This window comes from Gossypium raimondii, chromosome 5, assembly GCF_025698545.1.
Source record: "Gossypium raimondii isolate GPD5lz chromosome 5, ASM2569854v1, whole genome shotgun sequence".
Taxonomy (NCBI): Eukaryota; Viridiplantae; Streptophyta; class Magnoliopsida; order Malvales; family Malvaceae; genus Gossypium; species Gossypium raimondii.
In genome coordinates this window covers 10,950,896-11,087,303 of record NC_068569.1, presented here as the reverse complement: position 1 = coordinate 11,087,303, position 136,408 = coordinate 10,950,896, and the positions used below count along the sequence as shown (strand labels likewise).

The 136,408-nt window shown below is 33.3% G+C and overlaps 15 protein-coding genes and 3 long non-coding RNA genes across 46 annotated transcripts in view; 5 read left to right on the top strand and 13 right to left on the bottom strand.

The window, feature by feature from the left end:
* Positions 1-594: 594 nt before the first annotated feature.
* On the bottom strand, positions 595-10,117 carry LOC105768214 (hypothetical protein). Of its 12 annotated transcripts, none has more exons than XM_012588014.2 (11): positions 9,719-10,116; positions 8,984-9,130; positions 8,704-8,886; positions 8,513-8,612; positions 8,381-8,411; positions 7,745-7,787; positions 6,894-7,046; positions 3,197-5,369; positions 1,651-3,046; positions 1,227-1,310; positions 595-1,014 (listed from the first exon to the last, which is right to left on the bottom strand). In XM_012588014.2, the coding sequence occupies exons 2-11, from the start codon at positions 9,040-9,042 to the stop codon at positions 950-952; spliced, it is 4,287 nt and encodes a 1,428-aa protein (XP_012443468.1). In that variant the 5' UTR covers positions 9,043-9,130; positions 9,719-10,116; the 3' UTR covers positions 595-949. The 12 variants fall into 12 exon arrangements, with proteins under 12 accessions (XP_012443468.1, XP_012443469.1, XP_052486734.1 ...); XM_012588015.2 differs by having other exon boundaries at positions 8,984-9,127; XM_052630774.1 differs by having other exon boundaries at positions 8,984-9,081.
* Positions 10,118-22,638: 12,521 nt separating this feature from the next.
* Positions 22,639-26,630, top strand: LOC128041297 (uncharacterized). Of its 5 annotated transcripts, none has more exons than XR_008196062.1 (5): positions 22,639-22,820; positions 23,274-23,349; positions 25,886-26,027; positions 26,133-26,275; positions 26,349-26,630. It is a non-coding gene; the product is annotated as an uncharacterized LOC128041297 (long non-coding RNA). The 5 variants fall into 5 exon arrangements; XR_008196059.1 differs by having other exon boundaries at positions 23,274-24,588; XR_008196060.1 differs by lacking the exon at positions 23,274-23,349.
* Positions 26,631-26,643: 13 nt separating this feature from the next.
* On the bottom strand, positions 26,644-28,404 carry LOC105768363 (trihelix transcription factor ASIL2). The gene has a single exon (XM_012588256.2). It carries the CDS (start codon positions 28,017-28,019, stop codon positions 26,856-26,858), a length of 1,164 nt encoding a protein of 387 aa, XP_012443710.1. The 5' UTR covers positions 28,020-28,404; the 3' UTR covers positions 26,644-26,855.
* A 1,827-nt stretch (positions 28,405-30,231) lies between these two features.
* LOC105768366 (dormancy-associated protein homolog 4) lies at positions 30,232-31,529 on the bottom strand. 2 transcript variants are annotated; one of them, XM_012588260.2, is made up of 3 exons: positions 31,008-31,529; positions 30,830-30,910; positions 30,232-30,704 (listed from the first exon to the last, which is right to left on the bottom strand). In XM_012588260.2, exons 1-3 carry the CDS (start codon positions 31,261-31,263, stop codon positions 30,697-30,699), a joined length of 345 nt encoding a protein of 114 aa, XP_012443714.1. In that variant the 5' UTR covers positions 31,264-31,529; the 3' UTR covers positions 30,232-30,696. The 2 variants fall into 2 exon arrangements, with proteins under 2 accessions (XP_012443714.1, XP_012443713.1); XM_012588259.2 differs by having other exon boundaries at positions 30,811-30,910; positions 31,008-31,523.
* A 4,888-nt stretch (positions 31,530-36,417) lies between these two features.
* On the bottom strand, positions 36,418-38,665 carry LOC105768364 (uncharacterized). Of its 2 annotated transcripts, none has more exons than XM_012588258.2 (6): positions 38,250-38,665; positions 37,877-37,970; positions 37,662-37,729; positions 37,531-37,575; positions 37,092-37,325; positions 36,418-36,966 (listed from the first exon to the last, which is right to left on the bottom strand). In XM_012588258.2, exons 1-6 carry the CDS (start codon positions 38,352-38,354, stop codon positions 36,892-36,894), a joined length of 621 nt encoding a protein of 206 aa, XP_012443712.1. In that variant the 5' UTR covers positions 38,355-38,665; the 3' UTR covers positions 36,418-36,891. The 2 variants fall into 2 exon arrangements, with proteins under 2 accessions (XP_012443712.1, XP_012443711.1); XM_012588257.2 differs by having other exon boundaries at positions 36,418-36,962; positions 38,250-38,664.
* A 1,485-nt stretch (positions 38,666-40,150) lies between these two features.
* LOC105768601 (probable complex I intermediate-associated protein 30) lies at positions 40,151-43,411 on the bottom strand. Of its 2 annotated transcripts, XM_052630396.1 has the most exons (8): positions 43,321-43,411; positions 43,160-43,217; positions 42,904-43,017; positions 42,758-42,808; positions 42,458-42,549; positions 41,551-41,631; positions 41,313-41,411; positions 40,151-40,773 (listed from the first exon to the last, which is right to left on the bottom strand). In XM_052630396.1, the coding sequence occupies exons 2-8, from the start codon at positions 43,209-43,211 to the stop codon at positions 40,585-40,587; spliced, it is 678 nt and encodes a 225-aa protein (XP_052486356.1). In that variant the 5' UTR covers positions 43,212-43,217; positions 43,321-43,411; the 3' UTR covers positions 40,151-40,584. The 2 variants fall into 2 exon arrangements, with proteins under 2 accessions (XP_052486356.1, XP_012444065.1); XM_012588611.2 differs by having other exon boundaries at positions 42,458-42,546; positions 43,160-43,376.
* Positions 43,412-45,523: 2,112 nt separating this feature from the next.
* LOC128041355 (uncharacterized) lies at positions 45,524-46,803 on the top strand. Its single transcript, XR_008196292.1, has 2 exons — positions 45,524-46,136; positions 46,221-46,803. It is a non-coding gene; the product is annotated as an uncharacterized LOC128041355 (long non-coding RNA).
* Positions 46,804-48,091: 1,288 nt separating this feature from the next.
* On the bottom strand, positions 48,092-48,978 carry LOC105768603 (auxin-responsive protein SAUR78). The gene has a single exon (XM_012588614.2). It carries the CDS (start codon positions 48,839-48,841, stop codon positions 48,419-48,421), a length of 423 nt encoding a protein of 140 aa, XP_012444068.1. The 5' UTR covers positions 48,842-48,978; the 3' UTR covers positions 48,092-48,418.
* A 2,053-nt stretch (positions 48,979-51,031) lies between these two features.
* Positions 51,032-52,008, top strand: LOC105768602 (17.4 kDa class III heat shock protein). The gene is made up of 2 exons (XM_012588613.2): positions 51,032-51,356; positions 51,465-52,008. The coding sequence occupies exons 1-2, from the start codon at positions 51,156-51,158 to the stop codon at positions 51,720-51,722; spliced, it is 459 nt and encodes a 152-aa protein (XP_012444067.1). The 5' UTR covers positions 51,032-51,155; the 3' UTR covers positions 51,723-52,008.
* Positions 52,009-52,706: 698 nt separating this feature from the next.
* On the bottom strand, positions 52,707-61,496 carry LOC105768600 (phosphoinositide phosphatase SAC2). 2 transcript variants are annotated; one of them, XM_012588608.2, is made up of 16 exons: positions 61,025-61,496; positions 59,807-60,011; positions 59,561-59,726; positions 58,670-58,892; positions 58,043-58,119; positions 57,664-57,851; positions 57,469-57,566; positions 57,240-57,373; positions 57,015-57,140; positions 56,337-56,685; positions 55,929-56,050; positions 55,623-55,736; positions 54,829-54,999; positions 54,427-54,585; positions 53,669-53,759; positions 52,707-53,295 (listed from the first exon to the last, which is right to left on the bottom strand). In XM_012588608.2, exons 1-16 carry the CDS (start codon positions 61,106-61,108, stop codon positions 53,164-53,166), a joined length of 2,439 nt encoding a protein of 812 aa, XP_012444062.1. In that variant the 5' UTR covers positions 61,109-61,496; the 3' UTR covers positions 52,707-53,163. The 2 variants fall into 2 exon arrangements, with proteins under 2 accessions (XP_012444062.1, XP_052486725.1); XM_052630765.1 differs by lacking the exon at positions 57,015-57,140.
* A 17,552-nt stretch (positions 61,497-79,048) lies between these two features.
* Positions 79,049-80,773, bottom strand: LOC105770120 (protein BIG GRAIN 1-like A). Its single transcript, XM_012591176.2, has one exon. The coding sequence runs from the start codon at positions 80,367-80,369 to the stop codon at positions 79,137-79,139; it is 1,233 nt and encodes a 410-aa protein (XP_012446630.1). The 5' UTR covers positions 80,370-80,773; the 3' UTR covers positions 79,049-79,136.
* Positions 80,774-85,298: 4,525 nt separating this feature from the next.
* Positions 85,299-87,194, bottom strand: LOC105771416 (uncharacterized). 6 transcript variants are annotated; one of them, XR_008196007.1, is made up of 4 exons: positions 86,872-87,194; positions 86,652-86,770; positions 85,958-86,385; positions 85,299-85,712 (listed from the first exon to the last, which is right to left on the bottom strand). It is a non-coding gene; the product is annotated as an uncharacterized LOC105771416 (long non-coding RNA). The 6 variants fall into 6 exon arrangements; XR_001126495.2 differs by having other exon boundaries at positions 85,958-86,169; positions 86,276-87,194; XR_001126496.2 differs by having other exon boundaries at positions 85,958-86,401; positions 86,652-87,194.
* A 5,723-nt stretch (positions 87,195-92,917) lies between these two features.
* Positions 92,918-97,954, bottom strand: LOC105770135 (protein Brevis radix-like 2). The gene is made up of 5 exons (XM_012591199.2): positions 96,589-97,954; positions 95,833-96,206; positions 94,478-94,613; positions 93,654-94,045; positions 92,918-93,531 (listed from the first exon to the last, which is right to left on the bottom strand). The coding sequence occupies exons 1-5, from the start codon at positions 96,712-96,714 to the stop codon at positions 93,453-93,455; spliced, it is 1,107 nt and encodes a 368-aa protein (XP_012446653.1). The 5' UTR covers positions 96,715-97,954; the 3' UTR covers positions 92,918-93,452.
* Positions 97,955-104,213: 6,259 nt separating this feature from the next.
* LOC105769266 (nuclear transcription factor Y subunit A-3) lies at positions 104,214-108,176 on the top strand. 3 transcript variants are annotated; one of them, XM_012589785.2, is made up of 6 exons: positions 104,214-104,573; positions 105,019-105,962; positions 106,204-106,313; positions 106,400-106,474; positions 107,376-107,546; positions 107,627-108,176. In XM_012589785.2, exons 2-6 carry the CDS (start codon positions 105,707-105,709, stop codon positions 107,990-107,992), a joined length of 978 nt encoding a protein of 325 aa, XP_012445239.1. In that variant the 5' UTR covers positions 104,214-104,573; positions 105,019-105,706; the 3' UTR covers positions 107,993-108,176. The 3 variants fall into 3 exon arrangements, with proteins under 3 accessions (XP_012445239.1, XP_012445237.1, XP_012445240.1); XM_012589783.2 differs by having other exon boundaries at positions 107,373-107,546; XM_012589786.2 differs by having other exon boundaries at positions 104,215-104,573; positions 105,761-105,962; positions 107,373-107,546.
* Positions 108,177-109,421: 1,245 nt separating this feature from the next.
* On the bottom strand, positions 109,422-111,207 carry LOC105769265 (uncharacterized). Its single transcript, XM_012589782.2, has one exon. It carries the CDS (start codon positions 110,667-110,669, stop codon positions 109,614-109,616), a length of 1,056 nt encoding a protein of 351 aa, XP_012445236.1. The 5' UTR covers positions 110,670-111,207; the 3' UTR covers positions 109,422-109,613.
* Positions 111,208-115,670: 4,463 nt separating this feature from the next.
* LOC105766791 (uncharacterized) lies at positions 115,671-117,256 on the bottom strand. Its single transcript, XM_052630191.1, has 5 exons — positions 117,243-117,256; positions 116,973-117,183; positions 116,657-116,800; positions 116,420-116,548; positions 115,671-116,282 (listed from the first exon to the last, which is right to left on the bottom strand). Exons 1-5 carry the CDS (start codon positions 117,254-117,256, stop codon positions 115,671-115,673), a joined length of 1,110 nt encoding a protein of 369 aa, XP_052486151.1.
* A 6,651-nt stretch (positions 117,257-123,907) lies between these two features.
* Positions 123,908-130,489, top strand: LOC105767355 (aminopeptidase M1). Of its 3 annotated transcripts, none has more exons than XM_052630759.1 (19): positions 123,908-124,229; positions 124,316-124,461; positions 124,587-124,689; positions 124,979-125,165; positions 125,245-125,338; positions 125,865-126,018; positions 126,175-126,279; positions 126,376-126,492; positions 126,736-126,849; positions 127,072-127,254; positions 127,339-127,639; positions 127,828-127,949; positions 128,031-128,128; positions 128,223-128,400; positions 128,511-128,622; positions 128,740-128,807; positions 129,000-129,077; positions 129,162-129,236; positions 129,326-129,871. In XM_052630759.1, the coding sequence occupies exons 1-19, from the start codon at positions 124,005-124,007 to the stop codon at positions 129,329-129,331; spliced, it is 2,466 nt and encodes an 821-aa protein (XP_052486719.1). In that variant the 5' UTR covers positions 123,908-124,004; the 3' UTR covers positions 129,332-129,871. The 3 variants fall into 3 exon arrangements, with proteins under 3 accessions (XP_052486719.1, XP_012442314.1, XP_052486718.1); XM_012586860.2 differs by lacking the exon at positions 129,326-129,871 and adding an exon at positions 130,169-130,489 and having other exon boundaries at positions 123,910-124,229; XM_052630758.1 differs by lacking the exon at positions 129,326-129,871 and adding an exon at positions 130,169-130,489 and having other exon boundaries at positions 124,042-124,229; positions 124,300-124,461.
* Positions 130,490-133,545: 3,056 nt separating this feature from the next.
* Positions 133,546-136,408, bottom strand: part of LOC105767356 (protein phosphatase 2C 16) — a 3,236-nt gene continuing 373 nt past the window's right edge. The window contains exons 1-4 of the mRNA XM_012586864.2: positions 135,061-136,408; positions 134,454-134,801; positions 134,255-134,360; positions 133,546-134,064 (exon numbers count right to left, since the gene is read on the bottom strand). The exon at positions 135,061-136,408 is cut by the window's right edge and continues 373 nt beyond it. Of these exons, the coding sequence (XP_012442318.1) occupies positions 133,730-134,064; positions 134,255-134,360; positions 134,454-134,801; positions 135,061-135,756 (1,485 nt within the window). The 5' untranslated portion in view covers positions 135,757-136,408 and the 3' untranslated portion in view covers positions 133,546-133,729. The remainder of the gene's footprint in view (positions 134,065-134,254; positions 134,361-134,453; positions 134,802-135,060) is intronic.

The following is a 136,408-nucleotide window of genomic DNA, read 5'->3' as shown; positions in this document are numbered from 1 at the left end:
GTTTGGATCATAATTTTAAATATTAAATAAAAATAACATTCTTTTTTTGGGGGTGCAGAATAAGATTCAATTCAGTTTAGATAATATTTAAATTTTATTGTGAATAAAAACAATTTAAATCGATTTTTCTTTTTTTCTTTTCTCAGCAGGCTCTAGTAAACATATACACTTTTAAAAGAAACAATTAGCCTTTTTATTCTAAAATGTCACTCTTATAGCCTTACGAGAATATAATGTTTATGATCTCATAATTTCTTCTATAATTCAACCTATGAATTATTATTATGTAATAATATATTCTTTTATCCAAAGTTGCAGCCATCAATTTTCGACTGCAATAGTATTGTGACATCTACCCTAATAGTGAAATCCGAGATTCATTCATATAATAACCCCTTGGGTACGATGTAGCTTTAAAACTTATAATTAATATCTACACCTTAATGAACCTACAAAACACAAAGGATTAACCCGATACCTTTGGAAACAAAAAAAAGAAAACCTAAACGAAAGGTTTTGTTCGAATCCGAGCATATTTTAAAACTACAGCTTCGTTTTACCAAGAAAAATAACAAGAGATAAAAAGTGGTAATCTTTTACTCCGCATTGTCAATAACTTTTGATTAATAAAGAGATATACATCACAATTCACAAGGCAAGAGCAAAAAAAAAAAAAAAAAAGGACAAAAAATAATGCCTCTGGCTCCAGTCTGGACTGGACTACCAAAATCACAATGATTTACTTTATGCCATAGGCGATACCAATATACAACATGTATCTCAACACAACAATAGAAAACTTACTAGAATTATGAAGAAGGCCTCTATGCTTCACCGTGTCGCATCTGTATCTTTTACATTATATATAATATATATATTCCTTTTTACCCTACTCTTTATGATGAGTCCAACCAATTATTGTCCTGGAGTTTCTTCAACATGGGATATTTTATCTAGGCTTGTTGTCGCTACCCTTGCTTCGGAATGATGAGAGTGAAAAGAATGAACGCGGTGCTGCAAAATCGTTGCCGGTTTAGGTATACCATTTACAAATTCATATCATGGGTTCAGCACAATAAACAAATCAAAAGCTTCATCCATATATGCATAACAGATTCTCCAATATGTCATCAACAATCTATGAGAGGATGGTAATTGTTTGACATAAAGTAGATTCAAGAAAGAGAAATATCCTACTGACTAGATTGACATCAATAAGGAGTCACCTTTTATGGAGCTTCCTGACATATGATCTTCCCTTAATCTGAAGTTCGCGGGTACTGCTGGAATAGAAGTACGTAAGGATTGAACTGCAAGGGACCATTAATATGATTCTACTTTATCGGTTTCATATATGCAACAAAGAAATGGGGAAATTGCAGCAAGGAGAGGGAACAAGCATAATCAGGTTATTGTCTACAAGTAGAAAGTCCAAAGCAATTGTGTCCAGCTCAATTTTGATAAAGCATCACAAGCTAAAATCTTCCATAAAAGTAGGTGGTGTGGAGCAATTCATTTATTAGAATAATAATTATTGAGCCATGCATATGCAATCAATGGATATTCAAAATAATTAACAGATAATCATAAATATACTATTAAGCAAGTAAGAACAAGGTGATTAATGTATAAAGGAAAAATGGGAGTTACCCTGATCATTGAACAATTCACTTTCATTGTAGCCATCATCAGAAGGGTGGCCCTGCGGAAATCCCATTCTCGACTTCCTCAAGTCTTCGGATGAACGACTTGCAGGATCCCTACCATCCTCAGTGTCATCATCTCCCTCAGAAGTTGTAGCAGATATCCAGTCCACCAAACTGTCTGTCCCACGGCTTTTTCGTCCAAATTTCAATAACCTTTTGATCCCTTTTGTCATATCCCTACGTGGCTGATTATGGGTTGCATTGGCAACAAGAAATGGTTTCTGAGCACTTCCCCATTTCTTTCTCATTCGAGCAGCATCCACCCCTGTTTGAGCAAGAGGGTGAGAATTCCAAGATGCAGGGCTCCCAATTGGGGAATCCATGGAGGCATCAATATCTGAAGTCTCCTGGGGATAAGAATATGTATTGTGCATGCGTGAATTCCAGGACACGGGACTTTCTCCTGGTGACTCCTGCAGGGATACTGCAGTATGGAATGTAGTGAGCATTGGAGCAGGCAGTTCGGCAACTGATGCAGGGTCAACCTGAGAAGGAGACCTCAAGGAATCACAAATCTCCAACCCCGAATTATCCAATTTGTCTGATTCCTGGCTCAGTCTAGATCTTCCATTTTCCATGTCAGCAGAATCATCAACAGCCATAGTTTCAAGCTCGTCCTCTTCGTCTTCATTGGCCATATCCATGGAATCATCTGCTTCAAATTCTGGCTCATCGGACTCTTCGCCATTTGGAGTCGCAAATGTCTCTGATGCTTTGAACTTTGCAATATTCACTCCAGCACCAGGACCAAAACCATTACCTTTCTGGAGGAAAGGCTTTGCTTCCTCGTTCTTCAGAGATTTATCATTGAAGCTCTGGCCCATCTGCTCTTTATCAAATTTCAAAGGTGCCAAACCTATGTCATCAGAGTTCAAGGCTGGCACATCTGAAACATCTACAGGACCCGCAAAGCTTTTCCTGTGGGACTGAGACCGTCGTGACTGTTCATCCTTGCCAAGAGCAATCTCTTCATTATTACTCTTGCTACGAGCATAGTTTCTCGCTTGGAAATGGCTAGTCACCTTGCCGGCTCCAGAAGAGGGCTTTGTATTTTCTTTTCTGAGATCAGAAAAGTTGGGAACCGACTGAACAAGAGGATTTTCAGATTGTGCTCTTCGCCTTCCAGAAGTGGGATTCGAAACTTTAGCTGCTGAGCGTGGAACTGTGACTGCTGTGGTGCGAGGAGTGGATAGAGAGGCATTTCTATTGGGCAAAAGCTTCTTAGTGTTGGAGCTCCTAGAAGAACCATCTAGAAAAGATGCCTCGTTATACGATCTATCCTGTCCATAGTACTCAGGAAGATCTTCATCCTCTTCGCTCTGGATTGAACTTATTGGATGCTGCCAAATGCATAACCTTATCAAAATTAGTAATAAATATTCAATCAGAAGTTTTTCAGATCCTCAAAACTTAAAAATGAAGGTCCAGTTCTACCAGTTATGAATTTTTAGCATTTATTTCCCAAAAACATTACCAGCAACAGGAAATACCTGCTCCCTCTGCGACCTTAAATTGAAAGACCTCCCTTTCTCTGCTTGTCGACGAGCACTAGATATAGAAGCCTGTCTATCAACAGTACCAGAAAACTTGGCCTTCATCTCAGTTCTACTTTGCTCAAGGATATCTTGCATAGCCTTCAATTTGGCTTCCTTCTCAGCCCTTTTCGAACTCCATTCTTCCCTCAGCTTTGCATCTCTCTTTCGCATATACTTTTCGTAAAATTTTCCTCTAGAGTCACCTGAAAAGCTGATACTAGAGAAATCCTGCCTCAAACTATCAGCACAGTCCTGGTTATTGACCATCTTTGTAGGAGGGGTACAAAAGTTAGCAATATTACTCAAGCTCCCCACTGATTCAGATGTTGAGTTTTTGTCAGGTAACTGCACAGGAGATACATCTACTGCCACAGGCTTGTTGTACTGTGAGCTTCCTTCCTGTTCAATCTGCTCATCAGCAGGCTTGCTTCTCCTTGCAGAACTTAATTGATCACCAGGAACCCGACGTTTGTGCTCTGCAAAAAGCTTTTCAAGTTCATTTGCCTTCATTTTTAACTCATCATTCAGCTCCTGGTTTCCCCTAGTCTGCCTTATCCTCGGAGTTTGATCTACTGGAGCCATTGGGGTAGTTAAACTCTCTTCATTCTCAAGAACCTTTTTACCAGGAACAGACTTGTTATTTGCATAAATAGAACCACCTTCTTCCCTCCTACCCTGTGACTTCTTGCTCTGTTCAGATCCTACTGCAACCTGTTTCTTGAACTTCATTTTATGCACTCCAGAACCCTCGATTTTGCTTATTTGCTTCTCAGTTGATGCTATGTCTTTCGTTCCCACTTCCTCAACTTCCCCAGTAAAAGATCTCCACTGCAGCTGTGGCTGAGTAGTGTACTGATCACCTTCACTGCTTTTATACTGAGCCTCCTTTGTTTTTAATCCAATACCACCTTCAAACTGCGCCGATAATGTTCGGGAGTGACCTGGAGCCCTAAGGCGCACTTTTCTTTTTGATTGTTCTTTGTTTTGAGCCTCTGCTCTATTCTTTAATTCACCCTCAGGTGTAGCCTCCCCCACTTCATCTGCAAAAACTCCAACCTGTGACTGAGTGAGCTGGTTTTTAACCCCCACAAACACAGCCTTATCAGGAAAAACTCGAGAGTGCACCTCCAAACCTCTCCTCTCTCCTGTTAAGGAACCCTTAACCTTCTGTTGAGAAGCAACTTGATCACCCAGCTCGACCTGTTCAGACTTAATTGTAAAAGACTGATATTGGCCGTTCTGTGATCCCAGTTGATCCTTCTGATTTATCCACCCCTTCAACCCAACACCCTCTTCTTTCCCCAAAAGATTACCAACCTGCGATTGCAGTTCTCCTGGATCTTTCAACCCAGAACCAGCTGCTTTATTAGGACCACTCGTGGATTCAACTTTACCTGAATTAACATTGTCACTCAAACCCTTTTCATCTTTTTGTTCCGTATCATCTGATAAGCCTTGAAACACATTGTTTTTACCTTGAGACACTGAAGATGAGGAGGGTGTGCACAAAGGGCTATTATCTGGGTTACCATCCTTCTTATCATTACCCAAGTCAATGCTCATGTCACTCACACCACTCCATCTTCTTAACACTGCCTTTTCAGCAACTGCAGGAGCAGCTGATACATCAGATGAAAGTCTTCTCAGTTCAACAGATTTGCCAACAGCAACGGGTTTGCCTCCAGAACTTGAGCTCTCCTTCTGTTTATTCTCGAAGAGATTGATTCTATCCTGTACACTAAGCCGCCTAGTCGGTTGACTGACTTGACTAGGTGATGACTCAGTCACCCCTTCCTCTTTCTTCTCTTCTTCCTTGTTTTCAACGTGAGAACTTTGTTGTGAAGTACTTGAAGGGTTTGGTTGTTGAGATGTGGCTAGCTTTGATTGGTCTATATGGTGCTGGGTCTGCTTTGTGTTTGGTTGTAGTTGTTGTTCTTGGTGCTTATTTTGGCAAGGTTGGTGGGGCCTACTATTAACATGGAACCCATTGTGGTCTTCATCGGGGTCATCGATTGACATGTCAGATCCCCATGAGGCTCGAACCACCTGACCATTGATACCTGATTGACATGGGCCAATCAGTTCTGGTCTTCTCTGGCATAATAATAGGAATTTGGTACAAGCCTCACTGCACAAGTATTAAAAACTTTTACATGAGTAATTATTACCAACATTTTCTTACTATAATTTTCTTTTTCTAAAAAAAAAACGACCATATCTCACTAATTTCTGATGCCCACTTTGTCCTTAACAATAAGGACATAAGACAAAATTGCAAAACGTTAAGCAAAATATCAGGCAACTTGCGAAGATATCAAGGCAAGCATGGCCTGCCCTTGTTACCTGAGGAGCTCCCCTCAGGCAAGCAAAATGGAAATTTTGATTTTTAGCCCCTTCATAATTTATAAATATTTAAATTAATACATGGAAAATTTGCACTTTGGCGCCCAAAAAATAATAAAAAAATTGATTTAGTCCTTTAAAAATTATAAAGAAATAGGCTATTAAAATGGTGAAATTGCATTTTTGCTATCATAAAAATATACAACTTAATTCTGCTCCCCCAAAAAAAAAAAAAAAACAAAGGCTTTGCCACTGTTAATCACTCAGTCCTTTACCCTACTCGGGTTTTCACAAAAAAATCCACTTTGCAAGGGAACCCAATGCTCCCAAACAAACCAAAGACAATCATCTTTAAATTAACCCCATGTTGAAGAACATGCTACTTAGATCAGTTAATGAAAATGAATAGAAAGAGAAAATAATAATACAGAGGAGATATCATTTTAGGACATCAAATCAGCCCAAGGTTACCTTCAAAAAAGCACATGGTATGATCTCATTTTCAAAATAGCTTGGCAGGATGATACTATTTCAGGCAACTAATGGAGGTTATAACTCAAAAACAGCTAGACAAGTCTGGCTTGCAGCAAAGCTAGCCCCAGAACAAGGACGGTAAAACCATGCTACCATATCTTTTGATCTAGAAAATCCAAACATTTAAAAATATAAAGAAACTAATTCTACCATGGTTGTAACTAGATGCATGTAACAACTCAGATAGAGTGGTGAAATGGTTTAAGAGAAGGAAAATCTTGAATCAACACTTAATTCTGCATCGAACAGCTCATTTTCCCTCTTCAGTACTCAAAGAGAAGGCTCATGCCTTGTGCAATTTCTATACTTCAATGGAAAATGTATGAACATCAGTAAAATCCTTTACACTATATTTGGTAGGAACCAAAGAGGGGCAGAAGGAAATTTGTTTGATCTAATGGCTAGGATTGTCCACCTCCTTTCTTATATTTCAAGCGACTCAAGACATAACACGGTTTTTTATCTACATTTCCTTCTTAATTACCACAATCCAGCAGATAAAACAAAGTTGGTCGAAAATGGGAGCACACCAAAAGAAACATCATCCCATTTCACATAGTGCTATCCACACCTTTAATGTGCAGTATAACATCACTGTAAAAGATGGCTTTTACCATAAGAGATATACAGCTGGACAAAGACCAAATATCTCACTAAAACCAAGCCCCACTTACTATAATGCACCCTAGCTAACATGAAAACTAGCAGACTTGAGAGGCAGAAAAAAAAAAAAGAGACCACAATATGTCCTTGAAAAGGGTTTCTAGGTTCTTACTTCAAGCAATGAGCACCAAACCGATCTGCAAATTGTTGGAGTTCAGACACAGTGTCAGGGTTAAAACCAGCTGCGGATGAACGTGTGAAAGCTGTTGCCAAGTCCTGCTGAACTGCAATAAGACGCACATCAATAGCTCTTAAAAGCTCCTTCCTGTGTAAATTGGAAATACAAGCAGCAAATTAGAAAGCATAGGTGATGAAGCCAATGGAAGATCCAATAGCAATAACAACTGCTTTTGCATGATACGTTTTGGACACTCTGAGCAACTCCATTGCCACGAGTAACATGCAATGACCCAGGCAATATTAAATACTGTCCAATTTCTGCATAGCTAAATTAATCATTTCATCTATGTTGCTTTGACTCTTCATTTTTCTTGAAGAACCTTTGTCCGCCACATGTCCAGACATGGGTATAGAGATATAACTCCAAGGACCCTCCAAACAAGGAAAAACTTCCAAAAAAGTTGAGCACACTGATATTTAACACATAGCTGCATCAGAACTGACACCCAAGTACATAGACCTAAATAGTTTCTATTCGCAATACAAGTTCTACTAAGAGACCTCTGAACTTCCTAATGCCAGGAAAGGAAGGCCACCCTTGCATAGCATGTCATCATGCATCAATTGAGGAGGACCCAACTGTCAATCCCTCCCATGCCTAAAGCATGGACAATGTGTAGCAGGTATAAAGTTTCAACAGAAATCAACTTAACAATTTTAAAAAGATGTACATGCAGCAGTATTTGAAGTCACAATCATCCACGAGTTTAAACTAATCACAATTTAGCCAAATAAATTATGCCATCACAGATCTGTAAAACCTAAAAAGAGAAACGGAGTTACTTTGTTGCATCAGCAGCTGCCATCGTTCCTGCATCATCTCCATCTATCACAAATTATCAAAACACTCCGTAAGTTTTAAACAATGACTTGAAACAGGGATACAATTACAAGCCCATCAAACAAGATCACAGACTTGAGATTTTACCTAACCACTAAAATGCATTAGTAAATATGATACAGATAAACATACTAAATATTATTATTTAGAAGTATAAAAACAGGAATTTTTCCCTATCCTCATTGTTAATGCATTCGGTGATATGCTACACTTTATACTAGTTCAAGAAAAAAAATTTCCCTGATATCTACAAGGATTCAAGTAAGAAATACATTATCTTTTCCCTGATAAAAGCAATAACAACCAGCAAAATGTCAGCAAACACAAATGCTAAAACTAGTGATTGTCTAACATGATTCCGCATGGTTAAAGATATTCCATCACCTCCATCAAGGCTCATGATAAAATGAAAATATTGAAGTGAAATATTTGTGGAATCTAAAGCTGCATTTGTAAAAAAAATTATAATAAAAAAAATTATAATAACAAACTTTAATCTACAATGAAAACAGAAACGAACAATGAAATCATTAAAAGAAAACCATTTAGGATGGGAGAAAATAAAAAATAAAACCCACCTAATGCGCCAGAAGGCTGATCTCCCACCCCCTGAAACATAAGGGTTACAGGATTCAGTATACTCTGAAGTAAAATTGCACCAAATCAACAAAGCAAGCCTCCTATACATTATAGATAAAGCACATTAATACCTCTGAATATATTCTTCGAGCTGCTTCCAACTGAGACATCTCTGCATCCAATGTGTTCACCAATTCCAACACCTCTGGTGTACTAACAAATCGCACAAACCTGGAAATAGGTGCCAATCATATAAAAATTTGAAGGTAAAACTCCCCATATGAAATGACAAGAAATGCCACAGATGTTGAATATCTCTAACCTCTCAAGTGTTCCTTTTGTGAACCAAGTCTCGGCATTTTTACACTTTTCAACTTCAAGCTTAATCGATTGAAGTGACAGTGCAACCTGTTCTTCTGCCACCTTTAAATGAGTAACAAAAGGCTTTACTAATCCAGAAGCAAGCTTTTCCAAGTTCCCATCGCTCGAAACAAACAATTCACATCTGACCATAGGAACACAAAAAAAAAAAAAGAGTGCAATGGTTATAAATAGAAAGAAAATTAGGAACAATGTTGAATGTCATAGATTGATATCCTCACCTCGAACGTTTCGGTGACAATTGGAACACCGCATAATCAAGAAGCCTGTCAGGTTTCATCTTCACTCTATAATATTTACAAAATTTTCGAGCCTAAAACTTCACATGCACAAATATACTTCTTAGGGAAACAAGTAGCCAATGTCTGCTGGCATAAATAGCAAATTTCAGAGCATAAGACCTTAAAGCTCAAACCAACAACAAAGATGCTAGAGTAAAACATATAAATGAATATAAAATCCTTGGATTTAGAATTTTGACTTATTACCCTATATGTGCAAATCAAACGATGAAACCAATACCTTATAAATTCAAATTTCAAATGAAAACAACATTATAGAAACAACAAAGTTGGAGTAAAGATAATTAAAAATCCCAACAACTTTAAGGGAAAAACATCCCTACTAATTTTAGACCCAAAACTTACCAAAAATAAACCGTGGATCTCAATCTAAAAACTCAGATGAAAACAGAAATGCACCTGGAAAAAATATACTCTTGGCACCAGAAGCAAAACCCATTACTCACAGATATAAATCAGATACAACCCAGATCTGATTCCACCAAAAAGCTCCAACTTCAATTACTAAAATAAACTACAACATTTTCCACAGAGACCCAAGATAAAGAAATTCCAAATGCAAATTGCATGCTAAAAACAGGAACTCAAGAAAGAACTAAACTTCATTTGAAGTGAAAATAGGAGTGTTGGATCCATTGAGAATCAAAGAGTTACCTACAAGGGAACAAAAATAAATGGTGAGATCTTGGAGTAGGGAATCGGATCCTAGGAATCGACTCTCAAATGGGTACCTGCATTTGGTTTTTTTTTTTTTTCTTTCCTTCTTTCTTCTTTTTGTAGTTTAAGTTCAAAGAAGTTGAAGAATTTAAGTCTAAAGGGTGTTTATTTTAGTTATTTTATTTATTTAAGTTTGAAGAAAACCCTAAGAAAGACAAAGATGGTTTACGCTTTACTCATTTCTCAAATGGCAATCTTTTCTTCCTTTTTCTATGGTGACCTTGCTTTCTCTCTCTACACTTCTCTCTCTGCCCCTAAAAAGATACAGTAGAGAGAGAAAGGATGAGAGAGAGTATGTTTTCTTTCGGACAAGTTTTTTACTTTTTAAGATTTTGAAACAGCAATGATTCTTTGCAACAAATGTCCCTCCATGTTTACAAAAAAGGGCTTCATTTTTGTCAATTTAAATTACGATATTCTCCTTTTCGTTTTTAGCGGCTTCATTATTTGAATTTTCTCTGTTTTCCAAATAATTAGATCTCATCTGAAATACAATCTTTTGAAATTTGAACCAACATATATGTTAAAGATCTATATTATTTTATCTTTTTTCAATTGAACAATTGAAGGATAGAATTTTTAGGATGAGGAATTTAAATTTTTAAGAGTTTTATAATCTTAGCATTTCTAATTATTTTGGTTGGATAATTTTCTTTGAGGCTATTGAATTTTTAGTTTAAAATAATTATGAAAAATATGATATTAAACATAGATAATATGTAAAATATATATAAATCATAAAATAAAATTGATATTTGTGAAGTTTATTTATTTTAATTTTATAGTGAGACTACATGCATTAAATAAATAATTGTGTTACTTTTATTTTTACTTTTAAAAACAAATTAACTTTTGGAACTTTAAAAATCATGACAAAATGAAATTGCTGCTTAATATTTTTTAACGATATTAAAAAAAACTTTTATTTTTTTGTTGTTGAAAGTAACTTGTAGTTATAAACTTATAAAACTGAAAGAAAATTAATGAAAATATCAACTTATAGTTATAAACTTATAAAACCGAAAAGGAAAAGTTAGGTTAAAAACAGCGGTGTGTTTACCTTCGGTGAGGTTAAAAACAGCGGTGGCAGTGAGATTAGTTACTGTAGCGGTGAGATTATAAACAATGGTGGAGTGTGTATTTGGATTCAAACGCTGTTGTAGCGGTGAGGTGATAATAAAAAATAACTATTAAAGACATTAGATTAGAATTGATATACAATAGAATTTTTTAAAATCATATTACTTTTTTAAAATTATTAAAATATGTGAATTTATAAATTCATTTAATAAAATATTAAAATGTATCTTCTAATATTTTAATGAATTATATAATCAATTTAAATTATTTATTAGATAAAATGATAATTTTTTTTTAATTTTTTTAGTTAAATATTTTTTATAACAATAATAAATATTATTTTCACAAATAGTAACATTATACTTTGATCAAATTTTGAAGTATTTAAACGGATGATTTTTAATATAAAAAATATAGTAACATAAGACATAACAAGTTTTATTATTACTAGAAATTAGGTTATAATACAAAATGTTTTTACAAATATGGATTCATTAAACTAGTTGCAATGGTTTCCCTTAACATCGTGATTTTAAGATTATTTTCTCTGTTAGAAGAACTCGATTCACCTCTATCAAAATGGCCTGAAGAGACTGACATTCGGGAATATTCTCAAATTCTCGAAAATCCTCATCATTTGACCAAGCATGTCTTCGAATGTAATTATGCAAAACCATTGTTGCAATAACTATTAAAACTTGCTTGTTGAATGAATAACTTGGAATATCTCTTAATATTGGCTATTTTTTTTCCACACTCCAAATGTTCGTTCAATCACAGAGTGTAACGAAGAATGGGCATGATTAAAGATTTCTTTTTTTCCAGATACTTGATGATTACCTCGACGAAAATCAGGTAAATGATATCGTTCCCCCTATATGGACCTAGAAAACCTGCCATTTGTGGATATCATGAATCCACAAGATAATATTTTCCTACAAAAAAATAAAACATAACATCAAGTTTAAAAATTAATTAAATATTTTAATATTTTTTATGTAAAAATTAATTAAAAAATTAAAGTTCAACCTGGTAGAGGGTGTAGAAACTTTAACTCTTGTTTTCTAAATGTTTGCAAAAAAATTCTACTATCATGTGTTGTTCCTTCCCAACCAGAAACTGCAAAAATAAAGCACATGTTGAAGTCACAAACTGCCATAATATTTTGAGTTGGTTCACCTTTCCGTCCGATATAATGTATTTGACAAGAAGGCGAAATGCATGCTTTTATGTGTGTTCCATCTATGACCCCAATACAATACTTTAAAATAAATACAAGTACTGAGATAAAAGTTAGAAATAATTTATATTTTAAAAATATAAAGATTGTGTAAATTTTACCTTAAAGTGAGGCCAATATATTGTATCATGTCGAATATGATTCGGAACTTCCTCGAATTGACCTTCAGTGGGTTTAATCGTGTCTATTCCCATTCGAGCAAATATATGTAACATATCAGTAAAAATTCGACTAACAGTTTCCCCAGATCGTTGAAATCGCTCTGTTGCATTTGAATTTGATTCTCTATTTCCAAGAATGTACAATGATAATGCTAACTTCTCCATCGCCGATACTTTCCCATTCTTTAAGCCATAATTTGTTTGCAAATCATGCAACAAGTTGTGAAATGTATTTTTTGGCATCCTAAAACTATTCATGCAACGATCATCGTGCCCATTTAATACTTCGTCCACCCACATTTGACCTATATAATTTGAATTCATATGCGGTTGCATAGTAAAATAAGTTTCATGGTGTACCAATACACTGCTTAACACATATTCTTCCTCTTGATGATAATTGTTGTGCTTAACTTGGGTAACAATTGTTGCTATTCTTCGTTGAGCTTCTTCACTTAATTTAAGGGTATCATAATTCATATCAAAACTATTATACATATTGTTAAATTCATCCATAACCTGAAAAAGTAATCAAATGAAAATAAATTAATATTTCGTGACATTCTATACAACACAGAAACTTGATTAAAAGCATAGCATAAAAATACCAAACATAAAAAGTATCATACATTAGTTTTACATATAAAAAAGTAGTATAGTTATATTACAATACTAATTCTAAGGAGCTTATGGTGGAGTTGGTTGATGGTATGGTTGGAAGGGAAATGGGATGTTGCTACCAATTAGAGGTGCTCATGGGCCGGGCCGGGTTCGGGCCGGACCCATAAAAAATTTCGGCCCCGGCCTAAGCCCGAAATATGGGCCTAAATTTTTGCCTAGGCCCGGCCCGAGAAAAAAATCATAAGGCCGAGCCCGGCCCGGCCCATTTTTTTAATAAATACCAAAAATTTATTTTAAAAATTAAAAAAGTATTTTAAAAATATTTTAAAATTAAAAAAATAAAAAAAAGTATTTTAAAAATATTTTAAAATTAAAAAAAAAGTATTTTAAAAATATTTTAAAATTAAAAAATAAATATATTTATTATATCGGGCCGGGCTGGGCCGGGCCCGGGCCAAAAAAGTTGTGCCCGAGGCCCAGTCCGTTTTCTAAACGGGCCTCGTTTTTTGTCCAAGCCCATATTTCGGGCCCATGTTTTTACCCAAACCCTCTCATATTTGGAAGTAGGGTCGCTTGACCCCAAAGCACCTCTACTACCAATGATGAAAATGATGCAATTGGATTTTGTTCAGCATACTCACGTCGAAGCCACCAAACCCTATCATCTGGACCTAAGTTCAAAAACACTTCTCAATTCACCGGTATTTGGGACATTTTGGTGGCAAAATAGTACAATTCACCTTTTTTTGGAATTTCATCTCCCAAAGCACGCAAAGCATCCATTGCATTTGAAATAGTAAACTGAGAGTGATGAAAAATAATTTCATTCACTGACTTCCTTGGACTAGCCATACTCTCACGCAATTTCTCAATCTGAGTAGTTAATGTATTTCTTGATGATTTTCTACTTGAACTTGATTTTTTTCCTTTACTGTGTACAACCCCAAGTGTTTGCTTTCTTCGATTAGGAATTTCATGAGAAAGGTTTGATGGTACCTCATCAGGAGGAATACCTCCATTCTCGTTACTATGTTTATCTGAATCACCAAATGTCTCATTAGTTGCATCATCTCCAATAGAAACCCCACTTGGAAGAACACCAGACGAAGGTGCCCATGCGTTCTTTCGAGTGGCTACAATGCCAGCAAACATTTGCCACATTAACTCATTCAATCGTGGTTCAATTCATTTCTTCTTAAATCCTTTAAAATCAAGATTTTCCTACATAACATGTTAAATGTTAAATGTTATACTAAGATTTTTACAATTGTAAATTATTAATTTCAACAAACTTTATGCATTAAAATAATGATAAAGTTAACATTAACCTTTATTTTTGCATCCCACCATTCTTCGGTAGCATCGACCGTCTTTTTAGATGGACACCATCCAATACCTGTAGATTCCTTAAGCAACTCCCTCCATAACCTCTATTCCTTTTTTAATGTATCCCACTTATTTTTCAATTGAGGTTTTCCATAATTTTTTTGTGTTTTTGCTTGAAAAAGAGCAATGACATTTTCCCATCCTTTTGAGTTTAGATGAGTTGTCGATTTATTACCAGCATTGACTTCATTCGCGCAAAGCTCACAAAATATCAACGTCAGCTCATCATCCCAAACAACTTTTGTTGCTAAGGTACTATCTCCCTCCACAAAATTTCGTGTCTTTACCATCTATTATTATTTTGATTTTAAATGTCAACCGACATAAAACCATAAATATATAATTAGATATAATAATATAATTTCATACAAAATAAGAATAATACATCACGAATGGATGAAAGCCATAAGATGAACACTAAAGAAAAAATTCTCAAAGATCCATGGTAAACAATAACGAGGATATATAAAGGATAATTTTTTATTTTTTGGTTGTGTTTATTTTTTATTTTTCGCTTAAAAATAGAGTCTTTGATTCGACTGGTTCAAGTTCTCTGCACATTTGGGGTTGTTCTATATCTTCACAAGAAAGGTAATTCCCTAATTTGTTTCACAAATCCCATAAATTTTTATTATCATGATTTAAGTTCAAAATTAGTATCTTTCAAGAAAAATATTGCATCTTCATGCTTCAAATAATTCAAATAACCGAATATAAACTAAATTTTTATTTTTAAAATACACTACATATATATTTTTTTAATTTTTAAAATACACTACATATATTTTTTATTTTTAAAATACACTACATATTTTTTTTTATTTTTAAAATACACTACATATATATTTTTTATTTTTAAAATACACTACATATAATTTTTTTTATTTTTAAAATACACTACATATATTTTCTTATTTTTAAAATATATTACATATATTTTTTATTTTTAAAGGTCAAGATGCACGGCTTGTTTCCATTGATGTTTTGCATCTGGTAAGGAAGATCTTTGGTGTTTCTTGCTTTCTTTTTTGGGTTAAGAATTTCTAGGTTTGATCTGAGTTTATGTAATTACTAGGATTTGTGTGGCTTTTGTCATGCTCTATAGAAAGAAAAAGCTTTCTGTTGTTTTGACATGAATATGAATGAATTAGCAGGATCATGTCAAGGGAATTATCTCCAATGGCAACTTAGTGCATCCGGAGAAAGAGCACATGTGCGTTTGTCTCATTTCTCATTTCCTTAACACTACCTCTCTTCCCTACTCTTCCTTACTTACCTCCAATTCCTACCTTTTAGTGTTGGGCATGGGTACTCCTGATTCCTGATTTAATAACCATTCATTAATGTTATTAGTATTATTTTTTGTTTGCTGATGCCTGTTATTCAATATTGAATGAGTGGCTAATCAATAATAGCCTGTGAAGATGAAAAACCCCTCTGTTCCTTTTGTGCTCATGCAATTGTACTTATCTCTTTTCATTTTGGAATTAAACACTATTTGTAGTTGTTAATGTAGTTGTGAAATCACGTAGCAATGGTTTAAGGGACTGATTGTTACAATCTAAATGTTTTTCTCTAAGATTTAGACAACTATATCTGCTTTTGGGAAGCAAGCTAGTAATTTTCATCGATACTATTCTACTAGATAATAGTACTTATTTTTCTTTGGGAACAATGTAATCTACAAAGTATAATCTTCATAGCTCTTGCATTTGTAGTTTACTTCGCTTCAATTTACTTGAAGCGACTAAAGCTTTATGTTTTACCCTTAAAAGAATAGTGATTGTATCGATTTTTACTCGGAAGATGGCACGATTATTTATCACATAATACTTGATAAAATTGAAATTTGAGCGACTGAAGTGTAGCTTTTTTTTTTTTAAGATTTAAGGATTCTTAGCACATATAGGTCAATTTTTCATCCTTTTTCTTTTTATGCTTTACTTCATTCTAGTACTTGGCAAAATCATAGATTTTACATGTTCTATAATTTTGTTAACATCATTAGAAAATCGAAATGATGCAATTGTTAAGGTGTATTCGTTAATATGTTCTATTATTTCGTCTCGATGCTTAAGACCGGTATGTTGAAGTTATCTCCATTCCTTATTTTACGGCGATTTGTTAGTGGAAATTATAGGTTGTAATGACTTTTTGGAGTCCTTTTACTTAATTTATTTTCCATTCATCTTTCTAAATGAGTTAATAATGCAGGTATTTTCAGCTTTTGAGGTTGTGCATAAGATTACTACCTTTGAGAAGACAGCTGGATTTCAGGTCAATGAATTAAATCTCATTCTTCCTAGATTGATTGGTTTGCAATTTTTATCATTTATAGCTTGTTTGCAGTTTTTGATCTGTTTAATTACTTGACTTGTGTTCTTTATTTATATATAGTCAGGGATATATATATTGAATGGGAACTGATGCTATTGAAGCAGGGGAGACTCCATTTGACTTCTATCCTAGTTCCTTTGAGGTACTATTTTAGAGTTCCTTTCACTTTTTTTCTGTTCTAACTTTGAATCTACTGTATAATTTGATCGTTATCGGGAATAATTACATGCATTTGTTTGTGTTTTTTTTTTTTCTTAAGCAAGTGTTAAAAGCCTTGGAAATTCGGTTTGTGCCATGCAAGCTTTAAGTTATAATGTTTTTGAGTTTAGATGTTTAGGTAATTTCATTGTGTATGACTTAAAATTATAGTTAGTAATAATATTACTAAATAGTGTGTAAAGCATGCTAAATGATAGGTCCAAAGATCAAAAGATAAAATGTTGCTGCCTATGGGATAAGGTCAGTATATCATTTAGAACTAGACTACTCAAAAGAAAAGCAATAACAATAACAACATAATAACAGTGAGTGACAGCAAACCATCTCACCCTGAAGGAAGAACAACACTTTTTAATCAACCATCCAATGTTGCAAACAATCTGCACAAAGCCATTGCCTCCAATTAGGTCAAAACATCCATCCTTTTACTTTTAACAAAGAATTTAACTTCGAGGAAAAACTATTTTAAAGAATAAATATACCTTGCATCACTATACATATTACTATCTGAGAGTGCAGTAATTAATGTAGACTTCCCCTGTTAATTGAGAAAAAGAGTAAATGTTGAGCATGAGAAAATAGAGGGGAAAAACACAATATATCTCTAACTTGTTAGTCTGATTGAAGAAACAAAATATCCTAAGCTCCCACAACCAAGAACAAAGCAAAAAAGAGGGGAGAAACCAGCAAAAACGAGGGAGAAACCAGCAAGAACGAGGGGAGAAACTGCTGTTTTGTTCCCAAATTTGAAAATAAATAAGATTGGGAAAGAAATTAGTTTAACATCTAAGGATAAAATGGTAAAATAATAAATTAAAGTGTGGGTATTTTTGTCTTCTAAAAATACCTACTGCCCCAGCTAGAATTGATTGTAGCTTTTAGCACCAGTGGAGATAAGGCTGTCCAGTGCAGCAGAAACGTCTCACTGTGTTGGAAGCCAAGACATCCAAACAGCCAAGCAATTCACTGTGGAGCAGTGGGATTGAAAATCAAGCTAAAAAATTTCAACGCACTGTATTGTGTTTGAATCCAAAGAAAGCCTTAGTGGAAGAAAAAACTTATTGCCCAGTTGAAAAATATGCATTTTAGTAAATTTTTTATTTTTCTGGATTTGCAATTTTAGAATTGGTCCACCTCCCTTCCATATTTTATTGGGAACTTTTAGCTTTTACAAAAGAGATTAGTAAGTTACATGTACTGCTTAAGGTAAACAAATATTTATTAAAACTAATTAAAGTCACTAGTAGAAAGTTAATGCATCGAAAACCAATGATTAACGGGATAAATTTTAAAATTATACATTAATTTTAATTTAATATACAACTTAATATATGAATTTCGATTTTTTGTAATCATATACTTGAAATTTTGATTTGGGTTCAATCACACATTTAAAGAAATAATACATAAATCTCTTTTATATTGGATAAATATAATTATGTGTATGCAACGATGTTAAAAAGTACATTAATAATAATTTGAGAAAATGATTAGTATTTGGTATATTAATAATGTATTTTTTATTTCACAAATAATATTAAAAAATTCATGTGTTTCCTTTTTAAAAGATTTATTTTTAATAAATCTGTTATTTTGAAGTTCAACATATACCACGTAATAAGTTTAGAAAAAATCAAAATTTGATAAACAAAATTGTTATTATTTTATTTAAATGATAAGGGATTTAAAATATAAGTTGAATTTTATATATTAAATATTAGGTTAAAATATACTATAATCCCTACTCCATTTGTACATATAGAATTTAGTCCCTTACTTTTATTTCAATGAATTTATCTTTCTACTTTTCAAATTTGAAAATACAAATCTAATTATTAATACTATTAATTCTTATTGTTAATTTTAAATTTATTAAATTAGTAATTTTTCAATGCTAACAATTTAACTTAAATTTTAAAATCTAAAAATAAAAAAATTAAATTACTCGAATTAAAAATATAAAAACTAAAATTTAAGTTTATAAAAAAAAAGCATATTTTAGCCAAAATATTATTATTTGAAAATTTGCACAAAATGTCTTCTCCAAGGTTATAAAAGGGATAGAGTTGTCCAGAAACAAAAGGGGGAAGAGTAATTGATTGGATGGACCACTATTAGAGGGAGGGGTATATGGGTCATTTCGAGCACAACGAAGCTGCAGTCAACTGTCCGCAATTAAAATTGATGGAAAGAGTAAAATCATTTAACGGTTCTTTTAAAATAAAAATAAAAATTTTGAAAGTGAGACTGAAATGGAAATGACAAAAAACATGGGCGTATCGTGCAGTTCAAGCACTGACGCCCCCCGTCTATTTTTTCTTCTTCTTCTTTTAAAATTCTCCTCAAAATAAAATTTCCCTTTTTATTTTCGTGAAATTATTGTCCTCAATTGTTGACAGCCTTTGACAATTTCTCACCGCCCCCGCCCCTGCCCCTCCTTGCTTGTACACCAATTTCACTTCTTGACCTACTCCGCTGCTGAAATAAATAAATAAATATGTTAGCTCTGGCGATTATATTTTTTATACTTTTCTAAGTTTTATCATTTATTTAGAAATTTAGTTGAATTTAGTTTTAAATTTAATCAAAATTCAATCTGAAAGAAAAGGAATAAGAATGGAATTAAATTAAATCCCAAGCTCACATGATTTTCAATTTGTTTGTCACCGCGGAGCATCACAAGGCCGAATTCTAACTTTGGCTAGGACCATGAAATTTAGGGTTTTCTTAAACACCTTTTATTTATTCTCCGATAATGCACCCTTTAAAAAGAATGATATTTGTGGTCATCAAAATTTATTTTATTCGAATAATCATGTTTCATTAGAATAATAATTATAATTGTTAATTATTAATTATTTTTATTCTTATGATGATTCAAATATTTTCGTTAAAAAAACCATTTATATAATGTTTTGAAAAATAGATGTATTGTTGTACATAAATATTCTCCTTTTCATTGTTTTCCGATTGTCAATAGATCGAAGGAATAAATGTTTTGTTTATAGAATGTTTAGATGTATTAATAATTTTTATTCAAGGAAGATAAATGCGCTTAAATCAATATCTTCTTAATTCATACCTTAACAATAATATTAATGTAAACTAAACTGTGACTCAACCAACATAATTAAATTTTGATATTTAAATATTTAAAATGAATTTTAGTATGATTTTATTTTTACTATTTTTGGTTCATTAAAAAGTTAATACTTTAAGCCAATTGAGACTTAGCTCGATTGCCATCAACAGTGTTGTCAATGGAAGAAGTCGTAGGTTCAAGTGCGATGAAGCACATTATCCTCTTATTCATGGCTTGAAGAGAGGCTATGGGTAGTCACACAAATGTATTCTAGTTTAAATCACACAAATTGTAGGCAATATGACTAAACTTTCTTATGTGTCGAGCCACTCACTCAAGCCCGTTAAAAAAAAAGAGAGGATTTAGACAAAACACGAGGCTCGAAAAATGAGCTTGGTAAAAGTTAAGCCCATTTTCTATATAGATTGGGCCTTGGACAATATATTTTTGGTTTGAGCCCGCTCCGACTCGAACGTTATACTAATTATATGTGTTAAATAATAATTATATATTTATATTTATATTAAATCACTAATCCAATAACAATTAAACTCATTGTCCAATACCTAAAAAAAACTTACACAACTAAATAACCCAACCCAGTATATAAAATATAGAATATAGAATATTTATATTTATATTTTAATATAATAAAATATTTATTATACTTATTTGTATTTTTTAATATAATAAAATATTTATTATATTTATGGTAGTGTTCTTTAATATAAATATTTTTAATGTGTTAGAAAATTTTTATTTTAACATTTTTTAAAGCAGTTAGTGTGATATATTTTCTTAAATTTTAATTTTGAATGAAAATTAATCTAAAAGAAACAAACATGAACAGGCCAAGTCGGGCCCGAATTTACTTTTCTTAAATCAGGTCAGACTTGAGCAAAAAAGTAAGCTCATTTTTTGAGCCGAGCCTAAGCTTGGAAACGTTATCTAAATATATTGCATAAACTCGACCCAGTCCATAATCACCTTTAGATATGACATATTCATTATTGAATATATTATTTATTTTTAATACAAACTAAAAATATTCAAAATATTAAATATAATTAAACGCGTAAATTATTTTGACAATTCAAATATTATAATCTAAAATCATAGTTATTATATTTGTACAAAAAAAAAGCTACCATTTGCACCTTGACTTAATAATCTTTATTCTTTACTCTTAATAATCTATAAATCGTATATAATAATTTGGAAAACATGTAAAATTAATATAGACTAAGAATTATTTTGTGTTTAATTTCTTAAACTTTAGTGTATAAATTAATGTTAAATTATCTCTCTTTCACAAGAAAAATTATCATGAGAGCCATAATGGTAACTTAATATGAATTTACTTATCCAAGTTTTGTTTAATAATTCATTGAAAAAGAAAACAAATGATCTGAAAAACAAAATTTTAAACAAGTTCAAAAGCTTTTGTGTTGATTTCATGGTTTTATTGCAATCTTATTTCTCTTATGACGAGGTTGTTTGGTAATAATAATAATTGAAAATCGAAATTGGTACACCAAATTATATATTAACACACAAACAAAAAAAAAAAAAATATATATATATATAAAAAGTGGTTTCGAATTTAGCCTATGTTTGTAAGGTTTTGTTCAAAGAAGAATTTTATTACTGAATCTTATGGTATAAATAATTAAAATTTAACTTACGTTTACAGGTTTGGGAGGTATTGATCAAAGAATAATTATGTTACTAAATCAATTTAGAGTTACCTTGCGCAAAGAAAATTTCTACAAATCTCATTATACATAACAATAATTTTAATCTCCAATATTATACTACTAAATCTTATGGTGGTATGGTACAATTAATAGCAATGATTTTAAGCTCAACCTATTGCCTTAATCTATTCTAGTTTTGTTGTTGTCTATCAAAATAATTGGTGTAATTGTATTGCAAACCTTCATTTTAATCACGGACTCTTTTCGAATATGATACATGTCATTATTTGATTTGTCAATTAAAGAACTCAATATTGCATCAATGAAACATACCCTTTTTCTAGTATTCGTATATATTGATATAACGTGTTTCAATGTACTACTTGGGTTCATTAATGTTTTATTTTCACAAATATATATTTATGGTTTAATTTTTTAATAAATTATGTATGCATGCAAATATATCTCAATTACATAATTATAGATATATTTATATGCAAATATAAGTTATAAATTTATTAATTAGGTTATATAACTTAATTTAATAATTATATTTCAAGTTTAAATGTAAATTAAATTTTTTAAATAAAAATAAAAGGTTTAAGTTTAAAATATCAAAAGCTTATACAAATTAGAATGCATTAGTATTCGTCACTTTCGAAATGGCATTGCATTAAAATCTTATACCAATCAATGTGTAATATATGTGATAGTAGAATAAATAATATAACAAGGAAAACCTAAAAACTAACACGACTCAGGCCACACCTAGGATACTATCATCTATCACATAAGATTTATTTTAATTATGAATTTCACATTCATTGTAATATTAATTTTAATATACAATTATAATTAGGATTGCACGACTTTTACGTTCTTAAAAATTTGAAAGTCCATTTAGATTTAGATAATTGCTGCTGCAATCATAATTATAATTAAGAGACAATGCAAGTAATAAATTATATTATAATAAGAGGTAATTATAATATAAAGACTCCAATAACGCAGCAACTTAATACCCAAAAAGAAAATTGAACATTATATCTAAATATTAGGGGAAAAAGAAGAAGAAAAAGCCAAGATTGAATAATAAGCTATGGTTCGCTTGAATTCAAGAATCTATATAAGCAAAGTTTCCAATTTCCTTTATGTTTATGTGTATTTTGGTTCCATCACAAAGTTTCTTCTCTGCTCTTTCAAGCCCTGATAAATGGTAAGCTCTAATCTTTTTCAGCTTGACTTGATTCACAGCTCTTCCATTCACTGTAGCTTATATACACTCATAAACTTTGATGGGTTTTTTTATTATACATCTATTTGCACGATTATAGAAATGGTGCCGTTGAACTTTCTACTGTGGTTAAGATTTTATGGTTAAAAAGAAAAAGGGGGAAAAAGAAAGAAAATTCTATAGCTGACAGGCACTTGACTGAAATGTTAAGCAAAAGCATATCGCATGATTGCTTGAAAGTTAGAAGCATATCATTTACTTGAAGTAACTATGATTTTTATTTGTCTTTCTCTCCGACAATTGATATCATTCAACTTAAGACTTTTGGGATTTTTTTTACTGTGACCTTTGCTTTTCTTTTGGTATCTGTTTAAAAACGTCTGTGCTTTGCCTGGAGATTTCAATACTGTCAACTTTGTTTTTATGTTGATTTAGGTGCCAGGAAATCTTGGGGTATATATATATTTATATTTGAATTGGATTATCATAAGTGCAAAAGGAGTGTCAAAAGGTAAAGGGGGTAAAGAATCCCGGCTATCTACCATCTTTTCTTATTGTTTGGACCATTTATTTGACCATTTTATCATTGAAAAGTAGCATCTTGTTATCATGGGATTAGATTTGTTCCCCTTTCTAAGGTATCATCTAATTTAATTAAGAATTGCAGAGTCAGATTCAATTAAGGAGACAATTTTCTTTTCTTTTTGTCATAAAAAACTTCATTGTTTATTCCTTAAACAGTTCGCCAAAGTTATAGTTAATAAAAGGCATCTCATGAATCAAAGAATTAGTGTTTCCAATTACTATAGAAAATAATAAAAACTTAAAGTAGGTAAGGTTTCTTTTCATTCACTTCAACTATATCATCATGGTTTATATACAAGAAAATAAATCTACCAATTATTCTCTTATAGCTTGCTTGAACTACTCATGTTGACTCTCAGGTCTACTTCTCATAAATCATTTTTTAGTCTCCTCATATTTAGGCTTTTGTTTCTCAAAGGCATATGATTTTTACTAAGAGGCCCAATTATTGAATCTGCTTTCTGTTTCAAAACCATACAAACTATTTAGAGTAGATTCATATCTAAATAGACCTTTGATTAGACTCACAAAATGTTTTGGGACCTTAATTTGTGTACAGTGTCCCCTTTAGAAATTTATTTTTACAAATATATCTGTATATTATTCTCAAAGGTCAAAAGTGTACACCTTGTTATGACACTAGAGGTAAAGCTAATGCTGTATGTTTGGACTTTAGACATTTCTATTAATTATTGTATTTGAAACTTGGTGTTGAAGCTTTGTGGTCTGGAGTCCTTTTATCTAGTCTTTGTAGGTTCATCCATATCTAGAATATCTAAAAGCCATTGATTTGGTATTTGATATCAATTTAACAGTTGATATTGTTCCATTTGCCTTCCTGTCTCCAGAAAAGAAAAAGGTATCACTTTCTGATCTACTGGATATAGATCATTGGTCCAAGAGATGCCGGTTGAGTCTCATGTAGCTTTATTGTTTGATTACTATATGAAAGTCCACAAGTGTTAAGTTAATAAAGCCTGTATCCTTGTATTGTTCAATATCCATGAAGTCTATAAGATTAAGTTTGCAAAGCTAATATCTCTAATACTTTTTTTTCTATCAATCAAATAATTATGTAGGATTATCTGCATAATTTTGTTCAATTTTTGACCCTGATTTCGGCATTATGTAACTCTTATTTCTTTAAGTTTCTCCATGTGATTGGGTGAGTAACCACTCTTGCTTTGCAAAATAGAGGCATAAAGAAAAACTGTTGAATTTTGGTTCTCTGTTATTTATGCTCTTTTGTAAGATCGGTTAGCATGTCTTGAATGGATGAAATTACTAGTTTGAAGTTAAAATATATGCTTAGAAAGAAATGATCTTCACATAAATGCTGATATCTTAGGAAGTATGTCTTCTTTCCATTTGTATGCCATTGCAGTTGTGTCACCTATAATTCCATAGCTGCATCTTGAGTGGCTGATACTTTGCCTCCTTAAGATGCTTTCCACTTACACCTTGTAGCCTATATTTTTGGAGTTGAGTTAGCCCATTCTCCAAGATTTGCAAGGATATCATTTTGGGATCCATATGGATTTGACTCTAGATCTACTTTTGTGGATAAGTGAATTCCTTGCTGTAGGAATATATAGCATGGCAAAAGAAAAAAAGTTTCTTGTTTATACCGATAATTTATTGAAGTCATTTAGTGTAATTCCTTGAATCTTGGGGTAAAAACTGCTTGGGGTTTTACGTTTATGCGTTGGACAAATAAAAAGGAACAGCAAGTTGTGGTAAATTTGAGATGTATCTACCACTGGTGATTCTCTCACTCTCAAAAACTACCACCTTGAATGGTGTGAACAGCATGTGGGGAGACCTGCATGTACGGTTTTTAGGGGGATACGGTCCAAGGGTCGGCTGCATCAACCCGACTAGAGGGACTGAGAAATTAATAGAGTACAAAACTTATCTTCAAGCTTTACCTTATTTTGATCGTTTAGAGGGCGATCGCGGAGTCACTGAATGAAGTCCTCCGTTTCTTTCGGAGGTGCTGACCCGCAGCGAGGCAGAGATGACTAAGTGACATATGGAATATGGTGACAACATATGACTTCTAGAGATTTCTCATTGTATATCTGGTCAGAAATGTGTTGTTGGTAGCACTTGGGCAGTTACCTAATACGGGTTTACCATCCTTCAGGATGGAAGAATGAAAATACTGGATTCTACTACAATGATTTATAGAGAACTGGATCCAGTTCCTGCATTTATTATTTGTGCCAAATGTTTTTGAACGTGCTATTCTTCGGTGAAAACTCTGGCATCAATAGACTATGGTTGGCAAGATATGTAATAAGATTATATCTAATTTGTTACTGCTATTTAAGTGTTCATTGAGATGCATTTCATTTGATTTCTTTGATGTTGCTCTACCACTAGAAAAACAAGTCATATATACAATATGATTTCTGGATTGCATTGGTTGGATATGTTAGCTTCAGCGAATCTTGTTGCAGATTCGTGATTACCCTAAGAATGCCATGTGCAACAGCAAAAGATGGTGACAGCATAATGGAGTTGTTTTTCTGCAGTTCAAGAAAACACTTTATGATCAAATGAAGCAGTCTTGGCATTATTCCTGGGACAATTAGAAGTAAGGTACATTTCTTCTTAGTCATCAGCTCGCAAACAGAGAAACTTCACTGAGCTTTGGGTAAATGGTGTTTTGGAGAACTAATTCATGAACTTCTTTTGTATGATCAGCTCATCTTCATCTCTTCCAAAAACCAAGAATATATGTATGACCAGGATCCTTGAATGATATTTCTGTTGGTTTTTGGCACATCAGTAAGGAGACTACCCCCCAGTGCCTGGCTTCTGCCTAGCACAACATTGACAGTTACAAGGTCTGTCCCAAAATTCTCTGTTCTGAATTGTCTAAACATCATGAACTAATCGACCATTCCGCACTGATTGCAGATGACTAAATAAGCATACAGCAGCAAAGGAAAAATTTACGATCAACAAGCAGTGAACCAGAGGATTGCTCCAAAATCCACTCAGATGCAACCAAAAGATTCAGTGGTAGCAGTAAGTTTGTTAAAAACTAAGCTTGAGAGTTGGGATCTGCTGTAACTTTGGGTATGAAGTTGATCCTTTCAACTGGTTCACACCACTTGAAATGTATCCATTAACATATTTGATCTGACAATATCTAACAACATTCACAGTGAAATTTAACAGAGATTTCTTTGGATACAAGCAGCTGAGCATCTTCTCACAATCTTAACATTCCTTCAAGTTAAAACTGTAATAAATAGAAGTACAATAATGAAACTGTTGGCCAGAAAGAAAAAAAAAGAGTACAACAGATAAAGCATGAAAATACACTCAAGAACTACCAGTTCAAATACAACAAATCCAGGGCATTTGCCCCAAGAAGACATATTAAATCTAAAACCTAATCCAATTACAAACCTACAGAATTTAGTTACTATTACCACTAATGTTATTGTTGTCGTTATTATTGTTGCTATTATTAATTTTAGTGTGGTGATTACTAGAATTCCCAATTCCACCACTCCTTCTACCATGCTTCAACTGTGAAATCTCCAGCTGTGTCTTCATGAAAAACTGCATCCTCTGCAATTCCAGCTCCTTTGCAAGCTTCATTCTCTGCTTCTCCATTTCCACCACCTGTTGCAGCTTCGCAGTCTCCGCCTGCTCATAAGCTTCCCCAAATCTCAATATCGCCTGAGTCAAATCTCTAACCGAATTCCCCCATTTCCTTCCTTTCCCTCCTGAACTCACACCCTTATCAACCACCCTCCTTGCCCTCTTCCCCGTCATAGGTGGCGGTAGACTATCCATTGAATCCGCTTCCTCCTCCTCAGAGTCCGTATCCATCGGAGCCCGTTTCCTAATTTGCATCTTATTCTGATCCTTTAATGCAACCATCCTGGGTTGCTTTTGTTGTTGTTGCTGCTTTTCGTGAAGCTGGGAAACTCGAAGCGGGTTCAAACTGGACCGGATCCCAACAGGAATCCCCATAGGCACTTTAGACAACAACCCAGTGCTTCCACCACTGCCACCATCAGCGGCCGTCGCAACATTAACAGCAGTCTTCGCCGTGGGACCAATAAGTTGATCCAACTTATCGAAAAAGACCCACTTACTCGGCCCACCTCCAGCTGCAATCTTAGCTTTCTCTAACTTATACTTCTTCTTAACAGTGTCGATCCGGTTCTTGCACTGAATATCCGTTTTCGGGGTCTTCCTATAGTCCTCTCTGCTACTCACAATATCCGCCACTTCTTTCCAGTGCTTTTGCTTTAAGTTCCCACGGCTCAGCTCCAAATACCTCTCTCCCCACGCGTCGATCAAAACCCCTGTCGCGTCTTCGCTCCAGCAGTCTTCTCTCCCGCCTCCACCGCCGCTGTTCTTGGTCTGTTGCGGCGGCGGAAGCGCCAGTACGATCGTCTTCTCATGTAACTGCGACTCTTCCGGAGGTGGTGGTTCAGAAGGAGGCGCGGCGGCTACCGTTACCGTTATTCGACCGTTTGATGAAGGTGATAGGGAGGACGGAGATGGAGATGGAGATCCGGCAGCAGCATTCGAGGGCTGGGACGGGATCTCTTCGTCTTCCTCCATAGAGATCCACGAAATTTGGTAATTTGGGAGAGTGGAAAACAAGATTAGGGTTTCAACGATAGAAAGTCAGGGATTTTGGTATTTGGATTATTCTTGGGTTTCGGTTCTTTCATCATCTTTCTTTTTTAATCGGTTGACGAGAGGGAATGATGGCGTCGGTGAAGGTGGTATAGAAGAGGGGACACATGGAGAAGGGAGGCTGAGGTGGGGGGATCTGATTGGGGAATTGTGGGAATCCCGTCACCGGCGTTTAAGAGTTGCCGGCTTGGGTAGTTGCATCGTCCTGTTTTTAACTGACTAGAAATGTAGAAATAGGGAATTGAGGGAAAACGCCATCGTTTTCTTTTGAATTATCGACTTTGTACATTTGCCCTTTTCCGTTGCTGCACCTAAGTAAATGACCCTTTTGTACCTAAATTACTTGGTCAACTAAGCTCTCACGTTTAATATTGAAAATACTAGTGCTCAGTTTTTTTCATAAATGGATTGGTTTATATGGAAAAATATTATTTTGAGATTGCAAGTATCAATCTTTTTTCTTTTGTAAATTAAAAATTAATATATTTGTATCTGAATGCACATTTAAGTGAATGTTTTACCAAAAAATAGAATTTTGTAGTTGAGGGAGGGGTAATTTAGTCATGGGATAAAAAGTATAGAAACTTCTGATGAGTTAAGAGGAAATGGGTGCACGTTTTGGGAATTCATGGTGGGATCCGTGGGGAGCCGCTAACGTAGTGTTTAAATGTCCACGTGTAAAAGAATAACTGGAGTGTGAGGACGTTGTGGGTAACGTTAACCGGGGTGCCAGCTACGTTAAAAAGAGATCATGCTGACGTGGGAAGAGAGCGCCAGCAATTGAGTTGAGTATCCGCCGTGACGTTCTCTTGCCGGTTATCACATTGACTTGGTTGAAAAAAATAAAATCAAGGGTGGAATTTATAGGTAGATTAAATTTGGTTTTTTGATATAAAAGTGAAGTCATATATTTTTTAAAGAAAACATTTCAAATATTTTCCATGTTTTTACTGATGTTATGCATTTTAGTGTGTTTCATTTATGCACTAGCATCAACATGGTACATATACAATTTTATCAATGCTAGCCCCAAACTCCCAACTTTTTACTGGAAATTTCTGTTCATTAATTTACAATTTCTAAATAATCTAAACATTCAACTTTTGTTAAATTAGATCAAATTAAACGCTTTTTAAATCTTAAAACTTAGGTTTTACTTTGTAGAGTGAAAAGAAATTTTGAATGGGAAAAATTAGAAGGATAAAAATATACCTTTTTCTTTTCATAGGTGTGTTAAGTAAAAAAATGAATCAATGAAAATAAAAACTAATTTTCTTTCCTTCGTTTCTTGTAGGGTTGAAAAGTAAAAGGAAGAACAAAAAAAATAATTGCAAAATGCATAATTTGAACTAAGATACACTTCTTTTACATTTTCTCTCCTTTTATCTTTTCAATTTGGAATGATTAATTTTTATGCATTAAGGTGGAAAAATAAATGATCATCTCTCGTATTTTCTTTACTCTCACTTTTCTTCGCTACCCAAACATTGAAAATTCATTTTCTATCATCTTTTCCACTTTCTCTTCCCATCCCTCTACTTTTCCACCCAACCAAGCATTAGAAGTCGTAAAATGATTAATATTTTTTTTAAATCGAACCGGTGGTCAACTTGGTCAAGTCATCAGTTCGTTGGTCCGATCAAAAGAAAATTAAAAATCTCGATTCAACCGATTTTTCAGCCAGTTCAATTGATTTTTTAGCCGGTTCAATATGTTCATACCGATTCTCAATCTAATTAGTAGTCACTCTCTCACCGGTCCCCAGATCGATTCCTGATCCAATCGGTTAAAAAATCATCGATCGGGATAATAAAAACATTAAAAAATAAAGTGAAAATACAGTAGAAACTAAAACAATGAATTAAAATGAAAATGAAAATGCTGTTAAAGTTGAGCCACCAAGGGATAATTTACCCTAAAGTAATATACATATAAATAATTAAATAGAAATAAATGTAGGAGGGAGACAACCTACCTAACACTGTATAAAACAAAAGAGAGAAGTTAGAAAGTCAAAGAGCAAAACAAAGAAACAAACCCCACATTTAGATTTTGGATAATTAGATTGATATCTCAAAGGCATAGATAGTGGGAGAGAGGAACTGTAGAATAAAAGTGGAACAAGAGAGTAAAATATTGATAATCGTATATATAGTTTTATAGCTGCAAATTACCGAGTTCCATTACATGAGGATATATATACAGAGACTGATATTTACAAATTAAAAGCTAAGACAAAGATAAACACAAAACCATATGCACATGAAAAAGAAAAGAAATATGTACAAAAGAGGTTCCTACGTCTGTCGTTCCTCTCTCTCGGAAACTCCATGAAATTGCAGTGATAGTTTTTTTTCTCCATCGGTTTAACGATTCTTCATTCGAATCATCCAGTCCTTTTATTCTTGTTAATTACCAACTTAATAATTACCGATACACATATGATATGCGTATATAGCTGCATAAGATATATGATATGATATGATATGATGAAACTTTAACCGAAGCTTGATAATATGTACAAAAAGTTTCTTTCATATGTCGATTCTTCAAAAACGAAAGTCGCCAAATTTCCTCTCTCAACGATCCAAAGCACTCATCACAATCCTGCAAACATTAACACCAATTTACCAAAGATAAATTAGTTAAACAATTACAAACAAATTTTATTTTTTGCAATTTCATAAGGAGTAAAAAAGGAGAGAGGGAGAACCAATCGTAAACAGTCGGACTTCTAGGTTCTTCCGATTGAAGTGCTTCAGCCGGCGATTTCCTTCTCGTGAATCTCCTAAAATCCCCAGTCGGTGTCCCCGCTGCAAATTAAATTAATACATTTTTATCTGCCCATTTTAACTCATTTGTTCCTATATAGAGAGAGAGATCCAGCAAGGAAAGTAGAGATGGACTTACGTGACAAAGGTGTCCCAGGATTGCTAGACCCAGAAGGAGAACCCGGAGCTGAACCCGGGTCCATAGATAGGTTTTTCAAACCAGAGTTACTCTTAAGAATCGTAATGCTCCTAGTTATCATAACCTGACTAGTATCAGCGGTAGCAGGCGATGATGATGCGGCTGAAAATGAACCATACTTTCGTAGTTTTCCGAGGCCGGTTTCTGGCATAGGCCCGGCAAGCGTTTCGTCCCAAAGTTTGTCTAGAAAACCCATGATCTATGTGATTGACAAACTGTTCTTCTCTATAAACGTAACACCCGTTAAAAAGCCGTTTAACAATCAAAACAAATGATTATCCGTATATATATATATATATATATATATATCAACGGTCTTTTGCTATATATATTTGTTTTTGTGATCCGGCAGAGAAACGACTGTTACTAAGAGAAGGGAAGGAAACGGAAAAAGGGAAAGATTTGGCGAGGTTGTGGGGATATTATTGTTGAAAGAGTTTTTTTGTCTCTATTTCTCGGGGATCTAATTGCTGGATTAGGGTCTTTATACAGACCAGACCAAGGTTAAGACGGAGCAAAAATTTTGGAAGATAAGGTGTTGAAGCTTTTGTTGGCTACTTTTGGGGTGCATGGCTCCGGCTAATATGGCTTCATTTCGAGCCACCCAAACTTTGGTTAAAATTGAAGTCTAAAACTAAACTTGTTTGGTCTTTAATTATAATTTAGTGATCAAGTATGCTAATTTTATATTTCCTCGGAAAATGGTTAAATGTTAATTTAGTTAATCCGATTTAACTGAATTTATTGATAAATTTTAATAATATTATTTGTGTCGAATTAGTCTATACATATTTTGATTTTCAATCGATTAATTAAACATTTATTATCTACGTAAACTTTTTAAAATCCAGTTTTGAATTATATAACAAATTTGTATTATACTAATGCTAGCAAATAGTTAACAAGAGATTAAGGGTTTGATGGGTTATTAATTAGGTTATTAATGAAGGATGACTTACATTTGGGTATTACGTTGCAATTTCATTAGCACTAATTTTCTTATACATTCATTACCACTATTCTAAATGGCAAGCTTAATTTGATTCTCATGGAAACCATAGCTTAATTATCATAGCGTAGATTAGTGACACTGTCGAATAGTTAATGAATAAATAATTTTATAATAAAGAGATATTAAAATAGTTCTGTACATTTAATTAAAGCTACATTAGCTTGTTTAACTCGATCCCAATTATTGTTTCACAAAAATTGAGACTCTAATAAATATATTATGTATTAAAAGAAGGGAAAATTAGCAGAAAATGCCAATTATTTGAATGATGTTTGAGCACGAAATAAAATGAAGGAAATTATGTTAAAAATAAGAAGCCGAGAACCCCGAACCCAGGTTAATAGCAGCCAAGCATTAGCTAAGAAAAGGTCTAGTGGGTAGGAGGGAACATGTGGCTCCCACTTTTGTTGCTCTAAGCTTTACACGTCAATTAGATAAGATTGAAGATCCCACACCACTCCATGCTGTTGAGTTGAGTTGAGTTGAGTTGAGTTGAGTTGAGTTTAGAGAAGTAAACCACACTCATAACTATAATAATCAATTTAATTTTCAATATTTATTTATTTTTACTTCTATACCCTTTTTTATTTTTATAAAAGTCTGGTCTGCGTATTTTATTCAGTAAAAAAGAAGTGAAAGACAAAAAGCTAAAAAAGAGGAAAAAACCACCCTACAAAGAAAAAAGCCCACAAACAAGCCCAGAAAAAAAAGCCTAAGCCCAACCCTACGCAACCATAAAGCTGAGAAAAAAAGAGAGGAAACACTAAAAACCCTAAGACACAGAGCAGAGGCTTTTAGCCAAAGAAATAGAGTCCCTCTCATTCTCTTGCTCTTTCTTTCATTTCCATCCCAAGGAAAAACCATGCCCTTCTTCTTCCTCCATTAACGGTCACTTGTCTTTTTCTATATTCCCGGCTATCAGCTACATTGGATCTCTCTGATTCTTCTTCTTCTCTTTCTTTTTGCTTTTTTTTTTTTTGGCTCTTTGGCATTACGAAAAGTCACATTCCGTTCTAAGTAAGCCTTGGTATTACCAAAGTAAAAATACCCATAAGCATCGTTCGCTCGTTGACATGGCTACCTTGTACATTTGTTTATGACGTTTGGTTGTTGTTGAATCTGATCTGGGATTTCTATAGTTTGGGGGAAGGGGCTGAAAAGAAGAGAAAGAGAAGGGAATATGTTAACGTGCATAGCTTGTTCAAAGCAGTAACACAATAACAATGGATCTATAGGGCGCCATCAGGATGAAGATGCTTTGGAAACTCCTAGGACTAGGCAAACCATCAAGGCCCTCACTTCTCAGGCATTGCGATTACTTGCTCTATGTATATAAACATGTAGGGATTTGCACATCCTCTTCTATTCGTTTTCTGAGAAAATGCGGGCAAACATGAGTCGCAATATTTGAAGTCATGCTTTGAATCCTATGGCTTTGAGGGGTTCAAGTCTTTTTATTTTCTGATGGAAAAATAAGCTGGGAATTATTTTTTTCTGCTGCGTTGCTTTCCATTTTCTTAGGAATCAAACATAGTAGCCGAGAATCCGCCATGTTCTTAAATATTTATCCAGTTTGTTTTCGAAACCCTTAGTTTGTTCTGATTCTATTTTATTTGTTGTTTCTTTGTTTTTGCTGATTGAACTTTCCTTTTGATTTTTTTGGTTTGATGTGGACTTCTTTCATTAAACGGACTTTTTTTTTTTTTTAAACGTAAAAGTCTAACAAAATTAAAATTTTAAAAGCAATAATTCAGACTCTTACATTAAAATGATTTTTCATGTGTAAAGACAAATACTGGTAGTGAACAAGAAAGAAATTAATCCTTACATTATTGTATACAAATACTGTAGCAAGAAATCTGATTCAAGTATTATAAATGAAACATCAGCTAATGCTCAAAAATACTCTTCTTACTGCAACAGTTACTGGGTCTAAACATACAAAACACTAAATTATGATGGCCATGTAAAAGATTGTCCCTTCATTTTCTAGTTGTCTTATCAAATTTGGGAAATCCTAAACTTGAATAATCAACCATTCAAATATATGTTTATATAGGATAACCAGTTTGTGTATACATAAGACAACGATGTTGGTTATAAAATTCTGATATGTTCAGATGTTGTGAGAGCATAACCTACATTTGTTTTCGTATAGTTTTTTTTTTTAAAGAAAGCTATATTTTAGAAAAATAATTACTTAATTATATATTATTATTATTGGGAAAAAAATGTAAATGTGTTGGTATGGAGTATGGACAGACAAATTCAATTTTTAAAACTTCTTTTCCTACCTAATATCAACAAATTATTATAAATAAAATAACAATATAAAATAAAAATCTGATTTATAACGTACAGTAATGAATTTTAGAACTTTTAAATTAAATTAAGACGCTAATTAACATTAAAGTGAGGAAAAAAGTTGTTAGTATGGAAATTAACATTAAGAACGAATTGTTAATGTTTGAAATTATTTAATAAAAAACATATGGTAATTTGAGTTTTAATAAATAAAACTTTTGTTAATGTGACAAAGTGGATTAAATTGAAATTTATTAAAATTTCTCATAAAAACGTTATAAATAATTAAAAAACCAATTAAAATTATTGTTAAATATTTATTTTATTATAAAAATTATTTTTTACATCGTTTTGTCTTTTTAATCCTTTCAATTTTTAATGAATGTACTTTTTCTTTTAAATATAAATATATGAGTATTATAATTAAATAAATAGTAACTAGGGTTGGATAGGGGCTCAATTGGAAAAACCTAATAACAAGCTCGGTCAGTCCAGTAAATCATGGGAGTTGTTAGCCCATTGATTTTGGGTTATTTTTGTTTTTCAAGTAATCCCTGTGCCCATATGGCTCCAATTTTCTCCTTCAGTCATTGGGTTTTCAACAATTTCACCTTAGGATCCAATCAAGTACATAAAAGGCAGCTGTTTTTATTTTTATTTATATATAATCGCAAGGTCTTCATCTGTTTTACGATTTGATTATAATTCTACTTGGGTCGGAGTAGTATTTAGGTAAAACCTTTTTAATAATGTTGATCCCAAAATTCAAATTTATTAATTACTTATTAATCGCAAGGTCTTCATCTGTTTCACTTCCACTTCTTCCAATCACTTATTAATTAAAAGAAAATAATTTTTAAAATAGGATAAAATGGTATATGTACAATTCAATGGAAACAGTGGTAAACAAAGTTTATGTTACCGTCCAAAATCATAATTCAAACTCTATGTAAGTCATGTATTGAGGAAAGAAAACAAAAATGTAATTAAAGATTGAAGTATTTTATTTGGAGAACTTGTGAAGACCAAATCATAACCTTGGGAGGATGAATCTTGGATGCTTTTTATGGAAATTATTAGCCTAATTTTGTAACAATCATGAAATTTAGTTTTTAAAACACTCAACTTGTTAGCCTTAAAAAATGCTTAAACATCATGTGCTCCACAACTTGCACTTTTATTTATCTCAACTAATCCACAACTTGAACAATTTCCTTCCATCATTATCATAACTTTATGATCCAAGGTTACACCATTTTAACTTGTGGATTAGTTCTTTGCCCTCTCCAAACAAATAAATAAAAATTGTATATTTACATATATTAAGAGGGACCCATTTACATTATTTTTAAATCATTAAATTCATGATTAAGATTAAATCACACTTTATCTTTTTAATTTAACAAAACATTTCTTAACATAATGTTTTCATTAATAATAAAACATTTATTAAGTGCTTATTTCGAATTAAAATGTCTCAAGCATTATTAAATATTAGAATCTTATGTTAAGATTGAAGTGAGACCAAAAGCATTTCTTTCCTTTTTTTAATAAACAGAAATAGGGATAAAGCAAAAAAAAACCATGCAAGTTGCCTAGTTGTATCCGGAAAGTAGACCCTTGGGGAAGGAACTAAACTTTCCTAGCAACTTGCAAGGTTGGTTTCTACCTTGGGCCCATGATTTTTTTTTTTAATTTTTGACCTTTATAAAATTAATTAGTTTTCACCCTATCATAATCATCATTTAGATATTATATAATGTAATATTTCACAGGGTAAAAATTAATTTGAAGTTGCAAATAATCAAATGAAAATGCCATATCGAATTATGGACGATCCAAAACCTGACTGCTTCACCTGACAACAAAGAGCACACGCAAAATATTTTGTTGGCTGACCATTCCAGAAGAGGCTGCAATAACAGCCTGTTTCCAGTTTAGTTGCTCGGTGTTTCCAGTCCCCCCACCAACTACCCCTAAAATGAAATAATTTAGTGGAATCAGAGCAGCCTTCAAATTAATACACCAAAGATCTCTGGGAATTTACGACTATCATTGATGGATGATCTTATTGGCCCCGCGAAATAGAGCCCATTGATTAGCAATACAGGGTGGTCCTAAACATGGTAAAATAAACCTACAAATCAAAATTCATCGACATGGTAAATCGAAGCTAGATTGGTAATCCAGTGAAGAACAATGGTAAAACTCGTGTAGTTCCCCTCATTACAGCCGAACTAATCTTCTTGCCGTAATTTCGGCTTTTGTTGCAGGTGAGGATCGATGTCACTGTCGACCAAGACGACCAACATGCCACCCACTGCCCTTGCCTCCGTCTTGGGCACAGGATGTTAATACGGTTAAGTTGGCCAAAATAATATAAGGTTGAAACTGAATGATTAATCAATGACTGAGCTGGTGTGTTATCATGAAGCAGAAATGCCATGATAGTTGGAAGAATCATCATGGCCAGAGGAAAACTTTTGCTTCTGTCCATTTCTCCGTCTACTACCGCCGGCTCCTCCGATGGTTCCTCCTCTGGTTCTTTTCCGTTGCCTGATGTCTTCCTTGTGTTCCATCTGTCTTCAAACCATCATTCGAAAACAACAACTTTCATATGTATCATGAATCCGACGCATAAAATTATATATTTTTAAAAAACAGATGCACAAGTCAATTAGATTGGAGTCTTAGAGAATCCAACATACCCCCAGAAAGATATGATTAGGTTGTGCATCGATGTTTTCCGGCATAGTCTCCCCTGAACTCATTTCGGAGGAACTCCGGTTGTTGGAGCCCGAACTGTCACCGTACGACGCAAACGAAGATGAAGCAGAGCAAGATATTGGTGACTGACCACTACAGTCTAATGAATCAATGTCAGCCTGGAACATTTCTTCAAACAATTCCTGTAATTCCTCAAAGCTTTCTTCTCCGTTTTCCTATACATTCAGATTTACCCAAATAGGTAAAAAAAAAGTTTTGACAGTTGAAAAACAAAAAAGTAAATTAAACAGTGCGAGTTTACATAAAAAGGGCAAAAGAGCAGCAAATGGGCTATTTGCAATCAATTATGTCTACTAAAACAGAAGCAATGGCAATGCCATTAATAAACCCGTAAAGATCAAAACAATGAAAGAAACTTACACCGGACATCATGGTAGTCATTTCGTTCAAAAAGTCTCCCATGCCCTGAAAATTAAACCATTCCATTAACCCTAAATCTACTTGAATTAAAATATAAATAAAATATAAAAAGGAGTGTTGAGAAGAGATACATTTTCGTCGTCATCACTGTCATAAACTCCTACGTCGTACAAGAACCTTTTGTTTGCGTCAGACAGAACTGTATAAAAAGTCAAAGTGAAAACACAACAAACATCTCGTGAATCTCAATCCAATAATTCTCCCTCTTAAACAGAAAAAATAAATCTCAACTTGCATGACTATAAAAAGCAAATTGCAAATGAATAGTGGTAAAATAGTAAATTACCAGAATAGGCTTGTTGAATGGCCTGGAATTTCTTCTTGGCTTCTTCCACAAACTTGGAATTTGCCGAGGCAGAGCAACGATCAGGGTGCCATCTCTGTCCCCAACAAACAACAACCAAAATTCAAACATTTTATTTTTTATTTTTTTGCTTTTACTGTAAAAAGTTTCGTGACAATCATATAATTTTGAAGGCTTCATTATCTTTTAATGTCACGATAAAACCCAGAATTTTACAGGACCGGTTTACAAACATTGGGTATATAATTTCATAGCCAAAACAAGAGCTTGTTTTAACTGACTTCAATGCATGTTCTTCATAGTGCATGAGTAAACACCACAAAATAAACAGAATTAAATGGGGCTAAAATCTAACCAGGGCAAGTTTCTTATAAGCAGTCCTGAGCTCTGTTTGAGTGCATTCCTTATTCAACCCCAAAACAGCATAGAAATCATTGTTTTTCTCTTCTCCATTTGCCATTCTTAAAAAATCAAACCAGACCAAAAAACTCGAAACAAAAGTCCTTTTGTCTCGTCGATAAATTATAGTAATAAACAAGACAACTTAAAACGGGAAAAGAAAGCACTAAACCAAGCCAAACCCACCTAAACAAGACTAGAATTTAGAAACATGAGTTGGGAGTTAGGACACTGTCTTTGTGGAATCCTTAGCATGTACTTCCGCAAAGAGAAAAGAAAAACAGATAAATGAAATGAAATGAAACGAAAGGAGGGTAAGAGAGTGTCTCTGCAAACAAAACTCTCCAGAAAGCGGTCGTTTATATAAGTTTTTATGTTGTGCATTTATATAGGCGTTGTTATTTTACAAATTAACGTTGGGTTTATTGGTTTCAACGTTTGAAGTAGTGTGGGGGGCTATGGATAAGATGAGGTAGATGGGACGGTGGGGATTGCTCCAAAAGGCTGAGATATTTTGCCTATTTGTGTATCCACTACTTTGCTTACCGTGACAACATTTGGTTAATTAATTAGTTCACCTTGCTTTTCTTATACAACTTTTAGAATTTAAAAACTAAATTGAGTGAGTCAAATTTCATGATATTTGAAAGTTGGAGGGGCCCATCAATGGAGGGAGGATGGTGGGCTTGATCAAGTTTTGTCCAAAACTCAATGGCAAGTGGCTTAATTTCTTTTACAAGTTGATTGAAATAAGTGGCTTAACCTCATCCTTATTTACGAAAAAACCACCGTCAAGTTCTGCCAAAATCCAATGCTTCAAATTTTAGATTCCAATTGAATTACTACTTTAAAAAACATGTCATTATGATCATCTTCAAATTATGTGCATCATTATTCAGGTATTACCACGTACATCTAGATTATGTTGAGGGAGGAAATAATGATTCACATTGTCTTACCAAAAGATTAAATTTCTCCTAAAATACAAGATCATAAAAACATACCATTCCTAAATGCAAGTACCTTGATTAATCCCCAAATGTAATGAGGCATGGGGATTATTTAGAATTTAGAGCAGTCTATACAAACAGAGAAAGTTGTCGGTGTGAGGAGCAGCAATGTCTCGAAACTACTGTGGTCCAAACTCCTAAACAATGAATTTTGTTTAGAATCTGCCCCCAAATCACGTGCCTTTTTCCTTCTCTAACATTGTAGAACCAACCAACATCACCACTTCTTCTTTATTATATTCATTTGTTATCTCCATCTCTTGCAATTTGCATTTCAAAACAATGGAGGAGTAAAAAAGAGAATCAAAAACAAAGATTATGGTTCCGTCCCTTGGAGTACCTCAACAGATCATTGAGTAAAAATTATATTTAATGAATTTAATATTCCAATCTCAATGGTATAATGTTTTTAATAAAATATAGTCGGTGAAGGTACCTTGCATCTTAGTTTAGTCATCAAATCATATTCAGTGCATGAACTCCAATTATTTATTTTATATATCGTTTTCTACCATGCAGATTTGTATGATTTCATTGATTTAATTGAAGATATATAATAGCAGTCGGCATTTGCAGGGAGATAATAAAACGTTATGGAGAGAGATTCGAGCTTGCATTTTGCATGTGCATGTGCTCCTACAGCTCTATTTGGAAGATATTTTTCCACGTCATTCCCATTCCCATTATTTTCCAATCATATATTCTAAAATGCACATAATATATTTACACCCTTAAATGTGTCTGTTGGCATCAAATGCCGAATAAAATCGAAGATCTTAAATAAAAAAATGTTTTTTTTTTGGTTTAATATAGCGTGATATTGAAAGTGGGTTCCTATCCTCATTAATTATAACAAACTAAAATCACTTCATTTACTGATTCACTAAAAGTTCGTATTACTGCCACTTACATGACCAAACAGATAACCATACACAAAACTTATCAGTAACTTGATCAACAAGATATGGTTACTTAAAACTTACTCTTACCCACTACACATAAACGACCTAAGTTTCCATGTCTTTAAGAAAATTGGTTAGCGTGGATTCCTTTTTAGTGTTTATAGGGTGGGCCGGAAATGTGAGGTGTTGGTTTCAGATTTCAATCCATCATTGGCAGTAAAACCAGAGATAAAGTAATGGAAAAAGAAAGAAGAATAAATTACAGCCATCGGGAAGCATAAACCTTTTTCATTTTTCTAACCGGAATTGTGAAAACAACCTGTTATGATGAGGAAATCGAAGTAAGGCCCGGATTTTGTCCAAGGTAGAGCAGAATCATTCATTGTGTACGGAGGGCTTTAATCCAATCAATTTCCAATTTGAAATCACCAGGCCCAGAATTAGCACCAGGGACACCACCATCTGCATTAACTGATAGAGACATCCCCAGTATACGAGATGGATTCATCTCCAATTTTGCTTCTATCACATTTCCTCTCCATGTTGGCAAATAGTGATCCAGGGGTATCTGCAAGTGCAACGTAATACAAATCATGCACCAAAATCTGTTTCGGGTATATATCCGATATGGATGTGCTCAATTTCTAGTTTCATATAGTTGACGAATCATACCCTCATACCCCACGTCTAGATATGTGTTAGCCACTAGAGTTGAACACCTCCACAAGATAATAACATTTCACAAGGGATGTGACCAAACAAATTGAAACCATCCCGACCTATAGAAGCCTAAAACATGACATTTACACTCTTTCATATCGCAAGTGGATTTCGAGATGCTGAGAGTCGAGAGGCATAACAGAAAATGTAAACAGTTGTTTGTTTGACATGTGAAGTGTGAACCCTTATCAGGTAGAATGTAACAATAAATAACAAGAAAATATGTGCCATGATTTCGGTTTCTTTTATAGCCATTTATCTAACAGCATTCTACTTATTTTCTGTATGACCACTATAAACATATGTTCAAGGGTCCAGTTATATTTTGAAATACATCCCATGAGCAGAAACCAGTAACGTCAATTGCTAAGAATACGAGAGTTTTACCTTTGCAATGTACCAGTTGTCTTTGGGAACAAAAACAAAAGATTGCCATGAATTATCTTCCATCTGTCCAGGTGAATTCACCCAATTTTCTGTATAGATCTGCATATAAGTTTATAAGATTCAATAGAATACTTTCGTTATATATAATTCAAACAAGTCAAAACAGATAGAAACAACATAAGTAGAAGCCTTAGATATCTGTTTACAACTTTAGTTCAATATAATGAGAACAACTCACTGTAGATATATAACATCTCCCATCTCCTTTAATCCTTAATGCTATTGTATCATATGCTTCCAAATCAATGAAGCCATCAAACTGCATATATACGAATGAAAGAAAAAATGTCACTAAAAGCAAACGGATATTGCAAAAGAAGAACTTTAATTTATGGTGCCACTACAATAAGTGAAAATATTCTGTTCTATTTATGAAGATGCAAGAGAAGGTAAATTTCTACATTGGATCTCTTCAAAAGAAACCCAAAGTTTGAATGATATTAACTCACTTAAAACAAAGTAGAAGTAAAACCTTGCACATGCTATAGAAATAGATAGACATTTAACTCCATGAAGTGATTAAGAAAGGGAAAACATAGCCTAAGTTCCGAAAATAACATCCTAAACACTAAGCTCATGAAGGGGTTTGCTAGTATTAATGTTTTTATGTGACGTATCACAAGCGTTGGAGCAGCCTGAAGAAAATAGAAACAATGGATTAAAGAAAGGAATAAGAAATAGGAAAACAAATGCATGATAGGCTCGATACATATTAAGAGCGAGTTTAACAAAACAAGCAGAAGACGGCCCATCAAGTGATAGGCTCGACACACATTCCTACAGAGACTATTATCACTTCAAAAGGTGCACTTGAAAGAGCAAGTTTGAAAACAAGCTTTTATACAATATTCATAAAGCTAAACAGTCTTTCGAGATTCTTCCATAATTCCATATAATATAAGTCACAAAAGGAACATCCACCTATCTAGTATCTACAGTCTGCACTAAGGACTTGATGATGGCATGAAAAATTGACACTATCCAAGATTGATGCCACAAAAATAACTAAACCATTACGATCAGGAAACTCCAGAATTTACTTCAGATGATTTATAGCAGGTAAAAAAGCTGGAATTCTTGTTCACCTTCTTAGACCGCATTCCACAAAAGCCGCTCCTAGTTATGTTCCATTTTGTACCTTCAGTTACATCCCGGGAAAGATTCCCAGAGAAAACTCCTTACAATAAATGTTATCCGTAATCAGCAATTAAAAAAAAAAAACATGAAGCAGTCAATGGTGAGAAGTGTATCGATATCATGGATGCCAAATTAAATTATTTGCACAAAATCATCAAAGGGGAGCCTTTTCAGTGAACCCTAATTGACTCACACACACAAATATACTAAACAAAAAAATCTAACATTAAAACTATTTTGACTATTACCACTTGATTTATTAGCATCGTCTTTGATCTCCAATGAAGCCGACGACAACCCTGGAAAGTAAAATTATTAGGAAAATATTGCAAAAAATTCATTTATAAAAGAACATGATAAGAAAAAGAATTTTGAAGAGCGTTTTAAGAGTTACCTCCAAATTCAGCATCAGAATAAAGATGCCATTTCTTGAGCTCCTCTTTTGAACTGAAACTGAATATGTATTTTTCAGCGGGAGGGATCCAATCATCAACATTCCATGTCAGAGCTTCATTTTGTTTAAAAAAAAACATAATCTGAAATCAATTAGCAAGGGGGGAAAAAAAAGGAAAGGGGTCGAACTATTTTTTATTTAAGAAATGAAAAATAAACAGATTGATGAAATTAATAATCGAAAGTTCTTTTTTTACCTTTCTTGGTTGCATTCAGGGAAGCTTGCCATATCCCGCGAAACCTTGACATTTCTTCCTAAATTCTCAAACAAATTTCAAAAATTTAAGAATCCAAACAAAAAAGTAGTGAAATTTTTATAATGATTTGGATTGAAGTAAGCCAAATCGAAATAGCTAACGCTGTTTCAGTAGCGGCGTCTGTCACTGTTCATCGTCACAGTTGTAAACAAAGAAATCAGAAACATCTTTTACTTTCCATTTACTCCAATTTTCCCCCACTATTTGGGCCGATTAGTTTGAAGAAACGGGCCTTTATTTTGGGTTTACGCTCACACTTTTACACTTTAATAGGCCTCAGGGGGAATTCAATGTTCTTTTTCTTTTTTTTTTTCACACAGAGAAAATCTTTAAGAAAATAAGTCATTATTTATCATAAAAATAAAAATTATTAATCTTTTGGGCTTAATCATTTTATAAACAAATAAGTTTTAAAAGCTTATCTTCCTAAGTCACCAAGGATGATAAATATTTACTTACAAACATTATCGATAAAAAGATAATTATGTGGATTAAGTCATTAGTGCAGTAATAAAATCTTGGTATTGATATTAAATTATTTGATAAAAATAATAAGATGCATTATAGTGTTAAGAGGAGAAGAAGTGTATGTGCGTAAAGTATTATTAATAAATAATTTAGTGTAATAGTAAAATATATTACATTTTCAATAAAAAAACGTAAATTTAAATCCTAAAAATAACTATATTAATAAAAATAATCAGGTACAAATATTACGGCATCCTCTTGGAAATTGAGCAATGAGCAAACATGTATACGTCAAACTAATCTCCATTTTTCAACCTATCAAGTTGTACTTTGGTTCTGCCAAAAAGGTTAAGGCATCTTTTCACCTTTTTGTTCAAAGTTGAGGCTTCTTTTCGGAATTTAGCTACACGTAAACTAAAATCTAGTTCTATGAATACAATAAAAAATACACGATATATTTAATAAATATAAAATCATAATAAGCATTTATATAAAAAATATATAATAAACATGATACATATACTTTTCAATATTAAAGTGATTTATTTATTCTTTGTCTTAGGGCCTTGTTTAAAAAAATATTTTTAATTTTAAAAACACTTTCGAAAGAAAAACTGTGAAGAACAAGCTGCTTTTGGGAGCTCTAAAACTTTTCCTCTCCTAAAAATTCTTTTGGTACTTAATTACTTTTTCACTCCTCCAATAACATGATATTTTTATTTTTGTTCTTGGTGCTTAATTATAATTGTGTTAAAATCATTAATTTTAAAAAATATTTTTAAAATAGTAATTACAAATATTTAATGGTTATATTTAAATATTTAAAATATAGTTTATATATTCTAATAAAATTTTATAAATAATTAATATTTATTGCTTAAAAATATTTAAAATTTATATTTCATATATTAAAATATTAACAACAAGTTATAATAATTTTTTATATTCTTACTAAAATATAATAATATTAACTAATTTAAATATTATTTAAATGCATATTTGTTACTTAATAATAACATGTCTAAAATTGACATTTTATTTCTCAAAAGTACTTTTTGACAACAATGCTAAATACTCAAATTTTAAACCAAATTTTTAAAAGTACTTCAAAAGTACTTTTCAAAAACAATGAAGAATCGACCATTAATTACATAATTGATATAACATATATGAAAACAAAGTTCTAAAAAAGATAAAATTATACATTTTGACATTATGTTAATGAAAAATAAATGTAAAGCAATTGGGGGAGATTTTCTTTTTGACCAAAATCACATCATGAATCTGCCTAATATTGGTACAATTCAATGATTCATGAGAGTGCAACAATCCATCCTGTTGAGAAATAAATAAATAAATATATATAAAAGGATATCATGGCTGACTATTTTACCTAGGAAGAGGCAAAAAATCAAAAGAAAACTTTGCGGCAAAACTGGGGAAGGATGAGTTGGGTGAAGGCAGGGCGGGGCAGCCCATGGTAAAGCGCACACTGATCTGTAACATGGCCGGTGTTCCCTGGATATGGCTAGCTTTTGTGGAGCTTTGAGAGTAGAGACAAAGAAGGGAACATGAATGATTTGACCGTACTCGAGATAAATGCGACGTCCAAATGCCGCCATGAATTGACTCTGGCATCAGTATCAGTATTTTAACAGCTGGTTCTGCAGCCATGATCTGGACCTGCAATCTTATGTCTTTAGTACCTAGTGGATTAACTCACTCACTCTACCTTTGTTTTGTTGAAATGGAATAAAATAAAAATAGAACAAAAAATATTTGATATTATGTTATTTAGCTGATTAAATACAATAAATATGGTTGGGTGAAATAATATTATACAGTAGAGATAAAATAACAATATTTTATTTAGAATCTTTTTTAATATATTAAAAGCATTACATTTATTAATAAAATAAACTTATAATAAATTATTTATACATTTTAGTTATAGTATTCAACAGTTATATAAATAGTTGTGTTCGATTTATTAAACATATATTTAATGTAGTGATTTTTTTTTCTTTGTTTTAATCATTTTTAACGTTCTTTTTCTCTCTAATTACCCCCACGCCCCAAGTTCTCTCCGTCTCTCTGTATTAAAAACATGAACACTCGTAAGAAAGTGCATCCTTTCCAGAATCCGACAGTCCTCCTCCGTAACAGCTGCCGCCTGCCACCGTCCATCGATGTCTTTGTTCATAAGAAAAATCCTTTGGAGAACGATCTTAATCCCTTCTCTCTGTTTCTCTAATTAATTTTCTCTGAATCAGCCCATGTAATCGTAGATCTACACTTTAAATTAGTCAAAAATAATTTAGGAATCCTTTTTGCCATCGTTTTTCTTTGAGCTGGGTTGGAGATGTGTTTCTCTCTCCATTCTTCTCTTCTCCCTTCATAAATTTTAAGGTCAAAAAACCCATGCAAGTCTCTTAAACCAAAGCACAAGGTATTTTCTCTCTCCTCCGTTCTTTTTTTGGCAAAACGTTTTTAGCTTTTCAAGCTTATATGGGTTTTGTGTTATTTTCTGTAGGTTTGGTAATGTCATATGTGATCTTTTTGGTTTTTGGGGAAAAAATATTTGAGGAATAAAAACCCACTCGGTCGAATGGCCATTCCATGAACCAAACTACAGTTTCACTGTCGCACGCCGAATTAGCCTGGAATGGAATGGCTATTACAGGCAACCAAATATAATGGAATTGGTCTGAAACAATGAGATCATGCAAGTTGCTGTTGCAGTTTTTAGTGTTGATGAAATTATATGCCACAATATATTAATATTAATGTGTTTTTTTTATCGAGTATTTGATTCTTTTAAAATGGATATATGTGTTGAATTATACATAAATTAAAAGACAAATTTCTACCAAATATAACATATTGCCGGGTGTTGTGTGGTTTATATTTAAAGTAAACTAACATATGGATCCGACTCTATATTTTGTCTTTCCCTTTAGTTGATGAGATTGAGGCTATTAAGTTTTGCTCTCTCAAGACTAGAGAAACTTTCCATCTTTTAGTCCGTCTCTCATATCAGATCTCTTGAGCTTCTACTATGGAAGAATATCTTGGAATTTCTATTTTAATAAAAATAATGTAGATTTACTAGTTCATATATGGTTAAATAGATTCATAGTTTCTTCCTATCATCTATGTTTTTTAGATATGAACTATGAAGGTATAGATATGAAATAGATTGATGTTTTTGGGTATTTACAGTAAGATTGGTTGGACACCGAGAAGGATAAAGAAAAGGGGTGGGAGATTTCTCTTCATTTCCGTTTTCCTTTCAGTTCATTTTGTTTAGCTAATTACTTGGAGTTAAAATTTGTTTTTCTTACTTTAATTGGTATCAATATTATGGTTAGTGTTTTAAAATTGAAAAAAAGATTATAGATAATTTTAAATATTATTGTATTAAAAAGATCAAATATGATACCAAAGCATCTTTAATTACTCTATCATTTTTTTGCTTTTAAAAGAAACATTCATTCGTATATTAGTGGCTTAGGTTCGACTCACACTAAACGTATTAATTGTTTGAACTTTACATTCAAAAAAGAAGAGTGAAATTTAAATCATATAATCCTCTAATACGCTGTCAACTTCCGAGGACAGGTTACCCCACAAAATTTTCAATTTGCAGGGAAAACATTATGCCAACCAACCGAATTGTTGTCTTATACTTATAGTGTAATAAAGGTGAATTAACGTGAATTATACCAACATTGACTCGCTGCTTAAAACTTAAAACATTATACTTTGCCTCAAAAATACAGATCCGAAAATAAGGAAATTAACTTAGTAAAGAAAAATAAGTATTCCATCTGCTCCATGTTCCCACTAAGCTTGATATATAGAGCGTAAAACCAGACTTTCACTGCAGATTCCTAGCTGCTACTGCATATCCGCCAACAATACCAAGTAAATACAGAAGCTAGCCATTACAGAGCTGCCTGTTAATGTTGACATATACATATATATCCTTAAAGATTCCGTCTTCTGAGCAAATCTTGAAGGAGATCTGGTTTTATGGGGGACCAAATAAAAAACTGAAGTACATCATACATGGGCAGGACTTTCCTCACCATCAACATCTATCAAGACTATACCATGTTCTTCACTCTCTGCATTGCATTGACTCAACTTGATTTTAATTAGGACAGTTGTGGAGAAAACGACTGTAGAGGACTCTTTTAAAGCTATCCTAGCATCATGCTAACGTGAGCTTGATCGATGCCAACCCCACTTGCTGATTTTTTTTCCCTTTTTGCACATTCAATCCTTTTAACTACAATTGGACTATTAATAGAAAATTAGGGCCATAACCAAAACTAACTTTTGCAATAGTTATTTATTTAGGGTTCCATGAGATGGACAAAAAAAAGAAAAAGAAAGATATAATAGAAGAAAAGCCAAATTTCCATTTCTCAACCATTTTGGTTGTAATTATATGACAGTAACACTTCATGTCAAGCAATATAAAAGGAAAAAAGAAGGAAAAAAGTGTTCACAGTGGAGCTCTTGATGAACAACACATCTCGAAGTAATAATATCATCTTCTCGAAAGAACACACAAAAACTAAATCAACTGCCTAATGTACTGAATTTTTTTTATAATATGGTTGTTTTTTTTCTTCTCCTTTCGATGCCTCAATATATATAAATATAGATTTATGTTTTACAACTTTTGACAGAGCTTTAAAGATGTTGTTTTTTTTGTTTTTGTTAGCAAGTGTAGAACTCAACCAGCTCTTCCATGGACCCCAATTGAGCCCCATCGTTCTCAAGCATCCAAAGCAAGTGTTCAAACAAGACAACCTCACAAGAAACCACAACTTCATGGCCACCACCATCATTATCATCATCATCATAATGATAGTGATCGTGATCATCATCACCATCATCATCCATACCACCAGAGGATCGATCAATCAGCTCCTGGAACAACGGGTGGCACATGATTTCGGAACCTACCAGGTACCTCCGCCGCGACTTGCCGACGTAAACTGCATGAAGTCCCTTTGGAACCGACTTCCCTTCGGGTTCTGCTGCAGCCGCTATGGCACTGCTGCTACGGGTCAGCTTCGTTAAAGACGGCCACCTCTTTATTGCAGACTTGAGCTTCGTTAGCTTCCCAAATTTCGCCATTGCTAGCTATACCTGCAGTATCTTTTGCTAAATGATTTAACTTGCCTAGTTTTGGAATGTAAAAGAGAGACTACTAAAGCAAAAAAAAAAAGGGTGCTGGTTTTGGGGGTTGGAATTTGCAGAGAAGTAGGGATGAAGGATGGTATATAAAAGAAGGAAGAGGGACCCTGGGCAGACCCGACAAAGACCGAGACATGTAAGAAAAACATTGCAATTAGCAAATACGTGCTTGGCCCACTGTTTGATATTATATTATACCAGCTAAGAATGAGATATTTGGTGCAAAATCCAGTTGCCCCTTTTCGGCATTTGGTGTGGCCAATCTTTTCTTTTACTAACCTTTGATATTTAAAATAATACAAAAATATCTTAAATAATAAATAGCAATATATACTGGGATTAGAGATGAGATGGTAATAGTTTCTCTTACATTAATTAGCGATTGTTAGTAAGTAAGAAATAATGAAATACTGAGTGGATATGAATGAATATTCTAGTATTATTTGATGGAGTAGAACTTATATACATGAACGAGTGACTAATTGCTGCTAACTAACTCTATTAACAGTATACCAATTTATATAGCAAATTGCTAACAACCTAACTTACCTTATACACTAACAGCGATTAAGGGTTTCATCCTCGCTTTGAATATAAAACAGTTTTAATGCTCTTACATAACTAAAAGAATAACAAAATAAATAGCATATGAAGATATTTTATTTGTACATGAATATTAAATACGATTAAGATAAGAAAATAATTCAACAGAATAATGAATATTTAAATTTATTATTTATACCGCATTATAAAAAAAAAACATAAACAGATTATAGAAATGGGTATTAGCTTAAATCTTACTACTAGTACTACTTGTATGGTGGAATCATATAAAGGATCTACTTGATGAAGAAGACTCTCAAAATTCACATGATATATAATGATGTAACATTATTATCAAACAAACTTGTACGTAAATGGAGTAGAGGTGATAATAAAATTGGGAGGGGGAAGAATGGAAGATAGAATCATAGTAGGGCAATGGTGGTTTCTCTGTTCTATCATTAATTACAAAACAATCTGTTGGTTGGTAAGCGGTCAGCACATAAATCCCATATTTTCAAAAACCTTTCATTTCTTAAAAGATATAGTATTTTCAAATATATCCAAAAATAACATTTAAAAATAACGTGTCAGTAACAACTTGAGGCAGTGGCATCATCTGTTTTCAGGCGTTAGCTTAATGCAAGTGTTTGATGAATGAATGGAGCCCTCAGACAGCGTCAAATCACAATGTCGAAATACCAGCTGCCAGCCTCTTCTTCATTTATCACCTTACCGCACAAGTTTTAGTGAACAAAAACAAATGAGAAAGTAAATTATAATTTCACTTCTGTTTCTTTAATAAATTTCATATTAGTATTTATAATTAAAAGGGAAAATGCAGTAAATTGAGAGTAATACAACAAATCTTAATTAGTCCGAAATATAACTTAGCGGTCCCCCCCGATTGTGGGAGAATAGTGGTCCAGTCCAGTAATATAATTTCTAAAAAAGATTGATGCAGTACCTTGCCTGCCTATATTATATAGGCCATAGGGTAGAATTTTGCATGGCACGTATTTGGGGTTGGAAATCTCTAACAAGATTCAGCATTTGGATCCATCCATCCATCATGTGCTTTTTTCAACAAATATATTTGAAGATCATATCACTGATTTACGTCATGTGCACTTTTACTAATCATTCTTACCTTACTTTTTTAATCATTCAAGCCAAAACGAATATATTCTCGGTTAAAAACCTTCCCAGGGGGAATTCACAAAATCAAGTAAAAGAAAGAAGAATAAGCACCTAATTATTTGTTCATTAATATATTAACTTTTTCCTCCAAGTTTTTCATTTTTTTTTTAGAGAGGACTAAAGATTTTGTTACTTTCCGGATTTGGGCTTATTTATTTTGGGCCCTAATCTTGGATTAAATAAAAGAGAAGCCCAAATAAGGAAGTGGATCAACCCATTCACCCAAAAGAATACATTAATCAAATACAAAATGATATGCAGGTTACGTGGCAGCGTCAGAGCATCACGTCACGGTATCACACAACAAAGGACGCGTGTAAGCACGAGAAGATTCCAAAATACTTGAGATTTGTCCAGATTTTTCTTCTCCTCTTCTATATACTCGGTTCCCTCACCGCTTTTTCTCACTAGTCAAGCAGAAAATTCATCCTTTGGAAGCTGTTTCGTCTTTCACGTCCCAAGGTCCCTGCATTTTTCTCTTCCCTTCTAGTCTCCAACATCGATTTGAAAAATGAGCGCCGTCGCCGACACATTTACGCATTGGTTTAATTTCCCAGAAAACATCGAGAAATTAATGTTCCCTTCACGGACTCACGAAAGCCGCGATCACGAGAACAAGGGATGCAGTAGCATACCGGCCGACATTTTGGACACTCCCAAGGAGTTCATTTTCTACTTAGATGTTCCAGGCTTGTCCAAGTCGGATATCCAGGTAATACAAACTAAACAAACAAAAACAGCCATCCCGGGACTGTTTTGATTTTGCGTCTATCATGTTTTTTTTTTTCCTGACGTTGATTTTTTGGTTTGTGAATTTCAGGTTACTGTTGAAGATGAGAATACATTGGTGATTAAAAGCGGTGGGAAGAGGAAACGAGAGGAAGTTGAAGAGGAAGGGTGCAAATACATAAGGCTGGAGAGGAAGGCACCCCAGAAGCTGATGAGGAAGTTCCGGTTGCCGGAGAACGCCAATGTGTCAGCCATTACGGCTAAATGTGAAAATGGGGTTTTGACTGTGGTTGTCGAGAAGCTTCCCCCGCCACCAAAGCCCAAAACTGTTGAAGTTGCGATTGCTTAAAAGGTTCTAGTTGTTGGGGGGAAGGGGGGGGGGATAGATAGGTTAAGTTATAGAGGGCTTTCAAGTTTCTCAACTTTGGGAACTGAAGGAATCAAACAATGGTTGCTGTATTTAGGTGTGGTTCTTCTGTATGTATTTTTATTTGCAGTGTAATTTAATTGGGTGGATTTGCTCCTCCTCAGTCTACATTCTTTCCTTCTAATTTTGCAATTCCTGTAGTTTGTCTGGCACTAAAGGGTTGCCATTAAAAAGGCGAAATTGAAGAGAAAATTACATATATATTTAATATTTTGGGCTTTATTCATCCAAATTTTAGCTTAACTTGATGGTGCGGACTGAGGGCAACTGACTCGATGAAATCAACGTGATCAGTTACAGCCCAAGTGCAATGGACTTGCGAAGAAAAACATATCTTTAATAATTCTTTGTTTCCACAATCCACATCATAGCCTTGGTAACGACTTTGAAAAAACTGCGGGTTGCCACTCTGTTGGCAACTAATGGTGAAGAGGACGGTGCTGAAATTTGCACTGTAAACTAGTACCATGGCCATCCATTAACAAAGATTCTCAATGTGCTGTCCTCTGATCGTTAATAGTAGCTTACATTTTTTAGTATATGTTGACATTGGTAGTTAAGCACAGCTTTGGCCGTCTTCTCCAGTTGTTAGGGTGTGCATGTGATCGTAAAAGATAATCTCATCTCTTCATTGTCGTTATGATTTGGATGTTTTGTACTTTCACATCGTCATACTTTTGACATCGTATGTTCCATGCTGAGGATCGAGTTCCATATATTCATGTCATATAGAATTGAGTGTTCTACTACATAAATTATTTACTCTCAATATAACGGAAAGAAGTTACTTAATTTTAAAGATGTCCAAGAAATAGGAAGAATCCTATAGTTGATGAGCCAAATGTAGCAACCAGGCAACCTCTGGCTGCTGCAAGATGCTTGAGTCTGAAATCTACATCATGCGGATAAATTTTGAATGCAGAGATGGTATTTCCAAAAGAAAAATAGTTTAACTATAAGGTATTACAAGCATGCAAATAATGTCGAAAGGGTTGAGAAGAATATCTATTTAACAAAATATTGAAATATTTACAGGGCCGACACCTGTGGTATTTCACGTTTACAATCTTTTGCAGATTGAGTTGGTCAGAGATCCAAAGTAAATCATAGCTATGTACAAATTTTGCTTCCTCCAAAAGCTATCCCTTCCCTGTGCAATTGTAATCCGTAGTCGAAGCTTACTTTTTTCCTCAGCAGATGCCATAACTCTATTTTCTTCCCAGTTCAACCTTACTTTTTTCCTCAGCAGAAACCACAACTCTTCTCCTTGGTTCAATCTCATCACATTTGTTTTATTTTTTTATTTAGAAATGAATACACATCCTTCGGATGGGTTCGATTTGGTTGTTGAAACAATATTTTATCATGGAACTACTTTTGAGATAAACTTTGAAGGAATAAGCATATCTCCATGAGTTACCCAATTAACAAAACTCTCAGAAAATTCATCCAGAATACGGCCACAAGTGAGTTCAGATGCAGTTCTGTCCCCTCCCTAAACAAATAAAGAAGTAGGGTTGCTAACCATGGCATAGGAACTATGAAATAGATTTAGAGCAATCTAGAAGACTATTAATAAACTCAAGTATTAGCAATGCTAACCCTAGTGCACATAAAAAAAATTCTTTTTGGATGTAGACAATTTGTATCATGTTTGTATATTTTGTCGCATCATAATCATAATCATTGTATTTTTGTAATCGTTATTATATAGACTTGGAGGAATTCATGAAGTCGTGTTTTGCTTCGCGTATTAGTTATTTCTCTTCGAAGGATGATGGGACTCTCTCAGACATGATTGCAACTGTGCAGCTATTCAGTTAATCTCAGTCGTGATTGTTAATCAACTAGAAAACAACAATACTGACCTTTATGCTTGAACCGGACTCACTTGGAGATGTAGTCATATCAATTTTTAGTTCAGCGCCAATATTTTCTGAGGATAGGCCTGTTGTAGATCTGAGAGCAACGATACAAGACTCATTTATGAGATTTCAGCAGTCAAATGCAAGAATATTAAGAAAAGTTGTCCTGACAGCAAGTATAGAGTGGCATAAAATCCCAGCAAACAAAGCAGTGGTCATCTTTCACGACAAACATTAGCTTACTGGCAACATTACAACATTTCCAACTTCAGTTCCATCTTTTACCATTCCTAACTTTGTGTCTAATTTCACTATATTTTAAGTCCAGACCAATTCTTCTACCTATAGAAATTTTCATATTTCACAAGTAAAATTCCATCTCAGGTTGAAATTAATAAAACGGTTATTGCTTTTTTGTCTTCATTCAAGTTCAAACACTCCCAAGTCTTATTCTACAAATATAGAAGTATAAGCACATGCAAGAAAGTGAATAAGAAAGTTATCACCCCTGACAATGACAAAAACAAATGATAGTTTCCAGTACAATTTCCCACCCTGTGCCAAATAACAAACTGAAACTAAGTAGTTGATGGCTTTGTTCAAATTAATAGTGTGAAAACTAGCTGAAAGTAGAGAGAAGAAAACATAATTTGATTGGTTGGCATTGTTGGTTTCAGAGAGAAAATATCTGGAAAGCATTTTGAAAGTAATCTAACTGTCAGCATTTTGAAGTAATCTAACTGGAGATGACTTTAACTTACCTGTCAAATATATCATCATCACATGAATTTCCTGATGACGAAGGCCAGTCCAGATCAAAATTGGTGCAATTACATTCATCACCATTTTCATCATAACAAATACCATCAATTTCAAGAAATTGGTCCTCCATATCTCCGAAAAGCTGCCTGCAAGACATTCTTGGAGTGAACCAAGTAAACCAGCCAAAATTTAGTCAAAGGTGCAAGATGAAGTCTCTGAATCAGTTTAAATTATTAAAGATGGATTGTCATGATAGTTCTTAGGCATAGACACCAACAGATTTCAAACATTTACTATGTTTGCACCTTTATACGCAACCTTCTTATTAACCTCTACAAGAACTATAATCACAACAGAAATTTCAAGATAATAAATCTGGAACAAGAAAAAGAGGTTTGCACCTGGAATAAGAAATTTCAGATGTTGGGATCTCTGGAGTGGACTCAGAAAGACCATTAAAAGTTCCTCTATTTTCACACAAAGGCTGACGGTGTCCAATATTTGAAGGAGCCAAGGGTGAGTCCATGTCACAGACAATGTTGCCATCAGACAGTGATCTTTTAAAAGATGGCCTACAGATATATTTGAAAGTGATCTTATTAGCTGCTTTTGCATTAAAGGTCTGGTTTACTATACTGAAAGAGGACCTCCAAACAGCAAGTCAAAAAAATATTTCAGTCATCTATAACAAACACATAAAAGAATATTGATGTTACTAAACAAAAGCACTATCCACTTTCTACTAGTAAAAAAAGGGCAGTTTTCAAAACATAAAAGCTATTAGATTTACAAACACAACATTGTACATTTAACATCAACATATTGTTAAAAGAATCTTTAGAACTGGAAATTTGGTATAACAGAGATTTGCGATTCAGAGTAGATTTTACAAGCACAACATTGTACATAAAAACATTAAAATATTGCTAAACATCTGCATATTATATCTAGCACTAGAATTATGTGGCATCATATAGTCTAAAGACAACTTTGGAACCGGAAATTTGGTATAACAGTATTTGGAATTCAGAGATTAAATTTACGAGCACAACATTCTACATCAAAACATTATAAGTATCGAGAAACATTTGCATTATATGTTGAACAAAAATTCTTTGGCAGCGTAGAGTAAACGAAATCCTTGGAACTCGAAAATTGGTATAATAGATATTTGCAATTCAGAAACTTGATATACCTAGCATTCTCATTATAACGATTAGGACCATTCCTTCCTATTGAATAGTGTTGGACTGAATCCAACTCCCAGAGGGCTGGTTTACCCTGTTGCGGCTGAAAGTGACCCAAGAACCTGTATAGAGTAATGCCAAAATTCTAGTAGCGTTATCTATCACCATCCTCTAGCAGTATGAGTGTGTGGTAGCATGGGATTGTGCACTGGGGGAACTTCCCATCGTGCAGGACCATCTATGCTACATAACACACCCTAAGTACCATTTGTCAAGAACTGCAATATGAATAATAAGATTTGCATTTATCTTACAAATTAATTGCACTTTGCTTCTCTGCATCCATGTATGCATTGCTATAATAGCGTTGCAAAGTTCTGAAGAACTCTTGTGACTGAGTTGCTGCTTTCCATTGGCCTCTCCGCTGGCAAAATATCTGTTAAACATAACAAATGCACAATAAGAAAATGTACGCAGGGCCTAATACCTAAAGGTTTCAGTTAAACCACTCAGAAGCCGGAGTAGTAAGCTTTATTGTCATGACAGGACCAGCCACTCCATAATCTTAACAAGTTCTGATATCTGCACTGCCATCTTAAAACCCTAAAAGTTAATGTGATAACCATGGGCGGAACACTTATTCAATATGAAAATTATAGTGTTTTATCATCATTGATTTATCTGGGATGATTACAAAAGCTCCTCAAATCTGTAAGAAATACCTTGTTGTGTGCCGCAGAACCACCATATTGTAAAGCAAGTGTGTCACCCATTGCTTCATAAACACTCATTAAATCCTCAGCCAAAGGACTGTTTTGATCAATAGTTTGGGATTCTGTGAAGCCCATAGCATGGAGCTGGTGTCCAAGAGCCACCAATCCATAGGCATATTGAGCAACATTAGTCCGATCAAGACAGTCAATGCAATTGGTTCTGAGTACTCCAGTTTGAAACATGGGAGGTTTTGCATTCTCACTAATGCTCTCATTATCATTAGCAACATCTGTTTCCCACTTCTCAAAATCATCACTTTTTTCCGAAGGAATTTTGGCAGGGCACTCATCACTTTTCCTGAGAAATTGCGTAAGTAGTATAACATAAATGATATTATAACATAAGTAGTATCACTTTTCTTGAGAAATAGCATAAAGTAGTATAACATAGAAGGAGGGCACGGACAACACTGTTGGTTACATGCATAAATGATGTAGTCTGGCATAATTACAGGAGATAATTAATGACAGAAAGGGGAGACCAAACAGACATTCTTCAATCAGAGTAGAAGCAAAAGAACAGGAACTTCAGAGGCTTATATTTGCACAATATAGTCGACTAACAAGGAAAAGAGAAGAAAACTAAAACATCATGAAAATACGAGCAAATCATTTAATGGAACTTACACTAAGCAAGATAAAGTCAATAACCCATCTTGTCTACGATTTGATGTTACTTGACAGTAAAATATGCCCGTTAAGTTTAATGCATAATCAGCCACTCTGCCTAAAAGTGTCAACACATTTGTAGCTCTGTAGAAAATGATCAACATCTATTAAGTGAACAATCCTTGAAAACAATAGTAAGAAAGAATTTTGCATATTCAAGGGGTGCATGGGGCATTGAAGTACTTTCTGGAGTGTCTGTTCAGGTCCCAGTGAAGGAACCTCAGACGGTTCTCTTTGGATAAGCTTTTATTGATAAATCTGATGGCATTTGCAAACTCTGCACGAAGAATAGATTCACGAGGCTTCTTCTCAAACCTCTGTTAATCACCAGAGTAGAAAGCATAATGAATCAGGAAATCATTGCTGATAGGGGAATCATTGCTGATGGAGAAATGATAAGTTCAAAGTCTACCTTTATCAAATTCAAGATGATTATTGGATTTCCGTATCTCCTAACAAGATCTTCGAAATGTAGTCTTGTGGCCTCATAATTTGGATCTTTCTTTGATACTGGAAGCAAAAGGCGAGATTAAGAAACAGTAGTTACGAAGTAGAACTGCATAACTATTGCTCTCAGTGTTTTTATGTAACAAGAGAGAACCCATACATATAATGTCCGGTTTCAAATTCAAGCGTGAAGTTTCTTGAGACCAGAAAAGTGGAATAGAGCCTCTATTCTGGACAACAGAACTTATTTGTGTAGGGCACCCTTCATGAACATCTTCAAACACAATTTGTTCTGTCTCAACATCATTTGCCACTCTACCTTTCTCATTAACTCCACGTTTCATGTATCTATGCAACAGAAGAGACGTAAGCAACAAAAATAAAATAAACACACACAAACAACAAAGTGAAATCACAAAGACAATGGAAAATAGCTCAAAGTTCATTTTCCTAAGAAATTGTACTCCACAAGAAATGGTTAAGGGCAGTTCCAACTAATCTAGCATGCATTTCAACAAGTAGCTCGTAAAGCATCTAACCTTGTCCCAGCATAATGTCGAGAACGTCTTGAAATGAGAGTTAAACAAAAATCCCTGCCAGAGACAGAAAGTTTCACCTGGACATCAAAGTTGGAAACAACAAACATTAGATCAAAACTTTAAACCATGCACCAAATGGAAACAAAAACTTCGAGCTAACTTGGATGAGCAAAATTTTGAGACAGAATCTAGTTCATCTTTAGTTACTACTTTTTAAGGTACCTAATGCTATAAGAGAAAACCTGGTAAATGGTCAATGATGCTCCTTAAGAATATTGACAAAGGAACTCCATTCAATAAAATAAAACCAACGAAATTGAAAATATAACGGTTGGTCCAATAATATGGATTAAATTTTTAAAAAAAAGCATTAGTCAATGCAAGACAACAAATAACATTCGACAGCTACTCCATAACCAGAAACAATTCTGCATCGCTGAAAATGGTAATAAAGTTCAGGGTTACCTAGATTTCTCTAAAGCAACATCTTTTAAGCAAAAACCAGACATAGAAACTGAAAGAAACTAATATAATTATCTGAACTTAACAATCTTCCATCAAATATTACTTCCATTATCACTTATCACAAAAATAAATGAATAGGAAAAAGCCTAAAGTGTATCATACCTGCTTGAAAAAGCCATATACCAAAGCAACAGTCCATAAAGTATTCTTGAGAGTATTGCGAATCCCTCGAGTTAAGAACTCATTCCAGACAAACATTGTTTCATAGTGTACTTCTCCTGTCTCATTCCTACATAAATTCCTTTGAAGACTATGCATGACATTGTATGTGTAGCTGAAAAAGAAGTCCTTTGTGAGATCCACTGTCAAGAGAAGCTTCTTGTATCTGCATCAACAATCAAAAAAGACAAAAACAAAAGAAATGGCAAGTCAAATCAACGCATTTATTATTTGAACCAAAGAGGAACACGGAGAAATGAGAACAACTGCTTAAACATAAAAGTTAACCAGGAAATAAAAGCGAGAGATAGCAATTTTCCCCCAGTAACCCTGATGATACCTTGTCTTACTCAACATGTTATACTAACATTACACTGCAATGAAGTTGGCCCCTGTACATATGCAGGACATGAAATTGCAAAAGCCTCTACAAAACGATATTAACTAAAGATGATGCAACATCAAATCCGTGAAAGCTGACTTAACTGTTTCAACATAAAATAGAAAACAAAAGAAATACAAAATGGAAGATAATTTAGCCAGAAAAGTGCTTTAATTGCATACGACCACATCAATGATATAACATTAGGGATGTATCGACAAAAATGGTACAGAGATTACCTCCACACCATGGAACTCTTTACTTCTAAAACAGAAGTCCAGAACTCAAAATTGTCCAAGAAAACATGATTAAATGAAAAGAAGAAAAATAACCACAACATAACACAAATCCATCTAAATACAAATGGAAAATGAATACTTCCAGTGAAAATCTCAGGTCTCCTTCTAAGTACCAATGACATATTACATTTACTTGAAGAATTGACAAAAGACCTTTTTTCATTCTTAGAATAAGCCATATTGGACTGATTAGGAGATTTTGAAATCGGTATCATCTCGCTCTTGGAAATGGCATAGACAGTATGGCCACAAATTGCACCAATCTTCTTTCTTTTTGTGATCAGCATCATGGAATAAGATCCCAAAAATTTTATAAACCCTGAATTAAAAGGGGGAAGCTAATGAGCTTATACTGAAATGACAAAGAGTGAGGAGGAGAACCTGACAGGTACTACATACCAACAATTCCATAACAAGCTGTAACAAATTTAAGTCCGCCTGAGGACCTGTTTCCTTCATGTATCCTTCTTAACAGATCAAAGCATTCAATTTCCGAGTATGCTGTAGAATCTTCAATAACAGTAAGTTCTGATGGGTCCAACCGATCAATCTTTAGTACCATCCAAAGAGTTCTATTCTTGTCTCTTCCAATCATATAGAAGTTCTGTTGCACAGAAGGAATATATGAATGTTGAATCAATATTTCGGAATGGAGATGGCAACCACATAATTATCAGCTCAAAGAAATTTTAGATGCAAAAGGAAAAGGCAGCTGTACCATTCCTATCAGCATCATGGCAAAAAAGAGGGGAGAAAATGACAAGCTATCTGATAATATAGAACTTGCTCAGAGCATAGGGACTTGTAAGATATCATGCAAGATGGATGTTTGTGTATACCTAAAGCACAATAACAATCACTGGCCATAATCTCAGGAGTTTTATGAGATTAAGAAAAACAGTCCAACCTTTAATATGACATGATTGCAATTAAAGAGAACTGAAAACGAGAGGAAATACAACAATCATAAGCCTATTTGTTACAAGAAGAATTCATGTTTTTAACTCGAATTTCAGAATGTTAAAAAATTTTGAGTACTGGATATGGAAAGAACACCAAATGCAAATTAAGCCAAACCGTTGCTGGTAACAAGCACAAGCTTTGACAACAGAACTTAAACTGTTTAATTAAAACTGGTATTGCGAATTAAAACCAGTTCTATACGCTTTGAAACGACAATTTCTCAGTCAACCACAAAAAAAAAAAACATCAGAAAGAACTATTCGGCGATTGTTTGTTATGCAAAACATGTATAAATCCATCTAGTAAATATTTCAAATTTGAATCAATAAAAAATCAAATCATTCCAAAAAAGAAAAAAAAAACAGACAAATCACAGACCAGCTTTCTAAGCTAAAGCTAAAAAATCATCATATATGCTAGAAACTTCCAAAATAATAATAATTTGGTTAAAAATCGCCATAAGAAACAAAAACAACCAAAAAGATCGAGAAGAAATATAGCGGGCTAATCATTAAGCAACTTCAATGATCAAAATTCAAAACTAACAAGTCAAAAAATCCTTAAACCAACAGCGGCATACACAAGCAAAGGAGTACATGTACAAGCACATGTATAACTATATTTTATACATATAGGATGAGAGATGAAATGTACCGAGCGAGTCTCGTAGAGTCTGAATTTCTGCAAATAACAAGGACTGGAGTCGGGTCCAGCATCACTGCCACTCTCGCCTGCCATCAGCTTTTCGGATCCTCAGTTCCCCGAGCCTCAGAGCTCGGGTTCACTCAAGCCACAGATCAAAGATAACTCGCGAAAAACAAATATAAGCAAAGAAAAAAATAACAAACTCTCTCACTTCACAAAATTGAATCCATTTACAAGCACTGCATATATAAGATAAAAACGAGAAATTTTTGAAAAAAAAAAAAGGAAAAAACGCGTCACAATTCGATGAATCAAAATGGAAACCACAAGCTGACCAAAAAAAAAAGCAAGAAGAAAAGGAAAAAAAAAACTAAATTAAATGAATTGCATAAACGTTATGGCTTGTCGAAAAGAGGAAGAGAGAGATCGAGAAGGCAGAGCTATTAGAGACTTGGAACAACCACAAAAACTAACCCCAAAAAATAGTAATAATATATATATACGAATGAAACAATAATTATTTTTATTTTGCAGAAAAAATAAAAATTGCAAGATATCGATTTTTTAAATTTTAATAAAATAAAATAAAAATCGATATTATGGATAGTAATAACGATAAAATATAGGAGGTCGTCAACTGTAACTTCCGTTTCTATGCTGTTTCCCCCCTTTGATTTTTAACAATCATTGGTTTGAGTTTGACGAGTTATGACTCGCTTGAATCGGTCGAGGCTCGAGGGGGGAGGGATCTAGTGTATGCCTCCACTTCTGATTACCATATGACTTAATTAAAGATCCTGATTTCATTTGAATAAAAGATTTTGCAAGTGAAATTATAATACTGTCACGTGTCGTTTAATTATGTTAAATAAAATAAAATTTAAGAATAACATCATAATTATGTATAAAATAATTAAATTCAATAATACTGGATAACCGTATGATCAATATCCATTGCCAGATTTTGTTTGGAATTCATCAAATCAATCCCGAAGATTTTTTTTTATTATCGCCATTTTTAACAGTCTAGATAAGGCAAGAACATTTTAATTTAAAGCGCCTTCCAATATGGTAACATACTCTAGAATTACCACGTGAACTTGTCGTTTATGCATTTGTTGGTTTATTGACTCGGTTTGGATATATCTTTTTTTATTATTCATAAAATCAATTTCCACATTTTTTTGTTCAAATTGGGATCTTCGTCTTCCTGATTATATATTTGTATATTTTATTCCTTTTTCACGGTAATCTCAGTAGTTACCATCGAATTTAAAATTAATGTAACTAAAGATTTAATCTAAGTTTTTTATCCGTATTTTAGTTGACATTTAAAGTAAAATATTATAATCATATTTTGAAAAAATTACTTGTGATTATATCTAATATTTGAATTTTTTTAATTAATTAATTTTAATTTCAAATATATATTTAACTATGTACATTAATGAGATCTCCACGCCGGAATTTCTTACCCTTTGGTTTATGTATTTTTATGCTTTTGTCACCACAATTTACTTGTCTGATTTTAGTAAGAAACCTTGGCACACGCCATACACTTGATATTCGTGTAATTGTATGCCCAATTTGTTGCGTAGTCATCCATTCTTAAAATGGAATTTAATACCATATTTGATAGGTTAAAAAAGTAGAAAATATTTTTTTCCCTTATTTGTGATTATTTGAAAGAAATAAAAATCCAAGGATTGGTATGTAATTAATTTAGATATTATCTTTTGATTATTCAAGAGTGGTATTAATTTTTATCTTTCCTTATTTTTAATTAAAGAAAAAAATATCACATGTCATCTTCTTTTTTTTGTAGATTTAAGGTACTTTTATGTCGAGTTTATAATTTTTTAAAAAAATTTAAACTTTAATTTATTTGAAATGTAATGTGTTTTATCCCTATACTCAGTATTTGTTAATATATCATTTCATCTCTTTAAATAATATTCAAAATTCTTTAAACTCTTGATTATTCAATATTCTTTATATCTAATTAAATATTAGCTCGATTGGCATGACTATTATTGTCAATATAGATGAATATATATATTCTTTATAAGATTTACTATTAAAAAATAATAAAATGGTGGTTTATAAAATATATAATAATTTATTTGAGTGATGTAAATAGCAAACAATTAAAAGAATAAACAAATTGTTTTATATATAAGTAGAGTTTCAAATTTCAAAGGCTAAAAGATAATATAAAACTTGTTGAAAATGGGACTTCCAATTTTCAAAATAATATACAGTACGACAGTATGAAGAGAGAATATTTTATGCTGATCATCGATTAAGAAATCAATTAGCAATTCATCAAAATAATTAATACTATTCAAATGCCACGTTAATGAAGCATGTTTGTTACGCTTTCATTTACTGTCCTTCGGATGACACTTTCTTTTCTTTTTTTCTAGGGATCCTTGTGAAGGACACTTGGAACCACAATTTATTAATCATATGTATAATGTAAAAGTGAGTACCATCGTGTCACCAATATATAACTCTTCGTATGTTTTTATGTTATCCTATCACAGTCATATTTAAACTTATTTATATGAATTTTAATGAAATAATAATTCCTATCATATAGATTTTAAGTATTTATATACTCGTATTCATATTTTTCGCATATGAATAGGGACTGTGTAATGTTTTATAATCCATTTTACTATTTGAAGTTTGTTTTCTATATTAATCTTGAAATTAGTAATTTTTATTTTGATATTTAAATTTGAATTTTATTAAAATGTAATGATGCAATATTTAAGAGTTATAGATTAGAAAAAAACATAAAGTCAAGTAATGACATGGCACAATCATTATAATAATCCTCCAAGTTACTCTAAATTTAGTATAAGTTCATGATCCCAAATTTGATGTAAATTTTGATTATTTAAAACTTATAAAATGTATATTCAAATAAAAGCAAATTGTAAATGATTTAAAAATTCAAGTTTGATAATTTATAAAAAAAGTTTTGAAAATAAAATAAAATAATTAATCTAGTCAAGTAATAACAAGAGCCCAGCTAATCTTCAATCCCTATCTATTGAGACAAAAGGAAATAACTAGTCAAGTAATACGAAAAGCAGGTAAAACCGGTGTTTGAAAATCCAAATTACACTAAAAAAGTTACATTTAATGACTAACGGAGGCTAATAGATAATTGAACTAAAATATAAAAAAAAAACAAATCTTTTTTCTTTTCAAAATAAATTAATAATCAACAGGGAAATCATCAATAACGAAAACATTATTTTAACTGAGAATTGACATGTGCAAAGACGCAAACATCTACTTACCAATCGAAAGCCAATCAGAGGAGGACAACTTTATTTTCGCCTTTTTTCTATTCTTAAAGTTGTTCTTTATCTTTAACTAATTAATTAATGTTGATCACGAAAACGAATATAGAAATTAAAGAAATAAAGAGAGAGGCAGAGTTGACCGCAAAATGAAATAGACAGAGGAAGGCGATGTATGGGACCCCAGGGATGACGATCGTACGATGTAGATAGATGACCATTTCAACGTGGCAAGGATCTCTGGCGTAGAAGAAAGAGATCAGACAAGACAACTGGCCCAATAACTATCGCAAAACGTGGACGCTTCATCATCCTTATCAGGCACGTGAAATATGCAGGGTTTACTATACTAACTCCCGCTCCTATTTGTTTTCTGGACCCAACAGTGTCGCCACGTGTCCGGAAAATGGACTTAAGGAGTCGAATGGAAAACTCACAAAGGTGGATCCGGAGATAGCATGTGCTTTGTCCGACTTGGTCGGGCTGCACTCGCAAGTGTTTCGGTTCCATTATTAATTTAGGGTGAGTTTGGATGAACGGTGCGTTTATCTACGGTTAGTGTAAAAATAGCGGTGGCGGTAAGATTAGATACTATAGTAATACTGTAGCGTGAGACAAAAAGTAAGTTAAATACACCGTACCGCACCCAATCGCCCATCCAAAACCACCCTTAATTTTGGGTAAATTATCCTAACGTACTAAATTATTAATATATATATTTTTGTTGATGTATTTGGTATATTATATAGCAACGGTTTTAATAGCACAAAGATTTAAATGGAAATTTAAAATAAATTAGTGATTATTTCATAAAATTTTAAAGTTTAGTGACCAAAATGTAAAATTTATTAATAATTTAATAACATTGGGTGTAATTTACCTTTAATTTTAAAATTGGGATTTTTAACTTTTTTATATATAATGTTATTCGATATTTATGTAAACTAAATTAGTTTAAAATATATATATTTTTACAAAATCAGGATTAATTATTTTATGATATTTTTAAGTAACTAAAATAAATATTATTTTCACCCTTAAAAATAATAATATTTTCTACGGAAATAGATTTGGATCCTCAAGAATATATTCATCGTACATCTTATAAGAAATATAAGAAATTCTTTTGAATTAAATTGAATGAATCTTTTGAAGGATTTGTCTAACTGAGATTAAGTGAAACCAAACGTTATAAGTAAATAATATGATAAGAATATTTTGGTATTTTAAATTTTTATGTAACATTTAAAAATAGCTAAGCTATGCCAAATTAAGGCATAGTTATTTGTAAAAAGTCATTGGACTTTTAATATTTGGGTGTTAGACTTGTCCTAATATATTGAGTTGTCTATATCGCTCAAGTCAAAAGAAAAGCAGGCTTCTTTTCCTTCTTTTTTTCTTTTTTCTTTTTAATATGGAAAAGTTGACATGTTCTTAACATTTGATTCACTTTTTCTTATATTTTATTTTGTAAAATAGAAACAAAGCAATAATAGGCTTAATAGTATGATTTCGATACACAAATGATACAACAAAAATGACTCTTTTTTTAAGTATTTTCAAATGTTAGCAAATAGTTATTATCATAATGTTTGGACTTTGCCTTGCTTTTATATTCGAAAGTTGCGCTATTCCAATTGGTTATGATTAGAGCTGGTCACGGTAGGATTTCGCCAAGTAAAAAATTTAAACTTGTTTTTAGATTTTGTACTTCATTCGGTTCGAAAATTAAATTTGAAAATTTATTAAAATTTGATTTGATTCATTCGTATTAAATTTTTATATAAAATTAAACTTAAAAATACAATACATTAAATACGCTAAAAACATTAAAATTAATATTTCTCAATAAATGAAAAAAAAATTAAAAATTTTATACTTAAATAACACTAAAATAGCTACAACTTAACAAGCAAATACTTTAAAAAATAGTAACAAAATTAATAATAAAATCAGAGTTATACAATATCCAAACAATGATAACAAAATAATAGCAAAATGATAGTTAATGTAATACCCCCTACCCGTATTCGTCGTCGAAATAGGGTATGAGGCATTACCAGATTTTACCAAATAAATTTTTCGTATTACGAGTTAAATACTATTCATTTATCGAAACATGTCATGACGTCCCTTAGATAGGCCTCCGAAGCCCAGAACATACATCGGGACCAAACCGATATTAAATCGAAACCATAAGAAATTTTTCGCAAAATCCCAAAGTTTTTTTTTTGAACTCAATATAACCCATTTATAAATATCTAATCTACATTCTACGCTGCAATTTTAAACCGAGACCAATCCAATACAACCAATTCATTTCAACATATTTTCAAGATAGATTTAACGTATTCATAAGATAACCTCATCACATACCAAAACCAAAATTTGTTAGCCATACCAGTGGCTAACCATACATTCATTTCACATTAACATTTACTTTATTAGCTTATACATGCCGTTGATTTCCAAAATAAAGTTTCTTTATATACCGAGATCTTGAGGTTGATAGTGTGATGCGTCTTTGACCAAATCCGACCTCCGAGCTCTTAACACTACAAAACATGAGAAAATGAAATAGGGTAAGCACTTTGTGCTTAGTAAGGTCATGTAACAAGAATTATACTCACCTAATATTTTCAATACAATGCAATAAACATTCATACATCCATTCAATGCATTATTCCTTTAACATGCACAAACTCAACATTCAAGTTAGTTCAATAATTTCCATGTATCAATAATATATATACCATGATTGATGAGTTCATTAATATCATGATTTTTATTTCATTGTTATTTTTCCATATTTATCCTGTTGAATTTCTCGGAATTTTGATGGATTTTCAGGGGTATACTTTAGTGTACAAATCCGGGTCCGTCAATTCATATTCATGTGCGCACATTTCCATTTCAGAGAGCACACTCCAGCGAACCTCATCCTTACAGCGGGATTACCAGTCCAGGCTAAATCCCCTGCAACGACAATTACTCTAATGAGCTTGGATCTGAATTACCAGTCCAGGCTAAATTCAGACCCTAATTTGGATTACCCGTCCGGGCTAAAACCATTTTCCATATATTATTTGGGAGGGCTATATCAGGATAGGATCACCTGTCCGAGCTAGATCCTTTTTACCGTAAATTCCTTTTCAAAGATCCATCGAATTTTCCTTCCATTCAACCGAGATTTATTTTCTCTTTTTATCAAATATATCAATGTTTCATCAATTTTCATGCAATGAACATTCAAATCATATTCACATCAATAACAAACATTTCAAGCATTTAAGAATATAATTCAAGTTACACGAACTTACCTCGATACTTGTTCGTAAACAAAAATCTACTAATCCCGAATTTTTTCTTTTCCTCGATCTAGCTTCGTATTTGAATTTTCTGGAACTAAATAAATAAATTTAATCATTAATCTAATACATTTCATGTTCATATGTAGCATTCTCTATAATTCCATTATTATTTATAATGCATTCAAAGTTGTCTCATTAAGTCATAGTCACTAAATTATTTATATCTTGAGCTACGAAACTCCAAATTAAGATCCGCTAATTTTCCCCGAAACTAGACTCACATATGTTCTTACCATAAAATTTTCAAAATTTTTGGTTTAGCCAATAAGTACAGTTTATTCTTTAAAATTTCCCCTGTTTCACTATTCGACAGTTCCGACCCCTCTTCACTAAAAATTAATCATCTTATTGTACAGAATTCAGATGATGTTCACGCTTGTTTCTTTTGAAAATAGACTCATTAAGGATTTTAAACATATAAATTTAAGCCCCTAATTATTTTTCTATAATTTTTCATGATTTTCCAAAATCAGAATAGGGGAACCCGAATTCATTCTGACCAAAATCTATTATATCTCATGATTTACAATTCCATTGCTTACATCGTTTCTTTTATAAGAAACTAGACTTAATAAGCTTTAATTTCATATTTTATTCATCCTCTAATTCGATCTCTACAATTTTTTTAAAGTTAGACTACTGCTGTCCAAAACTGTTTTAGTGCATGATGTTAATTACCATTTTTCCCTAAGCTTTCAATAAATGATAATTTCATCCCTGCTCAACTAACCTCTCAATTGAGCTGATTTTTCTCAATTAACACTTTATCTCATCACTTTAAACTACTTTATAACCTTTGGAAATCAAAATTTTAGCACTAGACTGTAATTCCAAACATTTTCACAATTAGGTCCAATAAATCATTTTCTATTGAAATTACCTAATAAAATCATCTCATAAACAAATTAAAGCTTCAATTTCATGCTATTTCATCATAAACTTCCAGCACATATTCATAGAACCTTTCAATTTCATTCATAAAATCAAAAAGTAATGAATTTAGTAATAGGACCTAGTTGTAAAAGTCTTAGAAACATAAAAATTGCAAGAAAAAGGTAAGGATTAACTCACTTGGTGCAAAAATAATGAAAAACCAGCTTGAATAAACCCTTAGGACATTTTTGGCTGATGAGAATGCAGAAAAATAAAGAGAATTCTAGATATTCCAATTTGGTCCCATTTTTATGTTAGAAAAATTTGTTATTTTCCCATTTTACCCTTATTTCACCAATTCTCCTGATTTTTCTCAACTTATGCCTCCCAAAATATGTCCTTTTGGGCTTATTTACAATTTATGTCCCTCCTCATTTAACAATTGAGCTATTTAATCCTTCTAGTAACTTTTATACCTTTTTCAATTTAGTCCTTTTCACTTAATTGAGTACCTAAACATTAAAATTTTCTAACGAAATTTTAATACCATATTACTAACATTTCATAAATATTTATAAAAATATTTTTGACTCATTTTTACGAGATCGAGGTCTCGATACCTTGTTTTTACCCAATTTCTTCAATAATTTAATTTTCTAACTAACCACTAAATCGGTAAAATTCTTCTATCTATATTTTCGTACGATTTTCATATCATATCAATATTCATGCAAAAATATTAAAATAAATTTATCTTTAAATCGGATTTGTGGCTACGAAACCACTGTTCCAATAACCTTGAATTTAGGCCATTACAGTTAATCAATGAAAAACAATGACAATATAATAAAAAACAACATCATTTTTTTTTTACAAATTTGGGTCAGGTTAGGCCGAGCTGGGCCAAGAAAAAAAGGTTTACTTGAGGCTTTCTAAATGGGTCTTATTTTTTGTCCAAACTTATTTTTTGGGTCTATATTTTAGCTCAAACCCTTCCACTTTTTGGGCAGGCCTTCAAATCAAGTCAAGTATCCCAATCCATAATCAGGTCTAGTTATAATAATTTTAATTCGTCATTCGGAGGTTTAAATATTTAGGACTTCACTTTGCTATAAGGTTATAAATAATTTAATCTATCTGTATATCATTTAAAAGTGAGTGAAATAAATAATTATATTTGACTTAATTAATTTCGTTAATTCATGATACGAGTCAAATTACAATTGGTTAAATTTTAATGTCATTTTTACAATTATTTGCGGTAAACTACATCAATATTGGTCTCTAAATTACGGTAAGTTTTTATTTTTGTCTCTTGACTAAAAAAAGTTATAATTTGGGCACTGAACTATTCAAAAGTTTTCATTTAAGTTACTGGATTATTAAAATCGGTGCTATATGGATCTTAGTTCGCACTACCTGCACTAGTCGAAAGCTCTTTTTTCCCCTTCTCTTCTACCATTAAGTTTTTTTCATGAAACAACTTTAGTCGTTTCGAATTTACAAACTAAAATTCAAACAATTTTTTCTCCAATCTCCAGCACTAATTGTCAGATTAAATTGGATCTAAAGTATGTTCTTCTACTCGTCGGTGGGTATTAATCCACTGCACCTATCACCGAAATGTCGCTTAGAGCTTGCTGGCGAAACTTTTATTTAGAAAAAGACTTAATAACCGAGTGACTTAAATAAAAACTTTTGAATAGTCCAGTGATCAAATTGTAACTTTATATTAGTTAAGTGACCAAAACAAAAGCTTACTCATAATTTATTAACTAATAGTGTAAATTACCCTTATTGTTTCTTCACCCTCCTTCAAAAAGAAAAAAAGAAAAAAAAACTTATTTCAAAAGATATATTTAAAAGTATCCAAAATTCCAAAAGAATGGAATATTAGGGAAAGAGGAAGAATGATTGGAAATGCAGAAAACCTAAAAAGTAGGTAAATTGTCACACAAAACTTTCAAAATTCAATGATTCTAATCTATTGTTTATTTATAGTGTTGGGGTCGTAGAATATATTCTGATATTGTTGTGTTGTAAGACTCTACAAAAAAAAGCCCATATTCCCATTCCAGCAATCTGTGGCAAAAGCTTCGCCACTTCATTTCCCTCTCCACGTCTTATCTTGTAATTTATTTACATAAATACTTTCACGTTGAAAAATATGCACCCCCTCTTCCATTAATCACCCCCACTAATCATTGCCATGCCATCCAATCATTGCCATCAACTTTTGTCCTTTTGCATCAACTCTTCTATTCCCATCTTAATACCCATAAATTAATTAAAACGTATCCAATTTCTCTTGTTAATATCATATACTAATATTTTAAATATAACATATAAACTTTATTTATTTTTTATATAAATATTTTAAATATATATTTTCTACATAATTTTTTTTACGGACAAAAAATGTTTTAAAGTTCAGGTTCACACGCTATTGTTCATCATCTCTCGTTGTTGTTGTTGTTGCTTTCACTCTCCCACCTTCACAGTTCATTACTTCATACACATTAGGGTATTTCACACAACAAAAATTGTAAAATGATCATTTAAATGAATAATATTTATTACAAATGAAAAAAAAATTGTAGGACATCATTTATTTTTTATAAAAACGGTTTTTAAAGAAATTATATAATAAATAAAAAGACACAAATATCGTTATTGAGTCTCAACTCAATTGACATGGACATTATTGTCAATACAAGAGGATGTGGCTTTGAGTGCGTTGAGGCGCATCATTCTCCTATTTATGGATTGGGAAGGGGTTATGAGTATAAAAAAGAGTATATATGATCAAAAACTATAACGAGATCTAATATAAGATAATAAATATTTTATTTGTTTAATCAATGAACTCTCCAATGATCTCAATATCCGAATCCGGAATTTAATTAATTAAAATAATTATTTCTTATTGAATTGAATAATTTGAATCTTTAAAATTTAAGAAGAATTATCACATTTTTCAGACTTATTTAAAAGAAAAAGAAAAAAAAAGGAAAACACAATACTTTGGGCAAAAATAAAAGTAGGATAGTGAAATGATTAAATATAATAGAGATTTACAACTAATGAAAACTGATTGATTAATTGATTTTATCTAACTCAACAATAACGTCTAAGTACACCAAACATCATATCATTCTTACATTTGATTCATAGTGCTATAATATATACTTACATATATTAAACCCCTTCTCGGCCTGGCCTACTTTAGTTGCCCGATTGTTTTTATGTAAATATTAGGGTTTAGTAAGTTTCATTAGTATTTTCCCTTTTACGACAACCGCTTGTTGATTACTAAAAATTAAGAAGAAAATGAAAACTAGTTGGCGGTCCAAAATCATACGTTATTTATAAGGTCAAGGTGTCGAAAGATTTTAGCTATGATTTGAGAAATTTAAAATTATTTTTCGTGACTCTCTTTTAAATTTATTCTAATTAATTATTAGTTATTCAAACGAAACTATAGTAAAACTTTGAAAAAAAAATCAACCTAAATTGGGCACACGCACGTATGGAAAGTATTAGTTTTGGCGAGTAGTGTAGACTGTAGTGTATGCCCTTTAAAATGGAGGGTATTGTTCAATTATAAGAACATATGGGCTTTAAAGCTGGTTGGGCTCATTCAAGTTTGGGCTTGGACACTTGCCAAAAGTTAAAAGAATTCGAATAAGGAAACCTTTCTGTATTTGAGAAAAATGATCAAGATGTTACACAAGTAAACAAAAACTCGAGGAAATAGAGACAATAAAAACTTCCATCATAAATATGTTTTTTTTTTCAAATACAAGGTTATTACTCGCAAATACATAATCATACCATACATGCATACACTGAGTTCAAAGGGAACCATTCAAATAAAGAATTATTATTTACTTTTTTTTAAAAGATCAAATTTGGGTGACCAATCATTAGAGTTGTTATCGTGAACATGTTAATCCTATAAATTTATTGTTTGTATATTTTTAAAATTAAGCATCGGAGTATATTATAAAGATGGATCCAACTACGGAATTTTACTATCCCACGACATATTTCTGTTGTTGCAGATCCCTCACGCAAATTTCGCCCGACAAGTTGTAGAATCCATTCAGCATTATCTTCAAAGACCATCAACACAAGGACAGGCAAATAGGCAATGGTGAGCTGTGGGGGCATTAATATGCTTTTAGTCTTTAGCCCTCCCAATAACGACGGCACGCACATTTGCTTTTCTTTCTTTTTTTGAAATTATTGTCGTGTTTTCCACTAGAAGGTTTCACACGTCAACGTGTATGTATCTAAATTTGTGAAAGGGAGAAATATGCGAGGGTTGTCAATCAGGGCGGAGGTGGTGGTCACCATAGTTGCCGCTTGCTCGCTTTTTCCCAAGCAAATATATCAATAATGCAAGTCACCGTCATCCCCAAGTACCCTTCACCATCGTCGCAATAATTCCATACGTCCAACATCACATTAGCGGACCCATTGCTGAAAACTCGACTTCAATGGCATGCATGCACCGGGTCCTTAGCCCATCATTATTATTATTTGCATAAAAAACGTTGCGTTGAAGATCACTAACCACCCAGAGATCAGCCCTTTTTGAATTTTGACTCGGAAGTCGGAACTCACATTCTGAAGATCAGTGATTGTTTCTTTCCAAATGTACAAGAGAAAGGTCTCTGTGCTGTGCTGTGGCTAGTAGTAGTAGCCCTAGACTGCTAATTTTCACGTGCGCCTAAAAGCTTCAGTGAGAAAGATATTTAAGTTGTAAAGACAAAGCAAAACATAAGCAGTTGAAACCAAATAAACAAAGGAACAAAACAGTTTCGATGTAATGTATCTTCTTGGGATCACCGAAAATTGTCTTTCGTTTTTACACACACGCTCTCTCTCATCAGTTCTCTTGAACAAAGATGAAACCTTCTTTAACTAAAGCTGCCAGCTTTGTCTCCCAGCTCCTTCTTCATTTTATTACTTTTTCCTCTTTTTTCACCTCTGAAAATACCAATATCAAAAGTAAACTCCTATTCACTGATCTTAGCATTGTGCAAAGATTAAAATATTGAAAATTTTCATGTCACATAATTATGTCTTTAAAACAGTTATTTGTTAGAAACTTGTTTAACAATTCGATTAGTGAAATCTTAATATTCGTTGATTACGTATCATGATTGTGAAATACGTTGAATAGAAGTGTGGGGTATATACACGTGGCGAGTAATGAGTGGTGATGGTGGTGTAGGGGTCACAGTCACACGTGTGCATGCAGACGACAGGTTCTGGACATGTTACCCACCACTTCACGTGCGCCTAAAAGCTCCCCTTTTCTTCTTCCTCCTCTTCTTCAATTTTCACACACAGTCGCACACTTGTAAACAGTGGATTTGCCAATTTACTTTAGTGGCATGCATTGACATTGCATGCTTTGGTTGGTGCCAGTGCATGTGTTGGACCCACTTTTATTCTTCTTCTTTTTTTCATCTTTTCTTTTCTGTTATTACTTTTATTTTTAATTCTATGTTTGAAAATAAGAATGAAAATAAGAATACCATAAAAAAAAAAACCAAAATGGAACAGTGCAAGAGAAAAAAAAATCAAAACCATTTTTTAGCAAATTGCAAATCAAATGAATACCTAATAATTTATTTAATATTAAGATTTAGGGTTTGTGCATTGTATAGTCATTCATCAAATAATGATACCTTTATATTTTAGATATTCTATTATTAGGACATTAACTTTAAAGTTGATGCTACATAATATGTAAAATTACTCATAATCCCTATTCAATCCATAAATAAGAGGATAATGCGCTTCAGCACACTCGAACTCATGTCTTCTTGCATTGATAACAATACCCATACCAATCAAATTAAGACTTAATCGATAATAAATTTTTAATTATTACTTATATTGGTTAATATATCTAGCAAATCGCATTTTATGATTAATTTGAATATTCTAAGTACTCTACTGAATATGAAAGGCTCAGTTTGTTTGAGAACACATAAGTATTTAAAGGGAAAGGACAATTAAGCCACTGCTGTAATAGCAAAAAAAAAAATATATATTATTTTCGATGGTTGATTGATGTTAGGGTTGTTCAAACAATTAACTCGTTTAATAATTAAACTTATTTTTAAGAAAATTAATTAGATTTTTTTAAAAAAATTAAACATTAATTTCATTATATTTGCTCATCACGAGTGATATTCGAAGAGATAAACAGTTGGGCATGAAATGTACTCCATTCCAGTGAACAGGAATCGAACTCTCAACCGCATCGTTAAAGAATGAGAGAACAGCCACCACACCATATCTCATAATTAATTTAATTTTAATCGAACTATACACATCTCTAATCGATAACAAATCGAAGATAACCACTGTGGGGAAAGGATTTTATTCACCTTTTCGTGTACTACTCTGATGTAATAATATGTTATTCAATAAAAAAGAGCAGTAATAAAAAGAAGTTATGAATTTGTAGCTATGCTGCTCATAAGATGACGTGTAGCCTTAAAGGAATTGAAGTAAAAGCTTTCTAATTAAATATGCAAAGTGGTACATTCAAATTCTCTAGTTTAAAAATATGTATAATACCTACAACAATTATGTAAAAAATAAAAATAAAATTACGTGTTTACCCTGTTTAATTAGACTTTTAAAACTTTTTAAGGACAATGTTAAAAGTTATGTCCTAAACGTGTCTATAAGTTAAATTCTATTAACATATCTAATCATTGGTTTGCCAATAAAACAAAACAAAACAAAAGTAAACTTTCTCAAATCTTGATTCTTAAAAGAAAGCCTCTTTCACGACCATTTTCACCACAAAAACAAAAACAAAATTATGGGTAATTAGCACCAATAATACTTGTATTGCTCATGTTAAAAAATTTCAGAAATCATTATAATACATATATGTAAAGACAATTTTGAGACAAGTTCTTGCTCCTTCAAAAGGTGAATTGACACAATGTAACAAAATTAACAAAACTTTCAAAGCTTTTTGGCAATTATTTCTACAGTTGCCAAATAATTGAGAAGAGTGAGGAAGACTACTATTTATACCTAACCACACAAATATAACAAAGTTTGAGGCTCAAAGTCCAATCATGTATGTTCTTGGAGACAAATGGTTTGATCTCTACAACTCAGTGACTGCATTTTATTGACCCGGAATGCACCCTTTTGCATGGACAGATTATAAAGATTGTCGAGCCAAAATGAAAGGCATTTGTGGTGAGGTGAGCTCACCCCCTAATCCCTGACTGGCCACGTCTGATCTGTGCTATATATGCCCGGCGTTTTGCCTTGGTTTAATCAGATAAGGTAATTTGCACGGTTGTTAAGTGACATATACATTTATATATCAAGGGCTTGTCTAGATGCGCACTATGCTGATGACACTTACCATTCCATTTATTTATTAATAGTTGATGTCCCTTCATTGTCCTGGGAACTTAAATGGGGTCCTTAGTAATAAATAATCATGGATCTGTCGATTTCCATTTTTGAGTTAGAGGTGCTAATTAATCGCAACGTATTAATATTTTATAGTTTTTCAATTAAGTTTTGCTAGATTAAAAATATCAGTTTTAAATTTTATTTAAATTTATCTATATTTATAAATAATAAATCCAAATTTATTTACAGTCGTCCATATTTTTAAAATATTTTTCTTTAATATTTATTAATTGAGAAATTATTTGATACGATTTTACAAGTAGAATTAAGGGATTGATAAGTGTCCTATAGATGTATAGTAAAACATTAAAAAAATTAAAATTGACACATGGTAATTCTTTAAGGCTACTTGTCAAATAAAAAAATTACACCGGTACCAAATACTAACCCTTATTAATTATATATCTTTTACTATCATAATATTATTTTATTTTTTAAATGAAAATTCATTATTTAATTTCATGAATGAGACCATACAATTTGAGGAAAAAAACAACAAACACTCAGTGTAGATGGTGAAGGATAAGCTCCATCAATATAACAAAAGCTTCAACCTCAGCATCAATGGAATATTATGGCACATTGACAATTGATTCTGTCACAACTCAAACACGACATATTTGGAGTGATTGCAAACACTTAATAGATAAGAAAATCAACCTTGAGTGGTCCAAAGCGACGGGCAAAAATCGACAAAAGAATCAAGTATCCACCAAATTGAATAGGACGACATCAAAATCATCCCTAAAATCACTTGCAAAAGTAAGACTAAAAAACATGTTACAAAAGTAGACAAAAACTTCTAAAATTGAAGACTTATTAAACATGGAAAACAAACACAAAAAACATATAAAACTTAAGTCAAGACGGGCCCAAATTAAAGCGTGAAATTATTTATTATTCTGAAATAGATCTCAAAATAGAAACAAATTAATAAGCCAACGAAGAGCCACCCAAGTTCCAAAAGAAACTACTGGTGGCTGGTGAAATTTCAGCGACGACTGTCTATTACAACTTGTAAAGACAACAAAGATACTTACACAAATAGATCTACAAACTAAAAAAAAGATAAGACACGTGGAATGAATGAGGAGAAAAAAAGAATGAGAATTGGCGGGAGGGAAAAAAGAAAGGGCGATAACTAACCTGAAGATTGATATCTCAACAAAAGAGAAGTCTTTTATTAAAATTATAAACATACATATCTTAATATTTCTTTTAATATTAAATTATAATAGAGCATATTTTAATTTTTCTTGAGATATAAAATAGATTAAAATATATTATACCCTTAAAAGCGAGCTAGACTAAGTTGGGTAAAGCTTGGAATTTGAATATTGAAGTTCGAGCTCAAACCATATTTAAATAAGAAATTAAATTTTTGCACAAACCCAATTTTCAAATGTAATATTTTTCTTCAAACCTTCTTAATATTTGAACGTACGTTCAACATTTGACCAATAACTTAAACTATTTGAATAAGTTTAATTTGAACGGATAGCTCTATTTTGTAAACTCTTAACAATTAGGAGTCTTTTAGGGGATAAACATCTTATGATTGAAACTTGAAAGTTAGGTTTAATCGAAACCATTCAGTCAATATTTTCAAAATTTACACGATCGACGTATCGTTTTTATTCTAAAACTGATTGCATCAATTCTATCCTCTATGCTTACTTAAGCATTGTTCTGTTTCAAGGCTTACAAATACATAAATGATAGAATTGATGGAATTATTCGGAGTTTTAAAATAATAATAATTATATGCACATTAGATAGATTTCAATTATAAACATATTAAGGGGGAGTGAGTAAAATTTGATGCATATGTCACACGGCTCAATATGTACACCACAATTGTGTATTGGTGCTCATGAGTCATGACCCATCGATATTGGAAAAATAATGTAGCCGTCAAGTCAGAAAATCTCATGATTAGACACCAGCCGCAAATCCAAAACCATATTTTTATATTTTATGTATTACGATTTCCTATGCTATTATTTCAAACTTTTGCTGCATTGGTTTAGTTTCAATCAGATTTTAATTATACTTATATTTTTATTAATAATTTTAAAAAAAATTATTAATATTTGACCTACACTTTTTTTTTCGTGATAAATTATTTATCATTTTAGAAAGTAACTGAAAAATTCACCCTATTTGTTGATGTAACATGATGAAACGCTTTGAAATGTAAGTAAACCGCTTCTGACTAATGGACGTTACTGTTTTAGATTCCTTTGGTTAATTGATTTTTATTAATACAAACAGATAAATATAGACCTTTGAAAAATATATATTTAAATGGGAATGACCAAAACTGCAAAGATTTAGCTTTTATTTTATGCTAAATGATACTACATTGGAACTTCCTTGTTATAAAAAAAGAATGCATCACATGTGCACGATAGAATTTGGAAAAAGTTAAGAGATGGAAGAATAAATAGATATGGTTTGAAAAAGGAGTGGAGAAATAGTGGGGATTTTACATATAAAATATAAATAAAACTTTGGACTGAAGCCAACAAATTTTGACATCTAAGCCAAGGGATCAAAGATTAGATCCATTTTGTCCACTGCTTTTGATACCATGCATGCAATGCATGTATATCTACCCTCCCTCACCAAAAACCATATATGTTAAAATGCCATTAAAGTCTAATCGCCTCTTTCTTTATCGCTATTTATCATATTTACAAGATTTAATCAAGAATAAGCAAAAATGGATGGTATGGTTGGCGAGTAGTTTCAATTTGAAGCAATGAAAAAAAAGGACCCACAAATTTGACAGCAAAAAAGGGGAAATAAAAGCTTTATTTGGATGATGATAGTGTAGAAAATCTGCCTTTTACTTTTCACCTCTCTCTCTTTTACTTGTCATTGTGTCGCGTGTGAAGCACCGATTTTTAGATTCTTCAATCACTTTATTTAATTTTCTTTGTTTTTAGACAATGATCATCATTGGTTCATGTTCAAATCATTTAACCAAAGATCAAAAATTTGAACCTAAAAGACAAATTAATATTATTTCTTTTTTATGTAAACCCCCCAAACAGTTGAACTGGTTAATTAGTGCTAATCATACTATTACACAATCAAACCATTAGCAATGGCTCGATTAGTATCCAGATGGGTTGTTTCATACACAGGCAGTTCTTCTCGATACCTTTCGATTCCAATTGCTGACAGATTATTTAATTCGAAGAGATCGGAGCTTGCATAACTAGCGGTGTCGTCGTCTTCGTCGTCGCTTGACGCTGCATTCACAGTGCACATATCTCTCATATCGTACTCTTCCTTCTTCTTATGGTAACTCTTTAAGAGATCCTTTGCAGCTTCCACGACTCGACGGTTTTCTTCCATGATGCGGAACTCGAGCTCTTTGCTTGTTGGTTTTGATCTTATGGACGTTGGAATTGGACGATCGTTTTCATGGCGGATGGTCTCATCGTCGAGAATAACATTAACCGGACAAAACCTGACAGACCTTTTCGTACCGTTCCCTCTTGAAGATGGAGTCTTGTTGCTCAAACATGACCTTGAAAACGATGAAGCCGATGAACATGTCGTTGGTGTTGCCTGGTCGGACTTTGACTTGGTTCCCTCGTACCTTGACGCTGGAATCTTTGTCTTCTTTGTTTGGCCTGCGGTGAAAAGAGAGTTCAGGAAGCTTGCAAGCCGACCCCCTGGAGATATCGGCTGCTTAACCTTTTTGAGGTCACTGTAAATCTTCAACGCCTTGGATTTTGTTCTCACGAAGCCACCTTCATGCTTTGGCTTTTGTTGTTTAGCACCATGGAAACCGTCTTCGACTTCGGGCGGCGGAGCTGAGACGGTTGTCCGAATAGGCTTAGGCCTATGAGTGGTGTAACGGCTTGATGATGAAGACGACGACCTTGATTTTGCACCGTAAAAGGAATCCGACTCCGAGGATGAGAACCCACCACTAGAATCAGAAGAGGTGGAGCTGGAGTTCAACAGCATGGGATCAAAGTCGTTTCGAGAGTTTCTTTGAGAACCCGCCACGGGATTTCGCCTATTAAAGACAACCTTATCATCAACGGCTTTCTTCTCCATCCATTTCTCGATCATGCAGGCACGTTGAAGGCTCGCCATTTCTTCTTCCTTGGGCGAACGGTTACTGCTGTGCTTCTTCGCCATGGTAGCCTCTTTGCAGAAAATCAGCTTTTCCTCTCCTTTACTGCCGCCTGGTTCATCAATCGAACGGTAGATAGAGTCAAGGAGAGTGGAAGAGAAAGATGGGTTTTCTCTCCTGGTTCGGTACCGATAATCTTCTGGGAATTTAACGCACATATCCATATGGCTTTATAGAGTGAAAAACTTAATAAAATAAAGGAAAAAAGAAAAGAAAAGAAAAGTAGAGAGGGAAGAAACAAGAGAATCGATCAGTGGGATATGAATGATATTGTCTGCTTCAAAGGATGTCAAAAGCTGGATACAAAGTGAAAGAGAAAGAGAGTATTAATGGCAACAACGTCCATGATTAATCATGTGAAAAAAACAAGGAGAAGACATTTTGAAGACAAAGACTGGCTCTCGCTATCGCCCTTTCTCTTCTTTTTTTGGCTCAAAGCAGACATTTTCATTGATGGGTTGTTGATGGCTGCCACAGTGAGACAGAGGAAAGAGAGAGTAATGAAAGCCAAAAGCCACGCCTCAAGTGAACAGAGTAACAGAGAAGATGATTTGAGTTGAGAGAGAGAGAGAGAGGAGAATTTACAAGTATTTATAAACCCCTTAAACACACTCTCTCTTGGGCAAGTGGGGCCTACTTGTAACCAATGCCTGCCAGGATGGAATGATGATGTGGCAATATTAATTACCCTCACCTTATTTGTTTAAAATACTTTGCAAAAACTTGTCCATCTGTGTAGCAAATCAGCAATATGATTATACATGCAGTTAATATGATGAACAGTAAATAATGAACATCAAAGCACAATTAATTAGTTTATTATACCATAATTTACAAACATGGTCACTGTTTTAATGACCCTTAAGCAGTGAACATGCATTACAATTATGGGGTTTCACAATCATAATAGACAAAAACACACAGTCCATTCATATAAAACACTGTTTTGATTTGTTTTTTCTTTTCTGTTTTTAGTAATTTTTTTTTATCTTAAATTTATAAAATCGTCACCATTTGTCCTATACTTTGTGGGCACTCTTGGCCCTCTTTATGCATAAATTTGCTGCCATGATATATTCCTAACATATGCCCCAACCATATAACCAGTTCCTATTACATGGTAGAAAATGCTCTTCAATTATTGCTCTTTCAAACCATAATTTCCTGCTACACTTACTCCCAATTATTGCCTCTCAAATTAACCCATAATGTTATGGCATTAAATGAAATTTCACAAAATCCATTATAATCTCTTTAAACGTACTCGATGCATGTATTATCTTATTCATTTTGATGCAGATATGCATCAATATTGTATGCATGTATGCATCTATGTATGTATGCGTGCATGTATGTGAGATAGATATGCAAACAGATTCATGGCTAAATAATAACTCATAATTGATGGGAAATATACCTTATTGCACCATCTGTTGAGATGATTCATGCACAAGATTTGTTTTTTCGGACTGCCCATCCCGAAATAATGTAACAGCATATCCCATAATCAGATATGGGAAATTTGGCATATAGTTAGCAATGCAAATGACAAAAGGCATTTTTGTTAGATGTGTTGAAACAAATTGTGTTAGAAAAAGAAAATTAATGATGACGATAATATGGTTTTTGGTGATCAAAATCAATAAATTAAATTAAGAGAGGAGCATGTTGGGTGTGGGGATGATGCTTATTTGTACAATGATTACACTCGTGGCTCCTAACCTTTATGAAAAGCCTAGGATGCCAAGCTTAAACATGGTGCAAAGCTAATGTGAATCGATGAAGAATTTTCATATCTTTTTATCAATTTAACATTATTTTAACACCTCCAATCTATTATTTTATTTTGAAATCACAACTTTTTTTATATAAAAATCTGTGACTGGTGAAATCTAAAAACGATGAACAAAGAAAGATAAAATATTTATATTAAAATAAAATTTTATTAATTCAGACTAAATATTAAGTTGGATCCTTAAAAATAAGTGAAGGTAAGATTAAATTATATAATTAAAAAAAGAAAAAAGAAAAAGAAGGTAAAGGTTCCAAAGAAAGCAAACGTGCGTGAGCATAGCTTCTCATGGTCGCTTTTTTCCCTTTGTGTGGATCTTCCCTTCAGACTCACGAAATTTCATCTTCATTATTATAATATTGGATCGCATCTATGCAGTCATCATAGTTTTCCGTCCATTAATTGGGTAGGTAAGATTTATGCATTTGTTAACCACAAATCTTGTAGTTCACCATTACTTAAAACAAAACATCCTGTACCTTTGGCTTAGCCCTCAACTACTTCCATTGGGGAGGATGCATGTAAATCCCTATATCACATATGGGCTTCATCCTTTCATTTCAAAATTTGAGATTTTCAAACTAAATCCCTGAACTTTAATCGGTGACAATGATCCTATGAAAAACCTGAATAATCTTTTTTTTGCCTTTGCCACAAAGTAATATTGGATTGATATATGCAGTGGCATAGGGTTATATGACGCAATCAATAATAATGCTCTCTTTTATATGTTACTAAGTAACGAATTAAAGAGTTATAATGACACTTTATATGGGATAAGAGAAGGGACAAACTAGCTTCTTAGAGGTACTAGGGTTTTGTGCAAATAGAAAAAAAGATAAAAGATAAAGTGGTGGAGAGATTCCTTAGAGATGAAGAGGGATGTGATGATTTTATTTGAGATATATGATTAGAATTTAGAAACCAGAGATTCGATTTAGATCAATGAATACCAGTGTTTTTGGGGACCCCCCAAACTTCAACTCTATTTTCATTTCACATATATTGCCTAGAATTGAAAAAGTTTTTTTTTTTCCTTCATTTTCCCACTACCATCATCCCACCAAAGATTTCAACTACATTTATATCCATATTCCCGGTGGATGTTGACTCCAACCTCCACTTTCTTCTTCGATTTGACATATCGGCACGTAACTTTTTTTTTTTATATGAAAGACATTATTGAAGAATTTAGTCAAGTTGATTAATATAATTAATCACGAATAAGAGTTAATATTTTGTCAATATATAATACAAATTTCAACATCTACAAATAGATTTTTTTTTGGAAAAGCAATAATTCAACGCAAAGTTTATTTGAATTAATTCATAGTTTATATGGCCATTGGAAGAGATTCAAATCATGAAATTTGCAGGTTTTTATTTCCAAAAAAAAAAAAAAAAAATCTAAATGCATTTGTACAAGTAGCTATGATAGGGATATTCGTAGAAATAGGATCAACTATATGATGATGAATAATTAGACGACTTGTAGTAAAATAGTCGTAATGCAAAATAAATTCACAAAACTCATCACTAGATTTTGACCAAAACTATATTGGTGCATGGCCATACGTGTATTATGTGTGCCTAATGTTTATATTCATCTTACTAATTTTGGGGGGTTTTTTTTTTTTGGAAGAAAAAAGAGAGGCTAATATGATGAATATTGAGTAAACTACAATCAACTTACTTCACCTGAGATCAATTTTCATTTACCATTTACACTCATTAAACCTAATTAACTTTGCAGATTATTTCAAAATGAATAATTTTAATTATTATAAAGGTGCACGTAATCATATTCATCCCATGTTACTCCCAAATTGATTTCTGATCGAGGGAAAATAAACAGAAGAATTAAAACTCCTTTATATCAATTAAACTAACAGGTGAGACTAAAAATTAGCATGTCAACCAGAATTTAGACAATTATTATAAACTGGCTCATAATTAACATGCTAACACTAATTGTTGCCATAACTGATAGTACAAAGGTTTAGGGTTATAGACTGTTTAAATCAATCATGATGAATAGTGGGATAGGGGGTTTGCAAATATCAGGAATCATTCCTTTGACGATAATAATAATTAACAAATCTTCAAATTTTGGGTGCAATAACTCTTTGAAAAATTTTGTAAACCCAAAACGATATTTAAGTTTAACTTTGATATTTAAGTTTTGTTTAAATATTTATTTTGGTACATGAGTTTTTTTATCCGTTAAGTATTTAGTTTGCTTACTATATTTAATTTTGTACTTTAATATTTTGTCTCAATTAAGTACATATGTTTTTCTTATCAAAACACGTGTCAAGCATTCCATGAGCTGCGTAGGACTATTTAATTTGGAGGTACCAAATTAAATATTAAAGTCAAACTCACATAAATAAATTTAGAAATCAAGTATAGTATATTAACCCTAAAGATAATTTATCAATGAGCTGGTTCAACACTAAGTCTGAACGTGTTTAAATTAGTAGGAAAGCAAGACCTTACATGTTTTAGGTGATGTCATGAATGCAGGTGTAATTAAATTAAAGAAAGCATGAAATTATATCTCAAAACAAGATGGAAAGATGGTAAGCAAGCCAAGATAAGAATCTGAATCCACATGAAAGGAAAAAAAGAGAAACATTGGTAGCAGATAAAGCGTAAAGGAAAGATTATTCCTCCAGGAGAAAAAAGAAGAAAGTAAAAAAAGAGAAGTGGGGTTGATCCCTTGGTTTCGTGCTTGGTCTTTAAATGGCTGAACAATACAATGTAAGGCCAGCAAACCATCCCAAGCCGATGGAAATTTATGGCAAAGGAAAAGAAAGGAAAGGCATCACAACATAGAAAGTGAAGATGTGTTGAAGATCCCGAGGAACAATGCCCCAGTCCCTGCTTTCCCCTTTGTTTTTTTAACATCAAAAGAAAATCATCAAAGATCATCTGATGCAATGCTAGCTTTTCAAAAATAACAATGGGCACATGTGTGGATCCACCGCTGCCTGGTACGGTAATCAATTATGAACATCAATGAGTGAAAGCTTTAGTGAGTGTGAGCACAGTGGGTGATAAGTTCCTAGAGCTGGTTTGCTATGTTTAGTCAGCAAATCTCCCCATACAAATCCCAAAAATCTAAACCAAACCCACTTTAGCAGCTAGACTTGTAAAACTCAATCAAAAGCTTCAAAAGGCAAAGATACTGATTAAACAATATACACGGTTAATATATTCATTCTATCGCATAATCCAATTTAAGATGGGTTGGACGGCATAGAAGGCTAGTTCAAAATATTAAAAAGAAAAAGTTGACTAAATGGGAGGAAATTAAACACTACATATGCATTGAATTAAAAAGATTGCGGGTTATTTCACAAAGTAAACTTTAAACTTTCTATAGCTAGACAGCATTCAGAAGTTTGTAGTCCAGTAAAAATCAGCCAATTGAGGGTGTTGGTAAGCACCTAGTTGAGCCCCTGGACCAACTTTAGCACCCCATTGCAGGGCCTAGATGATGTGGGTTTGCCATTGCAGCAGGCTGTGGAGCACTATGGCACAAGCCTTAGAATTGCATGTAAGAAGATTGTGAGGCAGCAGCATTAACGGAAGTATGGGCAGTGTGAGATGGCATATAACCATGAGGTGTTCGTAGCATATTGTAGCATGGAGCAGATTGCAAGCCTGGTAGCTCCCTCCGGTTCTGAATCCAGGGATTAGATGTATCAGCCTGTCAAATGACAATGAAATTAGCAAAGAGACTATGACTGACAATCAAACTCCACAACTAAACACTAGCAGAACATTTAATCAAACAACAAAGCACATCAGAATCACAGACACTCACGGTGTGTGAGACAATTGAAGAATCACCACATAACTGGCAATAATGAATTTCGCTCCAAAGGGCTCAATTTGGATGACAAATAAAAGTCAATGCTAAAAAGAGATTAGATGTCAACAACATCTATTTACCTGTTGGTTTTGAACATAAATATTGTCATCTTTATATTCGATCCGAGATGAATCTTCAAGACCTGTTGTACTTCCAGCTACTTCAAGAGCATTGACTGGAACTATCCATTAAGTAGCAGAAAAAAAGGTTCAAAGCCCCTCGTAATAGTCACTGATTAGCTGAAGGCTTCATGTAGAAGTAGATGAGTACCAATGCAATCAAATAACTTTTTCTATATGTGAGGGGGAAAAAAGAGCTAAATGAGTAGTTTTCTATAAAAAAGACTACTATACGGTGGCACAAAATGATCAATTTCTCTAGCATCAATACTGCATTACCAGGCAGAGCATTTTTAGTAGAGCCTCCAATTCAAGAACCACGTTCAGGATATCATGAAACTTAATCCCTTGACCATCATTCTCAGAGAGCTTTGTTGGATCCACGGAACCTAGGCACCCAATGTTCTATCATAATGGATACAGCATTATCTCAAACACAATGGATACAAGATCAATCAAATGCATAAATATGACTGGAAACACTAATATCAGAGTAACAATAATAAATAACTAAGAATTCGAAAACCGAGGCACCTATATCAAGTATTGAAGAATGTGTGCAAATCAATAAACAAAGCTAAGATAAAATTATAGCTAAGGGAAACAAACAGGAGATTCTCCAAAAGCCATATTAGTATTTTATACAAAATCGTACCTCTTTCTACTACATGAAATCTATCTGAAAAGAAGACCTGGTTAACGAGGAACATACTGTGGGTTTTGTGAGCGTGTAAAAGGTAAGTTGCTTACTTATGATGCATCAAAATCAGTGACCTGTTATTGTAAAATAGTAGTACAGTGATGATCAGTACGTGAAACCTTTATCTGCAGTCTCTCTCCACTAAATTCAAAGCCAAGAAAATAATTCAATCAACCTTTTAGGACTGGATTTTGAATCTGGGTTGGACTGATTAAAATTGGTCCCTATCTATCCCTACAACAAAATCGAAGAAAGGCAGCAAGGTAAATGCATCTAAATTAAAAAAAAAAGTATGATAATAAGAAACACTTTCTCAGTTTTCCGGTTCTTTTTTTTAAGGAAAACAATCTGTTTGGTAATCCCATTTAAATTTTCTATTGAGAATATAAACGAGGGATTTTTTTTAAGGTAAAAGAGGGTTCTTTGAATACAAATTAATCGAGGCAAACAGAGGCAGGAGAAAAAGAGACGTTTTTCTGGAGCTAGGGTTTTGAATGAAAATCGTAATTTGGCGGAATTTATTGTACTAATTTTATATCTATATTTAAGCGATTTGATATTACAAATTAATAAAAAAATTCATATAAAAATAATAAATATTAATATTATAATATTTTTATATTTTTAATAAAATAATATTATGATGGAATTTAAACTTCAAACGTGTGAGTTTTAAATTTTATTGTATTTAAAAATTAAAATTTTAACATTTAATAATTTAAATGTGTTTAAAAATCATTATAATTTTTACTTATCAAAATATTAATTTAATTTTAAAAAATTATATAAATTATATTTATTTTTTAAAATAAAATATTCAAATTAATATATTTATCTTTCATCTAGACTCTAGAGCTATTCAAAACAACATAAAATATTATATAAATAAGATTAAAATTAAAAAATCATCTTTCAAAATTTATGTTTACTTTTATCAAATAATATAATTATATTCAATACTTATATTTATTAATTTATCAAACAATTTTCTAATATAAATTCAACATTTAAATTTTCAATTTATCAATATGATTTTTTTTACCCACATGGTATATGTGTCATGGTCTAATTATATTTAAAAGTTTTACCGAGTTGATCTCACCCATCAACCGATCTCCTATCTTAGGCTTAGTTTAGCATTACTTCTCACAAATACTTTTGGGCCAAAAAAACACTTTTGAGCAAAAATTAAAATTTTCTACTTTTACTTTTGCCTAAAAAAAATGCTTTTGTAAAACATTTTTTTTTGTCCTAAAAGCATTTTTTAAAAACTCAAAAGCATCTTATTTAACAATAATTTTATCTCAAAAGTATTTTTTTATTACAAAAGTGCTTCTTAAAACCAATGCTAAACTGATCCTTAATTATAAAACTATCAAAACCCCTTATTTTTACTAAGTAATTGATAATATTGTCGTAATGTAACCAAAAACCCATTATTTTTACAAAACAATCAATCTTGATGGTAAATTTTTTAGATGTACAATCTATAAAAATACTTGCATATGATACATTTCAATTAAAGCCATATTTATTTATTATATCAATTCTTTTTTAACTTTGATGCATGAGTATTTAGTTTTATATATATACACTAAACAACGTTTTTTTAAAAATGAAAAATAAGCTTTTATTGGCATAGTGAAAATCAAGGGTAGAACCAAAGGTTGGCAGGCCTCGTCCCTAAAATGGAAATTTTACTTTTAATTATTTTATAATTTAAAAATTTTAATTTAGTATATAGTAAAATTACACTTTGACCTCCTCAAAATGAGAAAAATTAATTTAATCTTTTAAAATTATAAAAATATAGACTATTAAAATGATGAAATTTCACTTTTATTATCATAAAATATACAACTTAATTTTAGTCTCCCTCAAAAATTTTCTAACTTCGCCTCTGGTAAAAATAGTGATAGGTAACACAATTTTATATTTAAAAGAAAAGCGGAGGTTTATTTGCAATATAAATATTTTTGTGCTTTTTATTTCTTGTAAAGTTTTCCACATTTTGGACTTACTAGTTATTCTTAATTGATAAATAATTATATGAATTTATTTACATTTCTCCTATGTATTTTCAATTAATTAGGAAAAAATTGTTTTACTTTTTTTTCATCTGTTGGTTTATAAAATTTCACTTTTATGAAATTAATATAAACATTATAATCTCCTTAATTAAATAACTTACAATTTTATTATTATATTTGAATATTTAACTAATAAATAATAAAACTTATATTTTATAAATTTCACTAAATATTAAACTTTTAACTAATATATGTTAAAACTGTTTTTTTAGATATCACATGTAATTTTTTTTGAAAGTGGTACTAATGTAATATAATCAAAGTACAATACAAATACATGTCCAAGTAATTACAAGTATCAAATTATTATAGTACGGATGAATTGTTTGAATAATCACAAAGTAGAATCAAACTATTATAACAAAAAATAGGCTAAGAACTACTACAATCTAGACTAAAGTAAACTAATATTGAACTAACTCGACTAAAACTCACACATCGCAACCACTTATGATTAGACCTGATCATGAGTCGGGCCACCTGCTCAATCTCGAACGTTCGCTCGAAAAGTGACAGGATTTGAATAAAAATATAGGCCTAATAATGGGCTTGGACAAAAAATAAAGTCTGTTTTCTAAACGGGTCATGCATCGGATAAGATTTTTTTTGGAATGGGCCAAACCTAAATTTGCTTAATTTTTCCCTTGCTGTTGTTTCGCTGCCATTTTGTTATTATATTGTTACTATTTTGTTGTTATTGTTTGAATATTATATAACTCTTATTTAATTGTTAATTTTGTTACTATTTTAGAGGCATTTACTTGCTAACTTGCAATTATATGTTATATAAGTATAAATACTTTTTTAATGCATTTTCAATTTGTTGGGAAACATTTATTTTAATGTTTTGAGTGTATTTTATGTATAATATTTTTTAAATTTGTTTTTATATAAAAAATTTAATATGGGCGGGCTGAGTTGGGCTTGAGTTTAGCATATTTTATCCAGGTCAGGCTTGAACAAAATTTTAAACACATTTTTCGAGTTGAATCTAAAAAATCGGCCTAAATTTTAGCATTTCTCCGCCCTAACCCATAATCAAGTCTACACATGATGAAACTAAAACTTGTACATATAATTGTACATGATGGGTCACGAACTTAAAGCCTCTGTCTTTACCAACTGAATTTTGTAATTTTAAATTTTAAATAAATTAATTGGTACAAGTAAATTAAATTAAAATTTAAGCAATACATATTAGTGTCAAGGCTTCTTTAGCAATAAATAAGGGTAAACTATCAAGTTGGTCACTCAAATTTTTGAGCGCTTTCATTTTGACCATCTAAATAAAAAAAAACTTCCAATTTGATCATCATTGTTACAATAATTTATCATCTTTTCACCCATTTGTTTTCTCACTAACAGAGGTTGCTGTGGCATGATAGATAATGTCCACATAATCGCTCCCAGCTGGCTAGTAATTTCCATGTAATTATGTAAAAATTTTAAATCCATTCCCCCTACTTGGTTTCAAATTCGATTGACTACTCCTCCCATCCATTGCTATCAAATGATTGTTACAAACAAACCCCAAACACTAATAGACCCATCAACAACAACATTACTATCGAACTAACCTCTAAACCACCCATTTGATTACCCTAAAATCATTTTTCAATTCAAACCTTAAGTGGTGATTTGGTTTTGTAACGACCTAAAAATCAGGGGTATCGAGAAATGAACTTCCGAGACCATTTCTATAAATTGGGATTTTAAAAAAATAATAATTTTAAGTAGCAAGTGTTTAGTCAAGTATAAGGATTAAATTAAATAAGTGATAAAAAAAATTTGTGATGAATATTAAATTGCAAAGTAGGATTAGATTAAAGGACTTATTTAATAAATAGACCATTATCTATATAAACTTTTGATAGTGGATGTTTATGATGATTTTATATATATATATATATATATATATATATATATATTATGTTTATTGAAACAATTAGTAAAATGAGGTTAGAATAAATAAAACATAAAATGATAGGAATTTGATAAAATAAAAGAGACAAATAACTTAGTGGAAGAAAAAAAAAAGAAAAAAGAAAGAGAGTGGGAAGCTTTATTTCTTTGCATGCCGAGAGGATGAAGGGAGATGAGATATTCGGCCATGGTTGCTTGGTTTGAAGCTCAAATTCTTTGGTATGCTTTGATTATTTTTACTTAAATTTTATAGTTTTGGAACCTTAAAGTCATGAACTAAGTTGCCCAAGTTGGAATTTTTATGGAAATTGCCATTGTAGAAAATAAGTTCAGAAATTAAATAGACTTCTTTTGTTGAATGGTTCTTGATTAGTTTAAAATTTTGAGATGTATTTATGAAATTTTGCATTGAAGAATTAATTGATAAAAAAATTTTGCTAATTGAGGGATTAAATGGATAAATCACGATAAGTATAGGGACTGATTTTAGACTATCTTTTGGGCTAGAAATTATTGGTCAGCTGTGGAAATTTAATGAAGATGTGATTTAGTTAAATGTTGATGTTAATGAGAGAATGTGGTTAAATTCTATGTTGGTGTTGGTGACTAGACTGTGCAAGTGATAAAATGTTGAGATGACTTTTATAATAAATAATGGGAGGATTTAATTGTATAAATGTATTATTAAAGTGATGGAATAGTATTAATTGTGTGAAATTGTAACATAGATCAAGGAACAAATCGACCAGACATGAACCGTGGAAAGACTAAAGTAACGGAGTAGTTATCGGCCTCCTTATTACGATTGTTTTGTTAAGGTAAGTTCGTAGTCCCCGAACTCAAACTTTATTAAAATGTATTAATTAATTTAGTTATTATTTGATGTCTTATATTACATCCCTAATATATTTGTTAATCCAAGTGAATGGTAGTTTAAGGAATATGGCATTAAGGAATAATTTAATGTTTGATTAGTGGATATTTGGAATGGAAGTGTTATTAAACTATAAGTTGTGATATTGAGTCGTGTGAAATAATATTATGGATTTGCAGATGAGTAATTGACATCGTTGATTCAATCGACTAACCCTGGGCGCAAATATAGTTGGTTTATCCAATTAGAGTTGGGCTCACATTCAAAATCGTCAGCTAACCCGACTAGCGCTGGGCGCAAACTCCTCTACGGTTTATCCGCTAGGCACCGGGTGCCATGTAGCTAATTAATCATACGACAAGATTACTTGAATTATCAAAAGAGTTGGTTATAGATATCATTAATGAAGAATTGAAATTTTTATTTGGTTGAGTTATAAGTTCATATTATTTGATTGTTCTTGAGGTTGTCTACGTAAATGAAATCTATTAAATGTGAATTTGTTTCCATGTTTGCAAGCTAGATAAATTGTAGACTCGGACTCGGCATCTTACAAGAATCTTGTACTCAATGTTGGTGACGTTTCTTTCTGTAATTTTGGCAACGTTTCTTTTTGTAATTTTGGCATGTACTAATGTATCTATGTCCTTGAAGTTGATTATTTTGTATATGTGTTTGTAAGATTGTGAATATATATATGCTATGTTACATGTTTTGGTGATGATTGGTAATACTCCATAACCCTACTCCGACAACGGATACGAGTTTAGGGTGTTACAAGTTTTTAGGTTTTTTAACTTAAATTTACTCTTTTTTTCGTTTTTTTAATTAAAAATTCAAATGCCTTGTTTTATTTGATTTTGGGTTAAAAATCCCAAGATGTTTTATTTTTAATCTCAATCATTTCTTTATGGTGTCAATCGAGTGCTTATGTGGAATAAAATGAATTAAAAAGTACATAATGTCACATCAAATTCCGTTATTAAGAAAATGAAAACGTGATCAAAATGATAAATTATTGTAACAACAGTAATAAATTAAAAAAACTATTTAGGTGACCAAGTTGAGTGACCTAGGTAGGTTACCATTTAAATAAATAATAAAATTTACAGAAAAAAAAGTCATGATTTACATTAGTGGTTTTTTTTTTTTTTTTTGCATGTGTTGTATTTTAAAAATATATATTTCCCTAAAAAGAAAGGCTTTGAAGCCCACAATATGTTGTGCTGTGGATCATAGGCCCATCAAGCACTCCATATCAAAGGGGGAAAGAACTGCAAAATGCGAATTGAGATAAGTTCTCTTGGATGAAAAGTAGAGCTCTGCCAGAAATAGGACCAAATAAATAAATCATCTCTTTTAATTTGTGAAACCCCAAAGCATCCAATCAAATATTGGAAAAAAAAACAAAGAAAAAGAATATCTATTTGAGGATATATCTAATATCTAATCTAAGCAGAGTGATGAGTGCCTAATTTTCAAGTAATAAATACACTAAAAAGAAGAGAAGCAGAGAAAGGAAAAAGAATAAGAGAATATGAGAGAAGGGAATTATCTTTTCTCTATAGAATTTTGGTGCTTGCCATTGTCAACTTAATTTAGCACAAACTTCAGTAAGCAACCAACCTTGGAAAAGCCTTCTGATTAATCTCTCTCATATTCTCTATTTCTATTTTTCTTCCCTTTTCTCAGGTTATGTTCTTAGCGTCTTCATTACTTGAATATTGGGCGGGCATCAGAGTTGGTGCATACATGTAGTAGGCTTTGTGATCAGTTGTGTCTCAGGCACACAAATTTTGTCTAAATACCAATGGTAAAAAAAAAGGAGATAAACTTGAAAATGCACTACCTAATTGCTTTTGCTATGTCTCACAAGTATTGTTCTTGTATCCTGGCTCGGTTTTCTTCCCACCACATCCTCGCATGCATTTCTCCAAACTTTTCTCGGCTGCATCATACATGCAAAGGAATAAAAATGGTTATTATTGTTCCGAGATGATGCTTGAATTAACATTAACGGAATTGTTAGCTAGCTTTATGTCCAAGACAGATGAAAAACAAACTGCATACCTGAAGCGGACACGTCTAAGCTCCCGAGTACCACCTGGAAGTGCTCTAATAGTGATGTAAACCCCTGGTTCATCCTGTTCAACCCATTCGGTTTCCATGTCACTGGCATTACTGATGGAGAGCTCTCCAGACTGATCTGCCTCTCGTGATGAACTAGTTCTAACAGAACCATCTATCGATGATGTCTCAGTCTTGGCTCCATTAATGCTGGAGAGTTTTGGTGTTGAAACAAGAGCAGCTGAGTCGTAGTATTGATGGGATTGCATTGGGTGGTGATCCAGGGAATCTGATGACGAATAGCCCATTCCTGTTGGCCGGATAAAGTTATGAGGGCGTTCTTTGTTCAGGGGTGGAGTCACAGGACTGTCCTTTGCAGATTCAGTTATTGATCCCTGAAAGGGAGAGACAAACACTAATTTTTAAAAACTAAAATACTTACGGACCTGTCATTTTACAAAATGTGAGATGCTGGCAAAAGTCCTCCTTTTAAAGGAGTAAACCACAAAGTGGGCATTATAGCATAAAAGAACAATATTGATTGAAACCCTGAAAATATTACCTATAGTCAGCTGAAAAATAAAAACCAAGGCAAAAAGGTGACTGATTACATCGTTTTGGACGTTTGGTAAGTAAATACAGCTAACTAGATTTCTTAATTTCGAGCTAATAGTGCAAGTATCCAATAAATCATCCAAAATCATGGTTACGGAGTTTCATAAATCACTTAAAAGTCAACAGAATGAAGCTGAACCCTTGACTAAACAAGAACTAGGATTTAACCAAGAACAACTAAAAAGTTAAAAGGACATGCTGAAGAAACTTACTTTATCTTCAGAGCCAGGGGGAGTTGGAAGTGGAACCGCTTGACGATTAAAGCGTTGTACATTGTATAATTCCATGACCTTGTCATAGTTCTCTGCCCACCACCTCTGAGCTTGCCATTTATTAAACATCTCACGACTGATATTTAACAAGAAACGAAAAAGGAGATGAGCAGTTCAAGCAAAGAACAAGAAACTACAGAAAGGAATTGGTTACTTAACAAAGTTACAGAAATCAAGTGCTTTGATAATTAAACTTGAACCCATTGAAGAGATAGTTGTTTATTCAACAGAACTAGAGAAGCCTAGGGCCACATGATTACTCTTGAATCCGTTAATAAGATAATTAAGAACATCGGCTGCCATTCAAAATGCCATGAAGAAAAAGAAGCTGATTGACGAGCAAAGCCATAGATATTTAACTTCCCAACTGACAATATTAAACCTAAAATGCTCTTTGTGCTATATAGTCTAAAGATGGTTTCTATACAATAATTTATCATAAGTATATATCCCATCAATTTATCGACCTAATCAGCACATAAAAGGTGGGTCTACATCACAATCGAAGAGACATTACTTCAATCCTTGAGGATTACACTAGATTCACCTACAGTGAACAGTCTACAGCACATGCGAAGAGACATTTATTTACTCCTTTAGGGTTACACTACAGTGAACAGTCTACAGAAAGATCACATAGAACTTGACCTTAAGTGTCACCTCAACGTCAAATTAACTTAGGCACATAGCAAGATTAAGGCCAACTGCCCAAGGAGTACGAATCACATGCCGATCGACTGCTTTAACCATACGCTCAGCTTGAGCTTATTTTGGTAGGAACAAAGGACTGATTGCCCATGCTATTTCCATAATTCGCCAGAAATGCAAAGAAGCTATAATGCCAACTTGCAAAGTGGCTCAAATCCATAAAGAGAGACCCATATATGGGGCCGCTTCAATGACGCTATATAGATTTTCGCTCATGAAACCTCACATGAAAATTTAGTGTGATAATCACACATAAAATGACAAAGGATAATGTCAAAAGGTCCCAGCTCCAATTACCACCACCACCACCACCATAGTAACCACATGCAATGACAATCCAACAAATTGAAACCTTCAATACCAAAACCAAGAGCCAAGAATGAATCCAAACTACAAGGGGACAACTCCAAAACGAAACGAGAACAACACTTCAAAACCTGATATTTGGTATACAAAGAAAAGTTCAAACCACAGAGGACAATGCAATTATGGCCTCTATTTCAATACCAAGAATAAAAATCAGGTAATCATATTCAAACAAACGAGAACCTTCACTATCATGTATACCAAAAACATAAATAAAGCACCTGAATCGAATCCGTTTCAGATCATTCCCTCCTTCAGGCAATGAGACAAAAGTGATTAAGACACCAGGCTCCACTTGTGCAACCCATTCCTTAGGCTCATCTTCCTCCATAAACACTGCCGATCCTGTACGGCCACTAACGGAAACCGGGGTACCTTCACCACTGGAAAGTCCTTTTAGTCTTGATTCCTTCTCTTTGCCCCAACTTCCGGGGGTCGAATTCGAGCTTCCTCTTCTACGGTAAGGGATTTGAAAGCGTGCTGAGTCGGAGGCAGCATCGGAGTCTGCGTAGTTCTTACGGTCATGGTTTGATGAACCTGAACAAGGCTTGCAGCTTTTATAAGCTCCTGATGCTTTCAATGCAATGTCCTTGATCTGGAAATTATATGAAAAGAAAAGTTAACTGTTGCTTAAAGCCTTGCTCTATTGGGAAAAAGAAGGAAAAAAGAACAAACTAGAAAACAGAACAAAATCAGGGTTTCGAAAACAAACTGGAAAAATATTTAAGAACATGGCATTCCGGGGTACTATGTTTGTTTCCTAAGAAAATGGAAAGCAACGCAGCAGAAAAAAACAATTCCCAGCTTATTTTTCCATCAGAAAATAAAAAGAAACTTGAACCCCTCAAAGCCATAGGATTCAAAGCATGACTTCAAATATTGCGACTCATGTATTCCCGCATTTTCTTAGAAAACGAATAGAAGAGGATGTGCAAATTTCTACATGTTTATATTCATATAGCAAGTAATCACAATACCTGAGAAGTGAGGGCCTTGATGGTTTGCCTAGTCCTAGGAGTTTCCAAAGTATCTTCATCCTGATGGCGCCCTATAGATCCATTGTTATTGTGTAACTGCTTTGAACAAGCTATGCACGTTAACATATTCCCTCCTCTTTCTCTTCTTTTCAACCCCTTCCCCCAAACTATAGAAATCCCAGATCAGATTCAACAACAACCAAACTTCATAAACAAATGTACAAGGTAGCCATGTCAACGAGCGAACGATGCTTATGGGTATTTTACTTTGGTAATACCAAGGCTTACTTGGAACGGAATGTGACTTTTCGTAATGCCAAAGAGCCAAAAAGAAAAGCAAAAAGAAAGAGAAGAAGAAGAAGAATCAGAGAGATCCAATGTAGCTGATAGCCAGGAATATAGAAAAAGAAAAACAAGTGACCGTTAATGGAGGAAGAAGAAGGGCATGGTTTTCCTTGGGATGGAAATGAAAGAAAGAGCAAGAGAATGAGAGGTACTCTGTTTCTTTGGCTGTATGCCTCTGCTCTGTGTCTTAAGAAAATATCAAAGAGAAACAAATAATTTGTGTGTCTGCCTTTGGGATTCTTGAGTTTTCCTCTCTCTCGTTTTCCTCTCACTGTACTGCCACTGGATCTTTTCTGAAGATGGCTTCAGATTTGGGCTAATACGGCAAAGCTGTAACCAAATAATATTTGTAGCTCTCTAGTACCTCTAACTTTGGTACTCAATTTTTATTTTCATTTTAGCATGTACTGAATTTATATGGTTGTTCAAATTTATTTATAATCAATGCCCAAGGGTTTATTAATTATTGTTAGCATCTAAATTTATATAAAAAAAAACAAGAAATAAATAGGCCAAACGTTTTATTGGATTCTCCTTAATAAGTAGCATCTAAATCCACAAAAATTAAGCCTGAATAACGTCAAATATTTAAAATTCTAATTTATTAAAATCATCCACGGTACTGTTCACCTGTCAATATTTAATACTTGTGGATCTCGTATCCCAAAAAATAATAATGTTTATATTCAAATAATAAATAAAGAATATAAACAGAACAACAATTACTCTACTAGTGAAAGCCGATTAAAGTTAAAAATGCATGGAAACAGGGGAAGAGCGTTAGCTTAGGCAAGGCGGAGGGGAGGCGGTCGTAGGGTCGTAGCCATGGATTGGTCTTTACGCGGGAATGGCGCCTCTCTATGAACCGAACAGATGGCTACTCCAACAAGTCGCCGCCGAGACTGGGGTTTTTAAAATAAAGAAAGAAGAAAGCAAAAGGTGAAAGAACTAAAAAGAGAGCCCACCCACCCGCCAGTATTACTGCCTGCAGTTGCAGGTGGGACTAAGGACAGGGTGTGGGGGATAACCCCCCAGAAAAAAAAATTAAAGGTCTATCATTTTGGTTTTGCCCTGCATGAATTACTGAGCATGTGTGAGTTTTTGTGTCAATTTTGTGTGCATGTGTGCGTTAACTTTTATTTATTCTCTTTGAGAAAACTAAAAAAGCCTCTAAAGCTGCTTCTTACGCCCCGACATCTGTCATTCTTGATGTGAAATTTTGAGGTCTTTATTTTCCTTTTTCTTTCTCGGACATTGAATTTGCAAAACTTGATTCTTTTTTATTTATTTATTTCGAATTTGAATTCGAATTTGAGGATTATAATCGTGACCCAATTCGAAAAGATTGGATTTTTTTAAAAAAAAATTGTATACTTTTTTTTCTATTTTGATAAAAATCTGGAAATTGAAGAACAAAAATGGAAGGATAAGAACAATCACACAGTTTAATAAAAATGGAGTTAAAAGCCACCTAAAAGAACAAAACAATAAATAATGTTAAAACAATTATTCAGAAGCCACCTAACCTTTTAAACTTTTTTTTTGTGATCGGTGAAGTGGAAGCTCTCTTCAGTTTGCATGTGACCTTAACTATTTAATGTTTTATTATTTTACGTATAATCTATAGAGAGAGAGAGAGAGTTAATTAAGAGATTAAGTAGGCTGACCTAAATCATCACATGCATGGTAAATGCCTTACCAAATCCAAGAATGTGGTGCATCTTTCTGTCAAGCTATTTGGATGATTCTAATTTCCCTTTTAAATGTTTATTTGTTTTACATTCTATTATAATGTAATAAGCTAAAAATTCAGTTTTGGGGTCAAAATAAAGTTTAGAGAAGTCAAAAGTAAAAATTCAGTTTTGGGATTTGTGATATTATTTTACATTCAACATATTTTTATCCTTAATTTGATTAATGAGAAGGAAAGGTGTGATAAAAATGTCATTTTCAAGGCATGGGGTTAAAAGGAGAGTCTTGAATTTTGCAATAATGAGAGGATTGTGGTCCAAGAGAGCCATCAATTTTGGGGGTGAGGGGCACCTCTTCTTTCTTTTTCCTTTCACTTGGTTCTGTACTTAAAAAAAAGAAAGAACAGATTTTCATTGATGGTAACAGCTGCTTTCTCCCAAACCACTGGTTTCGAATCAATGAAGATGAAGCACAGCCATTGAATATTATTGTCAAGCGGTGAAGCACACCAATTTTTAAGCCACGGGGCCAAACATCACAAGACCTAACACCCGATGCATTCATTTCCAACAATATGTAAACATTGGAGTTTTAAGATTTACCTTTTTCTTTTTGGCTCCTTCACATCATTTTCATTCCACAAACCTTAAATATAAAATTTATTTCTCAACCCATTGATAATTTCAGGTGAAAATGACCAAAACTAAGTTTTAAGCCACCAGACGGAAATTGCTTATCTTATCATACATAATATTATATGGTTTTGATGTGTTAGTATCGTTTTTGAACAAGTGATTCAAGTAATATTAATTTATTTAAAATTGAAAGGGTCCATTAGTAAAGAAATATAAGCAACTATTTTCTCTGATTTTCCAACAATGGCAGACTGGTATTTGTTTCCTCAATGATTTTGGTGCTGACCAATGGTTCCAAATAATATGGGCAATGCTGTCACTTTTGCTGACTGACCACCAAAATATCTGGCCCTTTTTAACATATATGTGCGAAAATGAGTGTTACATTAATGACCTTTGACTTTAACCAAGGAAGGAAAAACAAAATATTTCAGTATAACAAGTCAGAAAATAAAAAAATAAAAAAAAAAACCTGTTCAACTATTCAATTCATTTAGAGTTGTCGAAAATGAAAAGCTATTTTCCTTTTTGTCCTTTTCCGTTGTTCATATTTATAAAATGCTGGTTTCCTTACCAGAATTTCTTGATCCATTTTCTGAACTTGAATATATATAATTAAACTCTTCAATTGAGCTCCGATTTGGGTAAAAAGATTTCAACCTTATCCACAACATCTAAAAGAACAAAACATAAGTTATCCAGGCAAAGACACGAGTTGTCTTTAGAATGATGTGCAGTGCCAACGATCAAAGTGGAAAAACCCATGATAACCATAAGAGTAAGAAAAAAGCTCTATCATGGCCATGTTTTTCTTTTTGGAGACAATCCCTTTAATCATCATTCTATTTCTTTTTCCTCCCCAAAGTTGAAAAGCTCATCAATTGTTACTTAACAATGGAGGTTTCAATGACCAAATTAATTTATATGACATAGTTTGGTTAGGTTTAGGTTAGCCATGCTGTCTTTCCAACTAAGCCCTGCAATGGCTTTTCACCTTTCTGTCTGCTATTGCGGTCCAAAGTTTTTTTTTGTTTTTTCTTTTAAGTACTCTTAGTCGATATTTATATATAATGTTTACTATAATTAATGCATGGTGGAACACTTGTAAAGCAAAGCAGTAAAGCCGATAAGATCACTGCTTGCTGATCTGCATGGATTCTTTTTTACTTTGGAAAGCTTTTTAGATTGAAACACAGTGTGATCAAATAATGCAGAGGATTGAAAAAAGTTGCACAATTCCTAGTTTTCTTCTTTAAACAAGGATTTGTACTTTCCGCTTCTTTTTCTTCATAAAGAACAATTTTGCCTTAGAGTTGAGGATTTTGTTTGTATTTGTTGCCAAGTATTCTCACAACAACATTAGAACTTATTCTATTAATTAACAAAGAAAAATAATGATGTTGGTATAAACTATAGCAAGTGGGTTTGTTTTAATTTGAATTCTGTCCTAAAAACTTAATTATAATTAAGTTGGAAGAGCAAACATGGGTTGCATAATGGTTTAAATAATTCATCTAAATAAATGAACCTTGAAGTTGATTGGTTTTAAGTTTAAACCATTTTCACTATAGGCATGCTAGAGGGTGCAGAAGATAATTTAATTCTGAAAGATTGTTCTCCTTTACCATTTGCATGTGCTTTCACATGCTCCAAAACTGTAAATCTTTTTGTTTAGTCTTCAATAGACCTGTCCATAGGCCGGGCTGGGCCCGAAATTTTTTTGGCCCGGCCCAAAATATGGGCCTAAAATTTTGTCCAGGCCCGGCCCGGGAAAAATAATAAGCTCAAGCCCGGCCCGGCTCGGCCTGATTTTTAATAAACACAAAAAAATATTTTAACAATAAAAAAATAAAAAAATATATATTTAAAGTATTTTAAAATTAAAAATTAAAAAATATATATTTATTATATTCGGGCCAGGCCGGGCCGGGCTCGGGTCAAAAAAGTTGAGCCTGAGCCCGGCCCTTTTTTTACCCAAGCCCATATTTCGGGCCTATATTTTTACCCGAACCCTCCCATATTTCGGGCGGGCCGCCGGACCGGGCCACCCGGCCCATGGACAGGTCTAGTCTTCAACAACGTTTCAAATCCCTTTTCTCAACCACAACACTACTGCAGAGGGGAGACTGAAACAAAAATAAAAATTTTAAAGGGTGGAAAGTTAAATATTTTGCATTAAAAATGATTTCAATTTAATTTTTCCATAAAAAGTTAAAAATAAACCATTTATGGTAAGCTATAAATTAACTATTAAATCTGTAATTATACCATTCAAATTCAATCAAAGGCTTATTTTGGATGGGCAATGAGATCACAAGCAATGGTTGCATGAAATTAGTTATTGTAGTGGTGATAGATGTATTTGGATTCAATCACACAATCGTGTTGACAATGTGAATTATAATGAAAAGACAAATTGGCCATTAAGGACATTTGATTCAATCTTGTATATAATAATTTTTTTAGATTACTTAATATTTACAAAATTAATAAATGGTTAAAAATTATTACAATTACATTTATTTCTAATAATAATTTTATTAACAAATAATTAAAAATGAATTAAAGAATGAGAAATTTTCAATTATTTATTTTATTTAATATTTCAAAATTAATTATGTATTTAATTATAATTGTTCAATTTATTATTACTACATTTTATATCTTATGTTTATAGTTATCTATTTGTAATTATGGAGCAGTGGAAATTTTGAGGTGTGACGTTATCTATCTCCTTCCATTGTATCGGAATTTGGTCTTCCAAAAAGAATTTTAGCAGCAATTGCATAGAAATCAATAAAAAACGCATTGAGGTAATGATAAACGGGAATCCAAAGCAACCCTAACACCCATACTTAACCATGACTACACTCTTAAATATAGGTCACATAAATGGCAAGTACAAAATTTCATGAGCATCTGTTGAGTTTATTTATTAATGCAAAACACATGAGTTGGATTCAATGAAAAAACACTCAACTATTTCTTTTCATTGGGTACATCCTGAATTTCGGGATCAAGTTTTTGTTTCTGGTTCAAAAACATTTTCAGATAAATGGGACAGATTATTTGTCAATTTAGTCGCTGTTGTAACCATAAATTTATGCTTTTTAATACTTTTATTGACATTAAAGTTTTGTTTGATTTCTGATTTTTTTTTAATTTTCATTTTCTTTTCTCGTTTTAATTTATTTTTAAAAATTAAAAATATATTTAATAAACAGGAATAAAATGCGTTTTCAATAGTGAAAACATGCTTGGTAACTCTTTTCCTATAATAGAAACGTAAAAATATTCTTTTATATATTTATACGGATTCGAATCAATGTACCATATTTAATATTTGAAAATTTGTTAAAAGATATTTTGACATTTATATGATCTGAACCAGGGCTAATCCATTTATTTTCATCATTTTCACTTTTAGAAAATATTTTAATTATTTTAATATTTTTCATTTTCTTAAGAAAACAAAACCAAAACCATTCCTACTTTTTGAAACCAAACGTCCTTTCCTTTTAATTAAAAAAAATTACATTGATGAGTTTTGGGTTTCAAAGCATTTGGGCTCAAATTTTGTTTCAAACTAAAATGTTGGGCCTTTATATGCGATTCCTTAGTTATCCCCTTTCCCGTATAAAATCTTTTCAATTCAATATTTCGATTTTTTTTTAAGATCCGATTATTAGTCCAATTTAAAACCCTTTCAGAAAGAAATATTAAATTTGAAAAATGATATCTCAATATTCAGTAGTCAATGCTCTGATGGGTGTATCTATCAACTGCCTGGGTTTGTATGTAGCTGTGAACCAATGCGGAGGCAGCAGCAGCTGCTGCTCATAGGGTTGCCTTGTTCATGATATTGTAGAAATTGCAGTGATCTGAATGGAAAGTTTGGTTCAGTTTATGCTTCAGAGAATCGGAGTCGCATATATCATCATTTTCTTCAACGCTGTCTCTCTTCTGTCGGAGTTTGATACAGGACACCATATTATAGCGCATTTCTTGTATTTGATATTTTTGGGTGTATAAAATTAAACATGGGCAGTGAAATTTGTTTAAAAATATACTAACAATGTTTGGATTATATGTTGTCTTCATTTTCCAATCCAAGAATCAATATTGGTAATTTCATCTCCTGGTATGTATATTAATATAAGGCCAGCAGTTCGATTAATTTAAGAATGAATGTCAACATTGAGAGCGTGGGCAAGCTCAGCATGACCTCCTCACTTTTATCCTATATGCTATTTATTATTACTTTCTTCTGTTTTGCTGACAAATTGAATCCTAAACTCTATATTCAATTTTTTAGATGGGCATCCAAAGCATATTATATTAAGTAATATTTTTGAAAATAAATGAAACGCGATTGAGGTTTAATTTAGAGAGAAATTTTTTTTCCAAGTACAGATATATATTAATGGTGTTATAAAGAAATTGTCCCACTCATTATATGAGTTCTATATGCCTTTTCGAAGATCTTCAATTTTGGTTTAAGAGATCTTATCGATGGATAATAATTTATTTAATAAAATTGTTTGATTTTATTGTTTACTTCTACTGAAAATAAAATTCTTTCGGTTGAATTTGCTGTCTATAAGAAGGAAAAACAGAACTCCAATTAATCAAAACCCAGAAAGAGAACACGCGCTACCCAAGCGCGTGCAAGTAAGTGCGAATGAATTTTTGGGTCGGCTGCGGAGTGTTTCTCAAACAAGAATTGATTGCAAAAAACATGAACACAACACGACAAAAGAAAAAAGGAAAAACAAAAAACTCAACACGATACTATATTAACAAATATGCTACAATTTTGTAAGATTTAGTCTTTTTTATTTTTAAATTTTTTTAAATTTTTTATGAATATAATTAATGTGTCAGAATCAACTTAAATTTTTTAAAAGGCTGTAAACTCTAAATTCGTTCCTACATACATTTACTGTATATTTCAACCAAAATAATAATATGGAAAAACAAAAATACTGAGTTTTTTCTTTTCTTTTTGAAGCAGAACCACGACAGTTATGATGAGGATGGTTGTGAAGACTGAAGAGGTCATGGTGGTGAGCCACTGAGGCTGAGCTGAAAAGACAAAAAAAATTATCAAAAAGAGGATATGTATTAGTAATCAATATTATCCAAACACAAATTAATTTCCTTAAAAAGGGTCTCAATGAAAAGGGTCGGGGTTCTTCTGAGAAACCCAGAAAGAGAGAGAGAGAGAGAGGTTTTTATATTTTGCTATACATGCACAAATCCAACCTCAAATGTTAGAAGAACAATCCCCATTTGTTTCATCAAATTCCAGAGGTGTTTCTTTTTTCCTCCCCCCTTCCTTTATTTTTCTGGGCTTCTTTTTCTCTTCTGTTTTATCTAACTATGTTTTTTTTTGTCCTTCTGTTTACTATGAAATTGATTGGTTTTAGTCTGATAAGGAAGGTTTTGTTGCGTCTATAATGTTCTAGGCTCTGTATGTGCTTGGATTTGGAGGCTGTGACGATGGGTTGGAATTTTCATGCTTAGCTGATTAATGGATTTGTTTTCTGTTTTTGATTCAACATTCATCTCTTTCTTTGAATTTTTTTGGTTTCGGGTTTTGCATGCATTTTAAAACCTCTGACTTCAAGCTTATATAGAATTTGCTTCGAGTAAGAATCCATTCAAGTGCTCTCTTTTTCCCCTTATTGGGTCATCCTTCTTTTATATCTCTGTCTTGGGGATAAATGGTTGATATATTTGATGTTTATGTTATTAGGTCATAACATAGAGGAAATGCTTATGGTTTGAAAGTTGCTGCATTTTGATAAGAGAAAAGGAATGGCTTCTTCAATCGGTTTTATTATAATTTTTCCTATATAGTTTCTGTTCAGAATGAGGCATGTTACCACCTCAATATGGAGTTTCATTGACCATTTGTAGGCTAATTAATATATGAATTCAATGGCAAGAGTAAAATGTAACTTCAGAATTCAGATGATGAACTGCAATAGTGTGTATATGGATTTCATGACAGTTCTGCTATCTATTTATATGATAGTTCAATCATTGAAAATAAGTTTCTCTTGTATATTTTTTAGATTGCTCAGTGAACCTGTATGAAGAGACTCATATTCAACTTCACCAGTGTACCATCAAGTTGTTTCTATATTTGTTCCTTCTTATAAGTAGGAGTCTAAAAATCAGTTTAACAAATTTTCTGATGCCTGGTCCAAGAAGCATTTGCGGTTATTTGTTTTTATCTTTTCTGATTTAAATATCTAGAACTGAGAGTGTGTGGCTCGTTGCTAGGTCATTGATGCATGAGCTTGCTAAAACATAGTCATGAAGGCTTCCTTTTAACATTTAAAGATCCTCCATACTTGTTTTATTAAGTCGAAAAATTGACAGTAGTTTAGCGCAATGCAAACTTGCATAAAAAGGATTCTGTCGTGAATGCTTATTCGATGTGCACGTATGTTGTCGGCTGCTCATCTTTGGGCAACTCAACTGAATCTCAGGTCCAGCAATCTTCCATATCTGAAAGCTTAACCCTGAAGATGGGTGTTCTGCCTCAACACTTTCATAACAACGAGCAACTAAGTTTCCAATTTCAGGACCAGGACTCATCATCAACTCAATCAACTGGTCAATCTTACCCTGAAGTGGCAAGTGCCAAAGACCGCAATCTCTATGGGCAAACTTTAACTTCGGCATCATCAGGTCTTCATATTTGTCGAGTATTCCTTCTTTTGCTGATCTCTAAGTTTGATGTTGCATAAATAACAATAAGGGGACTTCAGATTTCTACCAGGCTGTAGATGTTAATACGTTGCCATAGCTGTGATAGTGCTTCCCTTAACATAATATTACCTTTCTTTTGTGGTTAAATTGATGTGATTTTTTTCTTCTCTTGTCACCTGGACAAGGGTATATCTAATTAGCTGTTCTTGCCCCTACTCAGGAGGTAACGGAACTCATGGGAAGCTTGTAGGAAATCATGCTAAATTAGCCTATGTAACGGGAACTCAGGACCATGTCTTTCCTCCTTCACAAGGTTATAGAAAACCAATCGTAAGTTATTATTTATGTGGTTTGCCTGCTATTTAGGTGCATCGTGTTTTATATATCACATTCATATGTCAGTTTTTCTACTGCAGGTTCACATTCCACACCATTATGCCAACCCATACCTTGGCAGTGTAGCGGCTACTGCTTATGGATCACAAGCTATGGTAAGAGTTCTGTCATGTTGTATCCGGTTCTGTTGCACCACATTGAAGTTTGTTCAACTGTAAGCACTCCAGTATGCATATTATCGGTTCATAGAAACGAGGATGGTTGCTTTTAAAACCCTGTTTCATTACCTTTTGTTACTATGACCTAAATGTAATCTCCTCTTCGAGGAATCTCATAAAGAAAAGGGAGTTGAAGGAACCTAGACTTTTAAAACCATTTTAAAGTATCTAGTCCTTAATTACTGTAAATGTAACCTTGATGCTATGGAAAGTTAATATGAAAGCAAAGGTCAGAGGATGTTGATTTTGATAAACTATATAGATGCTACAGACCATTATTTTAATCCACTAGCACCTTCCTGGGGTCATAAAGATTCCATTAGCCGGCCTGGATTACGAATTACAGTTCTAATTCTTTAATGTTCATCAAGCACATCAGCTGACTATTCTGCTGCATATTAATTTCTGTCATTCTATTTCACTTTGCATCTTACTTTACTCTCATTATTCTTCCCTTTTCTTATCAAATTGATTCTTTATGAGAAAAGCCTTCTTTCATGATCTTATTGTAGGAAGTGGTTTTACTATATAAAGTATGGAAGTGGCAAAAGTAGTGCATTAAGTGATATTTCTTCTTGTCAACTGTCTTTTAAGTAACCGAAAAAGAAAAAAAAAATAGTCGAGGTTACTAGATCTTATTGTTTAAATTTTATTCTCTGTTTTCTGACTTGTTGATTCTGCATTGAAGTGCTTTAGGCATAGATTCTGATTTTTGTGTTTGCTAAATCGTATGACCCAGAACTCTATTTAAGTCTCGCTCTTTGGTATGCATGACCATACGAAAATGTTTTTTCTTTGTTATTCATTTGTGAGATATTTGCCGTTGCATTGCCAGCAGATTCATCATGCTCATATGATGGCTATGCTTCCTGCTCGAGTTCCGCTGCCACTGGATCTTAAAGAAGGTGAACCGATTTATGTTAATGCAAAGCAGTATCATGCTATTCTCCGGCGAAGACAATATCGTGCAAAGCTCGAGGCACAGAACAAACTCATAAAAGTTCGAAAGGTATGTGCACGAGAACTGTAACGTGGCCTTACGATGGTATTCTATTCTCTAAGAAGTTATTTTATAAATATGTTTTGCAGCCGTATATGCATGAGTCTCGACATCTTCATGCGATAAAACGAGCTAGAGGAAGTGGTGGGCAATTTCTCAACACAAAGAAACTCCAATCCAAAAGCACTCCGACAAGCCACGGACCGGACATGTCCAGGTCTCCTCAGCTGCATTTGTCTGCAAACATCTCTGTAACAGATGTTCATCAGCCAGAAAATTTCAAAGATTCTGGTTCAGCTAACTCTTGCTCTGATGTCACAAGTGCCTCCAACAGTGATGAAATATTTCAGCAGCCAGATTTCAGGTTCTATGGCTATCCTTCCTGTCATACTGGTGAAGCCATGCCGGGTCATGCTGGTCATATCCTGCTCTCTTCCAATAGTCGAGCGAACTGATTCTTGTCCACGCAGTCTGTATTCGATGATGCAGCGATGAAAATACGGCTGCTCTGTTCCTCTGGGAAGTCATCCTTGGCTCTGTTTAATTATATTTGGACTGTCATCACAGATTGTTACAAAACCACCAACAATATTGGTCAAAATTATTAACTGCATGCCTTGCCGTACATTTGAGCTTGAATTCAATATGTCAACTCTCAATATACCTTATATATATATATATAGCTTAAATTTGCAGAAGTTAAATTAATGGACTAAAATTTCTAGTTAATAACAGCTTGAACACAATACGTAAACAGGGATTATCAGTTTATTTACCAATTATGATGCGGCAAAAAGCCTAAGAGAAAAAGGCTGATTTAGAAGCGATGATTGTTTGGATTAATGCTGGTATTTGAACACCTTCAACTTCAATTCAGCCATTAAAGTAGTATGGGTTCCAAGAACACAGCAAACCCTTCTCTCAAATATAGTTAACCCGATCAACAAACCCAGATCCAAATCCGCTTTCTGACTCAAAGCAAGCCTATCGAAAAATCCCTCGTCTATCATCCTCCTCCTCTACGGCCAGCAACAGCAAAACCAAACAAACTAATAAAATATAAACCTGCATGTCAAAGAAAACGGTGCTCCCATTTTGACTAATGTCGAAAGGAAGGAAATGCAAATGGAAGGAGGAGGAGAAGCCACGGCGGATGATGTTTTCAGGGATTTCAAAGGACAGAGCTAATCCTAGCTACAGTAAAGGATTTGGCCAGAATTTTGGTCAAGTACTCAACAAATACATGGCCATGGTGGGGTTAAATGTTAATTCAACAACCAAGTCAAGCTTTAAAAGGAAGGTCTCCTTTTCCAGTAAAGTCAATCAGGTAGTGGATAAGAATTACTTTAAAGGATTAAATTAATAATTATTGATTACCGGCAGTTAAGTTGAAACTCAAATAGGATTGAAACAGAAAGGGATATAGCGGGCCTACTACTAATTAATTCTTTTTTCTGGATTAGCTATTATGAACATGATGATTCAGATCCATAAAAAATATTTATGATTTTTATCTATTCATTAAAAATATTTAAACAAATACTCCAAAGTCCAAAATTCCTGATTTCCATATCCATCCAAAATCTGAGTTAGGTATTGAGGTAGACCCACCACGAGAAAGTTGCTCTTTTCTGCTGCTTAATAATTATAAACAAAAAGACTACAACAAATAAAACAAATTCATGCTTCTGCAAAATTTCAGTACCATATTCCATCAAAACCCTATATTCTACATCTACTTCCCCATTTTTCTATCAAATGAATCTTGAGAGATTTATCAGAAATTGATTACAAATGAAAAAAAAGTGAAGCACATAAAGATGACCCACAAATTCGATAAATGAAAACGCATTCATTAATTAGATGTTAATCCATGATTAAATATAGTGGGAAGAAACAAAGAGATTTATATTCATATTCACATAAAAACCTGCACCATATTTACATTCATCAGCAGGCTAACTTAAAAAAAGAAACAGCATTAGAAGCATGATTTAGACAAACATCAAAGAACCCAAAATAAAGGGAAAAAAAGAAACCTCTGTTTTCACTAATTTTCTTTTCATCTTGATGTAATTACACCAAGCTCTCTTGGTTCTTAGCTGAGAGCCGTTTGAGGAACTCATAAGTAGTGATCATTGTTGTTGCAGACATGGACATGGACGCCCACCTCGGCCCCAACCCTCTGTAACAAGCCAACCACCCACCTTCTTTGATCAAATTCCGAACAGTTTGCCCAATCGTTGGTCCACGCCTCCCATTCTCTTCCCCATCCAAAACTTGCAGCCTGGTCTTAATCGTATCCAGTGGCATTGTAATCAAAGCTGATACCCCTCCAGCCATGGCTGCACTCACTCCCTGAACCGCCATTACCGTCTTCGAATCTGGCCTAATCGTATTATTATTGTTACTACTACTGCTACTATTCCCATTGTCATTGCTCTCATCGTCTTTCTTCCGAAAGTAGCATGCAATGCCTCCCCAAACGAGCCTCTGAGCAACCGAATAAGATGCCCACCACACTGCATTCGATGGAGCATAGGTTAAAATCGATATCCCAAAGCCTCTATACAGCCCCTTTGGGCCATCCGTTTTAACTATTTTCCTAAACGCATCGATCCCATTTACATATCTACAAGGTGAACTACAACTCGGGTGGGTTCCTTGAACCATTAACCTCTGGCTAACCACATCGACCGGCGTCCAAACAAGCTGTGCAGCCATTGCAGCACTTAATCCAGCTACCGCATTAGCAATTGCGGACGCCGTTGGTTCGGGAATCCCAAAGTTAACTGTGGCACTCCCCACATTGCTTTTGGTAACCTCGAGAGCTGCCATGTAAAGAGCTCGAGCCGGGATTGTTCCCATTAAAGAAGTACCGAATCCGCGGTACAAAGCCCTGAAACCTTCGTGTTTAACAATGGAAAAGGCTGTACGGATACCCGAAATTTGAGCTTGAGCAACTTGTTGCCTTGTTTTAACCAAAACTACGGGGTAAAGGGTAGCTGAAACACCAGAAAATAGAGCTGCGCCTAAGAAGAAAAACTTGGATTTATCAAGCATTTCCCAATCTATATCGGCCGGGATATGAATCTCTTGCGCCGATTCTTCCTCGGCCGCCCTTATATTCATCTTTCCCAGTTTTGAAGATCGAACCCCAAACCACCAAAACTCCCAAAAACCAAAAAATAAAAATAAAAATCAAAGCTAATATCTACTTTTATATATCACCCAACAAAAAGTTCAAAAAAAAAAAACCCAACAATTTGACAACAAACTTGTACACATTCACCCCCCTAAAAAGAAGCCAACACCACCGTCAGAGTCAATAGTCACCGTCCGGGTGAGATTAAAAGCAAAGTAAAAGCAATAATGGAGGGATTTTTTTTCCTTTTGCGCAACCAGATTTTGGATCGAAAGTGAATCACAGCAAACGGATCTACCATTTCTTTGGGTACACAAAAGAAAAAAGAAAATAGCGATCGATCAAAGCATAATTATTTCGCTTACCGGAGACTCAAACATTGTAATCCCCGGCGACGGAACTTTTTACCTGTAAAAGAGAGATTCTCGATATTGCGGGAGAGATTCAGAGAAGAAGATAAAGAGACGAGGGTGACCGGAGATTAGAGGTAGAAAAATGAGGAGGAAAGAGAATAAGACGAACAGTTAAAGAAGGGGGAACAGACAAGTGTCGGTTATGGATTAGGTATTTTTTAATTTTTATGTTTTTTTAGTTATCCAAAAGGTTCTGATTGTCTGCGATTGTGATTGTATGAATCAGATTCTGAGCGTTTGGATGGGTGGTAGCGTTGGGATTTTGACGGTTTCGATTAAATAGAGGTTTTGGTTATATAAGCTGTGTTGCAGACAATTTAAGCCGGTTCGGTTTTGTTTTACGAGGGGAGACAATGTAAGATGATGTGTAATCCATATCCATTGGAGCTGATGAGTTATGGTTTGATGCATGCATTCTCACCAAAACTTGATAACCTTTACCAATCGGGGAAATTAGTCAAATATGCTGATTTCAGATAAAAATTAGGAGAATAGGTTATTTTACTTTGGCTTAGTCATAAATTTGGTTGCTAAGGTTTGCATGTTTTATTAAAATGACCCTAATTATCTTTTTGAGCTTTTTGGCAATCAACTTTTATTCTTTTGTTCAATTTATTTATTTTAACAAATTAAATAAATAAATTTAAGGTTTCAATCTTTCTTTTATTTCAAAAGGTTTCACTATTTCATATGTTTGTTTATTGATACTTTTTCTCTTGAGTTAAATTTTTAGATAGTTATGTTTATTTTCTTTAAATTAAGAATTTTTTAATTTAATGTATTATTTATTTATTTTATTATTTTTCATATGTATTTATCTTATTAGGCTAGATAAGTAATAAATTACATCTCATTAAAAATATTCCACATATGAAATTCTATATCATCCCTGTTTACTTTTTTAATGGTACTTTTATTAAATCTGATAAAAAAACAGATTAAAAAAAGAACAAAGGTTGATGACCAAAAAAGGCTCAAAAATACAATCAGAGCCATTTTAACAAAAATGTAAATATTAGTGACCAAATTTATCATTATGCGTTTTACTTTTTAAATTTAAGGAATAAGTCGACTTTGCGTGGGGTGGTTGCCACATAGGCAAAAGTGTTCTTGCTTCTTCTTTTTAAAATTAAATTAAAAAAAATAAATATGAATAGTTAGATCCCAATGATTAGAAAATCTGAACCGTGAAAAGAAATCAAAAACATTCCAACAGCTCCTAAACCCTAACTTCATATAAACTCCTCCACTTTTCTCTCAATTTCTTCTTCTCTTAATTTTCTATCCTAACATTTAGTAATTTCTTGATTTTGTTTGATTTTTATCGTTTCAAAGATTTTAAGTAAAATAAGGTAATTTATTATTTTATTTTGTTTATTTTAATAGGTTTAACAATATTTTTATATTAAATAAATTATTAATTTAGTGGTAATTTAATAATATTATATTTTTATTTCATTGTCTAAATTAATTAATCTTATTTAATTTGATAAAGGTTACCGATTTTAAAAATGTCAACGTCTCTAATTCGTTTGGATCACAAATACATATCCAACATCTAATTACAAATGGTAAGAAAATAATCATCATATTTTTTTATTTTTAACTAATATCATTATTAAATTGTTAATATTATCATATTTTTTTATATTTATATAATCAAGACAAAGATCGAATTGTTGAAACATATATACACAATTTAAGTACGAGAGCACCACATGTTATTGAACAGTACTTGAAAGAGGCGAGATTCTTATATGTGTCTTGTATGCTTCACGGGACTAAATTGGAGCCCACAGTTATTAGTGTTTTGCTGGAGAGATGGAGACTCAAAATATACACATTTCATCTTCTGTGCGGTGAGTGTATGATTACACTCAAAGATGTGGCATTACAACTCGATCTACCAATTGATGAGGTAATCGTTACGAGGGTAGTGCACATTGGAGATTGAAAGCCAATTTGCCACCAGCTATTAGGCAAGATGTCAGACAAGTTTAGTGGTAATTAGATAAATATGGAATGGTTAAGAGATAATTTCTCACATATCAACAACTCTTCTAGTGTGGTTGAAAGATAATAATTCACTCGAGCAGTCATACGAAGGTTGTTCAGGGGTCTTCTAATGTTAAATAAATGTCAAACTCTAGTATATTTAATGTGACTCCTACAACTAATTAACTTAAAAGAAGTCAGACGACTTAATTAGGGATTAGCTATCTTAACTACATTGTACCAAGAGATGTGTTAGGCAACAGAAGCACATAAAATTAAAATTGATGGTTGTATACCCTTTCTTCAACCATAGGCATGGTATCACTTACCATTTTTACATTCATGGGTAAACTTCTCTTATCAATTCTCACTCATAATAAGGTAAGATGTATTTAATAATATAGTTATCGTATTTTTTTCATTATTATATTTTTGGAGCAATATATTATTTGAATAGGTGGAACAAGGATTTGAGTCATGTGGGTATATCAAATAAGCTTGAGGATATCCAGTTATTGTTAAATCAACGGTCAAAAGCTGATGTTAGCTTTTGAAATTTTCAATTATATAATAATTATGTCAGGATTTGAATTTTAATATTAGGTACGTAATGAAATTTATAATTTCATACTGTAGTTTGAATGCTCTATTTTGAGAATTAAAGAATGTATCCCGTTTGAATTTTTTACGAATCATAATATCTGTCACGTCAAAGTGTCATTAATAGTTTTTGCAATAGTTGAGATACATGAATTTGATCGAGTGATGCACCAGTTTGAATTTGTGTAAAATATTTCGCCCTTACCTCAAAACCTTGATGAACATCAAAAAATTAACTTGCGAGTGAGAACCGATGAAGATTGGCCTAAATTTCTTGCATAGTATATTAACTTATTGGAACATAGATATGATTTTATACCTATACGCGAACAAATTGTTAGACTGAATTTGACGACATCTTCGGATTTCATGAAATTGTTTAGACTTAATGGTAAACCATATTTATTGCCAGAAGAGAAAAGGAATAGACAAGTTAATCGCAAAAGACCAATGCGACCCCATATGAGGCCGCAATCGGGAGTACATGCATTGAGTTCATCATCATTAGTTTCAATCCCAAATCCTAGACCAATAGGTGCACCTTCCGATGAGTATGGTTCATATATTTTCTGGTGCATTTACTAACAGCTTCATGTTTTTCACACAAGCGTTAATTATACAGCATCATTTATATATGCCCTTTCATCCATTCCACCATCATACCATGCATTAACACCTTCCTCATGAGTATTTTTTTGCACCACCTCCCTTTATAGGAGCATATTACACGCCACTACCATCAACAACACTATTGTATTTAGGATCGCCTACAATTTCAGCATTCTATGCACAATCAGGTAGTTCAACACCATATATTTCTCCCCAATAGTATTGCAAACACTATTAGAATCACTATTCTATAGAGGTGGATCATCTTCGTAATCACTTACTAATACAACTAACGATATACGATGACAACCTAGAATGCAAATACAGTCTAGCACGGAATAACAAGATGAAGATAATATTGGAGATGAATATGAAGATCAAGATGGAGATGGAAATGGAGATGGAAATGATGATGATGATGATGATGATGATGAAGATAGCGATGATGAGCCAAAACTCCAATTATGAAGAAATCTTTTTTGTAATTAACGCTCATCAGATATGAAAACTTTTCCATATCAATTTTCATTTTATAGAAAACTCTACCACCAAATATGAAAAAAAAATTCAAAGTATTGGAAAAGATTGAATACGACTCACAAATTAGTTTTATGAAAAGTTTACAAAATTAAGATTTTATTTCAAATCTATAATAGTATAAATACACTAAACTCTACTCTTTGCTAACAACCTCTTAATCAAGTAGCAAGAATGCCGCATTTCTCTCCTAATTTAAAAAAAAAAAGCCTACTCTTTTGTAAGAAACCTTTTATTATTTGATAGTTATAAAGTTTAAATCTTTAAACATAATACTCATATCTGGATTTGAATCTTTTATTGAAAATTATACTTCTCTCAACTAACAAGATCTTGATTCATTTAGAGAGGTGATAATAATTTCCTTGCCAAGTGGATTAAGGGCTAGTTTCTTATTGCTTTTGGAAAGTGCTTTTGAAAAATACTGTGAAAAATTGCTTATGAAAACTTAATCTAAAATTTAAGTGTTTAGTATTGCTATCAAAAATATTATTGAGAAATATCATGTCCATTTTAAATATGATGTAGTGAATTAAAAATATACATTTAAATAATGTTTAAATTTGTTAATATTATAATATTTTAGTAAAAATATAAAAGAATAATTTATTGTAACTCGTTATTAATATTTTAATGTATGAAATATAAATTTTAAATATTTGTAAGTAATTAATATCAATTATTTAATTTAAATATATAATCTATAAGAATTAAAATATAATCATTATAAATTTAAATATATAATTTTATATATTTAAAATAAATTTCAATATAAAATATATTAGAATATAAAACTCCAAAAAAAAAAGTTTTTGAAAAAGCAAAAGTTTGAGTTCAAAAACTGTCTGTTTGGCAATGGCTTGTAACTTCAACTTTTAAGTACAGAAGTAATTTTGAAAAGCAATCAGAAACAAAGCGTAACTTGTACAGAAGCCAAAAGAGAAGGCATATCAGGCCGAACGCAGTGACAATTCCTTCCAACCCATACCAGATATACTTTATTGTTTTCAACGAGTTGGAACTTGTGTAATAGATATGATCAGGGGTCACAAGCGTTAGCGCCGTCTCGAAGGTAGCAAACACGAACGAAATTGCTAAAACCATAGCTATTATCATGAGCCGAGTGCAAAGCTTGTTCTTCAGGGGAAGCCCGCTGATCGCTAAAAGGACAACTCCCAGAGATGTAGTGAACGAGATCATCGCGTAAATCGTCAGCAAGAGGTAGAGATCGAGATAAACGTAGGCCAGCACGGCGTTTCTGGCAACACATTTGCCATAATCCACTTTGCAATTGTAAGCACCCACGGAGTCCGTGTAATCTTGCGCCCAAACTCCGCCTGGCGGGCTGACTGCAGCTTGGAAAGAAATGGTTGCAATTAACGTGGCCACCAGCATCAATGTCCCCTGCATGTTCTCCACCCAATTAGATTGACGTTTCAAGTAATTCTTGAATTTACGGTACACTCACTTCATCCCCAAGCTACTGAATCCTGGTTTGGTCGCCTTCACTCCGGGCTCCTCACCAACAGCAACTGGTTCTAGATTTGTTGTATTCGAGTCCTCGTCAGTTGACGTTGTCCTACTTCTAATTCTACTTCAGCTTTGAAAAGAATGTCTCCTATTTTATGCCCTTGAAATCTTCTGGATAACGCTCTACCAAATCCAGGGCGCTGAAACCCATTAGGTTTAACGCGACCATCTTTTTTCTTTTGCTTTAGATAGCGAAACCAAGTATCTTATGGTCTGAAAAAAGGAACAATAACTAGTTAATTAATTGGAAAATATATAGTTAATTAATAGCACATACCATGTTTTTTTACTGTCAATTTACCTCGGTTTTGCTTCAGCAAAACAGCTGAATGGAGTATGGTATTGCCTAGGTGGTGTCTGAAGTCGAAAACCTCGTCCTGTTTCAGCTGTTTCACCAACTGTTTTGGAGCATTATTGCACCGCCTAGTGTAGAACTGTATTCCCATTCAATTTCTCAAGCACCGAGTTAGACTCAGCGGTGATCAGTTCTTGTAGGACTTCGACTCGTCCCCTCATCACCGCTAAATGGAGAGGGATTCTTCCATCTTCATCCGGACCAAGCAGACATCAAAATTTGCAGGCCAACAATGCTTTGACAATCTAAAGGTGGCCCTCGGCGGAACCCAAGTGAAGGGGCGGGTGATTGAAGGAGTCGAGCCGAGACGCAAGTCCAGGCTTTGCACTCAATAGAGCTTCGGTGAAGTCAAAATGACCAGCCAAAGCTGATGCGTGCAGAGGGGTTTCAGTGAATGAAGTGAGAGAGACTTTATGGAGAATGAGCGGGTCATTTCGGATGGTGACGACTGACGACGCAACCCTTCAAAGCTGCTTCGTAGAGCTGAAGCAGACAGTGTTTATTAGGGTTCATAGTTCTACATCTCCAAATTCATGTCGGTCTTTTAAATATCTTACAAAAGAGAGCTAAATCTCGAATGCAATGCAGCATGAGGCAAGCTGTGGATGGATCAATGGATTTCGTTTTCCTAGTAGCTTCTCCAAATTGCCTTTGTCTGTTTGGATTTTATACGGGGAAACCAAAGGCTTTTCAGCTTCTTCAAATTCCAGCTGTTTCTTCAGTTTTGGTTACTTTATGTTATGAATAAATGAAGCAGTTTTTTTTTAAAATACAATTGATTGAAAATAAAAATATATTCAGATTTAAATGAAATGAAATTAAAAAACTTTATACATGATGAAATTTAAAAAAGAAAATTCATCCCATAATAATATGGAGACTCAAACCTTAAAAACATGATACTTTTATGGACACCATAAAGGTCTGAGTTGTTATGTAAACAAGAAATGGGAATCTTAACCAATGCGATTAGATGTCGAGAGTACAACTATTATTAATAAATTGTTTTTTTAAGCTCAGTAAAATTTAAAAGTTAAAAGTAATTCCTTTTTCTGAAAGATAGGATTAACTCATTGTGAAGTTTTAAAATTGTTTTTTTAACTTAATAATTCGTTGATGAAAATCTTAAATTTAATTTGATTGCTAATTTGACAATAAGCGTTAGCATTGTTGGTCAGTAATAGATGATTCCCATTTCTATATAAAAGCCCAAAATAGTGAAAACGCCACAGACTCAGATCACTCCCTCAGACACTCCGCCTACTTCCAAAAATGGCGGCTTTTTCTCGTTTCACCTCCGCTCATTTTGTCCCCAAACCTTACTTCCATTGCATCAAAGCTTCCACTTCCGATCTCGACAATGCATTCGCTTCTCCACCGACATCGTCTGCGAAGCCGACATCGTATGATGAATCTTACTTTCTCAATGAGATTGTCTACCGATCCCAATCAGGTTCTCTCCTCGACGTCCACCACGATATGACCGCCATCAAACACTTCGACAGTGCCTACTGGCGAAACCTCTTCGACTCTTGCGTTGGAAAAACCACATGGCCGTTTGGTTCTGGTGTCTGGTCGAAAAAAAGAGTGGATCCTACTAGAAATCGACGACTACATTATTTCTGCTTTTGAAGGGAACTCTAACCTCTTATGGGCCGAAAGGTACAACATAGATTTCCACTTTGTTTTTTGTTTTAATTTTCGTTTTTTATTTATTATTTTTATTTATTCTTAAAATTTTTTATTTTTTATTATTTATGTTTTCTTAAATGTTCTGATTTCTTCTTTTCAGATTAGATTAGATTCGATTTTTTTTTCGTTTCAAACAACATGAAAACAATCCTTCCACTGTATTATTTATCATAGCGAGAAAATGATATGCTTTCTACTGATTCACACTCTACAGCTGCTAGAAATCAGCGGGTAAGTTACATATAAAAGTGTCTACTTTCAACAAATTATTTTCATCAACTAGTAGTAACTCCCGCAGTAAAAGAATATTTTTCCCATCAATCCAAAAGGTTCTTAGCAACATATTTTTCATTGTAACTTTTCCGTCTTGTCAGCTTACAATAGTTGTAGCACGTGAAGTTGCTCACCAATGGTTCGGCAATCTTGTAACAATGGAATGGTGGACTCATTTTTGGCTTAACGAAGGTTTTGCAACATGGATAAATTTAAACTTTGAAGTTTATTTTATAATGAAATACTAAACAAGTGGATATGTAGTAATTCAAATATGTAGATCCACTCATGTTATATATCTTCTACCTCTTATGTTTTCGTCCCGTCATCTAACTTATGTTCTTCACATTGGCAAATCCTCTCCTCAAGCTGGCCCGGTGTGAATGGGTGTGATATATGCCTCTTTGTTTAGCACTGTGTACCTAGCTTCATGTCGCTCCGATTCATGGTGTAATGCATTGAATGCGTTGGTCAAGCACGAGATTACGATAGTGTTTGTTGCTTTCTTCTGCTTGAGCGTGGAATGCTACTCTTTTCTTTTCCCATTGGATAGCTGGCGAACTTACAAACAAATAATAAACTTAAACTATCAATTATATTACATCCATCTCCGCATAGAAGTGTTGAAAAAGAAAGCCGCTAAGAGGCAGGGGTTTATTGTCAAATTTATCTCTGTGTGCACTTCTGCCAGAGCAGAATCACGTGTATAACCTCTGCAATATATTCCATCAGAACCCTAAATCCGCAATGAAATATCCTTTAGACTTTTAAAAAAATGTACAGATACTCAAAAATCGGCGGAAACCAGCTTAAGCTGGTTGTACTTGTGTTCAATTCACAGGCTTTTTATAAAATTAACCTAAAAATTTTAATTAATTATATAAATGACTTATTTTTGTATTAAACATGTAAATCACTTAAAATCTACAAGGAAAATTGATAGAGCCAAAGAATTTGGCGCTAGTAACATGCCACATCAGCAACTGGGATAAAAAAAATTAATTTTTTGATGGGCTCATGTAAAACTGAGCCACCTATATAAATATCAAAAAAATACTGCAATTTTTTAAAAAATGAGGGACTTTAAAAAAAAGTTCATTTTTTGGTGGAGCCAAATAAATTGGTGCCACCAGTTTCCAAAGCTGAAATGTGATTTTTTTTTAGTTTTTAAAGATTTTAAATATATCAAAAAAATGTTAAGTATAATTAATTTTAAAATTCAATATATTAAATATATATATTAAAAATATATTTTTAATAGGTAAAGATAAAAAGATTTTCTTAATATATTTAAAATTTTAAAAAACTTAATTTTTTAAATATATTAAAATTTAAATATATTAAAAAGTTTAAGTATAACTAATTTTAATATATTTGATATATTTTTAAAAAATAAATATATTAAAAATGTTAATTATAACCAATTTTAAAATTTTAATATATTAAAATTTTAATATATTCAATATATTTTTAAATATATTGAAATTTTAATATATTTAATATATTTTAATAGGTAAAGAGAAAAATATTTTAATATATTTAAAATTTTAAAAAGTTAAATTTTTTAAATATATTAAAATTTTAAATATGTTAAAGAAAATGTTGAGTATAACCAATTTAAAATTTTAAATTTTAATATACTTAATATATTTAAATATATTAAAATTTTGAACATATTAAATTTTTTAAGTATAATCAATTTTAAAATTTTAAAATATTTTATAATAGGTAAAGGCAAAAAGATTTTTTAAATATATTTAAAATTTTGAAAAACTTAAAAAAAAAAAAACTCATTGGAAAAAGGGTGCGTAGCTTTGTAAACTGGTGAAGCCAAAATGGAAATTCTTTTTAAAGTCCTTCCCATTTTTCAGAAATTACAGTTCTTGTTATTTATACAGGTGGCGGCTCACTAAAAAAATAATTTTTTAATCATGGTTGCTGATGTGGCATGTTGGTGGCGCCAAACTTTTTGGCTCCAACAACTTTCAGAATAGATTTTAGGTGATTTACGTGTTTAATTTAAAAAATGAATTATTTATGTAATTAATTAAATTTTTTAGGTTAGTTTTATAAAAAACCCCCGCAGTGTGAATTTGGGAGATTTCGTTTGCACTACAAGGTAGCCAGAGCTTGCCAATTTTTCACTATTAGGCATGATAATTTTCAACTACTGAAAAGTAGTGTGGAAAACTAGTCAGAATTGTGCCTACCATCCAATTCGTGACGCATGGCGAGATTCGTATCTACCCTCTATCATCTTATACTTGAATGATTTCTCCACCTTTATCCTATTTTTCTTGTAATTATTCAGCAGCATTTGAATTAAAAAAGAATTGTGGGTGAAAAATGTTGAACATGTGTCTCAACTACTGCACTCAAAATAATTTAGCTATTTTAGTTTTTTTAAATTTGTTGCTGATTTTTTGGATTTATTGATTATGAACTTTTAGTTCCTTATTTCTAGTCACTGATTGTTGAATTTTTTCTCTGAGTATTAGTTTTCCAGTTCAATAAAAAATACACTTTCCATAAAAAATTAGTTTTACTTTATTCTTGCCTTTGTTTTTCCTTTTTCCTGGAAGTTTTCTCAAAAGCTTCAACAATTTGATATCAGAACCATCTTCTTAAAGGGACATATCATTGAGAGGATTTTTTTTTCTTTTATGGATTTAGAAACCTCTTTCACTGCTCTTACTCCACCTATTTTCAATGGGGAAGGCTATTATGTCTGGGTAGTAAGGATGGAGGTTCATTGGAGACAAATGATCTTAGGGAAGCTGTTGAGGAATACTACGAAGTTCCTCCTTGCCTGCAAATCCAACCATGGTGCAACAAAAGAATCATAAGGAGAAGAAAACAAAAAAGTCCAAGGCTAGAGCTATATTATTTACTGCAGTCTCACCAGAAGTCTTTGTTAGAATTATGGCAAAAGGAAATCAGCATTTGAAGTTTAGAATTTCTAGAAGGAAGAATATGAAGGAGATGAAAGGAAAGGAAATGCACGTTCTCACCTTAATAAGAGAATTTGAACTTCAGAATATGAAAGACTCCATGATAGTTAAAAGAGTATTCTGATAGATTACGATTAAAGGATTTGAAGCAACTATTTCCTCTCTGGAAAATGCTAAAAATCTGTCAAAAATTAGAATTGGCAGAATTACTGAATGCTTTAAAAGCACAAGAACAAAGAAGAGGTCTGACGGTCTGTCGAGGGTGCACTGCTTGCAAGAGTTCAGTCAAATCAGGGAGACAAAAAATTTGTTTTTACTCTTTGCATGCATTGTGGAAAGAGAGGTAATCTATCATTCAAATGCTGGAAAAGGCCAAATCAACAGTGTGAGAAATTCTAGAAGATGGGATATCATCAAAATATTTGTAAAAGCAACTTTCAACAAAAAGACGTTGCACCTATAACTGATCAAGAAGAGGATGAACAACTCTTGGTAGCAACTTGTTTTGCAAATGGCAACTCTAGTGAAAAGTGTCTTATTGATAGTGGTGGCACAAACCATATGACATTTGATCGTGATCTCTTCAGGGAGTTAGATATTTCGATAGTTTCCAAAATACAAATTGGTAATGGAGACTATTTTACTGTTAAAGGCAAAGGCATTGTGGCAATTAGATGCCCTCAGGTACAAAGCTAATCAATGATGTGTTATTTGTACCTAATATAAATCAAATTTGTCTTTGAAACCAATCATTGTCAAATCAAGGATGCAGAAGGTAAAGATGAATTCAAAAAATGAAGGGAAAAAGCTTTACTTTGTATTCTTTAAAACGGGAGCAAAAAACCTATACTGCAACTAAGATCAATGCAGAAATGTGACACAAAAGGCTTGGACATTTCAATCATGCTATTAGGATCTGGTTTAGGGGCTACCTCATCTTGAAGCTAATATACCATATTGCAAAAGTTGCCAATTTGGTAAGCTAGCAAGACTTCCTTTGAAAAAAGCAACTTGGAGAGCTACTGAAAAACTGAAATGAATCCACATAGACCTAGTTGGACCTTAAAAACCCCCGTCACTCAAAGGGAGTAAGTATTGCATAGTTTCATTGATGACTATATTAGGATGTGCTGGATTTATTTCCTCAAATTCAAGTCAGAGGTTGCTGGCTTGTTTTAAAAATTCAAGCAATGGTTTGAAACTCAAAGTGACCGTAAGATTCAAGCTTTAAAGTCTGATAATGGTGAGGAGTACACATCTAATCAATTCAATCTGTTTTGTGAAGAAGTTGAGATTAAACACTAACTCCCTGCTCCATATATCCCACAACAGAAATTTGAATTTCTCAGAGAAATACTTAGAATTTGCAGCAATTGAAGCAAGGAGGAGTGTTGAAGATTTGCCTCAAGCAATTTCAGTCAAAATAATTTAGTTATTTTTAGGTATTTTCGTTTTGGTGTTGACTTTTAGAGATTTATTGTTTATGAATGTTTTAGTTGCTTATTTTTAGTTATTGGTTGTTGAATTTTTTTCGATGTATAAGTATTAATTTTTTAGTTCAATAAAAAAAATACACTTTCCATCAAAATTTATTTCTACTTTGTTCTTGTCTTTGTTGTTTTTTTACAGCAAATTTTCTTAAAAACTCCAACAAAAACAATCGCTCAACTTTCATGTTCCATAAAGACTTATATGATGAAAGATTGCTTGACCAAATTGTTTCAACAATTTTGTGGCAGCGGACCTCCACCCATGTGACACTATAGATGGCGCATTTCATCCTGCGATTTGGGGTGAACTCCAGGGTGTTTTGTGGTTGAATGGATTAATTAAAGCGTCTAAGCCATATTAAGACGATGACATCATTGTCTAACTGAAGCATTGGAAACAAACGGTAGTAATAAGTTCTATTTGTTGTGGTTGAATGGATTAAAGCATCTAAGCCTGGGATTTAAGACAACGACATCATTGACATGAATGATAATGCAATTAATGGCAAATGCAAATGGATTGTGGGTAGATTGTGACTCCATAAAAAATTGGGCAGGCCGAAGGTTTAATTGGTTTAATATTAATCAAGTAGCACGCCGTGGCCAACAGCTACTAGTGACGATTCATGGTCCTGGTTCATATCTCTTTCTGACTTGGTTTTTCTACCTTTTTAGTCACCCCTTTTGCATAAAAACAAGGAGCTGATAAAGATTTCAAGTAAAAGCCAATAGCTTTAAAACGTTAACTACTAAAGTGGGAAAAATTTTCCACACAACATTGCTATATATCTCTCTCTTTATTTCTCCAACACATCGTGTCATTCTCACATTTCATATAACTCGATTAGGAAGAAAGGAGGAAAGTTGGGATTTAGAAATGGATCAAAAACAAAACATAGAACAGTTCAAAGGCCAACCAAGACTACCAAAATTTGCTATCCCAAAACGTTATGATCTTTATCTCAAACTTGATCTCTCTGCCTGTACTTTTTCTGGTTTAGTTCATATTAATCTCAGCATCGTGGAAACAACTAAGTTCATAGTCCTAAATGCTTGTGAACTTGTTGTCCACCAAGTCTTTTTCACCACCTCTCTCAACCATGTAAGTCATACTTGCCTGGTAATCTTAAGGTCTGATCGTTATTTGATTTGATTGATGATTTTTCATTTAGGGTTATTTTTTGGCAGAGAATTACACCGTGTGATGTAGTTTTGAATGGCAATGATGAGATACTTATGTTGGGATTTGAGCAAGTGCTTGGTACTGGTGAAGGAGTGTTAAGTATGGAGTTTTCTGGGGCTCTTAATGAGCAGTTGAAAGGCCTTTACAAATGGTACTGTGTTTCTTTTATTAACTTCCAATGTTCTGTTTTGACCTGAAACTATTTTTTTTTTTGTCTTTCATGTAGCTGTGGAAGTTATTTATTTCTCGTTCACTTTTGTCTTTTGCTCCTTACAGTACTTATGTTGATAAAGGAGTAAGAAAGAATATGGCAGTCACCCAATTTGAAGCCCTGCAAGCAAGGCTGTGTTTTCCGTGCTGGGATGAACCTGCTCTTAAGGTATGCTAAGGACTTCACCTATGCTTGAAATAAATAGCTATGATGAAATTGAACCTACATAATAACTGGTACTACTTACATTTCATGTTATGACCAGTGACTGACATAGATGCACTTGGAAAGATCTAGAAAGCATGATGACTGTATGTACCTTTTTTTGGGTTCAATTGAAAATAACTTTTAAGATACAAGATTCAACAAACATATTGATTTTATGCTTCTGCGTCAGTAAAGTGCCTAGAACTGAGATTTGTGTCCTACTATAGCATGACTGATCTTATTTTCACAGGCAACTTTTAAGATCACATTGGATTTGCCCTCGGAGTTGATTGCCTTGTCAAATATGCCAATCAATGATGAAAAGATCAATGGGAATGTTAAGACCGTTTACTTTGAGGAGTCTCCAAAAATGTCGACTTATTTGGTTGCTATTGCAGTTGGTTTATTCGATCATATTGAAGAAACAACAGCAGATGGTATGCATTTCAGCCGGATTCCTTTTTTCTTTACTCTTGATTAATAATTGATTTAATACGTACTTTAACACTTAAAAAGGAATTAAGGTTGGAGTATATTGCCCTGTTGGTAAGAGCGATGAAGGGAAGTTTGCACTAGAAGTTGCTGTTAAGTCACTTGATATATTTACTAGGTAAGTCACCCACTGGTCATCATTTCCTTTCCTTTCAAGATACATAGACTTCAGTAATCAAATAAGCATGCAATGAAAAGAGAAGGATTATTTTATTGGAATTTTTGGTTCTACACCTACCTCAGTCCAGGAATTGCTTTAAAAATATGATCTTTTGAAGAACTTTAAACTTTTCATAGACAATGTCTGAGGGTCTGTAAGATAAAGTCACATATCTAAAAGAGAGTGAAGCTTTTCCACCCAGCAATCTCAGTGCCAAAACACAAAGGCACTATAAATGTCTTAGATTCATATTCTTTGTGGTTTTGAACAATTCAACCATCTCCTCAAACACTGACCTAACAGTGGATATATAATGAGGAACCTGCTTCCACTTGGTGGCTATCCTTTTGTCAATGATTTTTTTACTTGTTAGCTGTTAGTGTCTGGTCATTGTCTGCAACCGGAATGTTAAACTCAATTTTCAATATCATTATTGTTTTGAACTGCTTTTTAACACTTATCACGGAGATTTTACCTTTAATAGGTACTTCTCAATGCCTTATCCACTCCCTAAGCTAGATATGGTTGCTGTCCCTGAATTTTTTGGTGGAGGTATGGAGAATTATGGTTTGATCATATACCGTGAAAATGAGATGCTTTACACTGATTCACGCTCTACAGCTGCTAGAAAGCAGCGGGTAAGTTACATATTCTTTTCCAAAAAAGGGTAACTTTCAATCAATTATCTTCATCCACTAGCAGTAACTCCTGCAGTAAAAGAATATCACCCCCCCCCCCGGTCAATCCAATTGGTCCTTAGCAACTTAATTTTCACTGTAACTTTTCCTTGTCAGCTTACAATAGTTGTAGCACATGAAGTTGCCCACCAATGGTTTGGCAATCTTGTAACAATGGAATGGTGGACTCATTTGTGGCTTAATGAAGGTTTTGCAACATGGGTAAATTTAAGTCCTGAAGTTTATTACGGTGGACATTTTACTAGATACAGCATCAATTTGTTACATGTATATCAATACATACAATATATTTTTCAGATTAGTTATATGGCTACTGATGTCATGTTCCCAGAGTGGGAAATATGGACACAATTTCTCCAAGAAATTAATGGTGGCTTGCGTCTGGATGCACAGGAGAAATCACATCCAATTGAGGTGAGGAATAATCAGTTTTCCTGATATAACAGATTGCTCATCAAAATTCAAACTCTAGTTTATGTTATAGCTCTATGTCAATGGTTATCCATATTCATTTTCAAAACAATCTCAGTACATTCCAAAAAATTAAATCCATAAATATGATGGAAGTTTCTAGTTCATAATTCAATAGGAATGTTCATGTTCATAGGTTCTTCTTACACAAGAATATCCTTCTTAAATTTATTAGAATTTGTGCAGATGGAGATTCAGCATGGTCACGAAGTTGATGAAGCATTTGATGCTATCGGCTATAAGAAGGGATCTGCAGTCATCAGGATGCTACAGGAATATATTGGGGATGAAATATTCCAGGTCAGTTCACATTTATGGAAAGGATGTTGGTTCCCGTGAAGAACAATATAATATGTTTTTCAGTTCTATGGAATCAGATTTTGAAGCAGTATATATGTAACATGCATGCATGAGGCATGAACAGTTTTGAATTGGAAAATCTGGAAAGCAGTATTTTAATAAGCCATAATTTCACATTTCATACCCTGAAACTATGGCCTTGTAAATCTTTTCCAACCACAGAAATCCTTAAGCTTCTACATAAGAAGGTATGCTTGGAGCAACGCGAGGACAGAAGATTTATGGAGTGTCCTTTCAGAGGTAACTGGCATTCAAGTAAACTCAATGATGGACAGCTGGACAAAGCAGAAGGGATATCCAGTTATCTCAGTGAAATCCAAAGACCATATTTTGGAATTTGAGCAGGTTATCTGACATTAGCATTCTCTTCTTTACATTCTACATTTTTAACATAAGTGTCAATGTCTGATAATTGCTCGGTATTTGCAGTCACAGTTCTTGTTGTCTGGCTTTCATGGTGATGGACAGTGGATTGTCCCAATAACCTTGTGCTTTGGTTCATACGACAGAATCAAGAGTTTTCTTTTGGAATCAAAATCTGAAAATCTGGATGCCTCTGAACTATTTCCCACTTCAGATGAAAAGAATGAAGATGAATATGGTGAAGCATCATGGATCAAGGTTAATATTGGGCAAAGTGGTTTCTACAGGGTAAAATATGGAGATGAACTCGATGCACGACTCAGGAAAGCTATAGAGAAAGGCTTCGTGTCAGTAACTGATAAATACGGTGAGTACTGTGTAATATTGATATTAGATATTTCTCTTTGTGAAGCATTCCTTTAATACAGGCATGGATGGCTTCGCTCCCTTGCTATGCTAAATATATTATAAGCACTAATGTTGACCTATAAACCTTCTGCAAAATGTTTTGATCAGTCAAACCACTATGATCAATTATATCAATCACGTTTTCAGGCATCCTCGATGACAAATATGCTCTTTGTGTGGCATGTGAACAATCATTATCATCTTTGCTTTTGTTAATGGATGTATACAGAAAAGAGAGCGATTACATCATTTTATCGAAACTTATCGATGTGAGCATATCTTTTCACCCAAGGTATCTAACCCACTTCATATGAAGCAATATTTTTTAACTGAGTCAATTTATATGACAGGTTTGCTATAATGTTCTGGAGGTCTTGAGAGATGCTATCCCAGAATTAACAAATGCATTGAAAGAAATTTTCATCAACATCCTTCTATGTTCGGCCAAGTAAGAAATCTTACTAGACTGCACAAGATACTAACTCAAAGTTGGATATTAAATTATAGTTGATTTTTTCATATATATAATGTATATAATTTAGAAAATTAGGTTGGGAATCCACACCTGGTGAGAGTCATTTAACTGGTCTAATGAGGGGTGAGGTCTTTATGGCGTTGGCTGCTTTTGACCATGCTCAAACTCATGAACAAGCAATGCATCGCTTTCAATCATTCTTGGATGATAGAAGCACTGAACTCCTTTCACCAGACACTAAAAGGGTGCATAAAAATGGAAACTTTTATATGTTATTTCCTTTTTCCTATGAACCCTTTCCGATATATATATATACGATCTATACTGTAAAATAATGTGATAGCTGCCTCAACAGGCTGCCTACATTGCTGTTATGAGGAACGCTAACACAAGTAGAGATGGTTTTGAGTCCCTCTTGAAGGTTTATAGAGAAGCTGATGCTGTTCAAGAGAAAGAACATGTTTTACGTGAGATTTTGATTATCTTAAAGAGTTAACCGATTCAGACTTTATCAGTGTTTCTCATTCCCTTATTCACATTAATTCTTATGTGAATTTCCTGTTCTATATTTTACTTCAATGTAGGTACGATGGCATCCACTCCCAGTCCAGATATTCTTGTGGAAGTTCTGAACTTTTTTATATCTAAAGAGGTATTAATGAATTTGGTTTAGTTTCTTTCTTTATTAGATGGCAACAAAAAGGATTGAAAATGTTGGGATTTGAATCTAGAACTTGTAGGTGCCACTCTTAAGGGTGTTTGCATGAACAAACTGAGCATAACCTGGAGTTTTGTTGGAGCTTTTTGACAGATAATAGTTTTAACGTTTTTCTTTTCCTAAAAGGTTCGAGATCAAGATATCGTTTATGGACTTCCTGGAATAAGCTTAGAAGGGCATGAAATAGCATGGTGGTGGATGAAGGTATGCTGTTCATGGCTGTTAAGAATCTCATAGAAATGGCTATCATCTTTTCTACAATTGATCAAGTCGTTTGAATGAATGCAGGAGAACTGGAACTTTATCATAAACAAGTATAATGGAGGGCTCCTCACACATTTTATTCGTGACATTATATCACCGGTAAGGAAGTAAAACCTGAGAAAATAATGAATGACACATTATTTACAAATAGAACTTACCGAAGAGCTACAATTGTTTATCTTAACCAGACTTGAAGAGTACCGGGTAGGCGTATGTGTCCTATATGCGAGTGTTCAATCTTTTCCAAGTTCTTTCATATATTTGAATGATCATATCCTATAGCCCGACATGAGTTCTTTAGGGAAAATGAAAGCCAAGAACACACAATCAACCAGCTTGTTCCTATAGCTTGTTGAAATTGGCCAACCATGCTGCTGTTACATTTTGTGGTTGAAGTGCATGCAGCTTGATGACATGCTGCAGCACATATGCTTGCTATAACAGCAAGGTTTCTCTTTAGTTTCATCCTAATTAAACTAGTTGAAAATGAACAAGTTGATGACAACTTGATGCATTAGGTGTTGAATGACTAGTTTAGGTGGCTTGTTTATGTGTACAAGCAATGTTTATGAAGTTAGTAGGCTAATTAGTGGTAGTAGGTAGTATTTGGTGATGTATTTGACTATAAATATGTTGTTTTTCTAGTTGAATGAATGAGCTGAATGAGCTATCAGCCATAAGCTCCCTTGCTGCACGTTTGTGAGCAAGTAAAAATTTTCTTGCACCTTGCTTCATGTTCTGTTCTCTCTGTTCTCTTATTTTGCTGCTGCCATTGTTCCAACATAGCTGCAACGGCCTAGGGATGATATGATAAACTAATTAAGAATATTACCTCGTAAAGGTTTCTTCTGCTGAGACATATTCAGGGATTGTCTTTGATCATATTAGTATGAAAAGAACATCGTGAAACTTGGTCACCATATCTGAAAACTTTTCATGTTTTATTGACAAAAAACTAATTGATCGATGAATGATTTTCCGAAATTTGAATTATAAGGGTAAACTGACCCTGTCATATCTTCACATGGCAGTTTTGCAGCAATGAGAAAGCTGATGAGGTTGAAGAATTTTTCGAAAGCCGTGTGACTTCTTCATTTGCAATGAATTTGAAGCAAAGCATTGAGCAAGTTCGGATCAAAGCAAGGCTGGTTGAAAGCATAAAGCAGGAGCGGCAACCTCTTCAAGACCTACTCAAGCAATTAGTTTGTAAGGGATGATAACTTCAGCTGTTATCTCAATGTATAATATATTTATATGTACTAAAGCATAAAGGCTTGACATTTTGTCTGATATCATGTTTTGTGGGTTAAGATTAAAAGCAGGAATGCCTGGAAAGCATTGTCCAAGAAGAACACTTTTGTTTCAAGCTTTCTAATAATCTGCTGTGGTGCTCAGGGGAAAATGATTTCCAATTGGGGTATACCCCAGTATTTAAACATTCTCTTCTCAAACCGGGTCTATACCAACTAAACCAGTGGAAAATTACTGTAGGTATATGCTCTGCTTGTTTTTATCAGATTGGATTAATTAAAGCGCCTTAGACAGGCACGCTATAACAAAAATATTGGGCCTGGGAGAAGGGTTTAATTGTTTTGATATTTAACAAAGTGGCATGGCGAAGCCAACCAGACACCAGCTACTGGCGGGCAATCTATAATTCCGGTTTATGTCTCTTTCTGACTTGGTCTTTCTACCATTTTAGTCGCTTCTTTTTCATAACCCAAGGACCACCACATAAAGCTTGAAATGTGCAAGTAACATCCAATAGCTTTAAAACGTGTAAGCACTAAGAACATAAAGAGGGCTTATTACATTGCTATTCGTATCTCATTTCTCCAAGGTAACGTCTCATTCTCACAGTTCATCTAAGGAAAGTTGGGATTTAGAAATGGATCAAAAACAGAACATAGAACAGTTCAAAGACCAACCAAGGCTACGAAAATTTTCTGTCCTGAAACGTTATGATCTTTATCTCAAACTTGATCTATCTGACTGTACTTTTTCTGGTTTAGTTCATATTAATCTCAGCATCGTGGATCCAACTAAGTTCGTTGTCCTAAATGCTTGTGAACTTGTAGTTCACCAAGTCCTTTTCACCAACTCTCTCAACCATGTAAATCATACTTGCTAGCTGATCTTAAAATCTGATCATTATTTGATTTGGTTGATGATTTTTCACTTTGGGTTATTTTTTTGGCAGAGGTTTACACGGTGTGATGTAGCTTTGGATGGCGAGGATGAGATACTTGTGCTGGTATTTGACATTTGAGCAAGTGCTTGGCACTGGTGAAGGAGTGTTAAGTATTGAGTTTTCTGGGGCTCTTAATGAGTAGTTGAAGGTTAATGTTGAGCAAAGTGGTTTCTATAGGGTAAAATATGGAGACGAACTCGATGCACGAATGAGGAAAGCTATAGATAAAGGCTTCTTGTCAGCATAAGATAAATACAGTAAGTACCGTGTAAAGTTGATATCATATATGAGCCTGTGAAACATTTTCTTTGCATACAGGCATGAATGGCTTAGCTCCCTCCCTAAGCTAAATAAATTGTTAAGTACTGTGCAGTTAATAATGTAGACCTATAAACCGTCTTCTTCAAACATATTATTAATCACCATCTCAGGTAAGCCACTATTTTCATATATTGTTGGTTTTCCTCCTTGATCAGTTACTATCATTCTCATTTTCAGGCATCCTAGATGACAGATATGCTCTTTGTGTTGCCTGTGAACAATCATTAGCTTCATTGCTTTCGTTGATGGATGTATACAAAAAAGAGACTGATTACATCGTGTCATCGGAACTTATTGATGTGAGCACATCTTTTCACTTCAGGGATAACCCACTTCAATGCCTAGTATTATTTTGTAACCTGACATTTCAGTCAATTTACGTGACAGGTTTGCTATAATGTTTTGGAGGTCTTGAGAGATGCTATCTCAGAATTAACAAATGCATCGAAAGAATTTTTCATCAACGTTCTCCTGTTTTCGGCCGAGTAAAAAATCTTACCAGACTGCATAAAATACTGACAGTGATTTTATAGTGACATATTTTTCTCTCAAATTTTTTTTTTATTTATAAAAAAATTAGAAAATTAGGATGGGAATCAGCACCTGGGGAGAGTCATTTAAATGCTTTGCTGAGGGGTGAGGTTTTATGGCCTTGGCTGCTTTTGACCATGCTAAAACTCATGAACAAGCAATGCACCGTTTTCAAGCATTCCTTTTAATGCTAAAACTCACGATTTAACCTTTCAGCTGACATTGAAAGGATGAATAAAAATGGCAACTTTTAATATGTTATTCCTTTTTCCTACAAACCCATTGCAAGTATATATATGATAATGTAAATTAATGCGGTGGCTGCCTCAACAAGCTGCCTACATTGCTGTTATGGGGAACGCTAACAGAAGCAGGAATGGTTTTCAGTCCCTCTTGAAAGTTTATAGAGAAGCTAATGCAGTTCAAGAGAAAGAACGTGTTCTACGTGAGATTTTGATTATCTTAAAGAGTTAAACCAAATCAGATTTTACTAGTATCTCCCATTCACATATTCATATTAAATCCTTATGTGAATTTCCAGTTCTATATTTTGCTGTGGTGTAGGTACGATAACATCCGCTCCCAATCTAGACATTCTTGTGGAAGCTCTGAACTTTTTTATATTGGACCAACATGATGCTACGTCTTAAAGGCTACCAATAATGAATCGGGTTTAGAAAATCTTGTAGCGACCATGGCAGATATTGGACCAACACGCTGATTGCATAAACAAAGAATTTCTTTTTTCTTTTCATATTAAAAGGTTCGGGATCCAGATATTATTTATGGACTTGCTAAAGCTTAGAAGGGCATGAGTAGCATAGAGATGTTACAAGAATTAGCCACCGGTGATGTTCACATTCAATTGACCCATGTTATTTGAAAATGAATGCAGGGCAGGAGAGGCGGAACTTCATCTCCTCACACATTTTAACCCTGACATCATAACACCGGTTAGGAAGTAAAAGCCGAAAAAATAATGAATGATACATTATTTACATATAAAACTTACCCCAAGAGCGACAATTATTTACATTTAATCGTAAACTGACCCTGTTTATATATTGACATGGCAGTTTTGCAGCAATGAGAAAGGTGATGAAGTGGAAGAATTTTTTGAAAGCCGCGTGAGACCTTCATTTGCAATGAATTTGAAGCAAAGCATTGAGCAGGCTCGGATCAAAGCAAGGTTTGTTCAAAGCATAAAGCAAGAGCGGCAACCTCTGCAATACCTACTCAAGCAATTAGCTTGTAAGGGATGATAACTTAAGCTGTTATCTCAATCTATCATATATAATATATATGTATGTATGTGTATATAAAGCATGAAAGTTTGGCACCATTTATACCAAAACATAGGTAATATGGCAGTAAAAAAACACTTGCTATAGTACATATTAATTTCTGTTCTTGTACACACATTAAAGCCCATAAGAAAAAGTAATGGACCGGAGATATGTATTTCATTAGATGTACTGTCTCTAATATGTCAGGTACTATATCGACTTTGATTTTTAGATGATTGGATTTAGGGGGGTTGAGACTCTGATTATGTTTTGCTCTTGAACTTCCTTCGAGCTTTCAAGTCTACAACAATTACAGAGATGTTGTCCCTGCTACCTTTTTGGATGGCCAGCATCGAAAGGTATTCAGCTGCCGCTTGCGCCGCTGGGTCGATTCCTTTGCCTCTTTCCACCAGAGATGGAACCCCATTCTTTTTATGCCAGAGCAGGATTCGCCGTCGAGCCACCTCGCAAGCTTCCTCATTCGATATCACATCCCACAACCCATCACTGGCTAAAATCAAACATTCATCTTCTCTAGCTCGAGGAATAAACATAACTTCCGGTTCGGGGATAATCCATGGTTTCAAATATCTATCACCTGTTAATTAACATAAAAGAAAACAATAAATGCAACACCAGACTCGAGTTCCATTACTGAATTATTTATCAAACATGTCACAGATATTATCAAGCTTTGGCATCTTGAAACGAAATGGAAAACTTAATCCATTATATTAACACCAAGAGAGGCGGCAGATTATGTCAAAGTCAAACAAAAATAAACATACCAATGGACCTTGACATTGCAAGAACACCGAATACACGATGTCCATTCCACTGTATAACTTTCCCTCCTGATGCCTCAATCCTTGCATACTCATCATCTCTGCTTGGCTGCAAATCAATAAAGCAAACATGTTGGTTTCGATACACAGGTAGCTTATGTTATTTATTTGTAGAAAACCCCAAGAATTAAAATCGCCATACTTTGTGATCACTTGACAAGGCCATGGCTTCTTTGCCACGGCACAAGACTGCTCTTGAATCACCACAGTTAGCAACAACGATATGCGATGAACAAACCAAGGCCACCACAGCTGTTGACCCAACTGTTTCGGGGGCAACAGGTTCGAAACTAGCATCAGAAGCATCTTCATTGCCTTGGCTAATTTTTCCTCCGATCTCATCATCGACCTTTAGAAAGCAACTAGTAAATGTCTTCTCCCATTGCATCTGTCGACTCTCTTTACTAGTGTCATCACATAAATTGTCTTTAATTCTCCCAATCTCTTCTGCCAAAGCCACATGGATGCGGTCACGACAATAGTTTGCCACCTGCATAATATTCCGATAAGCAACTACATAAGGTTAATCACTTTGGAAAAAATTCATGAAAAAGATCAACTGATCAAGAAACCACTTATATCAAAAGAACAAAGATGTTGCAGTATGCAACCATCCAAATTTCCTCACTTTGCAGAGAATGGCCATAAAAAGCATACAGATACAGAACTACCATTTAATGTAGGAACCTTTCAACATTACTTAAAGTAGAGCTAAAATGTAAAACCGGTTTTGTGGAAGAATGTTTTACCTGTGAGCCACCATGACCGTCGTAAACACCGAAAAAGTGCCCAGTAAGGTCAGTCAGACCTTGACTGATTCCATCAAAAACACGATCACCAATAAGCATTTTGATAGGAATCTTCATAAACCGAGGCATTGCAGCAACAGCATCTTCCATTTCTGCTCTTTTTCCAATAATAGACACTGATCCCCAAAGGGGTATACAATCCAACTCAAAAACACTCCGGCTACCTCTATTGAGATTCTTTTCATTAGGCAGCTGAATTACCACTTCTGAAGCCTTTAACTCAAACCCATCAGAAATCTTTAAATCGGGACTCACTGTTGTGAGCAGTACTTCAGCCGTAGGCACCTGATCGATGCTCGACTCTCCCAAAATAATAGCCTTAGCAAGAATTCGACCACTTTCAATTTCCGCATTTTGCAAGCTAATATCAGAACCTGCATTCAAAACCAGCAACCCCTCATTTATAATTCCGTTACTGTCCACTGACAAAATTACATCTTCCTCGCTTTCCTGAACCATCGTTTCACTAGCAGCGATAGACCCATTTCCATTCTTGGGTAACATCTTAGACAAACTCGCTGCATCGGTTACGAGCTTGATTGGCGTGATTTCCACATGGGCTGCGATTCCAGAGTTGTCACCCATAGAGTTACCCAAGCTAAGTGTTACTGCGACTGCCGGAGACATCTCTTCCATCAATTCCCTCCTCTAACTCCACAAACAATTACCACTCGGAATATCTAAAGAGTGAACCACAACAATTTACCAATATTCATCTTAACTATCACCTTCCAGCAACAAACTTGGGATCAAGCCATCAGGTTCTATCAACACTTCCTCCATTGCAATGAATCTCAATGACCCAACAACAATCGTTTTCATAACAAATAAAGAAACAGTACTAAACCACTAAGAACAAAGCTTTTTGACAGGGTCAACAGTTAAAATAAAAGCAAAATGATGATAGGATTGATCAGATCTGGTGAAGAAGCACCTAAGGATCAACCCTTATAATTACTGAAATTTAAAACCAATCCAATCAAGGTGATTAAATCCTATCCACACCAAGCCTACCCATTTTTTTAACAAAAAAATGGAAACAACAAATTCAAAGCTTTATCTGTAATAAACCCAAAAAGCAAAAGGTAGCATAAGAAAGAACCTAGGATAAAGCACAGATAATCACTGGAAAACCCCCTAAAAAGGTAAACTTTTTGGCACATACAAGTTGAGTTTCCTGGATCTAAGGCAAACCCATCTCAGCCTTTTTCTGAAGTAAGGGTCTCTTTCAGTTTCACTCTCCTTATCCTTGCTTCCAACAAACACACACCAACAACCCCAGATAACA

What these genes read in the sequence shown, in the direction of transcription:
- LOC105768214 (XM_012588014.2), bottom strand. Translation starts at nt 9,042, where the DNA reads ATGAAACCTGACAGGCTTCTTGATTATGCGGTGTTCCAATTGTCACCG. An exon ending in TTTGGTGCTCATTGCTTGAA is followed by an intron (nt 5,370 to 6,893) that starts GTAAGAACCTAG and finishes ATACTTGTGCAG; the next exon opens with TGAGGCTTGTACCAAATTCC. An exon ending in GTCAGGAAGCTCCATAAAAG is followed by an intron (nt 1,015 to 1,226) that starts GTGACTCCTTAT and finishes ACGATTTTGCAG; the next exon opens with CACCGCGTTCATTCTTTTCA.
- LOC105768363 (XM_012588256.2), bottom strand. Translation starts at nt 28,019, where the DNA reads ATGGAGGAAGACGAAGAGATCCCGTCCCAGCCCTCGAATGCTGCTGCC.
- LOC105768366 (XM_012588259.2), bottom strand. Translation starts at nt 31,263, where the DNA reads ATGGGTTTTCTAGACAAACTTTGGGACGAAACGCTTGCCGGGCCTATG. An exon ending in TCCTGGGACACCTTTGTCAC is followed by an intron (nt 30,911 to 31,007) that starts GTAAGTCCATCT and finishes TTTAATTTGCAG; the next exon opens with CGGGGACACCGACTGGGGAT. An exon ending in AGTCCGACTGTTTACGATTG is followed by an intron (nt 30,705 to 30,810) that starts GTTCTCCCTCTC and finishes TAATGTTTGCAG; the next exon opens with GATTGTGATGAGTGCTTTGG.
- LOC105768364 (XM_012588257.2), bottom strand. Translation starts at nt 38,354, where the DNA reads ATGGCAAATGGAGAAGAGAAAAACAATGATTTCTATGCTGTTTTGGGG. An exon ending in CATTCAACAAGCCTATTCTG is followed by an intron (nt 37,730 to 37,876) that starts GTAATTTACTAT and finishes CTTTTTATACAG; the next exon opens with TTCTGTCTGACGCAAACAAA. An exon ending in TGACTACCATGATGTCCGGT is followed by an intron (nt 37,326 to 37,530) that starts GTAAGTTTCTTT and finishes CTGAATGTATAG; the next exon opens with GAAAACGGAGAAGAAAGCTT.
- LOC105768601 (XM_052630396.1), bottom strand. Translation starts at nt 43,211, where the DNA reads ATGTCAAGGTTTCGCGGGATATGGCAAGCTTCCCTGAATGCAACCAAG. An exon ending in TTCTGATGCTGAATTTGGAG is followed by an intron (nt 42,809 to 42,903) that starts GTAACTCTTAAA and finishes TTTACTTTCCAG; the next exon opens with GGTTGTCGTCGGCTTCATTG. An exon ending in GTGGAATGCGGTCTAAGAAG is followed by an intron (nt 41,632 to 42,457) that starts GTGAACAAGAAT and finishes GTATATATGCAG; the next exon opens with TTTGATGGCTTCATTGATTT.
- LOC105768603 (XM_012588614.2), bottom strand. Translation starts at nt 48,841, where the DNA reads ATGGCGAAATTTGGGAAGCTAACGAAGCTCAAGTCTGCAATAAAGAGG.
- LOC105768602 (XM_012588613.2), top strand. Translation starts at nt 51,156, where the DNA reads ATGAGCGCCGTCGCCGACACATTTACGCATTGGTTTAATTTCCCAGAA. An exon ending in TGTCCAAGTCGGATATCCAG is followed by an intron (nt 51,357 to 51,464) that starts GTAATACAAACT and finishes TGTGAATTTCAG; the next exon opens with GTTACTGTTGAAGATGAGAA.
- LOC105768600 (XM_012588608.2), bottom strand. Translation starts at nt 61,108, where the DNA reads ATGGCAGGCGAGAGTGGCAGTGATGCTGGACCCGACTCCAGTCCTTGT. An exon ending in TATTCTAAGAATGAAAAAAG is followed by an intron (nt 58,893 to 59,560) that starts GTCTTTTGTCAA and finishes TTGTTGATGCAG; the next exon opens with ATACAAGAAGCTTCTCTTGA. An exon ending in TTTGAAACCGGACATTATAT is followed by an intron (nt 57,567 to 57,663) that starts GTATGGGTTCTC and finishes TTTTGCTTCCAG; the next exon opens with TATCAAAGAAAGATCCAAAT.
- LOC105770120 (XM_012591176.2), bottom strand. Translation starts at nt 80,369, where the DNA reads ATGGATATGTGCGTTAAATTCCCAGAAGATTATCGGTACCGAACCAGG.
- LOC105770135 (XM_012591199.2), bottom strand. Translation starts at nt 96,714, where the DNA reads ATGTTAACGTGCATAGCTTGTTCAAAGCAGTTACACAATAACAATGGA. An exon ending in TCAAGGCCCTCACTTCTCAG is followed by an intron (nt 96,207 to 96,588) that starts GTATTGTGATTA and finishes TATAATTTCCAG; the next exon opens with ATCAAGGACATTGCATTGAA. An exon ending in CCCCTGGCTCTGAAGATAAA is followed by an intron (nt 94,046 to 94,477) that starts GTAAGTTTCTTC and finishes TCTCCCTTTCAG; the next exon opens with GGATCAATAACTGAATCTGC.
- LOC105769266 (XM_012589783.2), top strand. Translation starts at nt 105,707, where the DNA reads ATGTGCACGTATGTTGTCGGCTGCTCATCTTTGGGCAACTCAACTGAA. An exon ending in TTTAACTTCGGCATCATCAG is followed by an intron (nt 105,963 to 106,203) that starts GTCTTCATATTT and finishes GCCCCTACTCAG; the next exon opens with GAGGTAACGGAACTCATGGG. An exon ending in AACTCATAAAAGTTCGAAAG is followed by an intron (nt 107,547 to 107,626) that starts GTATGTGCACGA and finishes TATGTTTTGCAG; the next exon opens with CCGTATATGCATGAGTCTCG.
- LOC105769265 (XM_012589782.2), bottom strand. Translation starts at nt 110,669, where the DNA reads ATGAATATAAGGGCGGCCGAGGAAGAATCGGCGCAAGAGATTCATATC.
- LOC105766791 (XM_052630191.1), bottom strand. An exon ending in TGGGTTCCGCCGAGGGCCAC is followed by an intron (nt 116,801 to 116,972) that starts CTTTAGATTGTC and finishes ATGGGAATACAG; the next exon opens with TTCTACACTAGGCGGTGCAA. An exon ending in AAGCTGAAGTAGAATTAGAA is followed by an intron (nt 116,283 to 116,419) that starts GTAGGACAACGT and finishes CGTAAATTCAAG; the next exon opens with AATTACTTGAAACGTCAATC.
- LOC105767355 (XM_012586860.2), top strand. Translation starts at nt 124,005, where the DNA reads ATGGATCAAAAACAAAACATAGAACAGTTCAAAGGCCAACCAAGACTA. An exon ending in AGAAATCACATCCAATTGAG is followed by an intron (nt 126,493 to 126,735) that starts GTGAGGAATAAT and finishes GAATTTGTGCAG; the next exon opens with ATGGAGATTCAGCATGGTCA. An exon ending in GTCAGTAACTGATAAATACG is followed by an intron (nt 127,640 to 127,827) that starts GTGAGTACTGTG and finishes TCACGTTTTCAG; the next exon opens with GCATCCTCGATGACAAATAT.